Source organism: Ranitomeya imitator, chromosome 5, assembly GCF_032444005.1.
Source record: "Ranitomeya imitator isolate aRanImi1 chromosome 5, aRanImi1.pri, whole genome shotgun sequence".
In the NCBI taxonomy this organism is placed as follows: domain Eukaryota; kingdom Metazoa; phylum Chordata; class Amphibia; order Anura; family Dendrobatidae; genus Ranitomeya; species Ranitomeya imitator.
Genome location: NC_091286.1, coordinates 575,673,412 through 575,817,590, shown reverse-complemented (window position 1 = coordinate 575,817,590; position 144,179 = coordinate 575,673,412).

The following is a 144,179-nucleotide window of genomic DNA, read 5'->3' as shown; positions in this document are numbered from 1 at the left end:
GTGCATCCTGCAATGATAAGCAACCAAAGGAGACATTGCAACCTCATGAAATTCCACATAGGCCTTGGTCAAAAATAGGAACAGACTTGTTCACATGGAATGACAAAGAATACCTGATTACAGTGGACTATTTCTCTAACTTCTGGGAGGTTGATTTGGTGCAGGACACAAGGGCGAGAACAGTGATTAAAAAACTCAAGGCCCATTTTGCCAGGTATGGCATTCCAGATATCGTTTTCTCTGACAATGCGGCACAGTTTACGTCGGAAGAATTCAAAACTTTCAATAAGAAATGGGAATTTGAACACCAGACGTCTTCTCCAAGATATCCTCAGAGTAATGGGAAAGCAGAGTCAGCAGTAAAAACGGCCAAAAGACTCATGCAGAATGCAAACCAGGCGGGTGCTGATGTATATCTGTCTATACTGGATCATAGAAACACACCCACCCAAGGCCTAGACAGCAGTCCGGCACAGAGGCTCATGAGTAGGCGTACAAAGACACTAGTACCAACTGCGTGTCATCTGTTAGAGCCAAAGCTGCTGGGAAACATCGAAGCTAAATTACAGAAGAATCAAGCTAGGCAAGCTTTCTATTACAATAAATCTGCAAAGGATCTGCCTGAGCTCCAGAGAAATGACAACATTCGGCTGCAGCCAAGCACCACATTTGACAAACACTGGCAAAAGGCAAAGGTTGTCCAGAAACTGGGACCTCGGTCTTACGAAATTCTAACAGACGACGGAAGAAGACTAAGGAGGAATCGAAGATATTTGAGGAAAACGCAAGAAAGAGATGATTCATGGCCTTTTGAACAGTATCCAGACACCCAAGACAATGAGGCAGCAAGTACAAGTCAGGCACCAACAGTGACAGCTGACCATCAGGGTGAGGACTCTGGCCAGAGACAGACAATATCAGAAGAACTACCAGATGTACCAGATGTAGAAAGTGACACATCTTATATTACCAGAGCTGGAAGAATTAGCAAAAAGCCGGCGCACCTCAAAGATTATATCTAACTGGACGTACTAGGTTAATTTCTAACTTTGTCATAGTATACATTAGTTTAGTATCTTTTATTGTTCCTCTAGTTAAAAGAGAAAGGATGTAGCAATATGTTATATGTTCATGTGGCCTCTAGGGGTCTCACTACTTTTATGTGTGTTCTATATTCTTTGTTTGGAACTTGTTGGATGTTGTTGTACTCGGAATTCATGTAATGGAGGTTGAGACATGATGTGAATAAAGAGCCTGGAGATACTCACAGAGTGTGATTTATGACAGGATTCATCAAACAGAACAACATGCATGGCCATATCATTGATTACCTGGCCGGAACAGCTGGAATCCCAGCTGAAGGACAGTGTGGCAAGAAAAGATGTCTTGTCCAACATCCCGCAACAGCATTTCTAGAGGATGCTTCAGTGGACTGGATGAGGTTGGCGGCAAGGTCTGCCCTTTCTAATGCTGCACGTAGGGGTTTATGGCTGAAGTGTTGGCCAGGAGGTATTCAGGCCAGAACAAGACTTTCTTCCATCCTGTGTGACGGAGAGTACCTCTTTGTCCCAGCTCTGGATGAGATCCTCAAAAAAGTGAGAGATGTAAAGAAGGGATTCCGTAGTCTTTCCATGCCTAACTATAGGTGATCTTTGCGAAAAAGAAAATTTGTCAGAAGAAAGCTTACTAAAGATCAAGACAAATTGGAGGATCACAGAGGACTCTTGTTCGGGTCCTCTTCTCAGGGTCCCTGAAAATCAAGTCAATGACTTTGAGCCCAGATAGGGGAGGCTTTCTTCTTTCTTCCCTGCCTGGGAAGACATTTCGGTCAGTTACTGCATCCTCAGCCTGATTACGTCAGGTCTGAGGTTGGAGTTCCAGTCAGTTCCTCTGGGAAGGTTTGTCCTAACCCCCTCAAAATCCTCCTCGAAAGAGCAGTCAGCCGTGCAAAAAGAAATTATGGACCTAGTTCGGAAGGCCATCCTCCGGGAGGTCCCACAGTCTGAAAGAGGGAAGGGGTTCTACTCCATCTTTCTGATATACAAACCAGACAGCTCCTTCAGGACTATTATTAATCTGAAAGCCCTGAAATAAGTTCCTGAAGATGCAAACCTTCAAAATGGAGTCTTTTAAATCTACACTAAAACTGCTTTTTCGGGTTGTTACATGGCGGTCCTGAATTTTAAAGACACGTACTATCACGTGCCCATACATGTGGAAAATGAGAGTCACCTTAGCGTGGCATTAGTCATTGACAGAGTGGTTAGTCACTTCCAACTCAGGGCCCTCCCATTTGGGCTATTTACCAAGGTAGTGGCGGAAGTTGTGGCTCATATACGAGAACAGGACATCTTAATCATTCCTTATCTGTATGATTTCTTGGTTGTAGGGAATTCAGTCCACCAATGTAAGAAACACCTAGAGGAGGTAATGACCATCCTAAGAAGTCTGGGATAGTTATTAAATCTACAAAAAATCCAGATTAGTAACTCGGAGATTCAGGAATGTCACCTCCCATTTTCTAAGATAGAGAAGATCCGTACCAGGTGAAGGAATCTATAAGAATCCCCTCCATGTCTCTCAGGGCTGCAATGCTCCTGTTGGGTACTTTGACATCATGCTTCCCAGCAGTGTTATGGGCACAATTCCATTCCAGGGTTTTGCAGTAGGGATGTGTTGCATAATGAGTTTGTCCTTAGTGGGCACTTAGAGGGAAAGATGTCGTTGCCTCCTCGGACAGTACAATCCCTTTAGTCGTGGTTAGAGGTATCTAACCTGTACAGAGGTGTTCCCTGGGTGATTAAAATCACTAAGATAGTCACCATGGATTCCATCAAGGTAGAGAGGTGGTCCAGGGAATCTGGTCTGAAAGTGAGAAAACCCTTTCTTCCAATGTAAAGGAGTTACTGGCTGTAGAGCAGGTGGTAAGCAAGTTCCTTGTGTTCCTACAGGGTCAGTATGTCAAGCTCCTCTCAGACAATCGTGTAGCTGTGGCTTACATACACCACCATGGGCGAACTCAGTCAAAAAGATTGATCAGAGTAACAGATCATCTGTTTCAGATATCAGAGAAGCATCTCCTCTGCCTGATGGCCCTCCATTAAGAGGGAAAGAAAATATCAAAGCGGACTTCCTAAGCCACAATCCTCTGAGTCAAGGAGAATGGGTGCTGGATCAAGATGTTTTCACAGAGGGGGCGTGGCCTGACTTCTGATGGTGCAGGTTGCATAGTGTGGGAGCTCCATTCCCAGGACTCATAAAGCGGCACACAGCAGTGCACAGACGGTGCTTTCTCCTCCAGAACTCCCCACTCCTGCTCCTTACCGTTCGGTGAGTGTATGGGGAAATCTAAAGCCGGCGCAGGGGACCCTTCCAGGCGCATTGTGGACTTCTTTGCAGCCACCCCTCAGCAGCCTCAGAGGCCCAAGATGGCGCCGCTTTCTCCTAGATCCTCCAGAGCTGCACGCCGAGGCTCTCAGTCTTCTGCCTCAAGCACAGCAGCGGCTGATCTCTCAGAGGCTCCAGTTACAGCAGCGCTGCTCAGAGACATGCTTGGTGACCTCCGTACCTCCCTGCAGGAGGATATGCGTTCCATGATGGCAGAGCTCAGGGGGGAGGTGGAGGAGCTGGGAGGCCGCACGGATCATCTTGAAAATAAAATGTCCGAACTGGTAGCTTCTCACAATGATTTGTGGGAAGCTCATGATAACCTGCAGCTGCTTGTTACCAAAACTCATGCTAAAACCCTGGATTTGGAAGACAGATCCAGGAGAAATAATGTGAAACTAAGAGGCATTGCTGAATCAATTGGGGCTGATGATCTCAGAGCCTTTCTACAAGACTTTATCACATCTATTCTCCCACTTTATTCCAAAGATGACATTGTGATCGACCGTATTCATCGGATCCCTAAACCCTCAGGCCTTGACCCTGCGGTACCCAGAGATGTACTAGCTCGCATCCATTTTTTTGTTATGAAGGAGGAATTTCTGCAAGCACTAAGATCGAAGCCGTCGCTACCTGAACGATTTGCTACCATTGCAGTTTCCCCTGATCTGTCTCCAGGAACTCTAGCCCTCCGCAGGGCTTTTGCACCATACACCTCAATCCTGAGGGAAAAGGGTATATTATACCGCTGGGGTTTCCCCACCAAACTTTGCATTCGTAAAGACGGTTCATTTACCACGTGCCTATCCCCGTCGCAAGCAGCCAAGACCCTGTCCCAATGGGGTTTTGACCCTCCAGTGCCCACTCTTGCCTCTGCTTCCACCAAACCTGGAGGATCTGGTCCCCGGAGACGCCGTATTACCCCTGACTGGAAGGTCGCCTGAAGTGTCTATTTTAACCATTTCCTGGCTGGAAGAATTTATTTTTTCCTTTTTCCCGCTCAGTTCTAGTTCTCTTTTTCTTTTTTCTCTTCTTTTTTTTTGCTTGCTGAGTTTTTTGCTGAGGCTGGTTCCTGGCAGGACTCCGCTCAGCATATTGCCCCATTGGTGAACTGTTTTCTATTTTCACCTCGGACTCAGGATTTCCCTGGATGTTCCCTTGTTTAAATGTTTGGATTTTATATGTTTGTTTTTCCCTTCCCCCCTTCCATCCCTCTCCCCCCTCCTTTCCCTCTTCCCCCCCCCCCCCCCCCCCCGTCGCAGATGGAGTTTGCGAGGTATCCCACGACATGTTTATGCTTTTTTTGTGGGTAATGGGTTTGCGTATCTTCTTCAGCAAATTGTGTAACATATTACAATGAGTGTTTCTTTATATTCTATTAATGTTAACGGCCTCAACTCCCCTGGTAAGAGATCGATTTTCTGGCGTCAGCTCGCTAAATCCAAACACGATATTATATGCTTACAGGAGACTCATTTACTAGAACGGGACAATATAAGAATGTATTCGAATCTATACCCCCACCAATTTTTTGCGAATGGGAAGACCAAAAAGGCTGGGGTGGCAATTTTTTTTAGCAAGGCTAACTCTTTCCAGCTAATTAGTTCTACAGCCGACCCCGCGGGCAGATACATTATAATTTTATGTTTAATCAACAATACCCCTTACACCATTGCCTCTATGTATGGCCCAAATTTTGGTCAGGTTAAATTTGTAAATAATTTATTTCAAATCTTAGGTAATTATCAGCATGGTCATAAATTAGTTGCCGGAGACTTCAACATTCCAATATCCAAGAATCTGGACTGTTCATCGTCGGCCGTGGCCAGGGGTGATGCGGCCCAGCTGTTTAGCTCCTACAATTTACACGATATCTGGAGATATCTCCATTGTAATGAGAGAGACTACACATTTTGGTCCCCTCGTCACGGTTCTTACAGTAGAATTGATTATATCTTAGTAGATGACGTCGCCCTTCCCCACTGCATATCTGCAAATATAGGTAATATCACTTGGTCTGATCATGCTCCTGTGTCAGTCTCCCTAGAAGACCCTCTTGCAATCAGACCCCCTTCACACTGGCGCCTTAATGACCACCTTCTCTCTGAGCAAGCGAACTCTACACTAATTGAAAACTCTTTGCAGGAATTCTTTGCCTTTAATGACTCGGCGGATGTGCGTGAGGACTCCCTCTGGTTCGCTCACAAGGCAGTGGCTCGTGGCCTTTTCATTAAGATGGCTGTGACAGCTAAACGCAAGTATAACTTAAATCTTCAATCTGCCTTGGCTGAAGTGGCCCGGCTGGAGTCTTGCCACAAAGCCTGCCCCTCCCCTCAATTATTTTCCAATCTTTCTGATGCACGCCTGCGCCTTCGCCAGCTCCTGCTCCATGGAGCAGAAAATTCGCTCAGGAAATCGAAAGCCAAATTCTACTCCATGGGTGACAGGGCAGGCGCCTTACTAGCTAAACGCGTTAAAAAAAAAGAAGCCCAAACCAAAATTGCTTATCTTCTTAAGTCAGATGGTTCTCGGATTTACAACCCAATCCATATCGCTGAAGAATTTGCCTCATACTACTCCTCATTATATAACCTAGATTCTGACGTAAATACTCCTCAACCTTCTCAGGACTCAATTAACGCTTTTTGAATAAAGCGAATCTCCCCACTGTTAATCTGGAGCAGTTGTCGCTCCTTAACGGCCCTATAGAAGCAACTGAAATCTCCCAAATAATCAAAGAGGCCAAAAAACGCTCTGCCCCGGGTCCAGATGGCTTTTCCTTCTCATACTACTCTCATTTTCTCACTATCCTCTCTCCTTTTCTTATTCGTTTATTTAACTACTGGCGCTCTATGGGTACTATTGAGAGAGAGGGTCTGGAGGCTTGTATTTCGACACTTCCTAAACCTGGGAAACCTATGACCTCGCCTGGCAATTTTCGTCCCATCGCCCTTCTAAATTGCGATGTAAAAATATATGCTAAGGTCTGGGCCAATAGTTTATTATCGGTGCTCCCATCCTTGGTTCACTCAGACCAGGTTGGGTTTGTCCCGGGTAGGCAAACTAGAGATGGTACGAGACGCTTGATCGACCTGCTGGATGTGGTGGAGAGGCGGAGCCTCCCCAGTGTGTTCCTATCTCTCGATGCGGAAAAGGCGTTCGATCGGGTGCACTGGGGCTATATAGCATCTACTTTGCACAAATTTGGTCTTACTGGCCAGATTTTTTCAGCTCTTATGGCTTTGTATTCCAATCCTTGTGCCTCAGTTCGCTCAGCCGGCTTTAAATCCCGTATATTTTCTATTTCAAATGGGACCCGGCAGGGTTGCCCCCTCTCCCCCATCTTCTTTGCTTTAGTCATGGAGCCCCTGGCAGCTGCGGTGAGGCAATGCCCTGACATTAGGGGGGTAATGGTGGGAAGTCAGGAGCACAAAATTGGCCTCTACGCCGACGATGTGGTGTTGTCTTGCTCTGCTCCTCTACAGTCACTATCTGCAGTGTCTTCCATTCTTACCCAATTTACTGAAGCCTCCTATTATAAGCTAAATCTGTCCAAGTCCACAATTTTTCCCCTATTTATCTCTTCCTCTCTCCAACTTCAAATCCAAAATATTTACCCTTTTATATGGTCTCCGCTCGGATTCACTTATCTAGGTATTCAAATTACCCATATTAAAAACATTGTTCGCCTTAACTGTGATTCAACCCTCCACGAAATTAAAAAAGAAATTGACCAGCTTGCCTGCTCTCATCTATCCTGGATGGCTAGGATACAAACGTCTAAGATGTTAATTCTCCCTAAACTTATATATCTTTTTAGATGCCTCCCCTTCGCTATCCCCTCTAAGTACCTCTCTGCTTTTCAAGCAATTATTGACCGTTTTATTTGGAATAACAAGCCACATAGAATAAAACGCTCCCTAATGTCTCTCCCATATGCCAGGGGAGGTCTTGGTGCCCCTAATATCCACCTTTACCACAAAGCTGCTCTCCTAGACCCCCTTAAGATTTGGTGGGAGGGGAACTCCTCCCTCCAGTGGTTCCATATTGAGTCGTGCTTTGCCCCTAGGGGTTCCCTCAAACTTTTGCAGGAGATCTGTTTGCTCCAGCCGCCCAGTCGGAGCTCCCCTCTTAAAACAATTTGCTCCGCCACTAAGGTTTGGACAGGTCTCTGCCCTACTTACCTCCCTTTTATATTTGACTACGTCTCTAGCATTAGAATACGCAATAGATGGTTTGTCTCTCTCTGCCTGGGGGGACTGCGGAATACACCGAGTGAATGATCTCTATAATGAGTCGGGCCTAAGATCATTTGCGGACCTCACTGCTCGCTATAACTTGCCTCCTAGGGCTTTTTTTCAGTATTTCCAAATTCGTAGCCTCCTTAAACATTGTAACTCCTTCGGTGTGGCCGTGTCCCCCTTGGGTATGGAGACCCCAATCCACAGATTTTTCAGACCAAACACGTGGATTGATCATGGCATTTCCATCATTTATAAATCCCTCCTCTCCCATGATTTCTCTGAGAGACTCCCATTTATGTCCACTTGGGAGGGTGCCCTTGCATTCGAGGCTTCCCCGGAGGATTGGAGCATGGCTATGCTGCATCCTTCCAAATTCTCTTCGTGTCTTGGTCACCTCGAACAAAGCAAAAAAATTCAGCTCCTATGGTACTTCACTCCTGTTAAATTAGCTAAATTTTATCCCTCCTCTTCCCCATTATGCTGGAAAAATTGTGGTGTTTCTGGTTCGCTGGCTCATGTATGGTGGAGTTGCCCTAGTGTGCAAATATTTTGGCGTCAGGTTGAAGCGATTCTTTCAGAGGTGACCCATCTTCCTATCAACCTAACTGGCCCTCTAGCAGTATTGGGTATATCTCTCTTGGACTTCCCATCTTCCCTTCAACCCATTATTTCTAATATTCTTGTGGCGGCCCGACAATGTATTGCAAAGCACTGGAAATCTTCTAATATTCCCTCCAGACCTGAATTGATATCCAAAATTAATCTGCACTTTAGTTATGAGTCGATTACTGCGGACTGTCTTGCAAAAAAGAACAAGGTCCTTACGTGGTGGTACCCTTGGGTCTCCTCACCCTTTATTTCCTCGCCTGACCACCATCCCCCTTCTTCTGCCAGCTGACTCAATTGTTTGATATCATAGCTATGTATGCACCCATGTATTGTAATTTTTTTTTGTTTCATTCTTGATCGTGGATATTTACATTTATGTCTGCCTCTTCCCCTCCCCCTTCCTCCCCCCTTTTTACTTTCCTTGTTGCATTTTAATTGTACTCTGTTTTCTCAATAAAAATTGAATGGTTAAAAAAAAGATGTTTTCACAGAGACACTTCAGATGTGGGGCTCCCGGAGGTAGATCTGTTTGCCACCAAACTGAATCAGAAGGTGAGGGAGATCTGATCCCTGAACCCAAGGCAAGATCTTTAGCTGTAGGCGCTCTCCTAATTCCCTGGGATTTCATTCTGGCGTACGCCTTCCCCCCAGTTGCTCTGATTCCCCTGATCATAAGAAAAATCAGGGAAGACAAGGCAAAGATCATATTAATTGTCCCCTCTGACCCAAGAGGCCTTGGTTTTCGTGTCTGAGAAGGATGTCAGTATCTGATCCCTGGGTTCTTCCGGAAATCCCAATCCTCCTTTCACAAGTACACTGTTAAAAAAGAAAGGTTTTTCCACTAATCTCATATCCAGTCTGCTTTAGAGTAGAAAACTAGTCACGACTCATATACTGTACATGCTAGAACTTGGTGAAAGGTTTTATCCTTCTCGGATTTTAGGGTGGAGGAGGGGGCACCAATAGGAAAGATTCTAGAGTTCCCGCAGATGGACCTTGAGTTAGGGTTATCCACCAGCACCCTAAAAGTACCAGTGTCGGCTCTTGGGGCTCTGTGTAGCTGTGATTTGGTGGGTAACTATTGGGTATCACAATTTATTAAAGCATCTTTAAGATCTAGACCCATTTCTAAAGTAAATTTGGTACCATGGTACTTAAACTTGGTCCTGACAGCATTAACTGACACATCGTTTGAACCCATAGAATCAGCAACCCTAGGTTCTTTCCTTAAACACAGCCCTGCTGGTAGAATTAACTTTTGCCAGAAGGGTTAGCGACATTCAGGCTCTCTCTATAGCCCTGCTTTCTACCCAGATCCTAGATGATAGGATGATCTTTACACCTGATCCGGCCTACCTTCCTAAGGTGGTGAGTCGGTTTCATACACTACAGGAAGTCGTTCTTCCCTCCTTTTGTCTCAATTAACCCTCCGTCACATACAACTGATCTGACAGGCGCTTCTCTTTTACTTTCATTTCTCCTTCCTCACCAGATTGTGAGGAAACCCCCTCCCTCCAGGTAGTCTCCTGTCTCTTGAAGGTCTGTGAAACCTGATATCACAGTTGGATTTCAGAGCTTCAGGGGAGAGGATATAGCTGCACAGATCTCTCAGGCTCATTGTATGTGAATACGTCACATTCAGTAAGGTTGGTATTTTATGTTTTTATTCATCACAATAGTTTATTTAGCTTGTTTTATGAATGTATAGCACAAAATGTGAGGATATTTCATAGAAATAAGGGAGATTTTATAAAAGAAAGTGTGCTGCTCAGGCATATACAGTAGTTCCCTAACATATTCCTTCTCTTGCTTCAGATTATCTGCTGAAATGGAGAGGAAAATGTACAATTTATCCAAACAACTTGATGTTGAGGAAGTAACAAACATGCTGTTAGATGATAGAGACCTACACTGAATGAGGATTTAGGAGAGGAAAGTGAGATTGATTCTCATGATGAGGTGGAAGAATGTGTCCTGGATTCTGAAACAGAGCAAGATGGTGACAGTGGTGAGGATGAAGAAGTTGGATCATATTATATTGGAAAAGATAAAAATACTAAATGGAACAAGAAGCCATTCCAGAAAAAACGTAGGGAACCTTTAAACATTATTACTCACCTTCCTGCAGTAATAGGAACTGCACGTAATGCAAAAACTGCAGTTGAATGCTGGAACAGTATATTTACAGATGACATTCTGGACTCTATTGTCACATATACCAACCAATATATAGACATTATAAAGGACAAGTACATCTGCAACAGAACCATCAAGCCCACAGATGAAATAGAACTGCGTGCTTTTTTTGGATTACTGTACCTTGCAGGAGCTTATAGGGCAAATAGACAAAGTTTGGAGGAACTTTGGGGTAAAGATGGGGATGGAGTTGAAAAATTTAGCCTTATGTCCATAAACAGATTCAAGATTCTAATTCGTTGCCTTCGGTTTGACGACAGAACTACCCGAACCGAACGCAAAACACATGACCGACTTGCTCCAATTCGTGATATATTTCAAAGATTTGTTGTAAACTGTAAACAAAGTTATTACCCTGGAGAGAATCTCACTATTGACGAAATGCTCCCTGGTTTTCGTGGTAGATGTGCCTTTTGTCAATATATTCCATCAAAGCCAAACAAATATGGAATAAAAATGTATGCCCTTGTTGATGCCAGTAAGACCTACACTTACAACCTGGAAGTTTATGCAGGAAAACAACCAGAAGGTCCATACTGTGTGAGCAACAAATCCATTGATGTTGTAAAAAGACTGGCTGAACCCTTATTTGGATCGGGTTGCAATATTACAGCTGACAATTGGTTTACAAGTTGTGATCTGATTGATTATCTGAAAATTCAGAAGCTGTCATATGTGGGAACTGTAAGAAAAAACAAAAGGGAATTGCCGCCACAGTTTGTAAGTGTGAAAGAGAGACAACAGTACAGCAGTATGTTTGCATTCCATAATGGAAAGGCTTTAGTTTCCTATGTACCACATGCCAAAAAAATCGTACTTCTTCTATCAACACTTCATGATGATGCTGCCATCGATCCTGGGACTGGGGCAGAAAAAACCCCGGAGATAATTACATTTTACAATGCCACCAAAGGGGGTGTGGATACAGCAGATCAGATGTGCTCCACTTTCAACGTCAGCAGAAACATCAAACGCTGGCCAATGGTCATATTTTTTGCTATGTTGAATTTGGGTGGTATAAATTCACAAGTAATTTATCTTGAAAACAAGCTTGAACCACTCCGTAGACGATTGTATCTGAAAAAATTGGCCCATGAACTAGTACTTGGAGAGCTACGCAGGAGAAGCGTGAAAACAATCGGTATCCCCTCTCGCCTTCAAGTTCAGCTCAAAAGGTTCCGCCCAGAAGATGATGGTGAAAAGTCACCATCTGCACCACCTCACAAAAGAAGGAGATGCACCACCTGCCAAACGGAAAGCGGAACCAGAAGGCTTTCAAATTATGAATGTCTCAAATGTCATAAAGCAATTTGCCTGACACATGCAAAAATGGTGTGTAATTCTTGCTATTTGCTCTGCAAGTGTGACTTTTCTGGGGAAACCTCAGCATCTACTTCTGATTGAATATGTTTCTAATAGTACTTAAGGTACCTTAAAATTAAGTTTGTGTTCAAAAATTTTCTTTGTACATTTTTTTGAGAGAGTCGAACTGGGGACTATTTGGCGGGAGTTTTGAAAAGTTTGTATTTCATAGTTATTAGTTTTATGTTAAGTAAATGTTTTTTTTTGCAACTGATTATGTGTAGTCTCTTTTATTACATCCCTATGAAGGTCACTGATCACTTTTAGAGCACTGAAATTGCAAACATTAGATATTATAGGTATTTTTCCAGCAGGCGCCTGACAGGCACATTGTATGTGAACTCGTTAGTCCGAATATTGTATGTGACGGAGGGTTAAAAGAACCAGAAGGAGGAGAGATTATATACTTTAAATGTTAGAAGATGGGTACTTTTCAGCTACAATTGATTGTATAAAGGGTAGGTCATTGTTCGTATCCTTCCAGGATTCTAGAAAAGTTTGTAGAGCCTGAAAACCTACTATTGCTAGATAGGTTAGAGAGGCTATTTCTCTAGCCTACTCATCAAGCTGCAAGGAAGTGCCAGAAGGTTTAAGGGCTCATTCCACTCTGGCTGGGACAACCTCCTGGCCAGAGGTTGCTACCTGGTCCTCTGCATCTACTTTCTATAGACACTATAGATTAGATATGATTGTTTCTGCTGATCTCACCTTTGGGAGAAAGGTGCTTCAGTCAGTGGTTCCTCCCTAGATTATTCTGATCTCTGTAATTTTCTCATGGTGCTGACACTTTCCTTAATATGGCGGGAAATTGCAGTAACTATAGCAGCAATAAATAATGCAGAACAGGGTAATTACAGCATGAAATATACAATACCAGATATACAATGAATAATCAGATTCAATCTAACTATTATAACAGTCTCTTTTTATCAATACTTCTAACTTTCTAGCAGGGGTGGTTATTCCGATAACATGTAATTCACTGTATTGTTTCTTCCTCTATCACAGGCTCTAGCGAGGGTCTCTGGTTCTTCCTGCTAGGCCTCCAGTCCTCCTGGCAAAGTCTAACAAGGCTGGGTGGGCCTCCTTTGCTTCAACCAGCCCCCGCCCTGTCTGTTGTACTAGCCAAGGCCAACCCCTGTACCGTCCGTCAGTGCTGGAAGCAATGGCCGGGTCACTCACGCCTCACGTTCACCACGGCAGGTGTCCATTCCCGAGCGTAGTTTCCTCACTGATCTTTAGTGCTTGACTAAGGGCGAATGTCTCTTGTACCCGATGGGATGAGGACTGGGCTCCAGACCTTGACGAGTGCGGGTCTGGTCTTCTTAACTGACGTAAACTGGTCTGTGGAACTTGCCTGACACAGGTCTGGTCTTCGACCCTTGACAGGCATCATATGGATCCCGAGGTTCATTTGGTGTCGCTTGGGTTTTGCTTCCGGGCACGCCACAAGCTGCTTGCTCACTCTTCCTGTCACAGCCTGGCACCCTTTCCTCGGTGTCTCCTATGACAAACATCCTGTCTGTCCCTTCTCTTGGTGCCAAATCTTCTCCCGTTTTGTTACGTTGTTCTTTTATACCAGGGAACTGTGTTATCACAGTCGCCTGAACCGGTGTTCTAAACTCATCCCTCCTGAGACCCTCCCTTTTCCGTAGAGTGCATTTTGCACACTGCTGGGGATTTCTATCCTTTATGTCACACCCTCTTACACAGCTCACGATACTCCAAAGACTGGGTAAGAAAAATTATTGATCAGAGACATATATAGTAGAAGCTGTTTTTGGGTCCTGCAAGTAATTTCCAATTAAAGTTAATCAGAGCTGAGCCATGATATCAGAGAATCGCCATTACACAGTGTATGGAACCATGCTGGCCTAGCTCTGTGCCGTGTTCACAACCACCAGAGATGCAAACAGTTAAATTGTGGGTGTCCTGGTGTTGGACCACCGCCAATCTAATATTAATGACCTATGTTAAGGATAGGTTATCAGTATCTAAGCAGTGGACAACCCCTTTAAAGTGAACTTTACCTATTTGTTTTCCTCTGATATGTCACTGAGACATATCCAAAGATGTCATTGATGAACATCTCTATCCTCATGGATTAATATGCATTAACAGTATACAACCCCTGGCAAAAATTATGTTATCACCGGTCTTGGAGGATGTTCATTCAATTGTTTAATTTTGTAGAAAAAAAGCAGATCACAGACATGGCACACAACTAAAGTCATTTTAAATGGCAACTTTGTGGCTTTAAGAAACACTAAAAGAAATCAAGAACAAAAAATGTAGTCAGTAATGGTTATTTTTTTTTTAACGAAGCATAGGGTAAAAATTATGGAGTCACTCAATTATGAGGGAAAAAATTATGGAATCATGAAAAACAAACAAACAAAAACACACTCCAAAACATCACCAGTATTTTGTTGCACCACCTCTGGCTTTTATAACAGCTTGCAGTCTCTGAGGCATGGACTTAATGAGTGTCAAACAGTACTCTTCATCAATCTGGCTCCAACTTTCTCTGATTGCTGTTGCCAGATCAGCTTTGCAGGTTGGAGCCTTGTCATGGACCATTTTCTTCAACTTCCACCAAAGATTTTCAATTGGATTGAGATCCGGACTATTTGCAGGTCATGACATTGACCTTATGTGTCTTTTTCAAGGAATGTTTTCACAGTTTTTGCTCTATGGCAGGATGCATTATCTTCTTGAAAAATGATTTCATCATCCCCAAACATCCTTTCAATTGATGGGATAAGTAAAGTGTCCAAAACATCAACATAAACTTGTGCATTTATTGAAGATGTAATGATAGCCATCTCCCCAGTGCCTTTACCTGACATCCAGCCTCATATCATCAGTGAGTGTGGAAATTTGCATGTTCTCTTCAGGCAGTCATCCTTATAAATCTCATTGGAACAGCGCCAAACAAAAGTTCCAGCATCATCACCTTGCCCAATCCAGAATCGCGATTCATCACTGAATATGACTTTCATCCAGTCATCCACAGTCCACGATTGCTTTTCCTTAGCCCATTGTAACTTTGTTTTTTTCTGTTTAGGTGGTAATGATGGCTTTCGTTTATCTTTTCTGTATGTAAATCCCATTTCCTTTAGGCGGTTTCTTACAGTTCGGTCACAGACGTTGACTCCAGTTTCCACCCATTCGTTCCTCATTTGTTTTGTTGTGCATTTCCTGTTTTGGAGACATATTGTTTTAAGTTTACAGTCTTGACGCTTTGATGTCTTCCTTGGTTTACCAGTATATTTGCCTTTAACAACCTTCCCGTGTTGTTTGTATTTGGCCCAGATTTCAGACACAGCTGACTGTGAATAATCAACATCTTTTGCAACATTGCATGATGATTTACCCTCTTTTAAGAGTTTGATGATCCTCTCCTTTGTTTCAATTGACATTTCTCGTGTTGGAGCCATGATTCATGTCAGTCCATTTGGTGCAACAGCTCTCCAAGGTGTGATCACTCCTTTTTAGATGCAGACTAACGATCAGATCTAATTTGATGCAGGTGTTTTGGGAATTAAAATTTACAGGCTGATTCCACAATTTTTCCTTCATAATTGAGTGACTCCATAATGTTAACCCTATGATTAGTTAAAAAAAGTAACCATTACTGACGACCACATTTTTTGTTCTTGATTTCTTTTAGTGTTTCTTAAAGCCAGAAAGTTGCCATTTGAAATGACTTTAGTTTTTTTGCCATGTCTGTGATCAGCTTTTTTTCTACAAAATTAAACAACTGAATGAACATCCTCCAAGGCTGGTGATTCCATAATTTTTGCCAGGCGTTGTAGTATCATGGAACCAATGGTGCTATATAAATAAATAATAATTATAAAAGGGGTATTCCCATCTCCAAGATCCTATCCCAATATGTATTAGGTGTAATAATAATATTAGCAAATACCTCCAATTAGAAATGTTGTCTAGTTCTTTTGGTACTATTAGTTATTTCCATGGTTCATGAGTGGTTGTAATCATGGATACCTTGGCTACTGCAATGCCCTGCACATAGGGTAAGAAACATAGCGAATCAGAAGAACTATACTACATTTCTAATTGGAGGAATTTGCTAATATTATTATTATTACACCTACCACATATTGGGATACGATCTTGGAGATGGGAACACTCCTTTTAAGGCCGCGATCACACATGCGAGACACACATCCGTGTCTCGCATGTGAAATCCAAGCTCTGGCGCCGACACTGTGGAGCAGAGCGTGCGGCCGCATAGCAACACATGGAGCTGCACGCTCCGCTCTGGAGTGCCGGCGCCAGAGCTTGGATTTCACATGCGAGACACGGACGTGTTTCTCGCATGTGTGATCCCGGCCTAATAAACAGACCCCATTGAATCTGGCTCCTATTTGCCTCCATCCATTTTTTATAGCACCAAATTGGAAATTAACTCAATAAACTGTTTGACAGTAAAGAACAGATCAGCGGTGTTGGAAGACACATTATTATTATTTATTATTATTATAGCGCCATTTTTTCCATGGCGCTTTACATGCGAGGAGGGGTATACATAATAAAAACAAGTACAATAATCTTGAACAATACAAGTCACAACTGGTACAGGAGGAGAGAGGACCCTGCCCGCAAGGGCTCAGTGTCTACAAGGGATGGGTGAGGATACAGTAGGTGAGGATAGAGCTGGTCGTGCAGCGGTTTGGTCAATCGGTGGTTACTGCAGATTGTAGGCTTGTAGACTGACACATAGTCAGTTCTCTGAAAATGCCACTCAGGTGGTGCTTTTCATTCTTGTACACTCATGAGTTCTGAGCCTTTCTGGCGGCACCACCGACTACAAGAATGTGTAATCTATATATACATCTGCTTTTATGTCTGCGTTACTATGTGAACTGAGAAAGGTTGTGTACATGGCTCAGATACTGAGGTTATTGCCTGTGAGCTGCTGAACCCACTAGGTTTACAAACAAGTACACGGATTGACCTGTGGAGGTCAGCACTGGCCCCGCGGGGAGGTCTGTGACCTGGACTACACAAGCAGGATTTGTGCTTATCACAACTAGAACGTTAGAATAGAGTTTGATCACTTACACGAACTGATCGTGTATAACTAACTATTATTATTATTATTATTTATTATTATAGCGCCATTTATTCCCTGGCGCTTTACATGTGAGGAGGGGTATACATAATAAAAACAGGTACAGTAATCTTGAACAATACAAGTCACAACAGGTACAGGAGGAGAGAGGACCCTGCCCGCGAGGACTCATAATCTGCAAACTCATTTATATTGTACATTAGTGAAATCTAGAATGCAAAATGAAAAGGAAAAATATCTATGATCTATTTATCTATCTACCATCATCATCTATCTAATATATATCGCAGAAGAAGAGGACTCACACTCCATGCATAGCAAAAAATATTTGAAAAAAAGTTTATTCCATCCCCAAGGTCCCAAACGTTTCGTCTCAAAGTGTGTTGCTTTCTCAAGTATCTATTATTATTGTTATTATTATTTATTTATATAGCACCATTAATTCCCTGGTGCTGTACATGAGAAGGGGTTACATACAAGTTACAGATATCACATACAGTAAACAAAACTAACAATGACGGACTGATACAGAGGGCGAGGACCCTGCCCTTGCGGGCTTACAATCTACAGGATTATGGGGAAGGAGACAGTAGGTTGAGGGTTGCAGGAGCTCCGGTGTTGGTGAGGCGGTAGCTTCGGTAGTGATGAGGAGGCAGCAGGGTCAGTGCAGGCTGTAGGCTTTCCTGAAGAGATGGGTTTTCAGGTTCCGTCTGAAGGATCCGAATGTGGTTGATAGTCGGATGTGTTGGGGCAAAGAATTCCAGAGGATGGGGGATATTCAGGAGAAGTATTGGAGGCGGTTGGGTGAGGAGCATAGAGTCTAGATCACGTGAAGTAAAATTTTCCGGCGTATAAGACGACCCCCGACTTTTGGGACAAAATTTAGGGGTCAAAAAGTCGTCTTATACGCCGGAAAATATGGTACTTCACGTGATCTAGACTCTATGCTTCTCTTAATACATCCCAGAACTGTTTTTGTCTTTTTTGCTGCTGCATCACACTGTTGACTCATGTGCTGACTGTGATCCATTAATATATCCATAGCAGGCCACATAAACATGAAAGAAAAAATGCAGCATTCATCATCAGTTAGAATTAGATGAATTGCGACAAATGACACGTACAGGAGAACTACGCACAGGAAAACAGGACTCTATACTGACTGCAAACACATAACACATCCACTTCCCCCAGACATGGCAGGGCAGATCCTTCACTTGTTCATGGGAATTCGGGCTACATAAGGTGATTTGTGATCTTTTCACATGAGTGCTTTTTAGGCTGATTAATACATTTTAGTAGATTGTAGCCCTCGCGGACAGGGTCCTCTCTCCTCCTGTACCAGTTGTGACTTGTATTGTTTAATAATAATAATAATCTTTATATAGCGCTAACATATTCCACAGCGCTTTACAGTTTGCACACATTATCATCACTGTCCCCATTGGGGCTCACAATCTAAATTCCCTATCAGTATGTCTTTGGAATGTGGGAGGAAACTGGAGAACCCAGAGGAAACCCACGCAAACACAGAGAGAACATACAAACTCTTTGCAGATGTTGTCCTTGGTGGGGTTTGAACCCAGGACTCCAGCGCTGCCAGGCTGCAGTGCTAACCACTGAGCCACCGTGCTGCCCTGTTTAAGATTATTGTACTTGTTTTTATTATGTATACCCCTCCTCACATGTAAAGCGCCATGGAATAAATGGCGCTATAATAATAAATAATAATAATTTTAGGCTCACATTATGGTGATATAACATATTTTATATTTTCTCATAAGGCCTCATTCAGATATCCATGAATATCACACTTATTGGTGGTTTTAGCCATAGAACACGCACCCATTATAGTCTATGGTGTTATTAACATAGACCGTGTCTGAAAAAACATTTAGGAGACGTTCTTTTTCAATCCATGCCATTGATCAAAATCACCTGTACGAATTAGACAGCCCACAGATGGTATCAGTGTAAAATCCAAGGTGCAGTCCATGATTAACCCTGTAACAGATAAGGAGAATCTTTACCATTTATTTATTTATCCATATGGGAAAATCACAGATGAAAGACTGATGGTAAAAACTGACACTGACCCAAATCGGATACAAAACACTGCTGAAACGCAAATAATTTTTTACGTATATGAAAATCAGAGATGTCCGAATAAGGCCTAATTGTGTTTGCCAGTGATTGAAATTCGGCAGATTTTCCTTGCAGATTTCTGCACAGAAACCCCTCAGCATACTGCAGCAGTGGGCAAGGGAATGAGATTTCAGCGTCATGCTGTGGAATTTTTCCATCCAGAAACTGACCTGCAAAATTGTCCTACTTATTTTAGCAATCCCCGGACTTTTTTATAGTGAGGCTTCTTTTCTGTCCATTCTGTCTCTACGGATGGATATTGCAAAATCTACAAGACTTTGTGCTCATTTTCTCGCAGACTCAAAGGGTTCATTCACACGTCCGACTTTCCCACTTACGAGAAATACAGACCGATTATTTTGATCAAGGTTTGATCAGAGTTTGTCTCATCCGTTTTTCTCGAATGTGAAGAAATAGATACAAGAAATATCCATCTTCTCCATTCTGTTAGTCCGTTAAAATCAATCTGCACTTGAATGCCATCCGAGAGCTGTCCGATTTTTTTATTTTTCACAGAAACTTAGACTTGCGTTGCCGATTTGATCCGACCCTTGGATCAAAATCAGACATGTCTCTGCAATTTTCCACAGACCTCTTGGTCCACGAAAAATCTTGGTCATGTGAATCACAACATAGCACTCATACCTATGATATTCTATCTGTGAAAACCACAAAAAAAATCCTATTTCTGAATGAGGCCTTACTGGTACCCTAATATCACAATTTTGTCTCGTTTGTCTGTGCCCTCAGAAACGCAACCTGCTACGAGGCTGACCTGTAATTACACCCCAGAGAAATGACCCAATCATTTACACTTAATCTTCCTGCTCCCGACCCTCCGTAGATTCATAATGTGGGCATTGTGAGGCTGGGTACAATTATCGGCCTGGGTACTATTTCTGTGTGAAGCTGATCCAGAATTGAAAATATTTCGCCATCAGATAGCATCCTCAGCCTAATAGGAGGCCGAGCACAGCAGGAGACAGGGAGCTGGGTTACAACGTGACCTTGACATATAAACAAACGTACGAGAGGACAGCAAAACAAGTCTTATTATTTCAGAGCAAGAATTAATAAACCAGATATAGAGAGGAGATATTCACAAGACCTGTCCTCTGGGAGGGCAGGGGGTGACCTTTACAGGCGTAGACCCCACTCTCCAGACATCACCTCTGCTCTCTCTGAAATGGATCTAGTTTAAATGGAACAATTCAAAAATTCCTCCCTATAAATTGTATGTACGGACGGTGTCAGATTCCGGCTGCAAACTACCAAAGATTGTTGCATTAATAGGCTGGATATAACAGAGTGATTGCTGACGTGAAGACGATGTAACGTGGGGTACAAGTATGGTCACTGCTGTTCAACCTCTGCATATTGTCCATTTTACTGTATACCCCAATAAAAGGCTCTGTTCACATGTGTACAGTGCACACTGCTGGACTTATACGCCTGAGATGTAAAAAAAAAGAAGCTGTATTGAGAAGTACAAGGAGGCGTACCCATAGACATAGCAAAAGGAAAGTTCATTTGACGAGTTTGGGTCAGGTTTACGTCGTATTGTGGATTTTCATTGGGGACATACAGATATAATTGGATCGCCTCCCCTTTGGGGCATTGGGGTACTCAGAGCCGGGCCCTTCGGTTCTCAAGGGGGATGTCACGGTGGCTGACCCGGTCCATGGCCCTAGGGGACGTCCGTTAATAAATGGGGGAAAGGTCTTTAAAGGGGAAATGTTCGTGACGCCATCTGTGGTATTCGGTCAGGGTGACCGACGCTGCTTAGGGGTCCGCTGGGGTGATGTGATGGCAGCTAGTTGGTATACCTTCCCACAGGTGAAGTATGTCCCCAGGGCTTCCCAGAGTGTAGATGGAGAATGGTGGATGTTGTAAGGTGCAGTGAATAACGAGGACACAAGGTTGCAGTCTCTTTACCTTTACTGAAGGCTTCAGCATCCACAGTCCAGAGCACCAGATCACAGGGTAGGCAGAATCCGGCCGGTCTGATGGCAATTCCAGAGTCCAATTTTCACAGAGAAAAAAACTATACGACCTTGGGTATATATAGAAAAGATCACTGAGAAATCCCAAGAATTAAAAGTTAATTTTTATTCATGTAATCTTATAAAAGTATTCAATATCAACTATGTGCACAACCACACCATCACCAAGATTAATAACAAACCATAGGAAAGGCCAGGTTAGTGCCAATCCCTACATTAGACTAAAAAACACCCTACCTAAACAGCGGAGGTTGGCACCCTATAACACCTGCGCAATGGCGCCCCCGCTCCTCGTCGACTATCCCTGCTGCCCCTAGTAGGCCCTACTGGGACAGGGAATAGAAAGGGCAAGTATACAGTGCAATTCAAAACAAATGGTGGGTCAATAGAAATTACCCAGATACCCTATTATACTAGCTGCACTCAGACTTCCTATCTGCGGGGGTCGGCACCCTAAATACTAATGGTGCCCCCGCTCCACGATGGCTACACTAATCTTACCCTAGGCTAGAGGGCAGGCAGGATGCTATATAAATATATCACGAGGATATGTGATACCCAGTTGAAAATGGGGTGTCCTTTTCATATAAGTGCTGATCATTCATACTCCACTTATTCTCAAGTTGCCTAAATTAGCATGTATGTAATAAGTAAATACCAAATAATACACAGTATAGGAGATCATACAGTTCAATGACTCACAGGTAAAATGACCTCCCACGTTTTAGATGTCAATGATCAAGAGTATAGGCACATACTAAAAGGACACAATCCTCCCAAAATCCCATCATATAATCATTTGAACAAGAAAACAACCATGGTATCCCCTTTTTCAAACTCAACGCGTTTCCCCTCCGCATATAACCAGAGGTTCATCAGGAGTTTATCAGATATACATATAGGGTTACTTAGCTTCCTTCATAAATGGTGCCGGTGAGCCAGATAGTCTGCATCACCATCGGGTCGATCCCTCGTGGATATGGTGCTCCCAGACATATGTCATAGCGTGTGCGTTTTAAAGGCTGAACACTTAACAAAAGCGGGCACAGCTGCTTACCGGCGTGCGTATCCCAAGTACTTCCGGTAATACAGCCGAGAGGAGGTCATGCATCCTGTGACGTATAATGCGCCCAATACGCGTGCGCAAAGGCACCAAATAGAGCCCCTATTACTAAGCAAGGGATAATTATCATCCCTGAACCGTACTGCGCATGCGCCGATCATTACGCAATAAACATTCGGAGGGCCTTCCCAGATTGTCTGAGGCGCCATTTACAACCAGTCTATAGCGCCGATAATGTACGCATGCTCAGTATGTATAATCACAAGGGACACAGAGTAACCATAGTGATGTAAACGCATGCTCAGTAGATATAGTCAAAAGGGATACTGAATAACTATAGTGATGCGGGCACCATATGACAGCGCACGCGCAATGAGCACATATTTTATTGGTGCCATAGAAATAATACCCTCACAATGACACATACCCAAGCGCATTCGCCAAATTACGGCATAATTAAGAAAAACAGGGCAACCTACTCTCCTCCAACCAGGTAAAAGCGCCACTAAGACTAGTGCATAAGTGCCGATAGAATACGCACGCTCAGTGCGATTAATCATAAGGAATATTGGTTAAATATGATAGCACAGACATTAATTAAGATGTAAACAATGCATGCACGATTAATATTGTAAAGATAATATCATAATCAAATTCCCAAATATAAAGCACCACGCACAATCAGTCCCCCAGATGGTATGGATAGGACAAACCCGTATGACTGATGGCCTGAGGCTTTTTACAGGGACCCTACGATGCCCAGCCCCCACAAGTTGCCACCTTGCCTCCTGGGTGTAAGGTCGGGCAGATAACGTGGAATTAACTGTCCTGCTAGTCTCTGAAGTAAAGCATAGAGTTCCTTACTCCATCGGTGTTCTGGCTACCAGCTTCTGCGCCTCAGAGGGAGGCAGCCTATTGCAGGGCAGACCTCCCTCTGGATACCTCTCCTTGTGCTATGACTTCGTTTCTCACTCTCAGCAACGCAATTCTCTTCTTGTCCTTTCTTAGGATGCTGCCGCATGTGGGGCAGGCGCAGCTGCGTAGCTCTCTATCTAGGCCTCTGACAGGATCCCACCCCTGTCAAGGACCTCTCTGTCTGCAGCTGTTTGATGTTCCTCCTTTCCCCTGCCTGACAGGTGCTGCCTGGGTCAAGCCCAGTCAGATTCTGCCTAACTTCCTATCCAAGCCACCAGTTTTACCCAACTGTGAGGAGTGCCCTACTAGATAGGAGCATAGCTCCCCCTGGTGGACTGGAGTGTGAAGTGTGTTGTGTGGTTTGTGATACCTGGTAAGGTGATCTCCTTTATTGCCATCAGACGTAACATCACTCCCCCTGGTGGAAGAATGACATTACTGCAACGACCAGGACCCTGGGGCGCTGCACTCCCCCCCTGTTAAATCCAGTACTCCGGAACTGGCAAAAGAAAACAACAATACATTAGCAAAGGGCATGCAAATTTTTGAAATGCTGTAAAACAAGTTAATATACCTGCTTCCCTTTATGGGAGGTGAGAACACTTGAACGTTGCAAACAATAACATATTTACATTGTGCGTGTGACTTTTAAGGCAAGTCAAAAACAAGAACTATCTTTCTATGAAACACAATTACCCATACAGGTATACTATTGTAGCGCCCCAGAGACCTGGTCGTTGCAGTATGACGCTCTGCCACTAAGGGGAGTGATGGTACGTCTGATGGCACTAAAGGAGTTCTCCTGACCAGGTATCACCAGAACACATTACACTTCACACTCCGGCCACTAGGGGGAGAAAAAGGCTTTATTTATTGGGCCACTCCTCACACTGGTAAAACTAGGGGTCGGGGAGGAAGTTAGTCAGAAGCTGACTGGGTTGAATTCAGGCAACATCCCGTGGCAGGGGGTGTTGCAGGGAGAAGACACAGGGGGTCCCTGTCAGGCGTGGGAACCTGGCAGGTGCCTAGCGAACAGAACAGAACGTAACGGAACCGCGCCTGCACTACCTTGCGGCGGTATCCTAAGAAAGAGACACGAAGGGAAGGATATTGTGGAACAGTATAAACGAGATCAAGCAAAAAGGAGTACCAGTAGGAGTCGTGCCGTGAGACCGAGGCAACATCCTACTGAGGCGCGTAGCCGGTGGCTGGAACACCGCGGGAGTAACTGACTCTAGGCCTTACTTCAAACTCCGCAGGACAGTTGATTATAGGTTGGCTGTCTACCTTAAATTTCCTACGAAGACATAGGGGGCAACAGTGGGAGAGGGGCATCTCTAGGGTCCCGGAAGACCTCCAGACCTTCCCGTCATACGGGTGCGTCCTAGCCATAACATACCTGGGGGACGAGAAACTAGTAACATCTGGAACTAAAGAGAGAGAGAGCTGTAGAGAACAAACGAATGAGAACAGCAGTTGTGAGGACTATTTCGAATGCTCAGCAGGGTAGGACTACAACACACAGGCGCTAGTGGTAGGCAACGATTTCCATCTGCGAAAGAAACTCTGGAAGTGCCCATCGGACCGGCCGGTCTCAGATAGCCCTGTTAAGCGTGCTCTGGATTGAGGATCCTGAAGTCTTCAGTAAAGAGGTAAATAGACTGCAACCTTGTGTCCTCGTTATTGACTGCACCTCACACCATCACCATCTACCTTACTGGGAAGCCCTGGGGACATACTTCACCTGTGGGAAGGTATACCATCCAGCTGCCATTCCATCACCCCAGCGGACCCCACAGCAGCGTCGGTCACCCTGACCGAACACCACAGGTGGCGTCACGAATCCCTGACAGATTGGACGCCCCTTAGCAGGGTTGCGGACCGGGTCTAGCCACCGTGACAGCCTCAGAACCGAACCAGAGAGGCCCGATACCGAAAACGCGTGGCACTGTGTCTGGGGGCGCTCCACTATCTACTAAGTGCAGGTACTCTCTAAGAGTATACTATCATTAAACCTCAAAGTGCAAATCAACATTTTCTTTATTTTTCTACACATGCAGGACTATCTATCAACCCCCACGGGCTCACTGCATTTTTTTTCTTCAATTTATTCAACCTATCATTTAATTTAACTTCAATTTTATTCAAAGTACATATTCAAGTTAATTCTCAGTTCTTTCTTTCAACTAGGAGCTACAGACTCTCACACCTGTTCAGCTATTCTCCTTACGTACCAGCTCCGCCTAGCTGATGTTCCGCGACAAGCTCCATTTATTTTATTCAACAGTGCATTATCAAACTTTCTGGCTACATACTATCAGCTATGTAAACTTTATTGCTATCTAACTGTTTAACACTTTCCAACATTATCACTCTTAAGCAAAGTGCAATAAACGAACGTTCCCTTTAAGGGCAAAGTCAAGTCTTTTCTGAGGTAGTGCAAACAACCACATCATGAATATTCAAGTCAGTTTTAGCAACAAAGGTGACGTGATGCGAGGGACCCGTGACGAACACTCGAACGTTGGTCTTGGGTGGGCTACAAGACCTGTAAGCCTTACCCGGAACTCTGCCACACCAACGGGTTTTTCTTCAGTTCTGTAAGGCAAAGTTATTTTTACAACAAAGTTAACAGCAGTTTCTGTTAAGAGGCAGTCTCTGTAAAAGCCTCTTTTGTAAAACCAGTAGGAAGCACCTTTAAGAAGGTTCAAACTATATACAAGCAGTTTGTGATCATGCAACAGTCCATGAATCTGCAGTTCGCTGATAAAAGTAGAAAACCTGTGCAAAATTTAGGATCCCTTTAAGTAGGGATTCCCTTAAGAGTTAACCCTGGACAGGTTTAAACTTGAAAAGCAAAGGAAGAACAGTTAACTATTTACATTCTTTGGGTTTAAAGGTTTACTGTAGTTCTGGAGGTAGCACTGGTGGAGGTAGCCCGGTTGGATCCTGGCGGCTACCAGGTACTACATAGAGTGCATCTGCACTCCTGATGGGGTCTGTGTGCTGACAGTTCTTCGCTCCACTAAGGCACCAGCACATCTGGAGCACAGAATGACAGGTGCTCTTTCAGGAATAGCGGCGGTTATTGTTTCCCTCACCTGGCCAGATAAGGGCGGTGTTGGGCAATGTGGAGCCTCTGATGACAACGGCTCCGAGTCTCTAGGTGGTGATGGCAGGGAGTCGATGGGCACTAGGACGGTCTCGTCGGTGGCCGGGGCAGGTTCGGATTGCTTACCTGCCGCCGCGGCGTCTCTGGTGCCGGTCTCCTCCACTGCTGGTGGCAGCTCCGCCGGCTGGCTGCGCTGCTGCTCCTGGATGCTGGCAGCTGCGCGGTACCAAGATTTCCGGAACTGGCGGCACAGCTCCTCGACTTCTGCGCCGAGAACCTCCGGGTTCATACAAGGCGGCGGGGCCTCTTCGGCTTCTGATTGATGGACAGCACTGCGGGTATTCTCCTCCTCCTCCTCTCCTGGAGGGCGGTTCCTTCTTCCTCCACCATCCCAGACTAGGAGGTGGATTCCTTTGGTTGATGGGCATATTTTTCAGACGTCGTAGTATCTGTGAGGGGCTGGCTCCATTTTCGCGCCGTTCTTCCAGGCTACGCCCACGATGACATACCCCACTCCTGCATGCCGCATGGCGCTGTAATGGCGGGGGTTTTGGCAGTAAATAGCAATACACAGTCTTTCAATAAATCACAGTTCAAGCACAATTCTGGCACAGTTCATAGGCGCACATGACCTGATTTTCAGGCTTAAGAAGATCCTGTTCGTGATGCCAAAATTTGGATCGCCCCCCCCTTTGGGGCAGTGGGGTACTCGGAGCTGGGCCCTTCGGTTCTCAAGGGGGATGTCACGGTGGCTGACCCGGTCCGTGGCCCTAGGGGACGTCCGTTAATAAATGGGGGAAAGGTCTTTAAAGGGGATATGTTCGTGATGCCACCTGTGGTATTCGGTCAGGGTGACCAACACTGCTTAGGGGTCCGCTGGGGTGATGTTATAACAGCTAGATGGTATACCTACCCACAGGTGAAGTACAGTCATATGAAAAAGTTTGGGCACCTCTATTAATCTTAAGCTTAATGTTTTATAAAAAAAATTTTTTTTTGCAACAGTTATTTCAGTTTCATATATCTAATAACTGTTGGACACAGTAATGTTTCTGCCTTGAAATGAGGTTTATTGTACTAACAGAAAATGTGCAATCTGCATTCAAACAAAATTTGACAGGTGCATAAGTATGGGCACCCTTATCATTTTCTTGTTTTAAATACTCCTACTTACTTTTTACTGACTTACTAAAGCACTTTTTTTGGTTTTCTAACCTCATTGAGATTTGAACTTCATAGCCAGGTGTATGCAATCATGAGAAAAGCTACTTAAAGTGGCCATTTGCAAGTTGTTCTCCTGTTTGAATCTCCTCTGCAGAGTAGCATCATGGGCTCCTCAAAACAACTGTCTAATGATCTGAAAACAAAGATTGTTCAACATAGTTGTTCAGGGCAAGGATACAAAAAGCTGTCTCAGAGATTTAACCTGTCAATTTCCACTGTGAGGAACATAGTAAGGAAATGGAAGAACACAGGTATAGTTCTTGTTAAGGCAAGAAGTGGCAGGCCAAGAAAAACATCAGAAAGGCAGAGAAGAATGGTGAGATTAGTCAAGGACAATCCTCAGACCACCTCCAGAAAGCTGCAGCATCAACTTGCTGCAGATAGTGTCACTGTGCAGCGGTCAACTATGCAACGCACTTTGCACAAGGAGAAGCTTTATGGGAGAGTGATGCGAAAGAAGCCGTTTCTGCAAGCATGCCACAAACAGAGTCAGCTGAGGTATGCAAAAAGCACATTTGGAGAAGCCAATTTCTTTTTGGAAGAAGGTCCTGTGGACTGATAAAACCAAAATTGAATTGTTTGGTCATACAAAAAGGCATTATGCATGGCGGCCAAAAAACACAGCATTCCAAGAAAAACACTTGCTACCCACAGTAAAATTTGGTGGAGGTTCCATCATGGTTTGGGGCTGTGTGGCCAATGCCAGCACCGGGAATCTTGTTAAAGTTGAGGGACGCATGGATTCCTCTCAGTATCAGCAGATTCTTGACAATAATGTTCATGAATCAGTGACAAAGTTGAAGTTATGCAAGGGATGGATCTTTCAGCAAGACAATGATCTAAAACACCGCTCCAAATCTACTCAGGCATTCATGCAGAGGAACAATTACACTGTTCTGGAATGGTCATCCCAGTCCCCAGACCTGAATATCATTGAACATCTGTGGGATCATTTGAAGAGGGCTGTCCATGCTCAGTGACCATCAAACTTAACTGAACTGGACTTGTTTTGTAAAGAGGAATGGTCAAAAATACCTTCATCCAGGTTCCAGGAACTCATTAAAAGCTACAGGAAGCGACTAGAGGCTGTTATTTTTGCAAAAGGAGGATCTACTAAATCAGCAAGACGAAGAAACTTGGCGGCACTCACCGGTCTTCAAACAGGTCAGAGTGAGGGAGCCACAGCCTCAGGGAGTTCGTGCAGTATTGTATATTTAGTATAGTAATAGCTCGTTGCTTGGTGTTAAGCTTTGTTTTTAACGCACTTTGTTGTTGTTTTTAATTGTATGTGTAGTGTACTGTGGGCGGGCGGGTGCGGGCGCAGGGAGTGGCGTTTGATTTCAGCGCTACTTCAGGCGTCACATCCGCATCTCTATTGAACCCGTTGAAGCGCCGGGAGGGCGCAAAACGGCCGTCGTTCGCCTGCTGCTCTCTTTCTGTATACATCCCCATGCCGTGACGTTATGAAGCAATAAAATACCTGTTTGAAAACCGGTGAGTGCCGCCAAGTTTCTTCGTCTTGCTGCTGTATCGCCTATGTTCGTTGTTCCGGCTGGAGCACCGCAGGTCTGCCGGCTGGCTAGAAACTGTGAATTCTGGGAGTCTTGGTCATAGTAACGGTGGTGCGGTCAGCTGTTCTCTTTCTCGTATAGAGGATCTACTAAATATTAATGTCACTTTTCTGGTGGAGTGCCCATACTTATGCACCTGTCAAATTTTGTTTGAATGCAGATTGCACATTTTCTGTTAGTACAATAAACCTCATTTCAAGGCAGAAACATTACTGTGTCCAACAGTTATTAGATATATGAAACTGAAATAGCTGTTTCAAAAAAAAAACAATTTTTATAAAATATTAAGCTTAAGATTAATAGGGGTGCCCAAATTTTTTCATATAACTGTATGTCCCCAGGGCTTCCCAGAGTGTAGATGGAGAATGGTGGATGTTGTAAGGCGCAGTGAATAACGAGGACACAAGATTGCAGTCTCTTTACCTTTACTGAAGGCTTCAGCGTCCACAGTCCAGAGCACCAGATCACAGGGTAGGCAGAGTCCGGCCGGTCTGATGGCAATTCCAGAGTCCCCTTATCCAGGTGGAAATCAGTAGCCTTCCTCTAGCGCCTGAGTGTTGTAGTTCCTCCCTGCTGAGCTTCTCAGTGAGGTCCTCACAACTGATGTTGGTGTTCTCGATGTTATGTCTCTTTCTCTCTCTCTCTGTCCCCCAGATGGTATGGATAGGACAAACCCGTATGACTGATGGCCTGAGGCTTGTTACAGGGACCCTACGACGCCCCAGCCCCCACAAGTTGCCACCGTGCCTCCTGGGTGTAAGGTCGAGCAGCTAATGTGGAATTAACTGTCCTGCCAGTCTCTGAAGTAAAGCATAGAGTTCCTTACTCCCTCGGCGTTCTGGCTACCAGCTTCTGCGCCTCAGAGGGAGGCAGCCTATTGCAGGGTAGAACTCCCTCTGGATTCCTCTCCTTGTGCTATGACTTTGTTTCTCACTCTCAGCAACGCAATTCTCTTTGTGTCCTTTCTTAGGATGCTGCGTAACCCTCTATCTAGGCCTCTGACAGGATCCCACCCCTGTCAAGGACCTCTCTGTCTGCAGCTGAGGATGTTCCTCCTTTCCCCTGTCTGCCTGACAGGTGCTGCCTGGGTCAAGCCCAGTCAGATTCTGCCTAACTTCCTATCCAAGCCACCAGTTTTACCCAACTGTGAGGAGTGCCCTACTAGATAGGAGCATAGCTCCCCCTGGTGGACTGGAGTGTGAAGTTTGTTGTGTGGTTTGTGATACCTGGAAAGGTGATCTCCTTTATTGCCATCAGATGTAACATCACTCCCCCTGGTGGAAGCATGACATTACTGCAACGACCAAGACCCTGGGGCGCTGCATAAGCAAAGCTGGATACACTTTTTTTCTCCTAAAACACAGTACCTTGAAACAGTATTCATACCCCATGAACTTTTCCACATTTTTTTCACGTTACAACCACAGAATTATAAGTTTTTTTTATTTGGATTTTATGTTACATACAAACAAAGTACCAAACAAAGTAGAGAGTATTTATGAAGTGTAAAGGAAATGATGCATGGTTTTCTAAATATTGAAAAAATATAAATCTGAAAATTGTGACTTAGTTACATGAACTAAAAAAATGTGTTATAGGCCTAACCTTAATATACCGGACTGTGAGGGGTCCCTTATGTAATTCATAGGGACCCAGGTCAGTGTCAGTTCTCACGGTATAAAAATCTGAATTTTTCCAAGTGATGTTCCCAGTATTATATCTAATTAAGTGAGGTATTACGTCAGTGACCATCCCAGCGATATGAAACTAGTAGTAATGTGGCCACATTTGGGGTCAGTGACCACCTACCACATAAATATAACACATAGTTTTCAGATATGTCCCACTTAACGCAAGTGGTAAAGATTCCGGTCTGTATGACTTTTGCTTCACTCATTTCCTAAATAATATAATATTATATAACCTATATTATTATCAATAACATAATTATAGTACAATGCCTCAGGAAGCCTCCACTGCAGTCTGGATGAAATGCTGGTTCATGATCTTCAGACTTTCAGGAGCATAATAAAAATCTAGCAGGCTTTTTTTACGCTATTTTCAAGATCTCTGCTTGTTGTCATGGAATAGGAACATTCATTCTCTACTCCCAGAGGATGAGAATCTGTCCTGTTCACGTGACAGGTGCATGTCTCCTTATAGATACTGCTCACTCATAGATGACAAGTGAAGATCTTGTTAAGGCTATGTTCACACTGAGTTTTTTTGCAGTTTTTTTTTGCTGTGTTCTTTTTATGCTAATTTTCAGCTGCACTTGACAGTACCAGCTATGTCTATGAGATTTTAGAAATCTCATGCACATAGTTTTTTTTTTTTTATCATCAGAATTTTGTGCTTTGCATGTGTTTTTGGACATAGAGCATGTCACTTCTTTCAGAGTTTATTCAGTGTTTTTCACCCATTGAATAGAACGGAAAAAAAGCACCAAAATCGCAGCAAAACCTGCAGTTTTTCCGCAGCTTCTTTCCTGCCAAGCTTTCAGGTTTTGCTGCAGTAAAAAAGCACAGCAAAATCGCTCAGTGTAAAGAATTGATACAGAAAGTTTATCAGACAGTTTTAGGCTGCCGTCACACTAGCAGTATTTGGTCAGTATTTTACCTCAGTATTTGTAAGGCAAAACCAGGAGTGGGTGATAAATACAGAAGTGGTGCATATGTTTCTATTATACTTTTCATCTATTTGTTCCACTCCTGGTTTTGGCTTAGGCTAGGGTCACATTGCGTTATGTGACCGCGTTTAACGGACTACGTTCCACCGCGGCATAACGCGGTGTAACGTAGTCCGTTAATGCCGCCATTGCCTGAAATGGCGAATGCATCGCTAGCGCATGCCCACATTGGGCGTGCGCTAGCGATGTGCCGTCATTTGAGTGACGGACCGCGAACGCTGCTTGCAGCGTTCGCGGTCTGTTCCTCGCTAGCGCAGATCAGAGATCTGCGCTAGCGGGATCGGCTAATGCGATCCCTTTTGGGACATTGCGTTAGCGCAGTTCGTAGCGCTATGCACTAAACGCACTGCCCTAACGCAATGTGACCCTTGCCTTACTGATGTAAAATACTGACCAAATACTGCTATTGTGACGGCAGCCTTACAATCTTTTGTTTCTTCATTTGCTGAAGTTCATGTTTTCTCAATAATGTCACTCATGTATTACCTTTACCAACATTACTGTATTGTGGGGGTGGCAAACATATCAGCATTATGGTAGCCACATCTGCATTATGGTGGCCACATCAGCCACATCAGCATTATTGTTGCCAAATCAGTATTATGGTTGGCTTCAAAGAATAACTTCTAATTGTAAACGCTCATGCTGCATGCAACATGGTACAAGTATGGACTGCAATGAATAGTCTGGCTATTGGCAATAACAGAGCTGTCCCTTGGTACTAGGGCTATACGAGAGCTGTCCAAGGTAGTAGGGCTGAGGCCGGTTTCACACGTCAGTGGCTCCAGTACGTGAGGTGACAGTTTCCTCACGTACCGGAGACACTGACTCACGTAGACACATTAAAATCAATGTGTCTCTGCACATGTCAGCGTGTTTTCAAGGACCGTGTGTCCGTTTGAAAAACACGGAGACATGACAGTGTTCGTGGGAGCGCACATATTACACGGACCCATTAAAGTCAATGTGTCTGTGTAAAACACGTACCGCACACAGATGTTGTCCGTGTGCAGTCCGTGTGCCATGCAGGAGACAGCGCTACAGTAAGCGCTGTCCCCCCCACGTGGTGCTGAAGCCGCTATTCATTTCTTCTCTCCAGCAGCGTTCGCTGGAGAGAAGATATGAAAAATCTTTTTTTTTTTTTTTTGGGTGTTTAAAATAAAGATCCCTGTCCCCATCCCCCGCCGCAGCTTCTCCTGTATGAGCGGTCACGTGGTGCCGGCCATTACAGTGATGAATATGCGGCTCCACCCCTATGGGTGGAATGCTGAGTGCATTCACTTTTTGTGCTGGCTGACTGCGTTCACTGTTTGTGCTGGCTGACTGGGTTCACTGTGCTGGCTGACTGCGTTCACTGTGCTGGCTGTGTCCACAGTGCTGGCTGACTGTGTTCATTGTTTGTGCTGGCTTACTCCGTTCACTGCTTGTGGGGGCTGACTGCGATCATTGTTTGTGCTGGCTGACTGCATTCACTGTTTGTGCTGGCTGAATGCATTCACTGTTTGTGCTGGCTGACTGCATTCACTTTTTGTGCTGAGTGCGTTCACTTTTTGTGCTGGCTGATTGTGTTCACTGTTTATGTTGGCTGACTGTGTTCACTTTGCTGGCTGACTGCATTCACTGTTTGGGCTGGCTGACTGTGTCCTCTCTGCTGGCTGACTGTGTTCACTGTTTGTGCTGGCTTACTGCGTTCACTGCTTGTGCTGGCTGACTGCGTTCACTGCTTGTGCTGGCTGACTGCGTTCACTGCTTGTGCTGGCTGACTGCATTCACTGTGCTGGCTGACTGCGTTCACTGCTTGTGCTGGCTGTCTGCATTCACTGTGCTGGCTGACTATGTTCACTCTTTGTGCTGGCTGACTGCATTCACTGTGCTGGCTGACTGCATTCACTGTTTGTGCTGGCTGACTGCGTTCACTGTGCTGGCTGACTGTGTTCACTGTTTGTGCTGGCTGACTGCGTTCACTGCTTGTGTTTGCTGACTGCTTTCACTGCTTGTGCTTACTGACTGTGTTCACTGTTTGTGCTGACTGACTGAGTTCACTGTTTGTGCTAGCTGACTGCGTTCACTATTTCTGCTGACTGAATGTTCACTTTTTGTACTGGCTGACTGTGTTCAATACATTCCATTTTTGTGCTGGTTGTGTTCACTTTTTATATTGTTGACTGCGTTCACTTATGTACTGTGTTATGATCAGGTGACCTTGGAGCAGCATGAAAACTTTCACTGGAGTAGGTGGTAACTATACCACCGCAACTAGAAGTAGCCGTGGGGTGTGCCTAACAAAACCTAGACACCTCGACACAGCCGGAGGACTAAATACCCCTATAGATGGAAATAGGAATTTCTACCTTGCCTCAGAGCAGAACCTGTTATGAAAGGCAATTCAGTACTACAATGGACATAGCGGTCAGAGCACATACAGTGATCTGACAATAACCCAAAATCATAGAACGAGCTCTGAGACGTGGGAACTCTGCAGACCGCAATCCCTAATCCTCTCCAAACAACACTAGAGGCAGCCGTGGATTGCGCCTAACTCTGCCTATGCAACTCGGCACAGCCTGAGAAACTAACTAGCCTGAAGATAGAAAATAAGCCTACCTTGCCTCAGAGAAATACCCCAAAGGAAAAGGCAGCCCCCCCACATATAATGACTGTGAGTTAAGATGAAAAGACAAACGTAGAGATGAAATAGATTCAGCAAAGTGAGGCCCGACTTTCTTAACAGATCGAGGATAGAAAAGGTAACTTTGCGGTCTACACAAAACCCTAAAGAAAACCACGCAAAGGGGGCAAAAAAGACCCTCCGTACCGAACTAACGGCACGGAGGTACACCCTTTGCGTCCCAGAGCTTCCAGCAACAAATTAGACAAGCTGGACAGAAAAAATAGCAAACAAATAGCAAAGAAGAACGTAGCTATGCAGAGCAGCAGGCCACAGGAATGATCCAGGGAAAAGCAAGTCCAACACTGGAACATTGACAGGAAGCCAGGATCAAAGCATTAGGTGGAGTTAAGTAGAGAAGCACTTAACGACCTCACCAGATCACCTGAGGGAGGAAACTCAGAAGCAGCAGTACCACTTCCCTCCACCAACAGAAGCTCACAGAGAGAATCAGCCGAAGTACCACTTGTGACCACAGGAGGGAGCTCTGCCACAGAATTCACAACTGTACCCCCCCTTGAGGAGGGGTCACCGAACCCTCACCAGAGCCCCCAGGCCGACCAGGATGAGCCACATGAAAGGCACGAACAAGATCGGGAGCATGGACATCAGAGGCAAAAACCCAGGAATTATCTTCCTGAGCATAACCCTTCCATTTAACCAGATACTGGAGTTTCCGTCTAGAAACACGAGAATCCAAAATCTTCTCCACAATATACTCCAATTCCCCCTCCACCAAAACCGGGGCAGGAGGATCAACAGATGGAACCATAGGTGCCACGTATCTCCGCAACAATGACCTATGGAATACGTTATGTATGGAAAAAGAATCTGGAAGGGTCAGACGAAAAGACACAGGATTAAGAACCTCAGAAATCCTATACGGACCAATGAAACGAGGTTTAAACTTAGGAGAGGAAACCTTCATAGGAATATGACGAGAAGATAACCAAACCAGATCCCCAACATGAAGTCGGGGACCCACACGGCGTCTGCGATTAGCAAAACGTTGAGCCTTCTCCTGGGACAAGGTCAAATTGTCCACTACATGAGTCCAAATCTGCTGCAACCTGTCCACCACAGTATCCACACCAGGACAGTCCGAAGACTCAACCTGTCCTGAAGAGAAACGAGGATGGAACCCAGAATTGCAGAAAAATGGCGAAACCAAGGTAGCCGAGCTGGCCCGATTATTAAGGGCGAACTCAGCCAAAGGCAAAAAGGACACCCAGTCATCCTGATCGGCAGAAACAAAGCATCTCAGATATGTTTCCAAGGTCTGATTGGTTCGTTCGGTCTGGCCATTAGTCTGAGGATGGAAAGCCGAGGAAAAAGACAAGTCAATGCCCATCCTACCACAAAAGGCTCGCCAAAACCTTGAAACAAACTGGGAACCTCTGTCAGAAACGATATTCTCTGGAATGCCATGTAAACGAACCACATGCTGGAAGAACAATGGCACCAAATCAGAGAAGGAAGGCAATTTAGACAAGGGTACCAGATGGACCATCTTAGAAAAGCGATCACAGACCACCCAAATGACTGACATCTTTTGAGAAACGGGAAGATCAGAAATAAAATCCATAGAGATATGTGTCCAAGGCCTCTTCGGGACCGGCAAGGGCAAAAGCAACCCACTGGCACGAGAACAGCAGGGCTTAGCCCGAGCACAAATCCCACAGGACTGCACAAAAACACGCACATCCCGCGACAGAGACGGCCACCAAAAGGATCTAGCCACCAACTCTCTGGTACCAAAGATTCCAGGATGACCAGCCAACACCGAACAATGAACTTCAGAGATAACTTTATTGGTCCACCTATCAGGGACAAACAGTCTCTCCGCTGGACAACGATCAGGTTTATTAGCCTGAAATTTTTGCAGCACCCGCCGCAAATCAGGGGAGATGGCAGACACAATTACTCCTTCCTTGAGGATACCCGCCGGCTCAGACAAACCCGGAGAGTCGGGCACAAAACTCCTAGACAGAGCATCCGCCTTCACATTTTTAGAGCCCGGAAGGTACGAAATAACAAAGTCAAAACGGGCAAAAAACAGCGACCAACGAGCCTGTCTAGGATTCAACCGCTTAGCAGACTTAAGATAAGTCAAGTTCTTATGATCAGTCAATACCACCACGCGATGCTTAGCTCCTTCCAGCCAATGACGCCACTCCTCGAATGCCCACTTCATGGCCAGCAACTCTCGGTTGCCCACATCATAATTTTGCTCAGCAGGCGAAAACTTCCTGGAAAAAAAAAGCGCATGGTTTCATCACTGAGCAATCAGAACCTCTCTGCGACAAAACAGCCCCTGCTCCAATCTCAGAAGCATCAACCTCGACCTGGAACGGAAGAGAAACATCTGGTTGACAACACAGGGGCAGAAGAAAAACGACGCTTCAAGTCTTGAAAAGCTTCCACAGCAGCAGAAGACCAATTGACCAAATCAGCACCCTTCTTGGTCAAATCGGTCAACGGTTTGGCAATACTAGAAAAATTGCAGATGAAGCGACAATAAAAATTAGCAAAGCCCAGGAACTTTTGCAGACTTTTCAGAGATGTCGGCTGAGTCCAATCATGGATGGCTTGGACCTTAACAGGATCCATCTCGATAGTAGAAGGGGAAAAGATGAACCCCAAAAATGAAACCTTCTGCACACCAAAGAGACACTTTGATCCCTTCACAAACAAAGAATTAGCACGCAGGACCTTAAAAACTGTTCTGACCTGCTTCACATGAGACTCCCAATCATCCGAGAAGATCAAAATGTCATCCAAGTACACAATCAGGAATTTATCCAGGTACTCTCGGAAGATGTCATGCATAAAGGACTGAAACACTGATGGAGCATTGGCAAGTCCGAATGGCATCACTAGATACTCAAAATGACCCTCGGGCGTATTAAATGCAGTTTTCCATTCATCTCCTCGCCTGATTCGCACCAGATTATACGCACCACGAAGATCTATCTTGGTGAACCAACTAGCCCCCTTAATCCGAGCAAACAAATCAGATAACAATGGCAAGGGTACTGAAATTTAACCGTGATCTTATTTAGAAGGCGGTAATCTATACAAGGTCTCAGCGAACCATCCTTCTTGGCTACAAAAAAGAACCCTGCTCCTAATGGTGACGATGACGGGCGAATATGCCCCTTCTCCAGGGATTCATTCACATAACTGCGCATAGCGGCGTGCTCAGGCACGGATAAATTAAACAGTCGACCTTTTGGGAATTTACTACCAGGAATCAAATTGATAGCACAATCACAATCCCTATGCGGAGGTAGGGCATCGGACTTGGGCTCATCAAATACATCCCGGTAATCAGACAAGAACTCTGGAACCTCAGAAGGGGTGGATGACGAAATTGACAGAAATGGAACATCACCATGTACCCCCTGACTACCCCAGCTGGACACCGACATGGATTTCCAATCTAATACTGGATTATGGGCTTGTAGCCATGGCAACCCCAACACGACCACATCATGCAGATTATGCAACACCAGAAAGCGAATAACCTCCTGATGTGCAGGAGCCATGCACATGGTCAGCTGGGTCCAGTATTGAGGCTTATTCTTGGCCAAAGGCGTGGCATCAATTCCTCTCAATGGAATAGGACACTGCAAGGGCTCTAAGAGAAACCCACAACGCTTAGCATACTCCAAGTCCATCAAATTCAGGGCAGCGCCTGAATCCACAAATGCCATGACAGAATACGATGACAAAGAGCAGATCAAGGTAACGGACAGAAGAAATTTTTACTGTACCGTACCAATGGTGGCAGACCTAGCGAACCGCTTAGTGCTCTTAGGACAATCAGAGATAGCATGAGTGGAATCACCACAGTAGAAACACAGCCCATTCAGACGTCTGTGTTCTTGCCGTTTAACTCTGGTCAAAGTCCTATCGCACTGCATAGGCTCAGGTTTAAGCTCAGGTAATACCGCCAAATGGTGCACAGATTTACGCTCACGCAAGCGTCGACCGATCTGAATGGCCAAAGACATAGACTCATTCAAACCAGCAGGCATAGGAAATCCCACCATGACATCCTTAAGGGCTTCAGAGAGACCCTTTCTGAACATAGCTGCCAGCGCAGATTCATTCCATTGAGTGAGCACGGACCACTTTCTAAATTTCTGACAATATACCTCTATCTCATCCTGATCCTGACAAAGAGCCAGCAAATTTTTCTCTGCCTGATCCACTGAATTAGGTTCATCGTACAGCAATCCGAGCGCCAGGAAAAACGCATCGATATTACTCAATGCAGGATCTCCTGGCGCAAGAGAAAATGCCCAGTCCTGAGGGTCGCTGCGCAAAAAAGAAATAACAATCAAAACCTGTTGAACTGGATCACCAGAGGAGCGAGGTTTCAAGGCCAGAAATAATTTACAATTATTTTTGAAACTCAGAAACTTAGTTCTATCTCCAAAAAACAAATCAGGAATAGGAATTCTTGGTTCCAACATAGCTTTCTGATCAATAGTGTCTTGAATCTTTTGTACTCTTGCCGAGAGCTGATCCACAAATGAAGACAGACTTCTAATGTCCATCGCTACACCTGTGTACTGAACCACCCAAATGTCTAGGGGAAAAAAAAGGCAAAACACAGTGCAAAGAAAAAAAAATGGTCTCAGAACTTCTTTTTTCCCTCTATTGAGAATCATTAGTACTTTGGGCTTCCTGTACTGTTATGAAAGGCAATTCAGTACTACAATGGACATAGCGGTCAGAGCACATACAGTGATCTGACAATAACCCAAAATCATAGAACGAGCTCTGAGACGTGGGAACTCTGCAGACCGCAATCCCTAATCCTCTCCAAACAACACTAGAGGCAGCCGTGGATTGCGCCTAACTCTGCCTATGCAACTCGGCACAGCCTGAGAAACTAACTTAGCCTGAAGATAGAACATAAGCCTACCTTGCCTCAGAGAAATACCCCAAAGGAAAAGGCAGCCCCCCCACATATAATGACTGTGAGTTAAGATGAAAAGACAAACGTAGAGATGAAATAGATTCAGCAAAGTGAGGCCCGACTTTCTTAACAGATCGAGAATAGAAAAGGTAACTTTGCGGTCTACACAAAACCCTAAAGAAAACCACGCAAAGGGGGCAAAAAAGACCCTCCGTACCGAACTAACGGCACGGAGGTACACCCTTTGCGTCTTAGAGCTTCCAGCAACAAATTAGACAAGCTGGACAGAAAAAATAGCAAACAAATAGCAAAGAAGAACTTAGCTATGCAGAGCAGCAGGCCACAGGAATGATCCAGGGAAAAGCAAGTCCAACACTGGAACATTGACAGGAAGCCAGGATCAAAGCATTAGGTGGAGTTAAGTAGAGAAGCACCTAACGACCTCACCAGATCACCTGAGGGAGGAAACTCAGAAGCAGCAGTACCACTTCCCTCCACCAACAGAAGCTCACAGAGAGAATCAGCCGAAGTACCACTTGTGACCACAGGAGGGAGCTCTGCCACAGAATTCACAACAAGAACCCCAAAGGATAGGCAGCCCCCCACAAATATTGACTGTGAGTAGTAGAGGAAAAGACACACGCAGGCAGGAAACAGGATTTAGCAAATGAGGCACACACTAGCTAAATAGGAAAGGATAGGACAGGATACTAAACGGTCAGTATTAAAAATCCTTCCAAAATATCCACAGCAGAAAATACAAAAACTCCACCATCTAACTAAAGATGTGGAGCGTATATCTGCATCTCCAGAGAATCCAACAAGACTGCGAAAACACTGACACAGTCTAAGCTGGACAAGAGAAAAACAAATGAATAACACAGAATATAAGCACACTGCATGTGTGCCACAGAAACAAAAACCAGACACTTATCTTTGCTGAATTGGCAGCTAGCAGGAGAAGCCAGAAAGTGATCCAACACTTCAGAAGAAACATTGACAACTGGCAAGGACTAATGAATCCTGCACACCTAAATATCCCAGTCAGAACTGCAATCAGCAGATACACCTGGCCATGACTGTGACTCAGAGAGAACTGCATTCCCACCTACAACCACTGGAGGGAACCCAAGAGCAGAATTCACAACAGTACTAGCTGCATTAACTGAGTCCACTGTGCTATCTGACTGTGTTCACTATTTGTGCTGGCTGACTGTGCTTACTTTTTGTGCTGGCTGACTGCGTTCACTGTTGGTGCTGACTGAATGTGTTGACTGCATTCACTATGCTGGCTGACTGCATTCACATTTTCTGCTGGCTGATTGCGTTCACTGTTTGTGCTGGCTGACTGCATTCACTTTTTTTACTGGCTGACTACAGTCACTGCATTTACTTTTTGTGCTGACTAACAGCATTCACTCCTTCACTCATAAAAATGGCACTTGCTAATTGTGCTGGTTCTGCCCCCTCTAGTACATGCTGGCTGCAATATGCTGCATCTGGTCAGATTCCAAGATAACACCAGCTTCATGTGCTGGTACCACTCATCTACTAAGCGCTGGCTGTGTCACGGCAGAATGCAGTCAACACTTAGTAGAGGAGGTGGCGCCAGCCCTGGGAGGACGGGCAAGTGCAATCTTAGATTTTGAGCTCCTGTTTATACTTCCACAGTGCTCTGACAGGTTCTCCTTATGGAGAAAGTGGAGAGCTGGTCTGTTTCCTGATCTCACAGGCCACATAAAATTACATAGTGGGCTGAATTTGGCCCTCGGGCCTTGTGTCTGACATCTCTGCCTGTGTATTGCTACTGAAAAATGTAGCAACTGTATGGCTGACAATGATGGCTGGTAGCACGAGACTTGTTAAATGATACGGACACCTTTGGAGGCAATTTTTTTTTTTTAGTTCAATTCATGTTTTATGGGCTACAAATAATTTCTGCAATTGTGCTTCATTAAAAATGTTGCACCACTTGGCTTTTAACCCCTTCATGACCCAGCCTATTTTGACCTTAAAGACCTTGCCGTTTTTTGCAATTCTGACCAGTGTCCCTTTATGAGGTAATAACTCAGGAACGCTTCAACGGATCCTAGCGGTTCTGAGACTGTTTTTTCGTGACATATTGGGCTTCATGTTAGTGGTAAATTTAAGTCAATAAATTCTGCGTTTATTTGTGATAAAAACGGAAATTTGGCGAAAATTTTGAAAATTTCGCAATTTTCACATTTTGAATTTTTATTCTGTTAAACCAGAGAGTTATGTGACACAAAATAGTTAATAAATAACATTTCCCACATGTATACTTTACATCAGCACAATTTTGGAAACAAAATTTTTTTTTGCTAGGAAGTTATAAGGGTTAAAATTTGACCAGCGATTTCTCATTTTTACAACGAAATTTACAAAACAATTTTTTTTAGGGACCACCTCACATTTGAAGTCAGTTTGAGGGGTCTATATGGCTGAAAATACCCAAAAGTGACACCATTCTAAAAACTGCACCCCTCAAGGTACTCAAAACCACATTCAAGAAGTTTATTAACCCTTCAGGTGCTTCACAGCAGCAGAAGCAACATGGAAGGAAAAAATGAACATTTAACTTTTTAGTCACAAAAATTATCTTTTAGCAACAATTTTTTTATTTTCCCAATGGTAAAAGGAGAAACTGAACAACGAAAGTTGTTGTCCAATTTGTCCTGAGTACGCTGATACCTCATATGTGGGGGTAAACCACTGTTTGGGCGCACGGCAGGGCTTGGAAGGGAAGGAGCGCCATTTGACTTTTTGAATGAAAAATTGGCTCCACTCTTTAGCGGACACCATGTCACGTTTGGAGAGCCCCCGTGTGCCTAAAAATTGGAGCTCCCCCACAAGTGACCCCATTTTGGAAATTAGACACCCCAAGGAACTTATATAGATGCATAGTGAGCACTTTGAACCCCTAGGTGCTTCACAAATTGGTCCGTAAAAATGAAAAAGTACTTTTTTTTCACAAAAAAATTCTTTTAGCCTCAATTTTTTCATTTTCACATGGGCAACAGGATAAAATGGATCCTAAAATTTGTTGGGCAATTTCTCTTGAGTACACCAATACCTCACATGTGGGGGTAAACCACTGTTTGGGCACATGGTAAGGCTCGGAAGGGAAGGAGCGCCATTTGACTTTTTGAATGAAAAATTATCTCCATCGTTAGCGGACACCATGTCGCGTTTGGAGAGCCCCTGTGTGCCTAAACATTGGCGCTCCCCCACAAGTGACCCCATTTTGGAAACTAGACCCCCCAAAGAACTTATCTAGATGCCCAGTGAGCACTTTAAACCCTCAGGTGCTTCACAAATTGATCTGTAAAAATGAAAAAGTACTTTTTTTTTCACAAAAAAATTATTTTCGCCTCAATTTTTTCATTTTCACATGGGCAATAGGATAAAATGGATCATAAAATTTGTTGGGCAATTTCTCCCGAGTACGCCGATACCTCATATGTGGGTGTAAACCACTGTTTGGGCACTCGGCAGGGCTCGGAAGGGAAGGCGCGCCATTTGACTTTTTGAATGGAAAATTAGCTCCAATTGTTAGCGGACACCATGTCGCGTTTGGAGAGCCCCTGTGTGCCTAAACATTGGAGCTCCCCCACAAGTGACCCCATTTTGGAAACTAGACCCCCCAAGGAACTTATCTAGATGCATATTGAGCACTTTAAACCCCCAGGTGCTTCACAGAAGTTTATAACGCAGAGCCATGAAAATAAAAAATTATTTTTCTTTCCTCAAAAATGATTTTTTAGCCTGGAATTTCCTATTTTGCCAAGGGTAATAGGAGAAATTGGACCCCAAATGTTGTTGTCCAGTTTGTCCTGAGTACGCTGATACCCCATATGTCGGGGTAAACCACTGTTTGGGCGCACGGCAGGGCTCGGAAGGGAAGGCACGCCATTTGGCTTTTTAAATGGAAAATTAGCTCCAATCATTAGCGGACACCATGTCACGTTTGGAGAGCCCCTGTGTGCCTAAACATTGGAGATCCCCCAGAAATGACCCCATTTTGGAAACTAGACCCCCCAAGGAACTTATCTAGATATGTGGTGAGCACTTTGAACCCCCAAGTGCTTCACAGACGTTTACAACGCAGAGCCGTGAAAATAAAAAATCATTTTTCTTTCCTCAAAAATGATGTTTTAGCAAGCAATTTTTTATTTTCACAAGGGTAACAGGATAAATTGGACCCCAGTAATTGTTGCGCAGTTTGTCCTTAGTATGCTGGTACCCCATATGTGGGGGTAAACCACTGTTTGGGCACACGTCGGGGCTCGGAATTGAGGGAGCACCATTTGACTTTTTGAATACGAGATTGGCTGGAATCAATGGTGGCGCCATGTTGCGCTTAGAGACCACTGATGTGCCTAAACAGTGGAAACCCCTCAATTCTACCTCCAACACTAACCCCCCCCCCCACACCCCTAACCCTAATCCCAACTGTAGCCATAACCCTAATCGCAACCCTAACCACAACCCTAATTCCAACCCTAACCCTAAGGCTATGTGCCCACGTTGCGGATTCGTGTGAGATTTTTCAGCATCATTTTTGAAAAATCCGCGGGTAAAAGGCACTGCGTTTTACCTGCAGATTTATCGCGGATTTCCAATGTTTTTTGTGCGGATTTCACCTGCGGATTCCTATTGAGGAACAGGTGTAAAACGCTGCGGAATCCGCACAAAGAATTGACATGCTACGGAAAATACAACGCAGCGTTTCCGCGCGGTATTTTCCGCACCATGGGCACAGCGGATTTGGTTTTCCATAGGTTTACATGGTACTGTAAACCTGATGGAACACTGCTGCGAATCCGCAGCGGCCAATCCGCTGCGGATCCGCAGCCAAATCCGCACCGTGTGCACATAGCCTAATTCTAAAGGTATGTGCACACGCTGCGGAAAACGCTGCGGATCCGCAGCAGTTTCCCATGAGTTTACAGTTCAATGTAAACCTATGGGAAACAAAAATCGCTGTACACATGCTGCGGAAAAACTGCACGGAAACGCAGCGGTTTACATTCCGCAGCATGTCACTTCTTTGTGCGGATTCCGCAGCGGTTTTACAACTCCTCAAATAGAAAATCGCAGTTGTAAAACCGCAGTGAAATGCGCAGAAAAAACGCGGTAAATCCGCCATAAATCCGCAGCGGTTTAGCACTGCGGATTTATCAAATCCGCAGCGGAAAAATCCGCAGAGGAACAGAATACGTGTGCACATACCGAAACCCTAACCCTAGCCCTAACCCTAACCCTACCCCTAACCCTACCCCTAACCCTACCCCTAACCCTAACCCTACCCCTAACCCTAACCCTAACCCTACCCCTAACCCTACCCCTAACCCTAACCCTATTCTAACATTAGTGGAAAAAAATTCTTTATTTTTTTATTGTCCCTACCTATGGGGGTGACAAAGGGGGGGGGTCATTTATTATTTTTTTTATTTTGATCACTGAGATATAATCTATCTCAGTGATCAAAATGCACTTTGGAACGAATCTGCCGGCCGGCAGATTCGGCGGGCGCACTGCGCTTGCGCCCGCCATTTTGGAAGATGGCGGCGCCCAGGGAGAAGACGGACGGACCCCGGCAGGATCGGTAAGTATGATGGGGTGGGGGGGAGCACGGGGGGGGGGATCGGAGCATGGGGGGGTGGATCGGAGCGCGGGAGGGGTGGAACGGAGCACGGGGGGTGGAACGGAGCACGGGGGGGCTGGAACGGAGCACGGGGGGTGGAACGGAGCACGGGGGGGTGGATCGGAGTGCAGGGGGGTGATTGGAGCACGGGGGGGTGATTGGAGCACGGGGGGAGCGGACAAGAGCACGGGGGGGAGTGGACAGGAGGACGGAGGGGAGCCGGAGCAGTGTACCGGACAGATCGGAGGGCTGGGGGGGCGATCGGAGGGATTGGGGCACATTAGTGTTTCCAGCTATGGCCGATGATATTACAGCATCGGCCATGGCTGGATTGTAATATTTCACCAGTTATAATAGGTGAAATATTACAAATCGCTCTGATTGGCAGTTTCACTTTCAACAGCCAATCAGAGCGATCGTAGCCACGGGGGGGTGAAGCCACCCCCCCTGGGCTAAACTACCACTCCCCCTGTCCCTGCAGATCGGGTGAAATGGGAGTTAAGGTACCTTCACACTAAGCGACGCTGCAGCGATACCGACAACGATCCGGATCGCTGCAGCGTCGCTGTTTGGTCGCTGGAGAGCTGTCACACAGACAGCTCTCCAGCGACCAACGATGCCGGTAACCAGGGTAAACATCGGGTTACTAAGCGCAGTGCCGCGCTTAGTAACCCGATGTTTACCCTGGTTACCATCGTTAAAGTAAAAAAACAAACACTACATACTTACCTACCGCTGTCTGTCCCCGGCGCTGGGCTTCTCTGCTCTGGCTGTGAGCACAGCGGCCGGAAAGCAGAGCGGTGACGTCACCGCTCTGCTTTCCGGCTGCCCGGCGCTCACAGCCAGAGCAGAGAAGCCCAGCGCCGGGGACAGACAGCGGTAGGTAAGTATGTAGTGTTTGTTTTTTTACTTTAACGATGGTAACCAGGGTAAACATCGGGTTACTAAGCGCGGCCCTGCGCTTAGTAACCCGATGTTTACCCTGGTTACCAGCGGAGACATCGCTAAATCGGTGTCACACACACCGATTCAGCGATGTCAGCGGAAGAGCCAGCGACAAAATAAAGTTCTGGCCTTTCTTCCCCGGCCAGCGACATCACAGCAGGGGCCTGATCGCTGCTGCGTGTCACACTGGACGATATCGCTAGCCAGGACGCTGCAACGTCACGGATCGCTAGCGATATCGTCTAGTGTGACGGTACCTTTAACCCTTTCACCCGATCTGCAGGGACGCGATCTATCCATGACGCCACATAGGCGTCATGGGTCGGATTGGCACCGACTTTCATGACGCCTACGTGGCGTCATGGGTCGGGAAGGGGTTAAGGCTGCTTGCTTTGCTGCAGATTGCTAACTACAGAATGAGTTATCTGAAATTCCATCAGTGAACTTGTTCCAACATGGAATTTGTAATTGTTATTTGTATTTTACTGAACTCCGCTCATCTGACATTATCGCAGACCACATCAAAGGAGAACTTTTATGAAATCACAAATCAGCTCAGAAAAAGACAGATACAAGAGTCACAAACCTGTTAGAACAAGCTCACCGATGGACTCTTAGTTAACTCATTCTGCAGCCAGCAGTAGTGCAACAAAAAAATTGTAAAGGTAAATGGTGCAAAATTTGAATCAAACCCAAGTGCAGGAATAATTTTTAGTGTCCATATCCTTTCATATCATCAAGACTAACAAAAGATTCAGTTTCATCTCCAGCTTTCAGTGAGTTCAGTAGTTATGTGGGCGATAGATGCTAAACCGGGTGATGCCAATGTTAGTTACCTAACTTTGGTGTCGGATACAAGTAACCAGTGATATCTGCACTAGATCTGCATTTATTTATGTAGGTGTCATCACACAATCCTCCACTGGAGAAAACTCAAACTTTTCAGTTGATCTGTTTATAGAGCAGGGAGAAAACTGTGGTATAGAGGAGGTTAACTAAGGCTGCCTAAATTCACACTGGTACAATTGTTGCCTGGATTCCACACAAAGCATGCAGGGATGATTGACAGCTCCCCTCCACTTCTGAACATGCTGCCTTTCCCATGGCTGAACTCTTTGCTGTAAATATAGATAAATGCAATTATTCTTCTCCAGAAAGTGAGTGACATATCGATGTGTAGATCGGGGCAGACAGACATTGCAGCATGAATATAAAGTATTTCTATTAATAATTAGCATATGAGAAGCTTACAATTTAGAGAAGTGGGACAGACGGACATTTTGGATTGTGTTCTCATGGCAACACTTCCTGCACTCTGAAAGTTCAGTGTTGTTACAGGGATACTAGTCCTCACAACTACAAATACCTGATTTACCTCAACACTTTTGAAGAACAAAAAGACAGACAAATCATGTCAAATTTTGACCACATCCCTGGCCACACTATAAGCCACATACATTTAACATTTCTTTCTGTCCTGGCAGGAGGAAATATTAAGGGGGCCTGTGGCAGTGAGGGATATTTTTCAGATGCCCGAGACTGCAGGGCGTAGACCCCCAATCAGGTACTGTGCGCTGTATCCGGGATGGATTGTACTAGAGAACGGATTGAGTCACGGGACTCAAGTCCAACATCTAGGTTATCACTACCAGGACCTGCGAATCTCTTCCCTTCCAGCGTCCCCGGTGAGGCTTTTCATTACCCGGGGCCAACACAACGTTATCTGTGTGGATCGCCCCCTCGGACAGTGGGGTACTCGGTAAAGGGTCCTTCGGTTCTCAGGGGATGTCACGGTGGCTGACCCGGTCCTTGGCCCTTGGGACGTCCGTGTAAAAAGGGGGAAGGTCTTTAAAGGGATATGTTTGTGACGCCACCTGTGGTATTCGGTTAGGGTGACCGACACTGCTTTAAGGGGTCCGCTGGGTGATGTTATGGCAGCTAGATGGTATACCTTCCACAGGTGAAGTGTATCCCCAGGGCTTCCCAGTGTGTAGATGGTGGATGGCGTGAGGCGCAGTGAAGAACGAGGACACAATGGGTGCAGCCTCTTTACCTTTTACTGAAGGCTTCAGCATCCACAGTCCAGAGCACAGATCACAGGGCAGGCAGAGTCCGGCCGGTTTGGAGGCAAATCCAGAGTCCCCTTATCCAGGTGGAAATCAGTAGTCTTCCTCTAGCGCCTTGGTGCTGTAGTACCTTACTGCTAAGCCTCTCATAAGGTCCTCACAGATGTTGTAGATGTTATTGATGTTATGTCTCTCTCTCTGTCCCCCAGATGGATAGGACAACCTGTATGACAGGTGGTGTGAGGCTTTTTACAGGGACTCTATCATGCCCCGGCCTCTCGTGGGTGCCACCTTGCCTCCTGGGAATGGGGCGGATCAGTAACTTGCAATTTGCTGTCCTGCCGGTCTCTGGAGCAAGGGATAAAGGACTGTTGCTCCCTCTGTGTTCCGGCTACCGGGATCCTGCGTGTTGTGAGTTCTGTTTTTGGGCTCCCTCTGGTGGTTACTGATGGTACTGGGTGACTTGTCTTTCCTGGGTCTCTGGGTTCCACCTGTTCCTTCAGGATATGGGAGTTTCCTATTTAACCTGGCTTTGCTGGCATTTCCTCGCCGGTTATCAATGTATCCAGTGTGTCTTGTTACCTCTGCTCCCTGCTCCTAGAACCTTCTGGTCAAGCTAAGTTTGGATTTTCCTGTTTTGGTGTTTTGCTTTATTTGGTTTTTTAGTCCAGCCTGCAGATATGTGATTCTTTTCTGCTGGTTGCTCTAGTGGGCTGAAATTGCTCCTCATGTACCATGAGTTGGCACATGAGTTCAAGTAATTTCAGGATGGTTTTTTGAAGGGTTTTTCGCTGACCGCGCAGTTCACTTTTGTATCCTCTGCTATCTAGCTTTAGCGGGCCTCATTTTGCTGAAACTGTTTTCATACTGCGTATGTGCTTTCCTCTCATTTCACCGTCATTATATGTGGGGGGCTGCTATTTCTGTGGGGTATTTCTCTGGAGGCAAGAGAGGTCTGTGTTTCTTCTAATAGGGGAAGTTAGATCTTCGGCTGGAGCGAGACGTCTAGGATCATCGTAGGCTACTTTTATTTGTGTGTTAGGTTCAGGGTCGCGGTCAGCTCAGGTTCCATCGCCCTAGAGCTTGTTTGTATCTGTGCTTGTCCTTTAGTGATCCCCTGCCATTGGGATCATGACAGTATAACCGGCCCACAAAGTGTTAATTGTATTGGCTGAAGTAGGAGGATAAGTAGTCTGAGAAAGTTTTTTTTTTTTTTTCACTTTCCCTCAGAGTTTGCTGCCTAGCCTTATTGCAGCCTGGCTACTTCCTCCTCCTCTTAATCTTTGAATGGCTCTGATCCCAGCTGTTTATCATGGACGTCCAGAGTTTGGCTTCCAGCCTGAATAATCTTGCCGCTAAGGTTCAAAATATACAGGATTTTGTTGTACATGCTCCTATGTCTGAACCTAGAATTCCTGTCCCAGAGTTTTTTTCTGGAGATAGATCTCGTTTTCTGAATTTTAGGAACAATTGCAAGTTGTTTCTTTCTTTGAAATCTCGCTCCTCTGGAGGCCCTGCTCAGCAAGTCAAGATTATTATATCTTTCCTGCGGGGTGACCCTCAGGATTGGGCATTTGCATTGGCACCAGGGGACCCTGCGTTGCTTAATGCGGATGCGTTTTTTCTGGCATTGGGTTTGCTCTATGAGGAACCTAACCAAGAGATTCAGGCTGAAAAAGCTTTGTTGGCCCTCTCTCAGGGGCAAGATGAAGCAGAAATTTATTGTCAAAAATTTCGGAAGTGGTCGGTGCTTACTCAGTGGAATGAGTGCGCCCTGGCTGCAAAGTTCAGAGATGGCCTTTCTGAGGCCATTAAAGATGTTATGGTGGGGTTCCCTGCGCCTACTGGTCTGAATGAGTCTATGACTATGGCTATTCAGATTGATCGGCGTTTACGGGAGCGCAAACCTGTGCATCATTTGGCGGTGTCGTCTGAACCGTCACCTGAGATAATGCAATGTGATAGAATTCAGTCCAGAAGTGAACGGCAAAATTATAGGCGGAAAAAAAGGTTGTGCTTTTATTGTGGTGATTCAGCTCATGTTATATCAGCATGCTCTAAACGCACAAAAAAGGTTGATAAGTCTGTTGCCATTAGTACTTTACAGTCTAAGTTCATTCTGTCTGTGACTCTGATTTGTTCATTATCATCCATTTCCGTCGATGCCTATGTGGATTCAGGCGCTGCCCTGAGTCTTATGGATTGGTCATTTGCCAATCGCTGTGGGTTTAGTCTGGAGCCTCTGGAAGTCCCTATTCCTTTGAAGGGAATTGACTCTACATCTTTGGCTATGAATAAACCTCAGTACTGGACACAAGTGACCATGCGTATGACTCCTGTTCATCAGGAGGTGATTCGCTTCCTGGTACTGTATAATTTGCATGATGTCCTAGTGCTTGGTCTGCCATGGTTAAAAAACTCATAATCCAGTCCTTGACTGGAAATCGATGTCTGTGTTAAGCTGGGGTTGTCAGGGGGTTCATGATGATGCACCTCCGATTTCTATCGCTTCATCTACTCCTTCTGAGATTCCTGTGTTTTTGTCTGACTATCGGGATGTTTTTGAGGAGCCTAAGCTCAGTTCGCTTCCTCCTCACAGGGATTGCGATTGTGCTATAAATTTAATTCCAGGCAGTAAATTTCCTAAAGGTCGTTTGTTCAATCTGTCAGTGCCAGAGCATACTGCTATGCGGGATTATGTTAAGGAGTCCTTGGAAAAGGGACATATCCGTCCATCTTTGTCCCCTTTGGGAGCAGGTTTTTTTTTCGTGGCCAAAAAAGATGGTTCCTTGAGGCCTTGTATAGATTATCGTCTTTTGAATAAGATTACCGTAAAATATCAGTATCCTTTGCCATTGTTGACTGATTTGTTTGCTCGCATTAAGGGGGCTAAATGGTTCACTAAGATTGATCTTCGGGGTGCGTATAATCTTATACGAATAAAGCAAGGTGATGAGTGGAAAACCGCATTTAATACGCCTGAGGGCCATTTTGAGTATTTGGTAATGCCTTTCGGACTTTCTAATGCTCCTTCAGTCTTCCAGTCCTTTATGCACGATATTTTCCGTGAATATCTGGATAAATTTATGATTGTGTATTTGGATGATATTTTGTTTTTTTCTGATGACTGGGAGTCTCATGTTCAGCAGGTCAGGAAGGTGTTTCAGGTCCTGCGGGCCAATTCCTTGTCTGTAAATGGCTCAAAGTGTCTCTTTGGAGTCCAGAAGATTTCTTTCTTGGGGTATATTTTTTCCCCTTCTACTATTGAGATGGATCCCGTTAAGGTTCAGGCTATTTGTGACTGGACGCAGCCTACATCTCTTAAAAGTTTACAGAAGTTCTTGGGCTTTGCTAATTTCTATCGTCGTTTTATAACTAATTTTTCTAGTGTTGTTAAGCCTTTGACGGATTTGACTAAGAAGGATGCTGATGTTGCTAATTGGTCTCCTGCGGCTGTGGAGGCCTTTCAGGAACTTAAGCGCCGGTTTTCTTCTGCTCCTGTGTTGCGTCAGCCAGATGTTTCGCTCCCTTTTCAGGTTGAGGTTGATGCTTCCGAGATTGGAGCGGGGTCGGTTTTGTCACAGAGAAGCTCCGATGGCTCAGTGATGAAGCCATGCGCGTTTTTTTCTAGAAAGTTTTCGCCGGCTGAGCGGAATTATGATGTTGGTAATCGGGAACTTTTGGCCATGAAGTGGGCATTTGAGGAGTGGCGTCATTGGCTAGAGGGTGCTAGACATCGTGTGGTGGTCTTGACTGATCACAAAAATTTGATTTACTTTGAGTCTGCCAGGCGTCTGAATCCTAGACAGGCTCGTTGGTCACTGTTTTTCTCTCGTTTCAATTTTGTGGTTTCATACCTGCCAGGTTCAAAGAATGTGAAGGCGGATGCTCTTTCTAGGAGTTTTGTGCCTGACTCCCTTGGAAATTCTGAGCCCTCTGGTATCCTTAGGGATGGGGTGATTTTGTCTGCTGTCTCCCCAGACTTGCGACGTGCTTTGCAGGAGTTTCAGGCGGGTAAACCTGATCGTTGTCCGCCTGAGAGACTGTTTGTTCCGGATAATTGGACCAGTAGAGTCATCTCCGAGGTCCATTCTTCTGCGTTGGCAGGTCATCCTGGAATATTTGGTACTAGAGACTTGGTGGCCAGGTCTTTTTGGTGGCCTTCCTTGTCGAGGGATGTGCGTTCTTTTGTGCAGTCTTGTGAGGTTTGTGCTCGGGCTAAGCCTTGCTGTTCTCGGGCCAGTGGATTGTTGTCACTAGTGTTGAGCATTCCGATACCGCAAGTATCGGGTATCGGCCGATACTTGCGGTATCGGAATTCCGATACCGAGATCCGATATTTTTGTGATATCCGCGACGTCATTCCTCAGCTAAAGTCCTAGAATGAGCGCCTTCTAGGACCTGAGGAATGACGTCGCGGCTTCTGATTGGTCGCGTGGCGGTCACATGGGCGGCACGCGACCAATCAGAAGCCGGGACGTCATTCCACAGGTCCTAAAGGCGCGCATTTTGAAGAAAGAAGCCGTGCCGGACGCCGGATCCTCCCGCTGATGTCCAGGGGCCGCCGGAGAGGTGAATATAACAATATTTTTTATTTTAATTCTTTATTTTACACTTTAATATGGATCCCAGGGCCTGAAGGAGAGTTTCCTCTCCTTCAGACCCTGGGATCCATGAGGATACATTCCGATACTTGATGTCCCATTGACTTGTATTGGTATCGGATATCGGTATCGGCGATATCCGATATTTTTCGGGTATCGGCCGATACTATCCGATACCGATACTTTCAAGTATCGGACGGTATCGCTCAACACTAGTTGTCACCTTTGCCTATCCCGAAGAGGCCTTGGACGCACATTTCCATGGACTTTATTTCGGATCTCCCTGTCTCTCAAAAAATGTCCGTCATCTGGGTTGTGTGTGATCGCTTTTCTAAAATGGTTCATCTGGTACCCTTGCATAAGTTACCTTCCTCCTCTGAGTTGGTCCCTCTGTTTTTTCAGAATGTGGTTCGTTTGCATGGGATTCCTGAGAACATCGTTTCTGACAGGGGATCCCAGTTTGTGTCTAGATTTTGGCGGACGTTCTGTGCTAAGATGGGCATTGATTTGTCCTTTTCGTCTGCATTCCATCCTCAGACGAATGGCCAGACTGAACGAACTAATCAGACCTTGGAAACTTATTTAAGGTGTTTTGTTTCTGCTGATCAGGATGACTGGGTTACCTTTTTGCCGCTGGCCGAGTTTGCCCTTAATAATCGGGCTAGTTCTGCTACCTTGGTTTCTCCTTTCTTTTGTAATTCGGGGTTTCATCCTCGTTTTTCCTCTGGTCAGGTGGAACCTTCTGATTGTCCTGGAGTGGACATGGTGGTGGATAGGTTGCATCGGATTTGGAGTCATGTGGTGGACAATTTGAAGTTGTCCCAGGAGAAGGCTCAGCAGTTTGCTAATCGCCGTCGCCGCGTGGGTCCTCGACTTCTTGTTGGGGACTTGGTGTGGTTGTCTTCTCGTTTTGTTCCTATGAAGGTCTCTTCTCCTAAGTTCAAGCCTCGGTTCATCGGTCCCTATAGGATCTTGGAAATTCTTAACCCTGTGTCGTTTCGTTTGGATCTCCCGGCATCGTTTGCTATTCATAATGTGTTCCATCGGTCGTTGTTGCGGAAGTATGAGGTACCTGTTGTTCCTTCGCTTGAGCCTCCTGCTCCAGTGCTGGTGGAGGGAGAATTGGAGTATGTTGTGGAGAAGATCTTGGATTCTCGTGTTTCCAGACGGAAACTCCAGTATTTGGTCAAGTGGAAGGGTTATGGTCAGGAGGATAATTCTTGGGTGGTTGCCTCGGATGTTCATGCTGATGATTTGGTTCGCGCTTTTCATAGGGCTCATCCTGGTCGCCCTGGTGGTTCTCGTGAGGGTTCGGTGACCCCTCCTCAAGGGGGGGGTACTGTTGTGAGTTCTGTTTTTGGGCTCCCTCTGGTGGTTACTGATGGTACTGGGTGACTTATCTTTCCTGGGTCTCTGGGTTCCACCTGTTCCTTCAGGATATGGGAGTTTCCTATTTAACCTGGCTTTGCTGGCATTTCCTCGCCGGTTATCAATGTATCCAGTGTGTCTTATTACCTCTGCTCCCTGCTCCTAGAACCTTCTGGTCAAGCTAAGTTTGGATTTTCCTGTTTTGGTGTTTTGCTTTATTTGGTTTTTTAGTCCAGCCTGCAGATATGTGATTCTTTTCTGCTGGTTGCTCTAGTGGGCTGAAATTGCTCCTCATGTACCATGAGTTGGCACATGAGTTCAAGTAATTTCAGGATGGTTTTTTGAAGAGTTTTTCGCTGACCGCGCAGTTCACTTTTGTATCCTCTGCTATCTAGCTTTAGCGGGCCTCATTTTGCTGAAACTGTTTTCATACTGCGTATGTGCTTTCCTCTCATTTCACCGTCATTATATGTGGGGGGCTGCTATTTCTGTGGGGTATTTCTCTGGAGGCAAGAGAGGTCTGTGTTTCTTCTAATAGGGGAAGTTAGATCTTCGGCTGGAGCGAGACGTCTAGGATCATCGTAGGCACGTTCCCCGGCTACTTTTATTTGTGTGTTAGGTTCAGGGTCGCGGTCAGCTCAGGTTCCATCGCCCTAGAGCTTGTTTGTATCTGTGCTTGTCCTTTAGTGATCCCCTGCCATTGGGATCATGACACCTGCGCCTCAGAAGGAGGCAGCCTGTGCAGGGCAGAACCCCTTCTGTTATCCTCTTCTTTTGCTATGACTTCTTTTGCTATGACTGCATGTGGGGCAGGCGCAGCTCCGTAACCTTCCATCTAGGGCTCTGACAGGCTCCCACCCCTGTCAGGGACCAACTACCTGAGCAAAGCTCAGACAGCACCTGCCTAACTTCCTCCCCAGACCACCAGTTTTACCTAAGTGTGAAGAGTGCCCTAGTAAATAGGAGCATAGCTCCCCCTGGTGGACTGGAGTATGAAATGTGTTGTATGTTTGTGTTACCTGGTAAAGAGATCTCCTTTATTGCCTCCAAATGTAACATCACTCGCCCCTAGAGGAGAATGATATTACTGCAACGACCAGGACCCTGGGGCACTGCATGTGTGCCCTGCTTATCTCTAGTTGAGACCTGTGGAAATATTTTTTGTTCATTCATCCACATTCGGAACCGCCAGAACTTTCTCATCTTTATGTAGCTTCACTATATGACGTCTGGCTTTTTGATGTCTGTAAGGCCGTGTTCACACGTTGCATAAATACTCTGTAAAAAAAAAAAATTACTCTATTTTTAAGTGCAGAATCAAAGCTTTTCTGTAGAATTAAATAAAAAGCATTAAAAACGAGGATTCTTATCTGCACCAAAAACACATGAAATATGGGGGAATGTACATAAGAGAAACAAAGCAAACACAAAATAATCAGAGAAGATTGTTATTGCGTTTTGTGGTGCAGACATCTGCTGGAAAAAAGCAGTAGACAAAATGCAGCATTTATGCTACCTGTGAACAAAGCCTTAGTGTTACAGTTTTATTACATGTTTTATGGGTTTATTAACCCCTTTACCCCCAAGGGTGGTTTGCACGTTATGGACCGGGCCAATTTTTACAATTCTGACCACTGTCCCTTTATGAGGTTATAACTCTGGAACGCTTCAACGGATCCCGGTGATTCTGACTTTGTTTTCTCGTGACATATTGTACTTCATGATAGTGGTAACATTTCTTTGATATTACCTGCGTTTATTTGTGAAAAAAACGGAAATATGGTGAAAATTTTTAAAATTTCGCAATTTTCCAACTTTGAATTTTTATGCAATTAAATCACAGAGATATGTCACACAAAATACTTAATAAGTAACATTTCCCACATGTCTACTTTACATCAGCACAATTTTGGAACCAAAATTTTTTTCTGTTAGGGAGTTATAAGGGTTAAAATTGACCAGCAATTTCTCATTTTTACAACAAAATTTAGAAAACCATTTTTTTAGGGACCACCTCACATTTGAAGTCATTTTGAGGGGTCTATATGGCAGAAAATACCCAAAAGTGACACCATTCTAAAAACTGCACCCCTCAAGGTGCGCAAAACCATATTCAAGAAGTTGATTAACCCTTCAGGTGTTTCACAGCAGCAGAAGCAACATGGAAGGAAAAAATTAACATTTTACTTTTTAGTCACAAAAATGATCTTTCAGCAATAATTCTTTTAATTTCCCAAGGGTAAAAAGATTAAATGGACCTCAAAAGTTGTTGTCCAATTTGTCCTGAGTACGCTGATACCCCACATGTGAGGGGGAACCACTTTTTGGGCGCACGGCAGGGCTCAGAAGGAAAGGAGCGCCGTTTGACATTTTCAAGCTAAAATTGGCTGGAATTGAGATCGGACGCCATGTCGCGTTTGGCAAGCCCCTGATGTGCCTAAACAGTGGAAAACCCCCACAAGTGACCCCATTTTGGAAACTAGACCCTTTAAGGAACTTATCTAGATGTGTCGTGAGCACTTTTATCGCCAAGTGCTTCACGAAAGTCTATAATGCCCGGGCGTGAAAATAAAAAATCCTATTTTTTCCACAAACATGATCGTTCAGTCCCCAATTTTTTATTTTCTCAAGGGTAAAAGGAGAAATTGGACCCCAAAAGTTGTTGTCCACTTTGTCCTGAGTACGCTGATACCCCATATGTAGGGGGGAACCACTCTTTGGGCGCATGGCAGGGCTCAGAAGGAAAGGAGCGCCGTTTGGCATTTTCAAGCTAAAATTGGCTGGAATTGAGATCAGACGCCATGTTGCGTTTGGCAAGCCCCTGATGTGCCTAAACAGTGGAAAACCCCCACAAGTGACCCCATTTTGGAAACTAGACCCCCTAAGGAACTTATCTAAATGTGTCGTGAGCACTTTTATCCCCCAAGTGCTTCACGAAAGTTTATAATGCCCGGGCGTGAAAATAAAAAATCCTATTTTTTCCACAAACATGATCGTTTAGTCCCCAATTTTATATTTTCTCAAGGGTAAAAGGAGAAATTGGACCCCAAAAGTTGTTGTCCAATTTGTCCTGAGTACGCTGATACCCCATATGTTGGGGGGAACCACTGTTTGGGCGCATGGCAGGGCTCAGAAGGAAAGGAGAGCCGTTTGACATTTTCAAGCTAAAATTGGCTGGAATTGAGATCGGACGCCATGTCGCGTTTGGCAAGCCCCTGATGTGCCTAAACAGTGGAAAACCCCCACAAGTGACCCCATTTTGGAAACTAGAGCCTTTAAGGAACTTATCTAGATGTGTCGTGAGCACTTTTATCCCCCAAGTGCTTCACGAAAGTTTATAATGCCCAGGCGTGAAAATAAAAAATCCTATTTTTTCCACAAACATGATCGTTTAGTCCCCAATTTTTTATTTTCTCAAGGGTAAAAGGAGAAATTGGACCCCAAAAGTTGTTGTCCAATTTGTCCTGAGTACGCTGATACCCCATATGTAGGGGGGAACCACTGTTTGGGCGCATGGCAGGGCTCAGAAGGAAAGGAGCGCCGTTTGACATTTTCAAGCTAAAATTGGCTGGAATTGAGATCGGACGCCATGTCGCGTTTGGCAAGCCCCTGATGTGCCTAAACAGTGGAAAACCCCCACAAGTGACCCCATTTTTGAAACTAGACCCTTTAAGGAACTTATCTAGATGTGTCGTGAGCACTTTTGTCCCCCAAGTGCTTCACGAAAGTTTATAATGCCCGGGCGTGAAAAAAAACAACCCTATTTTTTCCCACAAAAATGATCATTTAGTCCCCAATTTTTAATTTTCCCAAGTGTAACAGGAGAAATTGGACCCCAAAAGTTGTTGTCCAATTTGTCCTGAGTACGCTGATACCCCACATGTGGGAGAAAACTACTGTTTGGGTACACTTCGGGGCTCGGAAGGGAAGTAGTGACGTTTTGAAAAGCAGACTTTGATGGAATGGTACGCGGACATCATGTTCTGTTTGCAGAGCCCCTGATGTGCCTGAACAGTAGAAATCCCCTACAAGTGACCCCATTTTGGAAACTAGACCTAATTTGGAACTTATCTAGGTGTGTGGTGACAATTTTGAACCCCCAAGTGTTTCACTTAAATTTATAACGCCCGGGCGTGAAAATAAAATATCCTATTTTTTCCTACAAAAATGATCATTTAGTCCCCAATTTTTAATTTTCCCAAGTGTAACAGGAGAAATTGGACGCCAAAAGTTGTTGTCCAATTTGTCCTGAATACGGTGATACCCCACATGTGGGAAAAAATACTGTTTGGGCACACGTCGGGGCTCGGAAGGGATGTGGTGACGTTTTGGAAAGCAGACTTTGATGGAATGGTCTGCAGGCGTCATGTTCCGTTTGCAGAGCCCCTGATGTGCCCAAACAGTAAAAAAAAAAACACAAGTGACATTTTGTAAACTAGACCCCCAATGAACTTACATAGATGTGCCCCCTTTTTGGAACTAATCTACTGTAAAGTAAATTAGTAGTGCATGGAGGTGTGGTACACTCTGAAGCAATCCTTCATACACAGGCCAGGTTTTTCGGGGCAGGTGTCGCATTGATAAATGGTGTCCTTGCGTATTCCCCTTTTGTAACACACTCGGCACCTTTTTTGCGACTTACCTCTTTTTGCTGTTTGCGGGACCTCCCCCGGGAAATGCTGACCTGGTACGATACGAGCACCTTCAGTTCCGGAAGTACTGGGGCCAGCTCCTTCCCTCGTGCCAAATAACAGGGCCTTAACCACTACCTCCTGGAACTGAAGGTACGACGTATCTGTTGTGAATTCTCTGGCTGAATTCACTCCTGTGGTCACAAGTGGTACTGCAGCTTCTGAGCTTCCTTCCTCAGGTGTTCTGGTGAGCTCATTAGCTGCTTCGTTACTTAACTCCACCTGATGCTGCTATCCTTGCTCCTAGTCAATGTTCCAGTGTTGGATCTGAGCTTCTCCTGATTGTTCCTGTGACCTGCTGCTCTGTATAGCTAAGTGCTTTTTTGCTATTTTGTTGCCTTTTTTCTGTCCAGCTTGTCTTTTGTTTTGCTGGAAGCTCTGAGACGCAAAGGGTGTACCGCCGTGCCGTTAGTCCGGCACGGTGGGTCTTTTTTGCCCCTTTGCGTGGGTTTTGCTTTAGGGTTTTTTGTAGACTGCAAAGTTCACTTTACTGTCCTCGCTCTGTCTAAGAATATCGGGCCCCACTTTGCTGAATCTATTTCATCCCTACGTTTTGTCTTTTCATCTTACTCACAGTCATTATATGTGGGGGGCTGCCTTTTCCTTTGGGGTATTTCTCTGGGGGCAAGTCAGGCCTATTTTTCTATCTTCAGGCTAGCTAGTTTCTTAGGCTGTGCCGAGTTGCATAGGTAGTGGTTAGGCGCAATCCACAGCCACTTTTAGTTGTGTTTAGGATAGGATCAGGTGTGCAGTCTACAGAGTTTCCACGTCTCAGAGCTCGTTCTTTTGTTTTTGGGTATTTGTCAGATCACTGTGTGCGCTCTGATCGCTAGGCACACTGTGTCTCTGGATTGCCTTCATTACACCTTTCATTAGCAGACATAACACGTATCGCTGTGGTGTGCACATCGTGACAGCAGGAAAGCGTTGAGCATTGCCATTTGTACGATGTGCACGGACAGCTTTTTGTACCACACCTTGACCTTCCTCAAAGCACTGTATGGTTGGAGGAGTTGATCGGAGAGATCAACGCCCCCCATGTTTTTGTTGTACCCCAGTACACAGTCCGGTTTGCAGACCTGTGTAGAGGTACCCCGTACAGTGCTGAGGGCACTGCCATCACCGTGTATGGTGGTCAAGAGAAGGACATCCCTCTTGTCCTTGTACTTGACCACCAGCAGGTGGTCGCTACATTGGGCTCTGCTCTCACCTTTTCTGAGCATCTGCCCAAGTAGCGTCTTTGGGAGGCCTCTCTGATTTTTGCGGACAGTACGGCAGGCTGCGGTACCTCGCGCAGAGAGGGATTTGTAGAGTGGGATGCTGGAATAAAAGTTATCAGTGTAGAGGTGATAACCTTTATCCAGCAGTGGGTGCACCAAATCCCACACTATTTTCCCACTCACTCCCAGGACAGGGGGACACTCAGGCGGTTCAATCCTGCTGTCTTTCCCCTCGTAGACTCTAAAGCTGTGGGTGTACCCTGAGGTACTCTCACACAGCTTGTAGAGTTTGATTCCGTACCTGGCCCTCTTGCTGGGCAGGTATTGACGGAATCCGAGCCGCCCCTTAAAATGAACCAAGGACTCATCCACGCAGATGTCCCTTTTGGGCACGTACACTTCACCGAACTTTTTGTTGAAGTGTTCGATGACAGGCCGAACTTTGAACAGACGGTCAAAGTTGGGGTCATCTCGTGCGGGACACTGTGCATTATCGGAATAATGCAGGAACTTGTGGATGGCCTCAAAACGCGTTCGGACTATGACCATTCGGAACACTGGAGTGTTGAATAAAATATCAACACTCCAATATTGCCGAACTTCTGGCTTCTTCAGGAGCCCCATATGAAGCATCAGGCCCCAAAACTGCATCATCTCAACTGCGTCTACAGGAGACCAGTTGGAATATGATGAACCGGTGTTTTGCTCCAAAAATTGACGAGCGTACAAATTAGTTTGCTCCACCATTAGGTTAACAAAATCCTCAGAGAAAAAGACTTTGAAAAAGTCTATTTCTGTGAGGCCGGTGGTGTCAAACCTGATTCCTGATTCTGCCACAAAATCAGGAATCAGTGGCTCGTAATTTTCGGGGGGCGAGGTCCATACGGGGTCCGAAGAGGGGCACGCTGGTTCATCTTCAGGAGTGGGCCCTGCCTCATCTTCATCTTCATGAATGATGGGCACTTCTTCTGTCCTGCGGCGTCTGCGTGGCGGTTCCGCAGGGCCGGAGGAGGAAGATGAGGAGGGGGAAGAGGATGAGGAAGAGGATGAGGAAGAATCAGAAAAATAAAGAAAAGTGGGATCCTCTCCCTCGCTATCAGTGTCGGAGGCAAGGAAAGCATATGCCTCCTCCGCTGAATAGCGCTGTTGGGACGAACGGGACATTTTTTTTGTCAGTATGGTGCTTTTGTGTACTTTATTGGTAACTGTGTACGTGTGGGGGGATAGTGTTTGGTGCAAACTATTCTAAAAAGAAAAAGCTAAAGGAAAAAAAAAGCAAAGGGGAGAAAAAAATACCTGTGAAAGGAAAAGTCTAAAACAGCAGGCCCTAGCTCTGATAAGTGAACCGCGTCACTTATCAAATTTCGGCGCCTGCTGGGTGTACGAACGGGGATGTGGAAAAAACGCCAGGCACGAGAGCTCTGATAAGTGACACGGTTCACTTATCAGAGTTCGGCGGCTGCTGGGTGTGCGAACGGGGATGTGAAAAGGGAAGGCACAGATTAGACGCGGCGGCAGGGGGAGCGCAAGGGGATGGGGGAAAAAAAGAAAAGGCACGGATTAGACGCAGCGGCTGGGGGAGCGCACGGAGATGGGAAAAAAAAAGAAAAGAAAAGGGAAGGCACAAATTAAACGCGGCGGCTGGGGGAGCGCAAGGGGATGGGGGAAAAAAAAAAAAAGGAAAGGCACGGATTAGACGCAGCGGCTGGGGGAGCGCACGGAGATGGGAAAAAAAAAAAGATAAAAAAAGGGAAGGCACAAATTAAACGCGGCGGCTGGGGGAGCGCAAGGGGATGGGGGGAAAAAAAAAAAAGGAAAGGCACGGATTAGACGCAGCGGCTGGGGGAGCGCACAGAGATGGGAAAAAAAAAAAAAAAAGAAAAGGGAAGGCACAGATTACACGCGGCGGCTGGGGGAGCGCAAGGGGATGGGGAAAAAAAAAAATGAAAAGGCACGGATTAGACGCAGCGGCTGGGGGAGCGCACGGAGATGGGAAAAAAAAAAAGAAAAGAAAAGGGAAGGCACAAATTAAACGCGGCGGCTGGGGGAGCGCAAGGGGATGGGGGAAAAAAAAAAAAAGGAAAGACACGGATTAGACGCAGCGGCTGGGGGAGCGCACGGGGATGGGGAAAAAAAAAAAGAAAAGGCACGGATTAGACGCAGCGGCTGGGGGAGCGCACGGGGATGGTGAAAAAAAAAAAGAAAAGGCACGGATTAGACGCGGCGGCTGGGGGAGCGCACGGGGATGGGGAAAAAAAAGTGAGCACGAGTGTTGATAGGTGAACTGCGTCACCAATCAACGCTCGGCGGCGCTAAGGGAGTGAAAAAAAAGCGAGCACGAGTGTTGATAGGTGAACTGCGTCACCAATCAACGCTCGGCGGCTGCTAAATTTGGGCACGGATACGGCGCAAGGAGGGGGATGGGAGAAGGGGGGATGGGAGAATGAATAGAGATCGGGCCAGGATTGGGGTATCAACACTTACGGTTTGTAGTCTCTCTTCTTTCTTCTCTCTTCTTTCTTCTCTCTTCTTTCTTTAGCAAGAATTGTGGTGTCACAGGCTACTGTGGCACCACAAGTCTCAGCACAGGAGGGGATCTCGCAGCGTGACCGCTCTGAAGGAATCCTCACCAAGTGTGAGGATTCCTTCAGAGCAGTTACACAGGTCAGGGGCAGGTGAGACAGGTCACAGAGCGGTCACACCGCTGCTGTGACCTGTGATTGGTGGGATCGATGATCACATCGATCCCACCAATCAAAGAAGGCCCTGGTGACGCTGGTGTTGCTATGCACCAGCCTTTGATCGGAGCTCACAGCTCCGATCATAGGCAGGTCACCAGCAGGTCACCAGCAGGTGACAGGCAGGTGACCGGCAGGTCACCGGCAGGTCACCATCAGGGCACAGCGCGGTCACACCGCTGCTGTGCCCTGTGATTGGCGCGATCGACGATCACATCGATCGCACCAATCAGACTAGAAGGATGCCGGTCCAGAGGCAGGGAACAGGGGGCTGCAGAGCGCGCAGGTAGGCAGGACACAGCGGCGGTAACAGCGTCGGTAACACCGCCGCTGTGTCCTGCAATTGGCGCGATCGATGTGATCGTCGATCGCGCCAATCAGCGTTGAATGCTCCGGAGCCATGGCAGGGGATCCGGAGCCATGGCCCGGGGCTGCAGAGCACGCAGGGACAGGCAGGGCACAGAGCGGTAACACCGCCGCTGTGCCCTGCGATTGGCGCGATCGATCGATCTCGATCGCGCCAATCCTGGGGGGGGTGTGGGCCCATGCCTGGCACTGCCAGGCACTGGCCTAGGATCGAGTACATCGGTACTCGATCCTAGGCTGGGACCTCACTGTTTCAGCCAAATTGATTGGCTGAAACAATGAGAAAGGCTGCGATTGGCTGCTCAGAATTGAGCAGCCAATCACAGCGATCGGGAGGCCGGGGGGGCGGCGACAGGCCCTAGGATGCCGACACCATCTTCCTGCAGGTAAGATGGCGTCGGAATTTTAATGCGATCACTGCGACTTAAGTCGCAGTGTCTCATTAAAGGGCATGACGTACTATTCCGTCCTTGGGAAGTAAAGCCAACCCCACATGGACGGAATAGTACGTCTGATGGCAGAAAGGGGTTAAAGACAAAAAATAAAATGACAACTTTTTTTTATGTCACTTACCTGTCACCATGAAAATTCTGATGACTGCTTCGTACAGGTCATTATGATTACAGGGACATCAAATATCTTCATATTTGCTGATTTGCGATGTTCATTATATTATTAAAAAAGTGCATTAAAAATTAAATTACCGTAATTGTTTTTTTATTATTTTTTAGTAATTTTATAGAAAAAAAACTTTTTCATTTTGCCTTTAAAATACAGGTCTGCTTCTACTATATAAAATCATCCCAGTAATGTCAGTGTAAACTGTGGCTTTAGCTGCTTGCTGCAAAGAAAGGGGTTGTGAGTTCTAATTCTGGGTTAGACCAAATTCTCACAAAAAAAGAGAAAATCACATTATTGTGATTGTTTTTCCTTATTTTTTAGTAGCTTTATAAGAACAAAAAGAATATGACTTTTTCTTCTAGAATACAGGCACATAGAAATACACTGCTATGTACAGATGTATCTCTATGTACCAGTAAAATCTGCCTGTGGGTTCACAGCCTGTAATGCAGCTTCAAGTGTACAAAATTCTCCTAATCAGTGCTGGCTGAGGACCATAGCTTTAGCTACTGCCTGTAAAGATAGAGATTGTGGATTTGATTTCTGGGGGGACCATATCCGAAGAAAATTATTTATTCAATAGTAAGGGTGTACTGTTAAAGACCTCTTATAGTTGGGGCCCTATTGAAGATTTTACACTGGGGCCCATGAGTTAAGTCATATGACCCTGCTGCTCCCTGCATATGACATCAGAAGTCACAGCCTAGCATCTGCCCTATAATATATAGACTTACAGATATATAGAATTTTACAGTAGAAAAAGGTACTTAAAATACCAGACTAAGGCCGAAATACAGACTTCATCAGAACAATACAATGTCGCTTCCAGCAGCTAATGTAGATCGTCTGCTGCTGAGTGCACAAATTATCACGCTCATTTGCTAACTCGCAGTTATCTTTGAAGGGGTTAACTCTCCATTGACATGGAAAATGGACACTTCGTGTTCTCCCTGCTGATCTTCACGTTGCTCCTTGACGCTCTTACAGTAAATGGTGGGATGTCTGTGGAGGCTGTCTGTCTTTCCGAGAGCAGTTGACATGGTGGATTAGGTTTCTTTTTGGGACGTACACTTTGGGTGACCTCGCAGTATGTGCAGGCTGTTGGCTGAAGGATGCAGAATTCAGAGATCTGATCAGGAAATTCTGTGTGAGGAGATTGGATGAACATTTGATTAGTGGAGGGGTTATATCACCATCAGATTGGCAGAGGCCGGTCTCTGTGGATGGGCCGAGAGTGTCTTCCTGCAGCTGAGCTGCGGCTGTTCTAATTACGCTCCGTACACCAGGGAGCTGACAATTCCTTTATTTCTCACTGATAATTTTACATTTTTTCCTCTATTCACCCTTTCATCACTGGACTGTATGATAACATCTACATCTTTTCGTACACTCTCTTCTCCATGACGTCTACGTTCTGCACTGCCATTCACCTCTATCACTCCATACTCCCTCCGAGCACGACGCTTGAATTACTCGGTCACTTCTATTTTTAATATCTCGGTGTCAGGAACACAACTTCATCCATATCTATAGATCATAACCCCCTGAACTGAATTTTAACTGTATATTTTAGTACCAATAAGACGTAGATAGGGCGGCACCATTTTTTAAGAGCAAACTAAAATCACCTCATGTTAGACTTAAGCCCCAAAATGTACCTTCCTGGTCCGGTGTCCATTTGGGTCACCTGTGGCAACTGGACCAGGACAGTCTTTACTTAAAGGGTTATTCCCATCTCCAAAATCCTATACCGACATGTAGTAGGTATAATAATAATATTAGTAGCAAATACCTCCAGTTAGAAATGTAGTATAGTTTTTCTGATAAGCTATGTCACGTAAACCATCTTCATGGCACAAGTACGAGGTGATTGTAAGGAAAAGTGCTCATTCACCTTAGTTGGCAGACAGTTATGACTCCTGGCACCTCTATACACATGCACACCTGGACGGACCGAGTGTGCATGTGTCTTCATCAGAGAGCAAGAAATAAGTCAGACACATATAGGGACAGATTATCTTATGTTGAAACAAAAAGATCTGGCATTGTAATTTTACATTCCCAACCCATCTCCTCCATGATGATAATGTCTGTAAAGTTCTGTGGAATTGCACTACATATTTGAGTAAAATAAGTAAAATATAAATATAAATGATATAATCCATGGGGATGGAGGAAGTATTCCGACTGATTTACATTCTGCTCTAAAGATCATTGATGCGGTATTGATGCTTACAGTTGCATTTTATCGTTTTTTTTTTTTTACGTTAAGGCATACAATGTGTTGTCGTGCTCTGTATCCCATTCTGGACACTACTCAGCGTCATTTTTTGGCCTTACTATTTGGCTAACGTGCACAGGTGGTCAGCACAAGGTATTATCAAGTGATTCCAAAAAGTACATGGTCGTCACTATGAATGAGGCTGGGCAGTGTGACCGATGTGAGAAGCAAGAACTAGTCATGGGGGTAATCCCTCGAGGACATGAAAGGAATGACAACATTTTGATTTCCAGTCTGTCCTGTTTCTTTCTTCCTTTCTTTGTTTTTTTTCTCTGTATTAGTAACTGCAGTGGATTGTAGCCAGGATCACTGCCGATGGTGGTCATAGCACTAATTACCCTGATAGTTATGTAAGAAGCATATAGCACGCTCGTGTTTAATATCAGAGAGCGTATGACAGGTTTGGGGCCTTAAATTAGTTGTCTTAACTTCTTTCTTCAGGAGGGTGTTGCTCTTCTGCCTCCCAGCTTCCCACTTGCCGGGTGCGATGCGCTCCTGATGATTGGGAAAAAAATCCAAATTACAATGAGGCTTATTTAGGGTAATACTTCCAACAAATATAGAAACTCAACAGAGAAAAGGGAAGAAGAATACCACTGCATATTAAAAAAGAAAATATTTATTAATTTATAACACTCAATAATAATAATAATAAGGGGAAAATTAAAATAAGGGGAAAAGTGGCAAAAAGAGCCCTCACGTGTCCAGGTAACAGTACCAATAAAACAATGTTGCAGCCTAGTAAGTGAACACATTGACATAGAGTTAGTATTGTGAGATAGCGTTGAGTAATGGGTTAGGGAATACTCGCTTGGCAGCGATATAACACACAGCAAGGCCGTATTTTCTTCAAAAGTTCAACTGGGTTTATTACTCCATAAACCCCAGTGGCACAAAGCACAAAGTAACAGCCTTCATAGCATGGCAAAACAAAGTAACAGTGTTCATAGCATGGCTTTGCTCCATCAGGACTGTGACCATACACTCTTGGTAGAGTCCAATATTCAGGCTCACTCCAGAGCCAAACACACACAGTCGGGTTTACCTGCTTGTCAGCGTTGCAGGTTTTCACTGGCTGGCATCAAACGGGTCCTGTCCTCTGGAGAAGCTGCCTACGGGGATCACCAACCTGCCTGGCAAGTACACATTAGTCAGTCCCAGACCCACCGAAGGACGTAGCTTCCCCTACACAGTAGCCGTCACTGGCTCTGCAGATCCCTGGCCTCACCTCATGCTCTTCAGGGATCCGGTCCACACACAGGACCTCCCAACACAGAGGCCACTCAGGATCACTGCTTCACCAGGTGCTCTTCAGGGATCCGGTCCACACTCTGGACCTCCCAACACCCAGGCCTTTCCTCTCACAGGACCTTCCAGCCATGAACCATTCAGGACCATACACAGGAACCATGTGACCCATACCCTGGTCACATTATCAAGCTGTAACCACTCCCATAGATGGGTGGTGTGTGTGGCTAGTTCGACCCGCCCAGCTCTCCATCTAAAACAAAACAATTACTTGTGGGACTACAGATCCCAGAACAACCTTACTTCAGGCTTACAGCGCAGAGTATCTTCCTCTGCGACACACATACCGCCATTAACAATAATGCCGGACTTTGTCTCATCACCATAGTTATGCTGCAACTGCCATGCATTCCTATGACCTCAATACGCCTCCATGCGTATTCTGGGGAGATCACAGTATCAAAGGATGTATATCTGTGGTCAAACCTATGATTTGGATATCTAAAATGGGTGGTCAACGGTTAATTCCACAAAGAACAAGCATGAGTTAATACAACAGATCATAATTAAATAGATGAACATATATAAATACCATAAAAAATAATGTACAGTGATTAGATAGTAGCCATAAAACAAAGCAAGCGCATTTTTAAATAATGTATTCAGATTATTCCTGCCTCTGTTAAGGAGTATCAAGATATGGGAACTTACAATCCAGCCCAATGTTATCCTGCCATTCATTGTATCATTGAAATTATGCTAATACATAGATAAACAAGTAAAGGTACCGTCACACTGAACGATATCGCTAGCGATCTGTGACGTTGCAGCGTCCTGGCTAGCGATATCGTTCAGTTTGACAGGCAGCAGCGATCTGGATCCTGCTGTGACATCGTTGGTTGGTGCAGAAAGTCCAGAACTTTATTTCGTCGCTGGACTCCCTGCAGACATCGCTGAATCGGCGTGTGTGAAGTAAACATCAGGGCCGCGCTTAGTAACCCGATGTTTACCCTGGTTACCAGCGTAAAAGTAAAAAAAACCAAACACTACATACTTACCTTCCGCTGTCTGTCCTCCGGCGCTGTGCTTCTCTGCACTGTGAGCGCCGGCCAGCCAGAAAGTAGAGCACAGCGATGACGTCACCGCTGTGCTTTCCGGCTGGCGCTCACAGTCAGTGCAGGAAAGCACAGCGCTGGGGGAAAGACAGCGGAAGAGAAGTATGTAGTGTTTGTTTTTTTTTTACTTTTACGCTGGTAACCAGGGTAAACATCGGGTTACTAAGCGCGGCCCTGCGCTTAGTAACCCGATGTTTACCCTGGTTACCAGGGGACCGGCATCGTTGGTTGCTGGAGAGCTGTCTGTGTGACAGGTCTCCAGCGACCAAACAGCGACGCTGCAGCGATCGGGATCGTTCTCTGGATCGCTGCAGTGTCGCTAAATGTGACGGTACCTTTAGAAGCACGTGCAAAATGCTCAACTGAGCCACCTGGAGGGAGTAAGGACTGGTACCCCAACGCGCTTTTCACGTTTGCTAATTTTTGCCATTTTCTACCCCTATTTTAATTATTTTTATTGAGTGTTATGAATTAAGAAATATTTACTATTTTAATATGCAGTGGTATTGCAGCGCCCCAGAGACCTGGTCGTTGCAGTAGTATCGCTCTGCCACTAAGGGGAGTGATGGTACGTCTGATGGCACTAAAGGAGTTCATCTGACCAGGTATCATCAGCACACATTATACTTCACACTCCAGCCACTAGGGGGAGCAAAGGGTTTTATTTATTAGGCCACTCCTCACACTGGTAAAACTAGGGGTTGGATAGGAAGTTAGTCAGAAGCTGACTGGGTTTTGTCCAGGCAACATCCCGTGGCAGGGGGTGCTGCGGGGGAAGATTCAGGGGGGTCCCTGTCAGGCGTGGGAACCTGGCAGGCACCTAGCGACAAGGATAGAACGTTACGGAGCCGCGCCTGCGCGATCTGCGGCGGCATTCAAAGAAAGGACACGAAGTGAAGGATATTGTGGACAGTGAGAAACAAGATCACAGCACAAAGGAGAGGAAGTAGGAGTCGTGCCCGGAGAACGGCAACATCCTACTGAGGCGCGAAGCTGGTGCCCAGAACACCGAGGAAGTAACTGACTTTATGCCTTACTTCAAATACCGCAGGACAGTTAATTATAGGTTGGCTGTCTACCTTACATCACCTAAGCAGACATAGGGGGCAACGTGTGGAGAGGGGCATTTCTAGGGTCCCGGAAGAGCTCCGAGCCTTCCCGTCAAACGGGTGCGTCCTAGCCATAACAAACCTAGGGGACGGAGAATAGAAATAACTAGAAAAAACTGGAACGAACGAGAACAGAAGTTGTGAGGACTATCCCAAATGCTCAGCAGGGAAGCACTACAACACACAGGGGCTAGTAGTAGGCCACGATTTCCACCTGCAAAGTGAACTCTGGATGTGCCTTCGGCCCGGCCGGTCTCAGACAGCCCTGTTAACAGTGCTCTGGATTGCGGATCCTGAAGTCTTCAGTAAAGAGGTAAAGAGACTGCAACCTTGTGTCCTCGTTATTGACTGCACCTCACACCATCGCCATCTACATTATCGGGAAGCCCTGGGGCCACACTTCACCTGTGGGAAGGTATACCATCTAGCTGCCATAACATCACCCCAGTGGACCCCAAGCAGCGTCGGTCTCACTGGCTGAATACCACAGGTGGCGTCACAAAACCTTGACAGACTACCATCACCCCTTTTATTGGACGCCCCTTAGCAGGGTCACGGACCGGGTCCAGCTACTGTGACAACCCCAGAACTGAGACAGAGAGGAACGGTACCGAGTAACCTGTGGCCCTGTGTCTGGGGGTGCTCCAACTTGGCGTCACGAACAGGATGTACTTAAGCCTGCAGAATCAGGTCATGTGTGTCTGAATTGTGCTTGAACTGTGATTTATTGCAAAGACTGTGTATTGCTATTTGCCGCCAAGATTCCCGCCAAAACCGCCGCCATTGCCGCGCCACGAGGAGCGCAGGAGAAGAAGAAGGGTGTGGAGTTGTGGGCGTGGATGAACTGAGAAGCGGGAAAAGTAATGGCCGCCCAGTCTAAATATTGCTGTACCTTGAGGACGTGTCCGTCAGCAGCCGAGATCCGCCTCCTGATTCTCAATGGAGGGCGGAGACAAAGAAAACAGAACCGCCCACGAAGGAGAGAGCGGGAAAAGGACAAGGAGGGAGAAGAAGTGAGCCCCGTGGGAGACGCCATGGCCAGCCGCCCAGGATCGGAGCATGGGGTCGGCGCCGAGGACTCCCCCAGCTACCCAGAGAGATACCGCGGCCAGGCATCACCTGTTGGTCCCGACTTCCTGCAGGCCGGAGTGAACGAGCTCAGCGATCAACTCTGGCGGACGCAACTGAGCACTGAGGCTGGGTGGAAGGAGACCGTCATCGGGGGCCTCACCAGACGTCTGTCGGCAGCCTCGTCTGGTCCGGAGCAAGAAAGAAGTTCCAGCGCTCCGAAGCCAGAAAGCAAGGCCCTGCCGGAAAGCGAGATACTGCAAACAGAGATGACAATGCAGCAGTGCAAGGCCCCACAGTCAGCGTTCCAGATCCCAGCGGAGACGGAGCAGACTGGCACCGGAGGGACCGCATCTGAAGCAGGTATGAAGAACAACCCTGCCCCAGTGACAGAAGACCTAATGGTAGGCCCCGTAGCAGGGCCACCTGCTGCCATGATGAACTGACAAATCCTAATACTACTACCACAGTGGGCATTATTGCCGCTACTGAACCTACTACCAAAATTGACGTTCGAACCCAGATTATACCTGAAAAACCGATTAGTGACATTGATACTGTATCGGATGAGAAGTCGAACACAGATCTTCCCAGCCCAGGAAGTGTTCGCTACCAACTGATGCCTTGCAACATACCGTCGCAGAAATAAACCTCGAAACCCCGAAGATGTAAATAGTTAACTGTTTCCTGCTTTTGCTGCTTTAAACCCGTCTAGGGTTATTTCTTAAAGGGATCCCTTTGTTGACCCGGGATCCCTATTGTTTTACATTTTTCTACTTTGTACAAGTTTATCACTGTTAAAAGACTGCCGAATCATGGACGGTGAATGATTCACAAACTGTGTTGTAAATAGTTTGCACCTTCTTAAAGGTGCCCTCTACTGATTTTACAAAGGAAAGAAGACTTTGCAAAGAGACTGTTTCCGAATACAGCATAGAAGGTCTTGCTTTCCAAAGGACTTGCAGATAGAGAGAATCTGCACTACCTCAAAGAGACTTAGTTCCATCTTAAAGGGAATGTTCATGTGTTGCACTTAAGTATAATGTTGCTTTGAGAAAGTTAAAATTTTAATAATGTTGAGATTTAGGAAAAGTTAATAATGTTACTAAAGATTGAGGACAGGAAAAGTTGGAAGCCGAATTTCAACACAGTGAAGCCGTAGGGGTTAGAGAGTCCTCCTGAGAACCATAGAAAGATAGTTAGTTGCGCTGACAGAAGAACAGATGACAGTAGGCCCAGACAAGGAGCTAGGCGGTCCTGCATTTGTGAAGTTAGAAAAAGTAAAGAAAAAGTTAAGTTTGCCTTATAGTATTTTATAGTAAGCCTTTAGTGGATTCAGCCAATACGCCCTTAAAGGAGAAGTTAAATTATTGTTCAATCATTTGTACTTAGTAGAATACCCGGCTGGGTAATAGGAATTATTTATAGTCTGTAGAATAGAGTGTTATTTAAAATATTTAAACTTGTTTTTGTTTGTAACGTTCAAGTATTCTCAGCTCCCATAAAGGGAAGCATTGTTATATTTATTTGTTCCTTGCATTTCAAAAATTTGCATGACTTTGCTAACATGTATTGTTGTTCTTCTTCCCAGTCCAGGAGTACTGGATTTAACCGGGGGGGAGTGCAGCGCCCCAGAGACCTGGTCGTTGCAGTAGTATCGCTCTGCCACTAAGGGGAGTGATGGTACGTCTGATGGCACTAAAGGAGTTCATCTGACCAGGTATCACCAGCACACATTATACTTCACACTCCGGCCACTAGGGGGAGCAAAGAGTTTTATTTATTAGGCCACTCCTCACACTGGTAAAACTAGGGGTTGGATAGGAAGTTAGTCAGAAGCTGACTGGGTTTTGTCCAGGCAACATCCCGTGGCAAGGGGTGTTGCGGGGGAAGATTCAAGGGGGTCCCTGTCAGGCATGGGAACCTGGCAGGCACCTAGCGACAAGGATAGAACGTTACGTAGCCGCGCCTGCGCGATCTGCGGCGGCATCCAAAGAAACGACACAAAGCGAAGGATATTGTGGACAGTGAGAAACGAGATCACAGCACAAAGGAGAGCCAGTAGCAGTTGTGCCCGGAGAACGGCAACATCCTACTGAGGCATGTAGCCGGTGCCCGGAACACCGAGGAAGTAACTGACTTTATGCCTTACTTCAAACACCTCAGGACAGTTAATTATAGGTTGGCTGTCAACCTTACATCACCTAAGCAGACATAGGGGGCAACGTGTGGAGAGGGGCATCTCTAGGGTCCCGGAAGAGCTCCGAGCCTTCCCGTCAAACGGGTGCGTCCTAGCCATAACAAACCTGGGGGACGGAGAATAGAAAGAACTAGAAAGAACTGGAACGAACGAGAACAGAAGTTGTGAGGACTATCCCGAATGCTCAGCAGGGAAGCACTACAACACACAGGCGCTAGTGGTAGGCCACGATTTCCACCTGCAAAGGGAACTCTGGATGTGCCTTCGGACCGGCCGGTCTTAGACAGCCCTGTTAACAGTGCTCTGGATTGCGGATCCTGAAGTCTTCAGTAAAGAGGTAAAGAGACTGCAACCCTGTGTCCTCGTTATTGACTGCACCTCACACCATCGCCATCTACATTATCGGGAAGCCCTGGGGACACACTTCACCTGTGGGAAGGTATACCATCTAGCTGCCATAACATCTCCCCAGTGGACCCCAAGCAGCGTCGGTCTCACTGGCTGAATACCACAGGTGGCGTCACGAAACCTTGACAGACTACCATCACCCCTTTTATTGGACGCCCCTTAGCAGGGTCACGGACCGGGTCAAGCCACTGTGACAACCCCAGAACTGAGACAGAGAGGACCGGTACCGAGTAACCTGTGGCCTTGTGTCTGGGGGCTCTCCAGTATTCTACTTCCTTTTTCTTTGTTGGGTTTTTAGTATTGATGATTGACAGTTCATACCAGAAAAAAACCTCCTCAGAGAACAGATCCATCACATGACAAGCCGAGGTGCTAATGAAGCTAAAGAGAATATAAAGGTTTGAATGATTGACTGATAAACTAGAATATTTAGTAATCCAGTTCCTATAAGATCCCATTGATGCCAGGTAAAATTATTTTTTATTTATTGTATATAAATATATATATATATATATATATATTCTTCTATTTCTTCAGCACTTTACATTTCAATATATACATATTCTATATATGCTGATCAATAGTTTTTACAACACTGCTTTTTATGCAAAGATATTTCCCATTTATCGGTTGTTGGGATCATTTACCTTTAAATTTTCTAAAATTGGGTAAACTTTCCACATTAATGGATTGAGTAGGTCCTTGTGATCTGATTAGTGAAATAATCAAAAGTAATGTTCAGACCAGTAAAACCATGTCCAAAACCACAAATATTCTAAGCTCTCTAGGGACTATACATGTACTAATGTGATTTCAATGTGTAAGATGAGACATGGAGAGAGGAGAGAGAGTCACCCAAATCCTCTCTGCTGATCTAGGGCCATTTGTCTGGTGTCTGATGGCACCGCTACTGCAGGTTATGAAGCCCAAATTACATCAGTGTCTCAAAATTGGAAGATCTGGTTATGTAAAATACAAGGAAATGTGTTAATGGATTTCCAGTGGATAGTATGAGGAAAGCTCAGGAAAAGAAGGTGCTTTTTAAATGACAGGATTTTCCACTCAAAAACCAAATGCTGTGCAAATGCAGAAGGCTGACCAGGAAAATAGTCAAGAAAAACAGAATAATCTGGTTCTGCCAGGCATAAAATAAGGACTTTGTATTTGTTCCTCTCCCCATTCTCCCTAGGACAGACCCTCACCCTCTTATTTGATAATATGCAGTTCCTTTGTACAGGCAAGTCCTGTCCAGGTTCTTTGAACCCAGTAGCAAATGGGATGAGACCCCCCTCTCCATGGACCCAAGCGGTCCCACAGAAGGCACATGGGCTGCCTCTATAGTAGATACAGTTAGGGCCAGAAATATTTGGACAGTGACACAAGTTTTGTTATTTTAGCTGTTTACAAAAACATGTTCAGAAATACAATTATATATGTAATATGGGCTGAAAGTGCACACTCCCAGCTGCAATATGATAGTTTCCACATCCAAATCGGAGAAAGGGTTTAGGAATCATAGCTCTGTAATGCATAGCGTCCTCTTTTTCAAGGGACCAAAAGTAATTGGACAATGGACTCTAAGGGCTGCAATTAACTCTGAAGGCGTCTCCCTCGTTAACCTGTAATCAATGAAATAGTTAAAAGGTCAGGGGTGGATTCCAGGTGTGTGGTTTTGCATTTGGAAGCTGTTGCTGTGAGCAGACAACATGCGGTCAAAGGAACTCTCAATTGAGGTGAAGCAGAACATCCTGAGGCTGAAAAAAAAGAAAAAATCCATCAGAGAGATAGCAGACATGCTTGGAGTAGCAAAATCAACAGTTGGGTACATTCTGAGAAAAAAGGAATTGACTGGTGAGCTTGGGAACTCAAAAAGGCCTGGGCGTCCACGGATGACAACAGTGGTGGATGATCGCCGCATACTTAATTTGGTGAAGAAGAACCCGTTCACAACATCAACTGAAGTCTAGAACACTCTCAGTGAAGTAGGTGTATCTGTCTCTAAGTCAACAGTAAAGAGAAGACTCCATGACAGTAAATACAAAGGGTTCACATCTAGATGCAAACCATTCATCAATACCAAAAATAGACAGGCCAGAGTTAAATTTGCAGAAAAACACCTCAAGAAGCCAGCTCAGTTCCGGAAAAGTATTCTATGGACAGATGAGACAAAGATCAACCTGTACCAGAATGATGGGAAGAAAAAAGTTTGGAGAAGAAAGGGAATGGCACATGATCCAAGGCACACCACATCCTCTGTAAAACATGGTGGAGGCAACGTGATGGCATGGGCATGCATGGCTTTCAATGGCACTGGGTCACTTGTGTTTATTGGTGACATAAGAGCAGACAAGAGTAGCCGGATGAATTCTGAAGTGTACCGGGATATACTTTCAGCCCAGATTCAGCCAAATGCTGCAAAGTTGATTGGACGGCGCTTCATAGTACAGATGGACAATGACCCCAAGCATACATCCAAAGCTACCCAGGAGTTCATGAGTGCCAAAAAGTGGAACATTCTGCAATGGCCAAGTCAATCTCCAGATCTAAACCCAATTGAGCATGCATTTCACTTGCTCAAATCCAGACTTAAGACGGAAAGACCCACAAACAAGCAAGACCTGAAGGCTGCGGCTGTAAAGGCCTGGCAAAACATTAAGAAGGAGGAAACCCAGCGTTTGGTGATGTCCATGGGTTCCAGACTTAAGGCAGTGATTGCCTCCAAATGATTTGCAACAAAATATTGAAAATAAAGATATTTTGTTTGGGTTATGTTTATTTGTCCAATTACTTTTGACCTCCTAAAATGTGGAGTGTTTGTAAAGAAATGTGTACAATTCCTACATTTTCTATCAGATATTTTTGTTCAACCCTTCAAATTAAACGTTACAATCTGCACTTGAATTCTGTTGTAGAGGTTTCATTTCAAATCCAATGTGGTGGCATGCAGAGCCCAACTCGCGAAAATTGTGTCACTGTCCAAATATTTCTGGCCCTAACTGTATGTCCTTGCTCCTCCTGTTGGGGCTTCACAGCACTGCTGACATTATTATTATTACTAATATGGAAATGTAGGTTTTATCTTCTCACTATGTACCAAGTAGGGGTTTTTGGACGCTATCTAGCACCCAAAATAAAATATTCCAGCTTTACAATACACAAATGATAACTGCTTAAAGGGAACTTGTCTGTAACAATGTCATTTTTAAGGCTGGAGGCTGTAGGGCTCATGAATACCTGTGCAGAGGTTTCCCTGTTTATTTTAATTGGATGAGGAAATTGACGATGTAATACTACTGCACTGCACTCGCATAAGTCATGTGGGTGGAGTCATATTAGGGTAAAGTCACCGTCTGCATGCTTCTTACTCGCCCACTCGGCCTTGATTGACGTGTCACTTTGAAAATGTAGTGCGTATATAACATGCTGTGTTAGAGAATACAGACAGCACGGGATCACAGCTCATTGTTTTTGTGAGTAAAACATTTCATTGCCTTCTGATCAACAATATTTTACCTTAAAGAAAGAATCAGCAGGGATCCCAATGTTGTAATGTCTGTATGCTCTTTTGCTTCTTCCCCTGCTAAGGAGATGTGGTATATCCGACCATGTTCCTGCACAGTCAGACACGGCCATTATACAGTACACAGCAGGGGCACATTTATAAGATTATCTCAGCACAGGAACATTTTATTTAATCACATCCAATTGTGGAGTTTATTTTTATTCCAAGATCTGTTGATTAAAATATACAGTACTTTTATTTGTGGGGCTACTGCGTTTAATTGTTGTAGGACCTTAGAAGACACAGTATTTAGCAACGGGAAACAACAACTTCGTAGTACCTTGATTTATTGATATCAGTTGTATAATACCAACAGCAGGAGGTTATGTAACTGCTATGGGGCCCATGGACAGCCCTGCCCCTTTCCTTTGGGTCTGCTCACTTCTCCCATCTGCAATATACATGTACAGAAGAAGTTGAGAGGATTTGCATTGAGTGGACTTACGTGCCAAGCCCTTTGTACACCCCTTACGTGCCAACTGTTTTATACAGCAGTTACCAATCGGTAACTGCTGCGATTGGAGCTAGCTACGATCTAATCAGTTTAACCATTTAGAACAGACACTATCTACAATAAATATGTAGTTAGACATGGGGGTCCTCTATCAACCCCTAGAGAAGCACAATTCTGACCTTTGTTAAGAGGCCCCCAGATTTCTATATACGCACCTGATTTAGATTTATGGACATTTATAGGAAGACTAAGGCCATGTGCACACGTTCAGTATTTTTCGCATTTTTTTCACGTTTTTTCGCTATAAAAACGTGATAAAAACGCAAAAAAACCGCTTACATATGCCTCCTATTATTTACAGTGTATTCCGCATTTCTAGTGCAAATGTTGCATTTTTTTCCGCGAAAAAAATCGCATTGCGGAAAAAAAAGCAACATGTTCATTAAATTTGCGGAATTGCGGGGATTCCGCACACCTAGGAATGCATTGATCTGCTTACTTTCCGCATGGGGCTGTGCACACCATGCGGGAAGTAAGCAGATTATGTGCGGTTGGTACCCAGGGTGGAGGAGAGGAGACTCTCCTCCACGGACTGGGCACCATATAATTGGTAAAAAAAAAAGAATTAAAATAAAAAATAGTGATATACTCACCCTCTGATGGCCCCGGTGTCTTCCCGCCTCTCATCGGTGCACGCTGCCGCTTCCGTTCCTATAGATGCTCTGTGTGAAGGACCTGCGATGACGTCGCCGTCTTGTGATTGGTCGCGTGACCGCGACGTCATCGAAGGTCCTGCACACACACACCATCTATAGGAACAGACGCCGCTGAGGAGATCGGCTGTCTGCAGGTGAGTATAACCATTTTTTAAATTTTTTTTATTATTTTTAAACATTCTATCTTTTACTATAGATGCTGCTTAGGCAGCATCTATAGTAAAAAGTTGGTCACACTTGTCAAACACTATGTTTGACAAGTGTGACCAACCTGTCAGTCAGTTTTCCAAGCGATGCTACAGATCGCTTGGAAAACTTTAGCATTCTGCAAGCTAATTTCGCTTGCAAAATGCTAAAAAAAAACGCAAAAAAAAACGGGAAAAAAACGCAAAAAAAAAATGCGGATTTCTTGCAGAAAATTTCCGGTTTTCTTCAGGAAACTTCTGCAAGAAATCCTGACTTGTGCACATACCCTAACACCTCAATACAGAGAAAGTATGCACAGTATTTCCTTAGTTGCTTATCTACTATATAATTGTCTAAGGGTCACTTCCGTCTTTCTGTCTGTCCTTCTGTCTGTCTGTCACGGATATTCATTGGTCGCGGCCTCTGTCTGTCATGCAAATGCAAGTCGCTGATTGGTCACGGCAAAACAGCCACGACCAATCAGCGACGGGCACAGTCCGGCGCCAAAATGGCCGCTCCTTACTCCCCGCAGTCAGTGGCCGCTCCGTACTCCCCTCCAGTCAGCGCTCACACAGGGTTAATGGCAGCGCTAATGGACCGCGTTATGCCGCGGTGTAACGCACTCCATTAACGCTGCTATTAACCCTGTGAGACCAACATTTTACTATTGATGCTGCCTATGCAATAAAAAATCGTTATATACTCACCGTCCGTCGGCCCCTCGGATCCACAACAGGCCATTCCCGCTCCTCGCGACGCTCTGGTCCATGCATTGCGGTCTCGCGAGACGATGACGTGACGGTGTCACGAGACCACACGTCATCATCTCGCGAGACTGCAATGCACTGCGAAACCAATCAGCGACATTACTGCGGGATTTAAATCCTGCTTCGCTGATTGGGAGTGCTCCCTGATCCAGCACTAATGCTCCGGTGGTCCTGGCCTCTTCGCTACCCTTGATCCAGCACTGATGCTCCGCTGATTGGCACGGGATTTAAATCCTGCTTCGCTAATTGCTCGCGCCCAGCTGGCGCGACCAATCAGCGACATTGCCGCGGGATTGAAATCCCGCTTCGCTGATTGGTCACGCCCAATCAGCGACATTGGCGTGGGATTTAAATCCCGCTTCGCTGATTGGTCGCGCCCAGCCAGCGCGACAAATCAGCGACATTGCTGCAGGATTGAAATCCCGCTTTGCTGATTGGTCGTGCCCAATCAGCGACATTGGCGCGGGATTTAAATTCCAATTCACTGATTGCTCGCGCCCAGCCGGCGCGCCCAATCAGCGACATTGCCGCGGGATTTAAATCCTGCTTCGCTGAATGGTCGCGCCCAGCCAGCGCTCGCGACCAATCAGCGACATTGGCGTGGAATTTAAATCCCGCTTCGCTGATTGGCCGCTCCCAGCCAGCGCGACAAATCAGCGACATTGCTGCGGGATTGAAATCCCGCTTTGCTGATTGGTCGTGCCCAATCAACGACATTGGCGCGGGATTTAAATTCCGATTCACTGATTGCTCGCGCCCAGCCGGCGCGCCCAATCAGCGACATTGCCGCGGGATTTAAATCCTGCTTCGCTGAATGGTCGCGCCCAGCCAGCACTCGCGACCAATCAGCGACATTGGCGTGGGATTTAAATCCCGCTTCGCAGATTGGTCGCGCCCAGCCAGCGCGACAAATCAGCGACATTGCTGCGGGATTGAAATCCTGCTTTGCTGATTGGTCGCGCCCAGCCAGCGCTCGCGACCAATCAGCGACATTGGCATGGGATTTAAATCCCACTTCGCTGATTGGTCGCGCCCAATCAGTGACATTGGCGTGGGATTTAAATCCCGCTTCGCTGATTGGTCGCGCCCAGCCAGCGTGACAAATCAGCGACATTGCCGCAGGATTGAAATCCCGCTTCGCTGATTGGTCGCGCCCAGCCGGCACGCGCGCGACCAATCAGCGACATTGGTGCGGGATTTAAATCCTGCTTCGCTGATTGGTCGCGCCCAGCCGGCGCGACATTCAGTCACCGCTCACACAGGGTTAATGCCAGCGGTAACGGACCGCGTTATGCTGCGGGAAACGCACTACGTTACCGCTGCTATTAACCCTGTATGTCCCCAACTTTTTACTATTGATGCTGCCTATGCAGCATCAATAGTAAAAAGATGTAATGTTAAAAATAATAAAAAACAAAACCTGCTATTCTCACCTTCCGTAGTTCGCTGAGCTGCGCGCGGCCTCCGCCAGCTTCTGTTTCCAGAGATGCATTGCGAAATTACCCAGAAGACTTAGCGGTCTCGCGAGACCGCTAAGTCATCTGGATAATTTCGCAATGCATCCTGGGAACGGAAGATGGCAGCAGCCGCGCGTGCATCGCCAGAGCTTCGCTGGATTGGATCCCGGCGGGTGAGTATAGAATTATTATTTTTTTTTTTTAACAGGGATATGGTGCCCACACTGCTATATACTACGTGGGCTGTGTTATATACCGCGTGGCTGCTATATACTACCTAGCCAGTGTTACATACTATGTGGGCTGTGTTATGTACTGCGTGGGCTGTGCTATATATATTACGTGGCCAGTGTTCTATACTGCATGGGCTGTGTTATATATTATGTGGCCAGTGTTATATACTGCATGGGCTGTGTTATATACTGCATGGCTGCTATATACTACCTGGCCAGTGTTAGATACTATGTGGCCAGTCTTATGCACTGCGTGGGCTGTGCTATATATTACGTGGACAGTGTTATATACTGCGTGGGATGTGCATTATATTACATGGCCAGTGTTATATACTGCGTGAGCTGTGCTATATATTACGTGGCCAGTGTTATATACTGTGTGGGCTGTGTTATATACTACAGGGCCAGTGTTATATACTGCGTGGGATGTGTTATATGCCGTGCGGCTGCTATATAATACCTGGCCAGTGTTATGTACTGCGTGGGCTGTGTTATATATTATGCTTTGCAAAAAAGAAAAAAAAGAGCATGAACCGCACATCCAAAAATCATAGGTTGATCTAAAGCCGCTAGGCAAAAATTAATATAACTGAATATGAGGTTTTCAGTTTAACATTCTGATCAGACTGTATGAAGCCCACTGCCCCTTCACGGCAAACCTCGTAGTGGGTCCTATCGCCCTAACGGAGCGGAGCCGTGCAGTGCCCACCGCCACAGCGGCCATGCACCAGCAGGGCGGATGACCTGTTGCCCCACAGCACCCATGCTGCAAGACTGAGTCCCCAAGACTCCAGACCGCGCCGCCCCACCAGCACAAAGCCACAGCAACAATGGCCGCCACACCAACACCAAAATGAAAGGAGCACTTAAACTCACCTTCCTACAGCTCTTCAGTGAGAGCCAAAATGGGCTAGACCCCTTACTTTGCAGTCTACTGCTAATTAAAATCACCTGAGCCAAATGGGAGGAGTGCTGGTCCAAGAAGAAGACTAGAACATGCTTTGCAAAAAAGAAAAAAAAGAGCATGAACCGCACATCCCAAAATCATACGTTGATCTAAAGCCGTGGGCTGTGTTATATATTATGTGGCCTGTGTTATATACTACATCGCCTGTGTTATATACTGCGTGGCTGCTATATACTGCGTGGGCTGTGTTATATAATACGTGGGCTGTGTTATTTGCTGTTTGGGCTGTGTTATATACTGCGTGGCCACTGTTATATATTGCGTGGCCTGTATTAACGCATCGGGTATTCTACAATATGTATGTATGTATATAGCAGTCACATAGTATATAGCGCAGGCCACATAGTATTTGTCTGCTATATACTACATGGCTCCTATATACTACGTGGCCTGTGCTATATACTATGTGGCTGCTATATACATACATACATACATATTCTAGAATACCCGATGCTTTAGAATCGGGCCACCATCTAGTGATACATAACAATAAAGTGGATACATGAACACATTTGTGCATAGACTGCTCTTTATAACATTCAGCTACAGTTTAGTGTGAAGTGTCCCTGTCCTCCTTATAAGTCTGCTCAGGGCAATAAGTGTCCAGGTGGTTGTGAACCAGAGCCCTCTCTGTCGGCATGCTCAACGTGCCCCTGCACTACAGCATTCAGGAACATAACAAGCGCGGTCGCAGAGGGTGCGACGTAGTCCATGCTAGGCGGGGGAAGGCAGCAATGGCAATTTCACCTGGATGTGCACCTCGAATGCTCGTTCAGGTGAAATGTATTGCGACACAGAGACCTGCCGGGTCCCTGTGGTGCAATACACACCGCTGGCTGGTCAAAGGCAGGCAGCAGACGTTTGCTTGCCACTGACATGAGGCGCATGTCAATGACGTCATGCGCTGCTTGTATCGGCACAACAAAGTCAGCTGTCAGCTCATGCGCCGACTACAGAAGATGACGCCACTTGGCGTGGGAGTAGAGGAACGTGAGTGGAATCGATTTTTTTCTTTTAGCTTTTGTGCTGGAGAAGAACGAAAGGGAACCAGCATGGGAGACGTCATACCCAGATGGGGCTATTACACCAGGATGGAGAGCATTATACCAGAATGGGGACATTATACCAGAAAGGGTACATGCAAGGATGAGAGATGTTATACCAGATTGGGGACATTATACCAAAATGGGGACATTATACTAGAATGACGACATTAAACTAGAATGGGGACAATATACCAGAATGGGGATATTATGCTAAAATGGGGACATTTTACCAGGATTGGAGACATTATACCAGAATGGGGACAATATACCAGAATGGGGATATTATGCTAAAATTGGGACATTTTACCAGGATGGGAGACATTATATCAGAATGGGAGACATTTTATCAGGATGGGGATATTATACTAGAATTGGGGAGATTATACCAGGATACCTCAGTATTCAGGTTAAATTGCCACGTTGGCACTTTGCAGTAAATGAGTGGGTTCTGGGTTGCAGTTTGGGCACTCACCATCATTGGCCTAGGACGCAGAGGTCTCTGATGTACTACAGAATTTGGAATAGGGCGCAAATATGACATTAAAAGACTGCACAGACACTTTGTGTGTCAAATGCGTGTAGCACAAACCCGCACAGTAATGAGTATGTGACATGGCTGAGCGAGCGCAAGCCAACAATCATGCAGGTGTGCGTGAGAACAGCTCAGCAACTTTCTACCTCCAACTCCATTCAATGGAACAGTATTAGTGCTGGTATGTAATACCACTAGATTCTAACTCCACTCACAACCTAAAAATTGATTTATGGTTACCGTTGATTCCTATGTCCTTTTCCCCATGTTACACTTACATAGGTCCTGAAATATAGACATATTGCTATCAGGACAAAACCCTAAGATTCCCCCATTTCTTATATAAAAGTCTGGTATTATATTCCTGTGGACTTGTTGCAATTTGTTTTTTTTTATATAAATATTCTCTCTATTGATTCTATCTGTCGGTAATCCTGTGTACTGTATGTCCACCTTCAATATTACTGGTTGCCACTAAATGTCTCAGTACCACAATGGACTATAAAAAGAGCTGAGATGCAGAACATCAGCGTGTGGCTGAGGCCACATGAGAGTCAGAAGTCCCTCTTACAGTGGAAGCATCATACTTCACTGGAGGAGGACTGTGGAGGCATTATAATGTGTGTGAGGGACGGTGGAAATATCAGACTGTGTGGACAACTGTGAAAGCATCATACTATGTTGTAGGACTATGAAGGCATCAGACTTGGTTGAGGGGAGGGCTATGGAGGCATCATACTGTATTTGTGGGTCTATGAGAGCATCATACTATGCCAGGGACTGTTGGGGTTTAATACAATATGGGACACTGTGGGGGGATCAAACTGCATGGTTCACTGTGAGAGCATTGTACTGTGTGTACGGGCTTTGGGAGCATCATGATGTGGGAGCACCAACTTTTCAGGATGCACTGTGGGGTGCGTTATACTGTGTGTGGGGGCTATGTAGGCATTACAGTGTGTGGGGTCCATTGTGGGCATCACTGTGGGCTTTCTGAAGACTTACAGAAAATGTTTGACCTCTGTCATTGCCAACAAAGGATATATAACAAAATATTGAGATGAACTTTTGTTAATGACCAAATACTTAATTTCAACCATAATTTGCAAAATAAATCTTACCAAATCAGACAAGATGATTTTCTGGATTTGTTTTCTCATTTTCACTGTCATAGTTGTGGTCTACCTATGATTTCAATTACAGGCTGCTTTCATCTTTTTAAGTGGGAGCACTTGTACAATTGGTAGCTGACTAAATACTTTTTTTCCCCACTGTATAAGTTTTGCATTTATGTATCTATTTGGCTCTGTTATTCACTTTCAATAATTATTTATGCATTTGTAACATCCCAGGAAGCCGGTTGTTACAGTGGTATTACCATCCTCAAGGGGAGGGTGATGTCATGCCTGGAAGCGACAAGGATCCCCTTAACAGGTAACATGTACATACAACACTGTTCGGACTCCAGGCCAGAAGGGGGAGCTCTAGGCCCATTTTGAGAGTGGCTTCCCTATATATTCTGGCTGGAGGACGAGTTAGGAGTTCAGTTGAGAGGAGCTGGAGCCATGCAGACACGAGGTTCTGCAGCTCCTGACAGAGCAGTCTGTAGGAGACTGTGAGGGGAGAAGAGGAAAAGGAGAGGAGAGAGATACTGGGAGTGGAGCTGCGAGTGGGCTCACTCCAGAATCAGCACAGAAATCGGAGGCCGGAATTCCGAGGTTGTGGGGGTAACTGTATGCCCCACAGCAGAAACTGGCGGGCAGGAGATTCCAAGTCTCCTGTCCACCATTACACCCTAAGGCACAGCAGCATATAGAGCCCGGAGTCACCATGAGAAGGGCACCTGTAAATGGCTCAAGTTGCCTGCCATGCGGGTAGTGTCCACCTAAAAGGGACAGAGAGAAAGAGAGGACCTTGTGCAAAGTCTCAGACAGCAAGGAACTCAAAACACAGCGCAGTAAGGAAGGCTTCCAACCCCACCTGGCTAGGAGGATTCTGAATCGCTTCCAGTCTGGCTGGACCTCACCATCACCTGTTACCGGTATCCCTGACTGTGCCTGCATACTACCAGTAAAAGGTAAAGAGAACTCAACCTTGTGTCCTCCACTGCTTTCTGGCACTACACCATGTATCAACTTTGCCACTACACTGGGAGCCCTGGAGAATAAGCTTCACCTGTGGGAAGCCATACCATCCCTGCTGCAATAACATAATTCCTGGTGGACCCCTTTAAGCACACAGGTGGCGTCACGAACATTCTTTATTTTCTTTCAAAACAACCCCTTTAAAGACGTTCCCTTTAACTTGGATGTCCAGGACCACGGACCGGGTCATCGCCATGTGACTACCCCTTTAACGACCACCGGACTCGGCCCGAGTACCCCACGGTCCTAACGGGCGCTCCATTTTGGCGTCACGAACAGGATGGACTGACCCATTAAACTGGGTCCTGTGCACCTAAAAGACTGTGCTTAACTGAGAAATCATTGGACTGAAAACAGCCGCCATTATAGCACCTTGTGGCATGCAGGGCATGCTGTTGTGAGCAGAGCTTGGAGGAACGGCGCGAAACCCATGATCGCCCCCTCACCGATACCACTATGTCTGAGAGATCTGTCCATCTACTAGACAGATCCGCCTCCTGGTCTGGGATGGTGGGAAGCGAAGAAGGGACCGCCAATGGAAGAGAACGTGGGAGCAACAGGAAGGTGTGGCCCAGAACCCAGCCGGCAAGATGGCGAGCGGAGGTCACCCAGAAGATGGGGAGGAAACAGGAAACTGCCCAAACCAATGGGGGAAGAGAGATGACTGGCCATCAGCAATGAACCCAGAGGTTCTTGGAGCCGAGGTGGAGGAGCTATGCTGACAGCTTCGGCGGTCCTGGTTCATTGCAGCAGAGAAGGCATGGGAGTGGCAGAGGACCAAGCTTCCGATATCTCAGCCCACAATGGAGAAGTCCGGCACCGGAGACACAGCGGTGGCAGGTAAGGAGAAAGAACCTGCCCCGGTAGCTGAGGACACCCTCATAGGACCCTTTGATGCTCCGACACTCCCATCACCCGGCCGGGTATATAGGTGTTGTGAATTCTGTGGCAGAGCTCCCTCCTGTGGTCACAAATGGTACTTCGGCTGATTCTCTCTGGGAGCTTCCGTTTGTGGAGGAAACTGGTACTGCTGCTTCTGAGTTTCCTCCCTCAGGTGATCTGGTGAGGTCGTTAGGTGCTTCTCTACTTAACCCCACCTAATGCTTTGATTCATGCTTCCTGTCAATGTTCCAGTGTTGGACTTGTGTTTCTCTGGATCATTCCTGTGGCCTGCTGCTCTGCATAGCTAAGTGCTTCTTTGCTATTTGTTGCTATTTTTTCTGTCCAGCTTGTCTATTTGTTTTGCTGGAAGCTCTGGGACGCAAAGGGTGTACCTCCGTGCCGTTAGTTCGGTACGGAGGGTCTTTTTGCCCCTTTGCGTGGTTTTCTTTAGGGTTTTGTGTAAACCGCAAAGTTATCTTTCCTATCCTCGTTCTGTCTAGAATGTCGGGCCTCACTTTGCTGAATCTATTTCATCCCTACGTTTGTCTTTTCATCTTACTCACAGTCATTATATGTGGGGGGCTGCCTTTTCCTTTGGGGTGTTTCTCTGAGGCAAGGTAGGCTTATTTTTTCTATCTTCAGGCTAGTTAGTTTCTCAGGCTGTGCCGAGTTGCATAGGTAGCGTTAGGCGCAATCCACGGCTGCCTCTAGTTGTGTTTGGAGAGGATCAGGGATTGCGGTCTGCAGAGTTCCCACGTCTCAGAGCTCGTTCTATTATTTTGGGTTATTGTCAGATCACTGTATGTGCTCTGACCTCCATGTCCATTGTGATACTGAATTGCCTTTCATAACAGTACAGGAAGCCAAAAGTACTAATGATTCTCAATAGAGGGAAAAAAGAAGTTCTGAGACCATTTTTTTTTCTTGGCTTTGTGTTTTGTCTTTTTTTTCCCCTAGACATTTGGGTGGTTCAGTACACAGGTGTAGCGATGGACATTAGAAGTCTGTCTTCATTTGTGGATCAGCTCTCGGCAAGAGTACAAAAGATTCAAGACACTATTGATCAGAAATCTATGTTAGAACCAAGAATTCCTATTCCTGATTTGTTTTTTGGAGATACAATTATTTTTGAAACTCAGAAACTTAGTTCTAAGTTATTTCTGGCCTTGAAACCTCGTTCCTCTGGTGATCCAGTTCAACAGGTTTTGATTATTATTTCTTTTTTGCGCGGCGACCCTCAGGACTGGGCATTTTCTCTTGCGCCAGGAGATCCTGCATTGAGTAATATCAATGCGTTTTTCCTGGCGCTCGGATTGCTGTACGATGAGCCTAATTCAGTGGATCAGGCAGAAAAGAATTTGCTGGCTCTTTGTCAGGGTCAGGATGAGATAGAGGTATATTGCCAGAAATTTAGAAAATGGTCAGTGCTCACTCAATGGAATGAATCTGCACTGGCAGCTATGTTCAGAAAGGGTCTCTCTGAAGCCCTTAAGGATGTCATGGTGGGATTTCCTATGCCTGCTGGTTTGAATGAGTCTATGTCTTTGGCTATTCAGATCGGTCAACGCTTGCGTGAGCGTAAATCTGTGCACCATTTGGCGGTATTACCTGAGCTTAAACCTGAGCCTATGCAGTGCGATAGGACTTTGACCAGAGTTCAACGGCAAGAACACAGACGTCTGAATGGGCTGTGTTTCTACTGTGGTGATTCCACTCATGCTATCTCTGATTGTCCTAAGCGCACTAAGCGGTTCGCTAGGTCTGCCACCATTGGTACGGTACAGTCAAAATTTCTTCTGTCCGTTACCTTGATCTGCTCTTTGTCATCATATTCTGTCATGGCGTTTGTGGATTCAGGCGCTGCTCTGAATTTGATGGACTTGGAATATGCTAAGCGTTGTGGGTTTTTCTTGGAGCCCTTGCAGTGTCCTATTCCATTGAGAGGTATTGATGCTACGCCTTTGGCCAAGAATAAGCCTCAATACTGGACCCAGCTGACCATGTGCATGGCTCCTGCACATCAGGAGGATATTTGCTTTCTGGTGTTGCATAATCTGCATGATGTGGTCGTGTTGGGGTTGCCATGGCTACAAGCCCATAATCCAGTATTGGATTGGAAATCCATGTCGGTGTCCAGCTGGGGTTGTCAGGGGGTACATGGTGATGTTCCATTTTTGTCAATTTCGTCATCCACCCCTTCTGAGGTTCCAGAGTTCTTGTCTGATTACCGGGATGTATTTGATGAGCCCAAGTCCGATGCCCTACCTCCGCATAGGGATTGTGATTGTGCTATCAATTTGATTCCTGGTGGTAAATTCCCAAAAGGTCGACTGTTTAATTTATCCGTGCCTGAGCACACCGCTATGCGCAGTTATGTGAAGGAATCCCTGGAGAAGGGGCATATTCGCCCGTCATCGTCGCCATTAGGAGCAGGGTTCTTTTTTGTAGCCAAAAAGGATGGTTCACTGAGACCTTGTATAGATTATCGCCTTCTTAATAAGATCACTGTTAAATTTCAGTACCCCTTGCCTTTGTTATCTGATTTGTTTGCTCGGATTAAGGGGGCTAGTTGGTTCACCAAGATTGATCTTCGTGGTGCGTATAATCTGGTGCGAATCAGGCGAGGCGATGAATGGAAAACTGCATTTAATACGCCCGAGGGTCATTTTGAGTATCTAGTGATGCCATTCGGACTTGCCAATGCTCCATCAGTGTTTCAGTCCTTTATGCATGACATCTTCCGAGAGTACCTGGATAAATTCCTGATTGTGTACTTGGATGACATTTTGATCTTCTCGGATGATTGGGAGTCTCATGTGAAACAGGTCAGAACGGTTTTTCAGGTCCTGCGTGCTAACTCTTTGTTTGTGAAGGGATCAAAGTGTCTCTTTGGTGTGCAGAAGGTTTCATTTTTGGGGTTCATCTTTTCCCCTTCTACTATCGAGATGGATCCTGTTAAGGTCCAAGCCATCCATGATTGGACTCAGCCGACATCTCTGAAAAGTCTGCAAAAGTTCCTGGGCTTTGCTAATTTTTATCGTCGCTTCATCTGCAATTTTTCTAGTATTGCCAAACCATTGACCGATTTGACCAAGAAGGGTGCTGATTTGGTCAATTGGTCTTCTGCTGCTGTGGAAGCTTTTCAAGAGTTGAAGCGTCGTTTTTCTTCTGCCATTGTGTTGTGTCAACCTGATGTTTCTCTTCCGTTCCAGGTCGAGGTTGATGCTTCTGAGATTGGAGCAGGGGCTGTTTTGTCGCAGAGAGGTTCTGATTGTTCAGTGATGAAACCATGCGCTTTTTTTTCCAGGAAGTTTTCGCCTGCTGAGCGGAATTATGATGTGAGCAACCGAGAGTTGCTGGCCATGAAGTGGGCATTCGAGGAGTGGCGTCATTGGCTTGAAGGAGCTAAGCATCGCGTGGTGGTATTGACTGATCATAAGAACCTGACTTATCTCGAGTCTGCTAAGCGTTTGAATCCTAGACAGGCTCGTTGGTCGCTGTTTTTCGCCCGTTTTGACTTTGTGATTTCGTACCTTCCGGGCTCTAAAAATGTGAAGGCGGATGCTCTGTCTAGGAGTTTTGTGCCCGACTCTCCGGGTTTATCTGAGCCGGCGGTTATCCTCAAGGAAGGAGTAATTGTGTCTGCCATCTCCCCTGATTTGCGGCGGGTGCTGCAAAAATTTCAGGCTAATAAACCTGATCGTTGTCCAGCGGAGAAACTGTTTGTCCCGGATAGGTGGACAAATAAAGTGATCTCTGAGGTTCATTGTTCGGTGTTGGCTGGTCATCCTGGAATCTTTGGTACCAGAGAGTTAGTGGCTAGATCCTTTTGGTGGCCGTCTCTGTCGCGGGATGTGCGTTCTTTTGTGCAGTCCTGTGGGATTTGTGCTCGGGCTAAGCCCTGCTGTTCTCGTGCCAGTGGGTTGCTTTTGCCCTTGCCGGTCCCGAAGAGACCTTGGACACATATCTCTATGGATTTTATTTCAGATCTTCCCGTCTCTCAAAAGATGTCAGTCATTTGGGTGGTCTGTGATCGCTTTTCTAAGATGGTCCATCTGGTACCCTTGTCCAAGTTGCCTTCCTCCTCTGATTTGGTGCCATTGTTCTTCCAGCATGTGGTTCGTTTGCATGGCATTCCAGAGAATATCGTTTCTGACAGAGGTTCCCAGTTTGTTTCGAGGTTTTGGCGAGCCTTTTGTGGTAGGATGGGCATTGACTTGTCTTTTTCCTCGGCTTTTCATCCTCAGACTAATGGCCAGACCGAACGAACCAATCAGACCTTGGAAACCTATCTGAGATGCTTTGTTTCTGCCGATCAGGATGACTGGGTGTCCTTTTTGCCTTTGGCTGAGTTCGCCCTTAATAATCGGGCCAGCTCGGCTACCTTGGTTTCGCCATTTTTCTGCAATTCTGGGTTCCATCCTCGTTTCTCTTCAGGACAGGTTGAGTCTTCGGACTGTCCTGGTGTGGATACTGTGGTGGACAGGTTGCAGCAGATTTGGACTCATGTAGTGGACAATTTGACCTTGTCCCAGGAGAAGGCTCAACGTTTCGCTAATCGCAGACGCCGTGTGGGTCCCCGACTTCGTGTTGGGGATCTGGTTTGGTTATCTTCTCGTCATATTCCTATGAAGGTTTCCTCTCCGAAGTTTAAACCTCGTTTCATTGGTCCTTATAGGATTTCTGAGGTTATTAATCCTGTGTCTTTTCGTCTGACCCTCCCAGATTCTTTTTTCATACATAACGTCTTCCATAGGTCATTGTTGCGGAGATACGTGGCACCTATGGTTCCATCTGTTGACCCTCCTGCCCCGGTTTTGGTGGAGGGGGAATTGGAGTATATTGTGGAGAAGATTTTGGATTCTCGTGTTTCAAGACGGAAACTCCAGTATCTGGTTAAATGGAAGGGTTATGCTCAGGAGGATAATTCCTGGGTTTTTGCCTCTGATGTCCATGCTCCCGATCTTGTTCGTGCCTTTCATGTGGCTCATCCAGGTCGGCCTGGGGGCTCTGGTGAGGGTTCGGTGACCCCTCCTCAAGGGGGGGGGGGGTACTGTTGTGAATTCTGTGGCAGAGCTCCCTCCTGTGGTCACAAATGGTACTTCGGCTGATTCTCTCTGGGAGCTTCCGTTTGTGGAGGAAACTGGTACTGCTGCTTCTGAGTTTCCTCCCTCAGGTGATCTGGTGAGGTCGTTAGGTGCTTCTCTACTTAACCCCACCTAATGCTTTGATTCATGCTTCCTGTCAATGTTCCAGTGTTGGACTTGTGTTTCTCTGGATCATTCCTGTGGCCTGCTGCTCTGCATAGCTAAGTGCTTCTTTGCTATTTGTTGCTATTTTTTCTGTCCAGCTTGTCTATTTGTTTTGCTGGAAGCTCTGGGACGCAAAGGGTGTACCTCCGTGCCGTTAGTTCGGTACGGAGGGTCTTTTTGCCCCTTTGCGTGGTTTTCTTTAGGGTTTTGTGTAAACCGCAAAGTTATCTTTCCTATCCTCGTTCTGTCTAGAATATCGGGCCTCACTTTGCTGAATCTATTTCATCCCTACGTTTGTCTTTTCATCTTACTCACAGTCATTATATGTGGGGGGCTGCCTTTTCCTTTGGGGTGTTTCTCTGAGGCAAGGTAGGCTTATTTTTTCTATCTTCAGGCTAGTTAGTTTCTCAGGCTGTGCCGAGTTGCATAGGTAGCGTTAGGCGCAATCCACGGCTGCCTCTAGTTGTGTTTGGAGAGGATCAGGGATTGCGGTCTGCAGAGTTCCCACGTCTCAGAGCTCGTACTATTATTTTGGGTTATTGTCAGATCACTGTATGTGCTCTGACCTCCATGTCCATTGTGATACTGAATTGCCTTTCATAACATATAGGCACCTTGATTGGGAGCAGTCCTCGGGCATGATAGAAACTTTAACAGCCCCGTTGCAGCCAAGGAAGGAGCTCCCGGAAGTGAGTGGGGAATGGGTGACATTCCAGTGGGAGCACTCAGGCACTGATCTGATAGGGTTCCTTGGGGAAGCCAAGATGAAGGCTTTGTGCCCAAGTTGTGTTTTTTATGTGTTTCTGCCGCGTTATTTGCAGCAGCGGAAACGCATAAAAATGCTTAAAAACTTAATTCCCATGCAATCCTATGGGATTCCGCAGTTGCTGTGCCCATGCTGCGGATTTTCCCACTGCGGAATCGGATAGCTGCAAGATCCGCAGCATGTTCATTATTTCTGCGGAATCACAGCGATTCTGCAGCCATAGGATTGCATTGAAATGCTCACTTTGCACATGTGGCTATGCTCACCATACGTAAAGTGAGAGCTTCATGTGCGGATGGTACCCAGTCTGGAGTAGACTCTCCTCCAGGCCCTTGGAAACTATATTTCTGTAAAAAAAAAATTAAAATAAGAAATATGGATATACTTACCTTCCAATGGTCCCCGGAGTCCTCCCGCCTCTCAGCGCTGCACGTGGCAGCTTTTGTTCCCAGGGATGCATTGCACAAAGGACCTGGGATGACATCGCGGTCACGCGACCATGACATCACAATGGTCCTTTGCGCAAAGCATCCCTGGGAACGGAACGTACCGGGAGAGCTGCTGAGGCTGAGGCTAATGACAGAGCAGTATGTAGGAGACTGTGAGGGGAGAAGAGGCGAAGGAGATGAGAGAGATACTGGGAGTGGAGCTGCGAGTGGGATCATTCCTGAATCAGCGCAGAAACCGGAGGCCGGAATTCCGAGGTTGTGGAGGTAACTGTATGTCCCACAGCAGAAACTGATGGGCAGGAGATTCCAAGTCTCCTGTCCACCATTACAACCGAAGGCACAGCACCATATAGAGCCCGGAGTCACCACGAGAAGGGACACCTGTAAACGGCTCGAGTTGCCTGCCATGTGGGTAGTGTCCACCTAAAAGGGACAAAGAGAAAGAGAGGACCTTGTACAAAGTCTCAGACAGCAAGGAACTTAAAACACAGCGCAGTAAGGAAGTCTTCCAACCCATCAGGCTAGTGGGATTCCAAATCGCTTCCTTGAACTTGGACGTCCAGGGCCACGGACCGCGCCACCGCAACTACCCCTTTAACGACCACCGGACTCGTCCCGAGTACCCCACGGTCCTAGCGGGTGCTCCACATTATCTATTTCATTTAAATTATTTATTCATATTTACATATTTTTCATATTTACTTTGTGGCTTTGCATCACACATTCACATATTTTTCAGAATCAAAACAGAAGACTAGATGACGCACATAGATATGAGCTTACAGGGGCAGAGCAGGAAATAAGAAATATATTAGAAAACTGTTAGGAAGAATTAGGACATATCAAAGGGGCATAAATTAATAGAGGAAAACCTCTTTTAAGCAGAAAACCTCACAAGCAAGCAACAACTGAAGTCAGCTGCAGTGAAGACCTGAGAAAGCCTCACAAAGGAGACCCAGAGTTTGGTGGCGTCCATAACTTCCAGACTTCAGGCAATCATTGCCTGCAAAGGATTCTCTACAAAGTATTAACAATGAACATTTTATTTATGGTAATGTTAATATGCTCAATTACTTTCGAGCCCCTGAAATGAGGCTTTGTAGAAAAATGGTTACAATTCCTAAACGTTTCACAGGATATTTTTGTTCAACCCCCTTTAATTAAATCTGAAAGTCTGCGCTTCAATTGTACGTCAGTTGTTTCACTTTAAATCCAAAATAGAGGCCTGCAGAGCTGAAATCACAAAGATTCGGTCACTGTCTAAATATTCCTTCACCTATCTGTATACTGATTGGAGATCATAAACAGATCTGGGTTTTGATCCGTTTTGTGAGTAACTTTTGGGAAGATTTAATTTTCAAAAACAGTAAATTTCATCAAACTTCTCACTATTTCCTTTTCTAATAAACCAATATAGTGTTTCCGGGTTCTATCCATGTAATTACTTCTTAATATAGAATATACAAGCAATCAACTAAAAACTGTGATCATTAGTGTCTTGTTTCATGTTCTACAAACTGATCCGGAACTGGAAGTGTGTAGAATAATATTTGCAGAGCGAGTGACAAGTCTTGTCAATATTGATGACAGCTTCCTCAAAACAAGATATGTTCACTTCACACCAAGCAGACGACTGTCACATAGGGAGTTTTAAAGAACACTTCCAGGCAAAACATATTTCTCTTTGAATGTAGTCATTATCCTTGATAAAAAAAATAATAGTAATAATAATTTTATTTATATAGCGCCAACATATTCTGAAGCACTTTACAATTAAGCGGAGACATATACAGACAATAAAGACATCACAAAGTAACACATAGTTGACCATTTACAGGAGGAGTGAGGGTCCTGCTCGCAAGCTTACAATCTATGATGAAATGCGTGGGGGGCACAATAGGTTGAACGTGCTTGTCATGTATGGTCCAGCCATCGTTATAACAAATAGAGGTTATGATATAAAGCTGCACAATCTGTTCATCAGCCAATATATCTCTATGTATAGTGCTATCAGGATGTGGAGAGAGATGAATAGGATGGACCAGATTCTGAGGAAGATTTAGAAAAAGTGTACAGGAAAGAATGATATGTGTGAAGTTAGGATATAGGCTTGTCTAAAGAAATGTGTTTTTAAAGCACACTTAAAAATGTGGGGGCTAGGTAATAAATTGTATCTTTCAGGGTAGTACATTCCAGAAAACTGGTGCAGCATGAGAGAAGCCTTGGAGACAGAAGTGGGAGGTTTGGATTATCTAGGATGTTAATCTTAGTCAGTTGTAAAATGGAAAGCATGGGTAGTGTGATAGACAGAGATGAAGGAGGAGATGTAGAGTGGTGCACAACTGTGGAGAGTTTAGTGGGTGAGAGCGATGAGTTTATATTGTACTCTGTAGCGGATCGATAACCAGTGTAATGACTGGCACAAGGCAGAGACAACAGTGAAGTGGCTGGACAGAAATATGAACCTGGCTGCCACATTCAAGACGGATTGGAGAGGAGAACTTTTTTTTTGTTAGCAGGAGAAAGATCTTATGTACAGCACCATGGAATTAATGGTGCTATATAAATTAATAATAATAATAATAAGATTGTTAGTAATGATGAGCGAATGTACTCGTTGCTCTGGTTTTCCCGAGAATGCTCGGGTGACCTCCAAGTATTTATGACTGCTCAGATATTTAGTTTTCATCCCGACAGCTGCATGATTTACAGCTGCTAGCCAAGCTGAGTACATGTGGGGGTTGCCTGGTTGCTAGGGAATCCACACATGTAATCAAGCAGGCTAGTAGCTGTAAATCATTCAGCTGCGGAGATGGAAACTAAATCTCTGAGCAGTCATAAATACTCGGAGGTAACCCAAGCGTGCTCGGGAAAACCCGAGCAACAAGTACACTTGCTCATCACTAATCGTTAGAGTTGCAGTAGTTCAGATGAGAATGAATAAGAGCGATGGTAAAAGTTTTTTCAGTTTCAAAGGTGAGAAAAGGTTGGATTATGAAGATGTTTTTAGATGCAGTTGATAGAAGAGTGAATTATCCGGCCTCAGATCCTCACATCCGGTATGGGGAATAAAGAAAAGTTCTATGTCAAATATGACCCCAAAACAGCATGGGTGCTGCTTTTGAGTTATAGTTGAACCAGCCAAGGAAATTCCTATATTGAGTAGTGTAAAGGTTAGTAGAGGGGGGAGACATGAGAAGTTCCATTTTGAGAGATTTAATTTTGGATAGTGGGAGGACTTGACTAGAGACAGCAGATCATTAGGAGACATTGGACAAGTTAGCAAAGTGCCCAAAGAACCCTCATCTACCCCAAGACTAGTTACACTATGTTCCTAATTACAGCATAGGTGACACCATGATATAGCTTATGAAGTAAAGATGAAAGTGAAAAAAGACCCAAGCCCCTTTGGTTCTGTATAGTCATTACCGTCACTTGAAATATCTAGACCTCACCTTCAAAATGTGCTCCAAAAAATCCCTGTTGAGAGATGAGTTTTTGTAGAGCTCTTCATTTACATTAGTATTGTCACGCAACGTGTAGTAAAGGCTAAGGGTACCTCGAAGGGATAAGGGCAAGGGAACCAACACGAGTGAAGGGGGAGTGGAGACCCCTGGACAGATCTAACGTCACCCTGTCTGCCTTATCGTCTCTATATAGGTTCCGAACCTGTTGCCGATCAGGATACCAAATCCCTGCCGGACCCTGGCAATAAGCTCTGCATCGGGAAGGACAGGATGACAACTAGTAAATCCCCACTACCACTAAAGACAGATGGGATACACAAACAAAGGGGAACACTTAGCTTGAGTAGACTCAGAGAGAAACACAGACGTCCTCCAAACACCAGAGAGGAAGCTAGCCGACTGCTATAGCTCCAAGCCGCAACAGGAAACTGGAAATAGAAATATCAACCGTGAATTCCAGCAGCAAGCTGGGAGTTATATACACCCTCGTCCAGGTGTGTCAACTAGATCCGGGGAAGGTTGCCACTGGGTCCTAAAGTCAGAAGGCCCATTAAGAAGTCTGCAAAGCAAACTGCTGAGACCTTCTGCAGTCAGATACAGAGCGATGGCCTGCAGCCTCTGACACACCCGTGACAAGTATTTTATGAACACAGGGAAATAGAATCATCACTACTCTATGGATGAAACGTGCACAGGAAAACAACAGTGATACTATAAAGAAAAAAAACGTTGAGTTAAACTTACTGCCAAGGAAATGTCTAACAAAGTGAACATGAGAGCCAAGATTCCCAAGCCCAGGTACAGAATTGTTTCTTTTCATGGTCTATCCTCTAGATTAGGAAATCCATCAGATACTGGGTGACAGTTATCAAGATTGGTAGAAAGGGAAAGCATATGTTTGCTTTCATTTGTCCCGAGCAAATAATAGAATCTGACTGGATAATATGGGCCAGACTAGCAATGAAGCTTTCCAACCGATAGACAATAAATGTCTAAATTGCAATAGAAATGCACATTAACGAACAACGGGCAGCTCGGCTTAGTTGTGGGACATTTCTTATTAAGAAGCTAAAATAAGGGAGTCACATCAGTCAAATCGAATGAGACCATTTCCTTCCTCAATCCCAGATTTGTACAGATGTTTATTTCTGTTACCGATGGCATAAACCTACATGTACACCGAGCGTTAGTATTATTAATGAAACCTACATGTATACAGAGAGTTAGTACTATAAATGATGTCCTACTTTGAGAAAAAAAGGTTGATTATCTCATTTCTGCCAGCACAGAATAACCATTCAAACCAAGTACAGGCGCTAAATGCATCCTTAGCATCACCAAACAGTTCTGTGCGCCTTCTTACCTACTTTTTTTTGGCTTTATTTTCTCTGTCTTCTTCCTTTATTGACAGCCCTGGCTTTACAGTAGCCATAGAAAAGGTGAGATATGTAGAGACAATGAAAACCTTTATAATTGGCCAAAGCCATCAGGCCAAATATAAAATATACTGATTGTAGTCAAGAATACAATTATTACACCTATAAAAAAAACTACACACTCCATTATTAACATAATGAAAATATTTAAAATCTATTTAGTGCTTAGCATAAATGAGTACACCCCTGTGAAATTAGACATAATATTTACCCGTATCGAAGATACACGTCAATTCAAAAGTCATAACTATATATTATCCACTGGAACATAAATACGAACACTAAAAATGCCCAACACCCAGAGTATATTAAACTATAAGTCTTTATTAATCTACCATTAAAATCAACAACATTTAAAGCAGAGACATAGTGCTGCTATGACATGCTTTAATAAATATTGCATTAAACTACCATAAAAACCACTTTGCATAGTACAATAGTGGATTTAACCCTTGGCACAAAATATTGCCAATGGTTACATAAAGAAGAACTTCATAAATTAGACCATATGATTCACATGGAACAAAAAAGGAGCCAAAATGGACAATAAAATGGCGAGTGCAAATCAACTGTTGTGCTATAGCCGGCGCCACTGCATAGTGTCCCCTTCTCCCTCCATGAAGGGATGCCGTCCCGCTCCTCGGCGTGGTCCCCAGCCTGCTTCCTGCTTTTGTTGGCATGCTCACCGCAGCTCTCGGCGGTGCACCTAGTGCACATGTGAGCTCCCCTGTTCTTAAAGTGATAGCTCATGCATATCGCTAAATGCCCTCAGCCTGCTACTGAGAGGAATTTAGCATAATTTGTACACCTGCAAGATGGGAGTCATCCTGTATAAAAGACTCCCTCTCCCTCTTAGGGAGTCACCAAGCAACGAGTTGAGTCATTAGGTAGTTGGTGTTCTACCAGTGCAGTTGTGAGGTCCCAGTGCGATATTATCCTGTGAATCAAAATATATTTAAATAACGGCTATAAAATGCAGCAATTAAAATAGTATTGCAGGACGAAAAAAAAAAATAGTAGAGTAGGGGAAAGATGAATTCCCTTAAAATAGAGAACATTTCTATATAGGAACTGTGGTAGATTGACTCACATCATAACCCGGGGTCATCTTTTGCATGGCACGTCTTACCACCTTCCAGATGCATGAATTATCACTTGGGGTAGGGGCAGTCCTCATCCCACAAACGGCCTTGGCAAAGAGCTCCATCTGCCGTGTAAGCAAGTCCTGTTGCTATCACTACTGCTGTTGTTGAAGCTGCTGTAACAACACTTTATTTCTTTTACTGTTGTGCTAGCTGCTGCTGTTGGATTTGCTACTGCTGTTGGTGGACTTGGACCAGGAGTTTGATCAACTCCTCCATGATTTTGCTTGCTGGCTTATAGCCTCTTTCACCAAGACATACAGTTTGTCCACAGGCATCACATGTGCTTCCTGGGGAAGTTGCCCGCACTTCTAGCACCAACTGTGGATAACCAGAATGGCAGTGACATGGGACATCAAATATAAAATATTAATGCTCCTAACATAAATACAGCTGGAGCAATCTTTAAGTTATCAGATAGAACAGTACTTTATTAACATAGCCATATAGCACGCCATCTGAAAAGTTATGGATTGCCACATGTGTACAGGGTCAGAAACAACAACAGCCCATGAGCATAGCAACAGAACCACCATTAGAATTAATTAGAACAGAAAAAAACACCATAGCCAACATTGGTATATGAATACAGCATCGGAACCACCATCAGCACATCAATACAGCACCAGAAGCACTCTCTGTACATGAATACAGCACCAGAACCATCTTCACTACATGATGAATATAGCTTCAAACCTATTATTAGTACATGAATAAAATACGAGAAACACCAGCCCAGCAATACAGGACTACATCACCAGAACCATTATCAGTACATAACTACAACACCAGAACCATCATCACTACAATAATACGGCACCAGAAACATTATCAGTACATGAATACATCACCAGAACCATCATCAATACATGAATACAGCACTAGAATCACTGTCAGTACAGGAATACATATCCAAGCTTAGTACAGCGATCATCTGAAATGTTGGCAGAAGCGGCGTTGGTAAAACCTCAAAACTAGGACACAATCAACTAAAACTAAATTTGCTATTTGAGACACTTTTTAATCAATGGAAGATAAAATTTTGATCTCAGAAAATTCCTTTAAAGGTAAACTGGAGGTAACCTTCTGCCTTTAGCTAGTCTCTAATGAAACTATTAGTTTAAAACAAGCTTTAGCAGTCAGGCTTTGCCCTGGCCACTTTCTTTAGCAGAGTCTAGAGACAGGCAGAGTATTCCAAATAATGAAGGGCCAAACAATCCATGGTTAAGCCAAACATCCAGAGATAATCAAGAAAAGAGTTGGGTCACAACACAACTAAAGAGTTGTAGTAGCAGGTAGTATGTAGAGAATAGGATAGCTTGCACTTGGTGCAGCAAACACTAAACTTTATTATGCTGTCTGAAGTGATCGTTGCCTGATGAATAGGACTACAGCAAGGCAAGTTTATTACATATCAATTGAAGGGTGTGGCCCAGAACAGATTTCCCAATGCCCTGAAACCTGTCTTCTAAACAGGAGTCAGACAAATGTGTGGGGTGCTGTGGAATTTTTTCTTTACTCACTTGTCATTCAGGAGTTCTTCCTACCTCGGTGTTCATGGGATCTAGTCCAGCTACAACTTCAGATATGACAAGAGACCATAGGTCCAGTTCAGCAGGTTTGGCTTTTTGTGTGTAATACGGATATAAGCAGTTGCAGAATACATTTTGAGACAGATTCCCTTTTTGGTGATGTTCCCTTGGTCCTGTGTGTTATCAGTCCTTGACTCCATTCTGCCTGACTTCCCCCTGCCTCAACATCTTCTGTTGGTCCCAGGAGCTTCCTATCCAGCATAATAGTTTCTCTGAAGCCCACCATCCTTCCCTACTTGACATCTTCCTCACAAAGGAAACTTAGGCCTAAGATGCCTAAGACTGTCCCAGCGTCCACACAAAGCTTGGAATGTGTCTTCCTACTGTTAGGAGACTTGTTCTGCAAGAACACTTCTGCCTCTGCTGTATACGTTGTCTTATAACCCATGCCACCATCATTTTCTAGCGCTTTCCCCAGATCTACTGTACCTCACACACTTGACTCTCCTAACTCCTCACTCTCCTCCAAAACTAACTCAGCTCTTAGCTCCCTCAAACTAAGAAGTTCTTCCCCTATAAATTAATCAACCCCTGTCAACTAGCGGGCTAATTCTATAAGCTAACTATATGTTTTCCTGTCTAGTGTAAACTGTATCCCTATGCTGGTAATGGTTCCACTAGTGGACAGACCCCATCCCATTCCCACGGACGGCCTAGAGTCAGGGCCCTATAGGAGAACCAAAACATAAACAAGCCATAAGGATAAAATACAACAGCTTTTATCACACACAAATAAACAGCAAACATTAATACACAACCCTCTTGTTGCCACAACATCATCCAGTCACCCCCCTTACACGAGCACGAGATTAGCTTCGGTACTAGAGGTTTCACTTTCAGTGAACGTTATACATTTGCAGGGGTTGATTTATCGTTGTCTGTTTGCTAGTTGTTAGTGTGAAAAAAATCATAAAAACATTGGGGAAGCCACATTTTCATAAAAATCTTCCAACTTTTTGATTTTGCACTGGCCTCAATATTTTCCTAAAAAGTTGGCTGGGCTTAGTTGGAAGAGATGTAGCCAAATAAAACCCAACAGATTTACTTAAATGTAGACCATAAATTGTCAAATTATGATTAAGCATAAATCATAGTAAATTGTAGTAAAACTGGCCACAATCTTCCTGTTTATAAAATTCCACTTGTTGAATTGGAAATGTAGAGATTTTTCATGGACACGATTAATTTTAATAGTATTAATGCCATGCACGTTATCTGGAACCATCTAACTCTGATGATCTAGAAGACACCATTGAACCTAGAAATGTCTCAGCCGGCCCCTCTTTATGCGAAGTCAGGGGGTCAACCAGTGCTTTGACAGGTAGCATACACATTTTCATGCTGGCATCCACACTTTGAAGGTGTGTTGACCCTTTGAAGTTCTCCACTCTCTCTTCTTCACTAGAGATTCTCCCTCAAGTCCCACAGACCATGAAGGGTTTACATACCATTGCCTGGGTCAAGGCAGGGATGGGTGCCCGCAGAAAGAGGAGATACCTCTACACCAGGCATGCATGATAGCTACGAGTATCAGCACTCTGTGTCACGGTCTGCGTTTTCTTGTTATTCTCTAATTTGTTTTAAGTTCCTTGTTCAGTTTCTTCAGGAGGTGTTACTGCTCTGTTTGATGTGTCTATGATGATGAACACTTTAACTTGAGTTTTCCAAATACTAGAAACAACTATATTAAATACATCCGATGTAGCTGTGCTAATCGTTGTATTTCACCCGTGAGGCGGCTCATGCCTGTGTACATCGCAAAAAAAGGAAAGAACATCCCTTGTATATTGTAAATTGAGATCTTGGTTAAGCTAGGGCAAGACCTACAATTTTCATTTGCAAAATTACTGAAAAATTTAGCAAATGATTTCTTAGTAATTTTTATTACATTCTATGGAGAGAAAAAGTAGCTTATACTTTAAAAATACAGTACAGACCAAAAGTTTGGACACACCTTGACAGTGATTGACACATTAGCCAATGAAGGGACAGTAGTAGTCCCATCATCCGGCTAATGTGTTGAATGTAAAAAAAAACACAAACATACATACAACATACTACATACATACTACATGCATACTACATGCATACTACATACATACTACATACAACATACATACAACATACATACAACATACATACAATATACATACATGCAGCATACATACAACATACTACATACATACATACTACATACATACAACATACAGTACAGACCAAAAGTTTGGACACACCTTCTCATTTAAAGATTTTTCTGTATTTTCATGACTATGAAAATTGTACATTCACACTGAAGGCATCAAAACTATGAATTAACACACGTGGAATTATATACTTAACAAAAAAAGTGTGAGACAACTGAAAATATTTCTTATATTCTAGGTTCTTCAAAGTAGCCACCTTATGCTTTGATGACTGCTTTGCACACTCTTGGCATTCTCTTGATGGGCTTCAAGGGGTAGTCACCGGGAAAGGTTTTCACTTCACAGGTGTGCCCTGTCAGGTTTAATAAGTGGGATTTCTTTCTATATAGTGTGAGTTCATGCATCAGGGACAACCAGGAAAATGTGTAATATTACACTGTCTACTGCAAATGGACAGTGTTATAAGCACTGCATAGGGTAATCCGGATAAATCGAAAGATATCACGTATTAAAAGGATAGGTGATATCTTGTGGACCTGTCCAGTGTCCCACGACTGGGACCTTCACAATTCTGAGAATAGGAGACAGAAATGCACTGTAGGAATAGGGTGAAGATAGCGATTTCTATAATGCTAGAAGTGGCGGGCATTATTGCCCAAAATTAAATTACTTATAGGCTTTACAGAATTCCCTGGGAACGGCTTATAAATCTCTTGCTGGTCTTTCTCAGTAAATATCTTTTTTTTTTAATTCTATGAACCAAAGAGGTCAGTACTACTACCTCCAGCAACACTGGAAAGTTTAGTAGTTTTTCTGTTCTATATAAAATTGAGGCAGAAGACTCAAATAGAGCTTAACATGGAGTGATCATCATCAATAAACAATGCTGCACCTCCAACTTTAATTAAGAGAGTCTCCTAGCATAATTCCTGAACCACTAGATTTATTTCACGAATCGTACCACACATATACAGGTCCTTCTCAAAAAATTAGCATATAGTGTTAAATTTCATTATTTGCCATAATGTAATGATTACAATTAAACTTTCATATATTATAGATTCATTATCCACCAACTGAAATTTGTCAGGTCTTTTATTGTTTTAATACTGATGATTTTGGCATACAACTCCTGATAACCCAAAAAACCTGTCTCAATAAATTAGCATATCAAGGAAAGGTTCTCTAAACGACCTATTACCCTAATCTTCTGAATCAACTAATTAACTCTAAACACATGCAAAAGATACCTGAGGCTTTTATAAACTCCCTGCCTGGTTCATTACTCAAAACCCCCATCATGGGTAAGACTAGCGACCTGACAGATGTCAAGAAGGCCATCATTGACACCCTCAAGCAAGAGGGTAAGACCCAGAAAGAAATTTCTCAACAAATAGGCTGTTCCCAGAGTGCTGTATCAAGGCACCTCAATGGTAAGTCTGTTGGAAGGAAACAATATGGCAGAAAACGCTGTACAACGAGAAGAGGAGACCGGACCCTGAGGAAGATTGTGGAGAAGGACCGATTCCAGACCTTGGGGAACCTGAGGAAGCAGTGGACTGAGTCTGGTGTGGAAACATCCAGAGCCACCGCGCACAGGCGTGTGCAGGAAATGGGCTACAGGTGCCGCATTCCCCAGGTAAAGCCACTTTTGAGCTACAGAGAAGCAGCACTGGACTGTTGCTAAGTGGTCCCAAGTACTTTTTTCTGATGAAAGCAAATTTTGCATGTCATTCGGAAATCAAGGTGCCAGAGTCTGGAGGATGACTGGGGAGAAGGAAATGCCAAAATGCCTGAAGTCCAGTGTCAAGTACCCACAGTCAGTGATGGTGTGGGGTGCCATGTCAGCTGCTGGTGTTGGTCCACTGTGTTTCATCAAGGGCAGGGTCAATGCAGCTAGCTATCAGGAGATTTTGGAGCACTTCATGCTTCCATCGGCTGAAATGCTTTATGGAGATGAAGATTTCATTTTTCAGCACGACCTGGCACCTGCTCACAGTGCCAAAACCACTGGTAAATGGTTTACTGACCATGGTATTACTGTGCTCAATTGGCCTGCCAACTCTCCTGACCTGAACCCCATAGAGAATCTGTGGGATATTGTGAAGAGAAAGTTGAGAGACGCAAGACCCAACACTCTGGATGAGCTTAAGGCCGCTATTGAAGCATCCTGGGCCTCCATAACATCTCAGCAGTGTCACAGGCTGATTGCCTCCATGCCACGCCGCATTGAAGCAGTCATTTCTGCCAAAGGATTCCCGACCAAGTATTGAGTGCATAACTGAACATTATTATTTGATGGTTTTTTTGTTTGTTATTAAAAAACACTTTTATTTGATTGGATGGGTGAAATATGCTAATTTATTGAGACAGGTTTTTTGGGTTATCAGGAGTTGTATGCCAAAATCATCAGTATTAAAACAATAAAAGACCTGACAAATTTCAGTTGGTGGATAATGAATCTATAATATATGAAAGTTTAATTGTAATCATTACATTATGGTAAATAATGAAATTTAACACTATATGCTAATTTTTTGAGAAGGACCTGTACAGTACAGTGCAAAGGTTTTTCACAGGTGTGGACACATGGGTACTTGCAAGAGTTGTCTGCATTGTTCTAACAATATGTTAAATGTGTTGTGGCATTGTGCGGAGCTGCTAGATGGTAAAGTATCTTTGATCAGGCCATTGACTTGGGTGAATAACACAATCTCAAAAACAGATATCATAATCAGAATTCAGGATTTAAACAACCCGAGAAGATATAGGTATAAACCCTGTGGAGCTCTCAAACAACGTTCAAACCCCAAAACATTGAGCAAATACACCACCAAAAAAACAAAAGGAATGTTTTGAATAGAATAAAATGTTATATTCTTTAATAGCATAATAAATATGAATGACAATCAAATTAATTAATAATGTGTATAAACAAAGCTATCCTAATAAGGCCACAGATGCCAAGATGTAAAACATGATGCTACAAACGAGACAAAATCACGGGTGGAAGTAATGTTTCACTTCTCCACATCATCGTTGCAATAAAAATTTGAATTTTTATTGTGGCTCTCCTGCAAATTGTAAAGGGCCCCAAGTCTAAGATGGAGTTGTTCAATCACTAGCAAACTTTTGTAATATTCCTCATATATGAACCTACAATGATTAATCACTTGACAGATAATCTTTGAAGAACAAGATATTTTACAAGTCAGGCATGGGCATGAGGAACACAGGGTGCAGAAACGTTACAAGTGATGCCTTTGAAATCACCAGCATGAGGGCATTTAGGAATGTACTTCATCATTTTTGTGCTCTGAAATGCACAGAAATCATCCAGTGCACTGCTGGTATACACACCTTCGGACATATAGGGGTTATGCTGTACATCTATCTGATATTGGAGTCTAAATGATGGGGAGTTATCAGCCGAATCTACAAACTGCAGCAAAACCAGATTAGCACGGTCAATCAAGAAACTTTATTTCAGCACTATTCTTTCCAGACTGGATCCTCAATATTTCCATTTCCATATTGACACTCCACTATGTTATACAGTATAAATCATCAGCACCTGATGTTCTAACGATCCATTTACAGCAATGGCACCATGTCACACATTTGTGCACTTATGTATCGGGAGTTAAAAAGCAGCAAAAATAGTGTTGTCATAATGTTAGAGAGCACTATAATGTGGTTAAATACTTAAAAGTTGATATAGTACTTCATCAGCAGTCAGACCTGTATGGCAAGAAGGCCCACCAGACCTCCGGGCAGACACTGCTTTTAACCGTATCTGCAGTTACATGATATGGAAACAATGAAACACTGTGGCGAAGCATCGAGCCCATGGTTTCCTTCTCGGTCACTAACTCACTAACAGGCTGCTTAAGCCTGCAGCTTATTAGAGCTGAATTGGGCTACAAAGAAGGACCTGATTCTGTGCAGGGGCACAAGGGGGGCGCTATTACTGTATGGAGGCAAAGAGGGGGCACTATAACTGTATGGAGGTAGAAGGGGTGTGTTTTTAATTGTGGGAGGCACAAAACTGGCATATTGCAACGGGGGATCGAAGTAGTGAGTGACTGGCACTATTCAGTTTTTTTAGAGTTGGGTAAAAGTGAAGAGCTAAAAATCTCTGTATGTTACATTGTGGTGTTCTGGGCTAGATAGAGAAGAACAGGGAAAATGATTGACTTGAAATACAGAGAACATCACTGGTGAGTTACATGATTTATTTGTACATAATATACTTATATGGGATACAGCCAGGGCCGGACTGGCCATCTGGCAATTCTGGCAAATGCCAGAAGGGCCTTTGTGGTCATGGGCTGCCTTGTCTGCTACATTGTTAACAGAATCTGTGTTCTCAAGACACCCATACTGTTAAGAGTTGTGATGGAGCACAAAGTCACTGACTCCGTCACTTACCCCAGCTGGCCACGGGTATCATTAGAAATATTGGTCTTGTAGAAAATCTTCCTTTCCTCCATCGAGAGTAATATTAATAATGTATTTCATCTGGTGCTTGGGGACGGGGACAACATGGGCCTGTGTGATTTCAAATGCCAGGACTGAATTTCAGCCCCAGTCCGTATCTGGATACAGCGAACATGAATATTCATACAGCACATAATATATTTCCAGGTTGAGAACATAACACTAGTTTTGTGTTCCACTTATGAATACAGAGATGTGAAACAGGGTGGAGTACTCCTAAAGAATTGCTGAAGCAAAATACACAACTGCTGGAATAGCAACAAAGCACAAGACCATCTTTAAAATAATTTTTATTGAAGTATAGTTAAAAAACATGGTACATGTATAATATAGCTGTCTAATAAGGAGGAAAAGGTGATGGAAGAACATAAATATCTCATACAGGTAAAGCATGGTTACATCTACCGTAATTCATGTTATAATACTACAGTATAGTTAGAGTTGAGCGACCTTGACCTTTTTAGAGTCGAGCCGGGTTTTGCGAAACCCGACTATGTCCAAAGTCGGGTCGAGTGAAATCGGCCGATTATGACGTAAAGTCGGGATCGACCGAAACACGAAACCCAATGCAAGTCAATGGGGCAGCATAGTCGGCAGTGAGTGGGGGCCAGGAAAACACCTAGAGTGCCCATTTTAATGTCAAAACCATCCATTCTTCTTAATGAAGCTTGTCAAGCGTAATTTACCTTATAATAATTGGAAGGCATTTGAAATTGGGGGTCATTTGGCTAAAGTTGTGGGGGGTAGGGCTGGTTCAAGTAATTAGTGGGCCCAGGAAATCTGGACCACGTCACGGCAGTGGAGCAGGGAGAGGTAAGTATTTCAACTTTGCAAGTGCTGTGAACCTGAGCAAGCAGGGGGGGCCCACTCGTTGGCATTGGCACTGGCACAGGGCCCCTCAAAGTACAGCGGTGTGTTTGCACGGCGGGGGCGCCTCCCACCGGCAGCAACACTTTTGCGTACTATGAGAGGCCCTGTGCCAGTGACGTCGCCAACTAGTATTCCTCCCCCCACCTGATGAAGGAACCTGCACTTTCATCTGCACCTTCCTCTTTGTCCCCGTGTAAGGTGGTATGGTATGCGGGAAGAGCAACCTGACTTTCAGCAGGGTCACAATGTTGTTGTGTAGCGTGCACGGGGAATGTTGCGTTATGGGTCAATGTACCAGCAGACTCATCTATCACTGGCTGGGCAATGGGCACGATGAAGTGGAAACACAGATATAGGCCCAAAGAAGAAAGTGGGCTAAATGCAGTTCAAAATTGGTAACACAGGAATAACCAGGGGGCATTGCAGTGGAGGACAACTGGAATGAGAGGCTGACACAGAGAGTAGGGCCAAATCAGTAAGTAGTCGAAATGCAGTTCAAAATTGGCAACCGTAGTAAACAGGCGGCACAGCTTTGTTCAGTGGAGGAGAACAGCAAGGAGTGGCAGACACCGATAGTAGGCCCCAAACCAACTAGTACGCCAAATGCAGTTGTTCCATTTAACCACAATTTAATGAGAGCCTGAAGATAGAAGCTCAGGAAAGGCAACCTGGGGAACACCTTGGAGTGTAACACACCATCTCTCTCCACCCCATACCCATTTTGTATGGCCTAATGCAGTGTACTTTTCTACAACTACTAAACGAGAGTCGGAAGACCGAAGCAATGGCAAGGAAACCTGGGGAACACCTTAGAGTGTAACACACCCTCTCTCTACACCCCATACCCAATTTGAAGGTCTAATGCAGTGTAGTTTCCAAGAACTACTAAACGAGAGCCGGAAGATCGAAGCTCAGGAAAGGCAACCTGGGGAACACCTTGGAGTGTAACACACCCTCTCGCTACACCCCATACCCAATTTGAAGGCCTAATGCAGCGTAGTTTCCAACAACTACTAAACGAGAGCCGGAAGATCGAAGCTCAGGAAAGGCAACCTGGGGAACACCTTGGAGTGTAACAAACCCTCTCTCTACACCCCATACCCAATTTGTAGGCCTAATGCAGCGTAGTTTCCGACAACTACTAAACGAGAGCCGGAATATCGAAGCTCAGGAAAGGCAACCTGGGGAACACCTTGGAGTGTAACACACCCTCTCTCTACACCCCATACCCAATTTGTAGGCCTAATGCAGCGTAGTTTCCGATAACTACTAAACGAGAGCCGGAATATCGAAGCTCAGGAAAGGCAACCTGGGGAACACCTTGGAGTGTAACACACCCTCTCTCTACACCCCATACCCAATTTGAAGGCCTAATGCAGTGTAGTTTCCAAGAACTACTAAACGAGAGCCGGAAGATCGAAGCTCAGGAAAGGCAACCTGGGGAACACCTTGGAGTGGAACACACCATCTCTCTACACCCCATACCCAATTTGAAGGCCTAATGCAGCGTAGTATCCAACAACTACTAAACGAGAGCCGGTAGATCGAAGCTCAGGAAAGGCAACCTGGGGAACACCTTGGAGTGTAACACAACGTCTCTCTACACCACGGAAGGGATGATTCTTAGGAAGGAAGGCTGTTGGAAATAAGCATTGCGCGTCCGAGGGTGATTAGATTCTTATTAGGTATATACTCACCCTCGGACGCGCCCTGCTTCTTTATTTGGAATGAATGTTTATTTGCAATGTGGTGTTGACTTTCTCTATTATTTTGGTAATTAATGATTTTATTATTTTCATTATTTTGCATCTTCTCGGCAATAATATAAAGAAGACGCGACAGGACAACACTCGGTGGATGCCATATGTGTGTTTTCAATTTAAAAAAACTTTCAGTTAACTACTTGCAGGAGAAAGTAATTGTAGCTGGTGGCCATTTTTAGTACTGTACCAGATTTTAGCTGTTTGTTTGTTTTTAATGTCAAAATGTCTGCATTTGATATCTCACCAGTATTTTCTTTTTTATAAGCAAAATCCTTTTTTTTTTATTTTATGATGTTGGTTCAAGGGGTACACGGGCAGCAGTAGACAGGTCAGTGGAGGCCTAGTGGAAGGAGGGACCGCAGACAGGCTTCGAAGCCCTAACATAATAAATTGGGCTGCCTGTAGGCAATTTAAAATTGGTTCCAGGGGAACACGGGCAGCAGTAGACAGGTCAGTGGAGGCCTAGAGGAAGGAGGGACCGCAGATGCGCCAATGTTTCCCCCATACCAAATTTGTAGGCCTAATGCAGTGTAGTTTCCAACAACTACTAAACGAGAGCCGGAATTTCGAAGCTCAGGAAAGGCAACCTGGGGAACACCTTGGAGTGTAACACACCCTCTCTCTACACCCCATACCCAATTTGAAGGCCTAATGCAGTGTAGTTTCCAACAACTACTAAACGAGAGCCGGAATATCGAAGCTCAGGAAAGGCAACCTGGGGAACACCTTGGAGTGTAACACACCCTCTCTCTACACCCCATACCCAATTTGAAGGCCTAATGCAGTGTAGTTTCCAAGAACTACTAAACGAGAGCCGGAAGATCGAAGCTCAGGAAAGGCAACCTGGGGAACACCTTGGAGTGTAACACAACGTCTCTCTACACGACGGAAGGGCTGATTCTTAGGAAGGAAGGCTGTTGGAAATAAGCATTGCGCGTCCGAGGGTGATTAGATTCTTATTAGGTATATACTCACCCTCGGACGCGCCCTGCTTCTTTATTTGGAATGAATGTTTATTTGCAATGTGGTGTTGACTTTCTCTATTATTTTGGTAATTAATGATTTTATTATTTTCATTATTTTGCATCTTCTCGGCAATAATATAAAGAAGACGCGACAGGACAACACTCGGTGGATGCCATATGTGTGTTTTCAATTTAAAAAAACTTTCAGTTAACTACTTGCAGGAGAAAGTAATTGTAGCTGGTGGCCATTTTTAGTACTGTACCAGATTTTAGTTGTGTGTTTGTTTTTAATGTTAAAATGTCTGCATTTGATATCTCACCAGTATTTTCTTTTTTATAAGCAAAATACTTATTTTTATATTTTCTGATGTTGGTTCCAGGGGTACACGGCCAGCAGTGCCCTGGTCAGTGTAGTAGTAGTTGAAAGAATGGACCGCAGACAGGCATCGAAGGCCTAAAATAAAAACACATGGCTGTAGGCAATTTTAAATTGGTTCCAGGGGTACACGGACAGCAGTGGTGTGGTCAGTGGAGGCCTAGTGGAAGGAGTGACCGCAGACAGGCATCGAAGGCCTAAAATAATAACACATGGCTGTAGGCAATTTTAAATTGGTTCCAGGGGTACACGGACAGCAGTGGTGTGGTCAGTGGAGGCCTAGTGGAAGGAGTGACCGCAGACAGGCTTCCAAGGCCTAACATAACAAAATTGGGCTGACTGTAGGCACTTTTAAATTGGTTCCAGGGTAACACGGCCAGCAGTGCCCTGGTCAGTGTAGTAGTAGTTGAAAGAATGGACCGCAGACAGGCATCGAAGGCCTAAAATAAAAACACATGGCTGTAGGCAATTTTAAATTGGTTCCAGGGGTACACGGACAGCAGTGGTGTGGTCAGTGGAGGCCTAGTGGAAGGAGTGACCGCAGACAGGCATCGAAGGCCTAAAATAATAACACATGGCTGTAGGCAATTTTAAATTGGTTCCAGGGGTACACGGACAGCAGTGGTGTGGTCAGTGGAGGCCTAGTGGAAGGAGTGACCGCAGACAGGCTTCCAAGGCCTAACATAACAAAATTGGGCTGGCTGTAGGCACTTTTAAATTGGTTCCAGGGGTACACGGGCAGCAGTGGTCTGGTCAGTGGAAGTCTAGTGGAAGGAGTGACCGCAGACAGGCTTCCAAGGCCTAACATAACAAAATTGGGCTGGCTGTAGGCACTTTAAATTGGTTCCAGGGGTACATGGGCAGCAGTGTATGGTCAGTGGAAGTCTAGTGGAAGGAGTGACGGCAGACAGTCTTCGAAGGCCTAACATAACAAAATTGGGCTGACTGTAGGCACTTTTAAATTGGTTCCAGGGTAACACGGCCAGCAGTGGCCTGGTCAGTGTAGTAGTTGTAGAAAGAAGGGACCGCAGACAGGCTTCGAAGGCCTAACATAACAAAAATGTCAAAACAATGGTATTGTCAGTGCCAGGCATTGAAGGATGTCAGCGCCTAGACTACACATTGGTGAAGCTGTGAGAGATAATTTTGCTAGTGGTAGAGCACTGTTTGAGCTGGGGGGGGGGAACTGTCTTGTGGCCGGCGTTACAGGCACAGGGCCCCTCATATTACAACGGTGTGTCTGACGTTGGGTGCGCACCACCACCGCCAGAGACACTTTATTGTACTATGAGGGACCCAGTGGCAGTGCCGTCGACCAAAAGCGGCCACACCCACCTCTTCAGACAAACAGCACTCTCAAGGGTCCAAGCGCAAAGTGGCGATAGCACGGCCCCGTGTGGGGAGTTTGGCCATTTCGTGAGGTGGAAACATGTCGTATGCTGGACAATCAGGTGAAGAAAATTACGAGATTGGAAAAGTCATTCAGAATAGTCCACAGGCAAGACCTTTTCATAGGAAAGCTAGGTGTCAGCCGGGCAGGGTGGGGCAAAAGATTTTGAAATCCAGTTGTGGTTCATTTTAATGAAGGTTAGATCATCTACATTTTGGGTAGCCAGACGAGTCCTTTTTTCTGTTAGTATTGAACCTGCAGCACTGAATACTCTTTCTGATAGGACACTAGCTGCCGGGCAAGCAAGCTCCTGCAATGCATATTCTGCCAATTCTGGCCAGGTGTCTAATTTGGATGCCCAGTAATCAAATGGGAATGACGGTTGAGGGAGAACGTCGATAAGGGATGAAAAATAGTTTGTAACCATACTGGACAAATGTTGTCTCCTGTCACTTTGAATTGATGCTGCAGTACCTGTCCTGTCTGCGGTCATAGAAAAATCACTCCACAACCTGGTCAGAAAACCCCTCTGGCCAACGCCACTTCTGATTTCTGCCCCTCTAACACCTCTGGTCTGCTGGCCCCTGGAGCTCGTGTGAGAACGATCACGGGCGCTGTGTGCAGGGAATGCCAGAAGCAAACGGTCAACAAGAGTTGATTGTTTTGTTGCTAATATTAGTTCCAAGTTCTCATGTGGCATAATATTTTGCAATTTGCCTTTATAGCGAGGATCAAGGAGGCAGGCCAACCAGTAATCGTCATCGTTCATCATTTTTGTAATGCGTGTGTCCCTTTTGAGGATACGCAAGGCATAATCCGCCATGTGGGCCAAAGTTCCCGTTGTCAAATCTGCGGTTGTGCTTGGTTGAGGGGCAGTTGCAGGCAAATCTACGTCACTTGTGTCCCTCAAAAAACCAGAACCCGGCCTTGCCACGCCACCAATTTCCCGTGCCCCCGGGAAAGCTTCCTCATTAAAAATATACTCATCCCCATCATCCTCCTCATCCTCCACCTCCTCTTCGCCCGGTACCTCGTCATGTACACTGCCCTGACCAGACAATCGCTGACTGTCATCAAGGCTTTCCTCTTCCTCTGGTGCAGACGCCTGATCCTTTATGTGCGTCAAACTTTGCATCAGCAGACGCATTAGGGGGATGCTCATGCTTATTATGGCGTTGTCTGCACTAACCAGCCGTGTGCATTCCTCAAAACACTGAAGGACTTGACACATGTCTTGAATCTTCGACCACTGCACACCTGACAACTCCATGTCTGCCATCCTACTGCCTGCCCGTGTATGTGTATCCTCCCACAAAAACATAACAGCCCGCCTCTGTTCGCACAGTCTCTGAAGCATGTGCAGTGTTGAGTTCCACCTTGTTGCAACGTCTATGATTAGGCGATGCTGGGGAAGGTTCAAAGAACGCTGATAGGTCTGCATACGGCTGGAGTGTACAGGCGAACGGCGGATATGTGCGCAAAGTCCACGCACTTTGAGGAGCAGGTCGGATAACCCCGGATAACTTTTCAGGAAGCACTGCACCACCAGGTTTAAGGTGTGAGCCAGGCAAGGAATGTGTTTCAGTTGGGAAAGGGAGATGGCAGCCATGAAATTCCTTCCGTTATCACTCACTACCTTGCCTGCCTCAAGATCTACAGTGCCCAGCCACGACTGCGTTTCTTGCTGCAAGAACTCGGACAGAACTTCCGCGGTGTGTCTATTGTCGCCCAAACACTTCATAGCCAATACAGCCTGCTGACGTATGCCAGTAGCTGCCCCATAATGGGAGACCTGGTGTGCAACAGTGGCAGGTGCGGATGGAGTGTTTGTGCGACTGCGGTCTGTGGACGAGCTCTTGCTTCTGCAGGAGGACGAGGAGGAGGAGGAGGAGGGGGTGCGAACGGCTACAGACAACTGTTTACTAGACCGTGGGCTAGGCAGAACTGTCCCAAACTTGCTGTCCCCTGTGGACCCTGAATCCACCACATTTACCCAGTGTGCCGTGATGGACACGTAACGTCCCTGGCCATGCCTACTGGTCCATGCATCTGTTGTCAGGTGCACCTTTGTGCTCACAGATTGCCTGAGTGCATGGACGATGCGCTCTTTAACATGCTGGTGGAGGGCTGGGATGGCTTTTCTGGAAAAAAAGTGTCGACTGGGTAGCTCGTAGCGTGGTACAGCGTAGTCCATCAGGTCTTTGAAAGCTTCGCTTTCAACTAACCGGTAGGGCATCATCTCTAACGAGATTAGTCTAGCTATGTGGGCGTTCAAACCCTGTGTACGCGGATGCGAGGCTAAGTATTTCCTTTTTCTAACCATAGTCTCATGTAGGGTGAGCTGGACTGGAGAGCTGGAGATCGTGGAACTAGCGGGGGTGCCGGTGGACATGGCAGACTGAGAGACGGTGGGAGATGGTATTGTTGCCGCCGGTGCCCTAGATGCAGTGTTTCCTACTACGAAACTGGTGATTCCCTGACCCTGACTGCTTTGGCCTGGCAAAGATACCTGCACAGATACAGCAGGTGGTGCGCTAAATGGTGGTCCTACACTGCCGGAAGGGATGTTGCGTTGATGACTAGCTTCATTGGCCGAGGGTGCAACAACCTTAAGGGACGTTTGGTAGTTAGTCCAAGCTTTCAAATGCATGGTGGTTAAATGTCTATGCATGCAACTAGTATTGAGACTTTTCAGATTCTGACCTCTGCTTAAGGAAGTAGAACATTTTTGACAGATGACTTTGCGCTGATCAATTGGATGTTGTTTAAAAAAATGCCAGACTGCACTCTTTCTAGCATCGGATACCTTTTCAGGCATTGCAGACTGAGCTTTAACCGGATGGCCACGCTGTCCTCCACCAGGTTTTGGCTTTGCCACGCGTTTTGGGCAAGATACGGGCCCGGCAGATGGAACCTGTGGCGATGTTGATGCCTGCTGCGGCCCCTCCTCCTCCTCTGCTTCAGAACTGCTGCCGCCTGCACCCTGTTCCCCCAATGGCTGCCAATCGGGGTCAAGAACTGGGTCATCTAATAACTCTTCTTGTACCTCCTGCGCAACTTCGTCTGTGTCACCGTGTCGTTCGGTGGTATAGCGTTCGTGATGGGGCAACATAGTCTCATCAGGGTCTGATTCTTGATCAGCACCCTGCGAGGGCAATGTTGTGGTCTGAGTCAAAGGACCAGCATAGTAGTCTGGCTGTGGCTGTGCGTCAGTGCACTCCATGTCAGATTCAATTTGTAATGGGCATGGACTGTTAACTGCTTCACTTTCTAAGCCAGGGACGGTATGTGTAAAGAGCTCCATGGAGTAACCCGTTGTGTCGCCTGCTGCATTCTTCTCTGTTGTTGTTTTTGCTGAAGAGGACAAGGAAGTGACTTGTCCCTGACCGTGAACATCCACTAACGACGCGCTGCTTTTACTTTTACCAGTTTCACGAGATGAGGCAAAAGAGCTAGAGGCTGAGTCAGCAAGATAAGCCAAAACTTGCTCTTGCTGCTCCGGCTTTAAAAGCGGTTTTCCTAATCCCAGAAAAGGGAGCGTTCGAGGCCTTGTGTAGCCGGACGACGAACCTGGCTCCACAGCTCCAGACTTAGGTGCAATATTTTTTCCCCCACGACCACCTGATGCTCCACCACTACCACTACCCTCATTACCAGCTGACAATGAACGCCCCCGGCCACGACCTCTTCCACTAGACTTCCTCATTGTTTTAAAAACGTAACCAAACTAACGTTATTTGTTGCAGTCACACAACTTACACGGTGAGCTATAACTTCAGTATGATTTAGCTACCCCTTTACAGGTTGGTGAGACCACAGCGAAAATCAGGCCCAATGTTACACACTCTTTTTTTGGTGGCTGCAAATTAGAGAGATGCCCCACACGCAGGACTGTCACTGAAGCACAAATGTTAATATTAATGTCACACTATTATTTTTTTTTTATTTTTATTTTTTTCAGGAACACTTTAGAAACCCCCCCAAAAAAAAAAAAAAGATTTTTGCAGGGAGAATTTAGAAAACAAATGTAACAAACTATATGCTTTCTATGGGCCACTGAGTGAGAGATGACGCACACAGGAATCAGGAGTGGCACACAAGCCCAGAGGCCAATATTTTTCTACCAATGATTGATGGAGTTATTTTCTCTGGTAGATTTTGGAACCCAAATCAAGGAAAAAAAATGTAGGCTTTCTATGGACCACAATTGGAGAGAGAGAGAGAGAGAGAGAGAGATGGCACACCCAGGAGTCAAGACTGGCACACAAGCAGAAAGGCCAATATTAATCTCCCACTGTTTTTTTTTTTTTTTTTTTTTCAGGGAGACTTTAGAAAAAAAAATAATAAAAAAAATATGATTTTATCAGGAAGAATTTAGAAACCAAATAAAATAAAATGATTTTTTCAGGGAGAATTTATAAAACAAATAAAAACAAAAATAGGCGTTCTATGGCCCACTGACTGAGAGATGACGCACACAGGAGTCAGGAGTGGCACACAAACCCAGAGGCCAATATTTTTCTACCAATGATTGATGTAGTTATTTTCTCTGGTAGATTTTAGAACCCAAATCAAGGAAAAAAAATATAGGCTTTCTATGGACCACAATTGGAGAGAGAGAGAGAGAGAGAGAGAGAGAGAGAGAGAGAGAGAGATGGCACACCCAGGAGTCAAGACTGGCACACAAGCAGAAAGGCCAATATTAATCTCCCACTGTTTTTTTTGGTTGTTTTTTTTTTTTTTTTCAGGGAGACTTTAGAAAAAAAAATAATAAAAAAAATATGATTTTATCAGGAAGAATTTAGAAACCAAATAAAATAAAATGATTTTTTCTGGGAGAATTTATAAAACAAATAAAACCAAAAATAGGCGTTCTATGGCCCACTGACTGAGAGATGACGCACCCAGGAGTCAAGACTGGCACACAAGCAGAAAGGCCAATATTAATCTCCCACTGTTTTTTTTTTTTTTTTTCAGGGAGACTTTAGAAAAAAAAATAATAAAAAAAATGTGATTTTATCAGGAAGAATTTAGAAACCAAATAAAATAAAATGATTTTTTCAGGGAGAATTTAGAAAACAAATAAAACCAAAAATAGGCGTTCTATGGCCCACTGACTGAGAGATGACGCACCCAGGAGTCAAGACTGGCACACAAGCAGAAAGGCCAATATTAATCTCCCACTGTTTTTTTTTTTTTTTTCAGGGAGACTTTAGAAAAAAAAATAATAAAAAAAATGTGATTTTATCAGGAAGAATTTAGAAACCAAATAAAATAAAATGATTTTTTCAGGGAGAATTTAGAAAACAAATAAAACCAAAAATAGGCGTTCTATGGCCCACTGACTGAGAGATGACGCACCCAGGAGTCAAGACTGGCACACAAGCAGAAAGGCCAATATTAATCTCCCACTGTTTTTTTTTTTTTTTTTCAGGGAGACTTTAGAAAAAAAAATAATAAAAAAAATGTGATTTTATCAGGAAGAATTTAGAAACCAAATAAAATAAAATGATTTTTTCAGGGAGAATTTAGAAAACAAATAAAACCAAAAATAGGCGTTCTATGGCCCACTGACTGAGAGAGAGAGAGAGAGAGATGGAACGCTTAGTACTGGCACACAAGCCCAAAGGGCAATATTAATCTCCCTTTTTTTTTCCAGGGAGAATTTCTAAAACCCAAAAAAAAAAAAAAATAGGCTTTCTATGGCCCACTATTTGTGAGAGAGATGGGACGCTCAGGACTGGCACAGATGGCACGCTCAGGACTGGCACAGAAGCCCAGAGGCCAATATTAATCTCCCTTTTTTTCTGGTAGAATTTATAAAACCAAAAAAAAATTTAAATAGGCTTTCTATGGCCCACTATTTGTGAGAGAGATGGCACGCTCAGGACTGGCACAGATGGCACGCTCACAACTGGCACACAAGCCCAGAGGCCAATATTAATCTCCCTTTTTTCAGGGAAAATTTATAAAACAAAAAAAAAAAATAAATAGGCTTTCTATGGCCCACTATTTGTGAGAGAGATGGCACGCTCAGGGCTGGCACAGATGGCACGCTCAGGACTGGCACACAAGCCCAGAGGCCAATATTAATCTCCCTTTTTTTCAGGGAGAATTTATAAAACCCCCCAAAAAAATAAAATAGGCTTTCTATGGCCCACTATTTGTGAGAGAGATGGGACGCTCAGGACTGGCACAGATGGCACGCTCAGGACTGGCACAGAAGCCCAGAGGCCAATATTAATCTCCCTTTTTTTCTGGGAGAATTTATAAAACCAAAAAAAAATTTAAATAGGCTTTCTATGGCCCACTATTTGTGAGAGAGATGGCACGCTCAGGACTGGCACAGATGGCACGCTCACAACTGGCACACAAGCCCAGAGGCCAATATTAATCTCCCTTTTTTCAGGGAAAATTTATAAAACAAAAAAAAAAAATAAATAGGCTTTCTATGGCCCACTATTTGTGAGAGAGATGGCACGCTCAGGGCTGGCACAGATGGCACGCTCAGGACTGGCACACAAGCCCAGAGGCCAATATTAATCTCCCTTTTTTTCAGGGAGAATTTATAAAACCCCCAAAAAAAATAAAATAGGCTTTCTATGGCCCACTATTTGTGAGAGAGATGGGACGCTCAGGACTGGCACAGATGGCACGCTCAGGACTGGCACAGAAGCCCAGAGGCCAATATTAATCTCCCTTTTTTTCTGGGAGAATTTATAAAACCAAAAAAAAATTTAAATAGGCTTTCTATGGCCCACTATTTGTGAGAGAGATGGCACGCTCAGGACTGGCACAGATGGCACGCTCACAACTGGCACACAAGCCCAGAGGCCAATATTAATCTCCCTTTTTTCAGGGAAAATTTATAAAACAAAAAAAAAAATTAAATAGGCTTTCTATGGCCCACTATTTGTGAGAGAGATGGCACGCTCAGGGCTGGCACAGATGGCACGCTCAGGACTGGCACACAAGCCCAGAGGCCAATATTAATCTCCCTTTTTTCAGGGAAAATTTATAAAACAAAAAAAAAAATTAAATAGGCTTTCTATGGCCCACTATTTGTGAGAGAGATGGCACACTCAGGACTGGCACACAAGCCCAAAGGCCAATATTAATCTCCCACTGTATTTTTATCAGGGAGAATTTATACACCCCACAAAAAAAAATACAGAAAAATGAAAAGGCTTTCTATGGCCCACTATGTGAGAGAGATGGCACACACAGGGATGGCACTCTAGCAGAAATGCCAAATTGCCAATCTTAATCTCCCACCAAAAAAAAAACAAAAAAAAAAACAGGGAATGTCCTACAATTACTATCTCCCTGCCTGCAGTAATCTCAGCCAGGTATGGCAGGCAGCTACTATCTCCCTGCCTGCAGTAATCTCAGCCAGGTATGGCAGGCAGCAATAAGGAGTGGACTGATGCACAAATGAAATAAAAAGTGTGGACAAACAAAAAAGATAGCTGTGCAGAAAGGAAGGAACAAGAGGATTTGTGCTTTGAAAAAAGCAGTTGGTTTGCACAGCGGCGTACACACAGCAATGCAGCTATCAGGGAGCCTTCTAGGGCAGCCCAATGAGCTACAGCGCTGAGGGGAAAAAAAAAAAAAAAAAAACTTCCACTGTCCCTGCACACCGAGGGTGGTGTTGGACAGTGCAAATCGCTGCAGCACAAGCGGTTTTGTGGTTAATGGACCCTGCCTAACGCTATCCCTGCTTCTGACAAAGCGGCAGCAACCTCTCCCTAAGCTCAGATCAGCAGCAGTAAGATGGCGGTCGGCGGGAACGCCTCTTTATAGCCCCTGTGACGTCGCAGACAGCAAGCCAATCACTGCAATGCCCTTCTCTAAGATGGTGGGGACCAGGACCTATGTCATCACGCTGCCCACACTCTGCGTTTACCTTCATTGGCTGAGAAATGGCGCTTTTCGCGTCATTGAAACGCGACTTTGGCGCGAAAGTCGCGTACCGCATGGCCGACCCCGCACAGGGGTCGGATCGGGTTTCATGAAACCCCGACTTAGCCAAAAGTCGGCGACTTTTGAAAATGTTCGACCCGTTTCGCTCAACCCTAAGTATAGTCAATAAATACCAGCAATACAATAGAACATGCGGAATATATTGTTATGTTAATGTCAATGGTGTAATAGACCCCCCACGCTGCCCTGATGCATGTTTCACGTGGTTGTTTCTCAAGGGGAAGTGCCACAAAGCTAAGGAAGGTGAGAAGAATATGTGTTTTTTACTGTGTTAGAGAACAGCTGAGCATTATTGCTGGATGGGCCCAGGATGGAGGACATATATTACAGGATGGGGAACAGGGATATTATTACCAGATGGGGAATGCCAAATATTATTACTGGATGTGGAATGGTAACATTATTACTGGTTGGGGAATATGGATATTATTACTGGTTGGGGAATGTGGATACTATTAGTGGATGTGGAATAGTGACATTATTAATGAATGGGGACATTGTACCAGGATGGGGGACATTAATACTGGAAAGGGGCCCAGGATGGGGAACATATATAGCCATAAAGGAGCATGATGAGAACATCACATCAAGATGAAGGACATTATTACTGAAAGGGGCCCATTGTGGGTGACATTAGTACAGGATGGGTATATCATTACATTATGGCGTAAGGAACACAAATGTATTTATAGGACTTTGAATGCTACAAAGGCCCATCCATACATGTGACCATGCAGGTGGGGACCCAGGTCCAAATTTTGCACCATTGCCCATTGGACTCTAGTTATGCCAATGATAGGGACATTATGGGCAGGATGGGCACATTATACCAGAGTGGGGGCTGTTATACCAGGAAGGGGCCCAGGATGGGGAAAAATGTTATAGCTTGGGGCCCAGGAAGAAGGTTTAATTACTTTAAGGGGCCCAGGATGGGGAGATTATTACAAGAGGAGACCGGACGGAGGACCTTATTACATGGGAGACAGAAACATATGTCTAACCGACATGTAGGTGGGGTCCAGGTCCAAATTTTGCACTGGGGCCCATGTTCTGTCTCCGCCATCTAATATTGTTACCCTGATTATTTGCTTGCATAATTGCAGTTTCCTCAGTATACAGTATTGATATATTCATGCCTTTATTCATCTGTGATGCTTTGGCTCCCTCTAGCGGTCAGAGTTATGTTGGCAGTTCAATCTTGTTTTTGTATTATCCATGTCTGATTCTCCTCCTCCTTTGCAATGCATTATGGTAGCTCAGCCTCCATTTCCCTCCATTTTTCCTTTCACTTTCTTCAGTTTGCCTTCAAGGAAAGACGCTTCACTTCATCCCCCTTGCGATTGCATTGCCGGTATGTCTTTATGCTTCCTATAGATATTCCTGCTCTATATTAGCTTAGTTTAACCAGTTGTACTCCCAGTTTAGTCACTAGCTTTCTAAATGTTATGCATAATGTATATCATGTGTATTATGTATCTGTTCTATGCCATGCACTGATTCTATGTATATCATTGTTCACAGTTTCACCGCATCAATATACCACTACGTTTAATAAAGCACAGACTCAACCACAGTCTCCTTATTGGACCCCGGTATAGCGGTTTAGCTGACTGTATAGCTACGTATGAGCCTGCCTCAGCTAGTGAGGACAGAACAGCCCATCTGACTCTAGTTACACCACTGTCCATATTTGCAAATACTAGTAGTGCAGTCAAAAGTTCATAGGTGTAAACATATTGGAGAAAGCCCAACGAATGAGCAAAATGATGCTCATTAATGTAGTGATTGGATTGTTTATGGCAGAATAAAAATCATTGTTCTCAGCAGCACATCACCTGGTGTAAACTGCAGATGTTCTGCCGATACCATGATACTGTGTGGGAACAAATTGATTTATTAGGGATTATTCTGTAAAGAAGCCGGGAAACAAGCATCAAAGGACTTCATATTGTCGATCATGCTAGTTTAAACTGAGCTCAGCGCATGTAAGTACAATCTAAATGTTTCCGTGTGATGGTGCAATACATGAGCATTTAGGGTTCAACTTTAAACTTTTGCTCAGAGTCTCACTTTGTCTAAAACCAGTCCTGGTGGTGATGATCATATTGTGTGCTTTTTTCACTCTGATGCTTTTATCTCGCTCTGACCTTGTGACTGTTCACACTCATGTTCTTAGCAGTGTGTATCACTTTAGATGAACATGACAATGAGTAAGCTGCCTACTTGTGCGCGATTCCTGGAATGTTCTCCACACTTTGCTTTCTCTTAGTACTGATTGTGGCTCTCCATTTTCGGGGTTGTATAGAATGGAAGATTACATGTTCCAGTGGTTGTAAAAGAACATAGTCATAATTAACAAACACAAAACAAGCACATTTTGTCAGTCCATCATTCTATCCTGAGTAAATAGTGTAACCCTAGATCTGTCATATTCTTGGATCGGGATTTGCTGCAGATCCTGTCCCTCTCACTGGAGATTACAGGGGAGCTGTCTTCTGTAATCGCTGGATTGATGATAGACATGGGACTACATCTCTGTGGACTGAGCGCAGCTGTTGGATTTACCCTTGAGGGTTTGTTAACAAGACACTTTCTTTCTTCGTCCTGCAGTAAAGCTCACCACAGAGTTGCCAACATGACTTTTTTTTTCTAGACAGCTTATCAAAAAAATCACAGACAGACAATATTTTTTAAGCTTATATAGGAAAAATATAATGAATCATTAAGATTATAAATGATATGTGTCTACAACCTCTAATCCTAATATAAAGACATCAGCTGCATTCACTGTGAATCGTAAAACAATGATAATGACGGTGGAAATAATCTGTAGAAGTTTCTTCAGCTTCAAAAAAATCATGGACGTCTTAAATTTTTTTTATGGATGGCAAAAAAGTGCCCTATTTTTACAGACTGTTCTGGTATTCTGGATGGTTGGCAACACTGGTTCACCAAGTAAAAGGGATTTTCTAATCTTCATGCGATAGAGCCTTGTTATAGCATAGAAGCCATTTTTATGTTGACCATAGTTATTAAAACCTTCCTGGTAGTTGTTTTTTAATTTTCCATGTCAACATAGCTTGAAGGAAACTTGTCATCTTACAAAGTGCTATTTACCTGTAGATATTGGGTTAATCTGCAGCTACAGGGAGAAAATGAAGTTATATTCACCAAGACATACTGTAATTGAAGATATCTAGATTAGGCTGTCTATTAAAAGAACAGGGGCTTCTACTGATGGTCAGCCAACTGTAATAAATTATTGTGACTGTAACGGGGTCTACTGTGCTGTAGTACCTCCTTCAGCACCCCCCCCCCCGTGTTTCAGGAGGTCCACCCTGCTTTTGCTGGATTCTGAATAAAGGACGCTGGCTAGAATTCCTTGATTACGTGAGAGCATATAAAAGCTGACTGCTTCTCCACGTATTTCCAGTCTAAAAGAACACACTTTATTCACAGTTCACATAATATGTAACACAGATACACAGAGCATGCCAATAGAAAAAACAGGCCAGACATACATTACAATAGGTGCAGGGGGCCGGAGCCTGCTGATATTTACTGTGGGAATTACAAAGGTGGGGGAGGTCAGAAGGAGACTATCTTGTCCCCTCTGACCAGGGGCGCAGCCTGTGGACTGATGCATTTCATATGGAACCTATTATACATAATATATACTGCATAACATATTCTTGGTGCTGGGGGTTCTGTAACAGTGACATTGTTGAAAACAACTATTTTCAGCCAAAATATTCACATATAATGAATGAAACTGATATGACACAGGTAGGACTGTTTTCATTTTTCTGTAGCCTATGTGCCCATATTAATAATTTAGATAGGTGGTGACAGATAATGATGTGGCTCCTGTTCGCAGATATGCAACAGATACAGACTTATTTGTGTGCAGGAGGAGTTTACACTTTTCTGACTGTAGATGGTGATGTTGTTACTGTTATATGCTTAGTTGAATGTAATGCATATACTTGTTGTACTTGGGTTTCACTTTCTCTCTGGTAAAAGATCCTTCAGACTTTGTGTTATGCTGTACTAAGAAGCTGATGCATGTACCTCATGTTCTGTGTAGATAAAAGTTGAATTATCCCATATAATCTACTCTCACAAGTTTCTTCTGTGACCAAACTATGCAACAGGTTATGGGTCCAGCATAGAAGACAAAAAGGACTTTGTGAATGCAAAAGAATACTTCAAAGCAATTCTCTTCAAACAAGAAAGACAAATAAGTTAAAGATGAGCAGCAGTTCCAAGCTGAAACTTAGGGTACCGTCACACAGTGCCATTTTGATCGCTACGACGGTACGATTCGTGACGTTCCAGCGATATCGTTACGATATCACTGTGTCTGACACGCAGCAGCGATCAGGGATCCTGCTGAGAATTGTACGTCGTAGCAGATTGTTTGGAACTTTCTTTCGTCGCTGGATCTCCCGCTGTCATCGCTAGATCGGTGTGTGTGACACCGATCTAGCGATGCGTTCGCTTGTAACTAGGGTAAACATCGGGTTACTAAGCGCAGGACCACGCTTAGTAACCCGATGTTTACCCTGGTTACCAGCATAAATGTAAAAAAAACAAACAGTACATACTTACATTCCGGTGTCTGTCAGGTCCCTTGCCGTCTGCTTCCCGCCCGCGTCACCGCTGTGCTGTGCTTTCACTTTACGGCCGGCAGTCAGTGAGTGGGGGAAGCAGACGGCAAGGGACAGACACCGGAAGGTAAGTATGTACTGTTTGGTTTTTTTACGCTGGTAACCAGGGTAAACATCCGGTTACTAAGCGCGGCCCTGCGCTTAGTAACCCGATGTTTACCCTGGTTACTCGGGGACCTCGGCATCGTTGGTCGCTGGAGAGCTGTCTGTGTGACAGCTCTCCAGCGACCACACTACGACTTACCAACGATCACGGCCAGGTCGTATCGCTGGTCGTGATCGTTGGTAAATCGTATAGTGTGACGGTACCCTTACAGTAGCTAAGCTGAACAATGAGAACTATTCTCAAAGTGGAGATGTTATTGTCCAGAGATGATTTATGGGAGGTAATCACTACAGACAGACCCAATGATGATAATCAGACATGGGATAAGAAGACCAGACAAGCAAGAGCTACTATCAGCTTATTAGTGGGAGATGTTCAGTTTATCCACATAAGGAATGAGAATACAGCAAAGGGAATGTGGGAAGCATTGAGAAAGCTACATGAAAGATCCAGCTTAAATCACAAACTATTCCTGCTAAGAAAACTTTACAAGATGAGATTAAGTGCAAGGAAAGATATGCAGGGGCATATAAACTCCATGATGGAGTTGGTAACACAGCTGAGATCAGTCAGTGAAGACATTAAGGAAAGCCATATAGCAGCAATATTATTGTGCAGTTTACCAGATTCATACACTGCTTTGGTAAATGCACTACAGACATGACCTGAAGAAGACATTACACTAGAGTTTGTAAAGACCAGGAAATCGATGAAAATCAAAAAACTGAAAGTCAAGAGATACAGCTCCATACAGCCACAGAATATAAGACGCTAAATAAGAGAAAACAAGGGAAGACCACCTCAACGTCTTTCATACAATCCAAGTACAAATAAAATTTATGAACCTACATCTTGGGAGGACATATCTCAACTTTCAGAAGAAGAGACCAACAAATGGATAAAGGCTGCAGAAACAGAAATTAAATCCATGCATGATTCAAATACATGGACACTGACAGAACTACTAAAAGAAAAAAATTGAGATTACCCCATATAATCTACTCTCACAAATTTCTTCTGTGACCAAGCTATGCAACACCCCTTCCTCACTTGAACGAAACCCTATTGAGAACTTTCGGGCCCTTAAAAGGAAGATTTGCAGTAAAGGAAAACAGTCACCTCGCTGATCAGTGTCTGGAGGGCTGTGGTTGGTGATGCCCAAAAAGTTATCAACAGATAAAGAAACTGACAGACTTCATGGATGGGGGGCCTATGATTCTCTTTCTGAGCGGCTTCCGCCATATTCCACGTGCGCTGACATCCACAGGATCTCCCATTGCATCCAAGCCAGTTGAATAATCCAGTTGGAACCAACACTGACCCTATATGCGCTTAACCTATTATACCAGTAAAATTGTTCTGAGGAAGGTCCGGGTGTGGACCAAAAACGTTCAAACTTATATCTTTGTGGATGCACATTAAAGGACTTCTTTACACCAAAATTCTTCTTGAGTGCCACGTTTTTTTCTTATTTTGGATTCCTAGGTTGGATACCCTACTTGAGCACCTATACTGATTATTAGTACGAGTGCTGTGTTGCTTCTTTTTCATGTTATTGAAAAGAAGGGAGGCTATATTGACCACTTATTATTTGGGGGGGAATTGCGAGACATGTATTTTTGTACTTTATGAGTTCAATTATTATTCTCACTGTAGCAGATGAAAATAAAAAGTAATTAAATTACTTTTACTTTCTTAAATATTCAGGTTAATTAACTTTTTGGATTGACCGACAAGACTGTAATTGTTCAATAATAAAATTATTCATCAAAAATACAAATTGCATAATAATTGTGCACACAGTGCACTTATTCAAGCCACAATATATCATACAGTCATCAACGCTGCAGAAAAATCTGACATTTCTGGGTTATGTCTACATTGAAGGTTTTGACACTTTCCAAAGTCAGTATATGAGGTGAAAAGTATCTATACTGCACAATGCTTTTCAATGACAGACACTCACCATATATCTCCAGGCAGAAGTGCCGAGCCTAATCTGTTTAGGTATTTCTTAATCCAAAATAAAAGGGCCTAAAACAGTTCAGAGTGTTCAGTCCCAGCCCTGATTGTACTTGTGAAGGAAGTCAGAGCGCTCTCACTGAGGTACAGAATCCTTAACTAGTGACACATGCAATAGATATTATAACTATATAGTAAAGTTTAAAAACAGTCTTTATAATCTGAAATAATAAAAAAATAAAACTACACAAAAAAGCAATATTTGATGTCAAATTGCAATATTTCTTACTGCACTGTGCACTGTGCTATTTTCTATATGCCTGAAACTGCCCTTTGGGTATGTGCACACGAAATAGTGAGCAGCTTCCATGAAGAAGCTGCCTAAAGAATGGACTGATCACTTCTTGTTATTGCTTCACAGTTTTAGAAAACTAAAGCCGTTAAAAAAAGCTCAAAAGAGTAAACATGAGTAGCACGGCGAGGGACGGTAGCGGCAAATGAGGCACTCGCCTATTCGTTTTACACCCTAGCCCACTACATGAAAGAGTGGGTCCTGGCTGGGTGTTTGTACTCGTGTTGTGAGGGCTTTGCGCCCGTGTAGGCCACATGTAGCTGGTTGTGTTGGCTGGCCAGGACCATAGGTTCTACAGTTCAATAAAGGAGACTTCCATTCAAAAACACAGTCTTTACTGAATGGTAACTTCATAAGGGTTATGTACAGGGGATAGCAGGTACAAAGTCTTATATGTACATTTCTTTTCCAGTACAAAACATTTTCACTCACACAGTATCCTTCCTCTGTAGTCGACTTCAGGGCCGGTGAAGCACACTGTTTTGCCCTACTTTGTCACAACCCAACTTCTATGCCACAGTCCCGATCAGCAAGTCTTTCTACTCACTCAGCAGTTCTGCATCCTATTTCTTCTTCAGGTAGACCAATAAAAATGTCGTACATAACTACCAGGAAAATTGTTCGGGATGCAAAGAAAAACCCACAAATAACATCAACTGAAATACAGGACTCTCTGAAACTAGCAGTGTGGCTGTTTCAAGATGCACAAAAAGGAAACATTTGAAGAAAAATGGGCTGCATGGTCAAGTCGCCAGAAGAAAGCCATTATTGTGCAAATGCCACAAAGTATTTCACCTACAATACGCAAAACAGCACAGAGACAAGCCTCAAAACTTCTGGATCAAGGTAATTTGGAGTGATGAGACCAAAATTGAACTTTTTGGCCACAACCATAAACGTTACATTTGGAAAGAGGTCAACAAGGCCTATGATGAAAGGAACACCATTCCTACTGTAAGGCATGGAGGTGGATCACTGATGTTTTGGGGATGTGTGAGCTACAAAGGCACAGGACACTTGGTCAAAGTTGAAGGAAATATGAATGCAGCACATGATCAGCAAATACTGGAGGCAAATTTGCACTCATCTGCCCAAAAACTGCGTATGGGATGTACTTGGATGTTCCAACATGACAACAATCCAAAACACAAGGCCAATTCGACCTGTCATTGGCTACAGCAGAACAAACTGAAGGTACTGGAGGCAAATTTGCACTCATCAGCCTGGAAGCTGAGCATGGGACGTACTTGGATGTTCCAACATGACAACAATCCAAAACACAAGGCCAAGTCGACCTGTCATTGGCTACAGCAAAACAAAGTAAAGGTTCTGGAGTGACCATCTTAGACTCCTGACCTCAATATCATTGAGCCACTCTGGGGAGACCTCAAGCGCACAGTTCATGCTAGACAGCGCAGGAATTTACAGGTACTGAAAGCTTTTTGCCAAGAAGAGTGGGCAGCTTTGCCATCTGAGAAAATTAACAACCTCATCCACAACTACCACAATAGACTTTCCAGCTGTCACTGATGTTTGAGGGGGCAATACACAGTATTAAGAAATGGGGTATGTGAACTTGTGATCAGGGTCATTTCAATGTTTTGGATTGTCATTATGATTTAAAAAGAGAAAAACACAGTAGTTTGACAATAAATGGCTTCACCCAACCACTAACCATGAGTGGAGAAGAAGTTTTGGTGTTATCATTCATATTCTCTGAAAAAAGGCCAAGAAAGCAAAAATTCTGCCGGGGTATGTAAACTTTTGAGTACAACTGTAAATGATAACAATAGGTTAAAAGCAATAGCAATGGTGCCTCACAATGTGGGGGAAGGCTTGACAAAAATACCCATAGAAGCCAGCAAAATAATAGGAACAAGTATGTACAGCAAGGTAAATGTAAAAATTATTATAAATAGGCCCGGTATTATACCCTATACTACGGGTATTTTTGTCAAGTCTTCCACCACATTGTGAGGCACCATTGCTATTGCTTTTAACCTATTGATGTCATATATATTCTTAAATAAAATTAATTTTTTATACGCAAAGTGTTTACCTTGCTTACCTTCCTTCAAAAGTGTGAATAGGTATGATTGGCTATTTTGATTTGCTATTACTATAGCAACACTATATATTTTGGTATGGATCATACATTTATGATTTAACTGTAAATATGCAATTACAATTTTTACATGCATTTTTCTGACTAACCATAAGGAGCTTGTGTGGAAAAAAAGCAACAGAAAACACAATTCTGCATTATTTTTATACACACAGTGGACATAAGTTCTATGAAATGACATCAACTTTGCTTGAACTATGTAAAAGATGCAGATTTTCTGCACATACAAAGAAAGACAGTAGAAATGTAGAGTTTAGGATAAATGTGAACATGGCCTTAAACTTTAATTACACATCTGAATTTGTGGTCAGTATTTCATCAGTATTTGTAGTCTGAATCTATGAATAACTCAACACAGAACAGCTGAGAATCTTTCAATTAAACTTTTTCTTTCTGTAAGTTTTACTTCTGATTTTGACATAGACATACTGGTGTAAAACATTGACCAGTTATTGAAATATCCGAGTTCTACACATGGACCCATTGAGTTAAACTGATCTATTCAAACAACTGTTAAAATAATGGATCCGAGAATGAGATCCATGAAACTCAGAGCATGATCTGTTCTGATGTGATTTTGAGGTTCAGAATAGGTCGTGGGTCCATGTGCTCTCCAATAAAAAAAAAATTGTAAAAAAAAGGGAAAGAGGCGCTCGAGTGTGAACCCTACAATTTCCAAAATAGAGAAAAAAAAAAGTAGCAACACTCTTAAATAAAGGACTTAGGTTTTTATGACACGGTAAATGGAGTGTTGCTGCTTTTTTTTCTCTATTTTGGATTGCTACATGTGTGTTTTTCCAAGCAAGCACCTGCATCACCGTGATTTCACCCAGCAAAGTGTCGCTGACTCGGAGCCCACCTACTCCACCAGTACGTTGACTGTTTCTTACTGCCATTCTATTTTTTCCCTTTTTGGTTTACCTACAATTTGCATTTGCTTGTACTTGATGAAGGAGTTGGACCAACTCTGAAATGCGTCGCCCTATAAAGCATACTTGTCTTATGTTCTCTTGGGCATCGGCAGCGCCCAAAGAAACCGCAATGTTTTCGTCTTCCTCACATTCTGATAAAAAATTAGGCAGCTGACCGACATTTCAAGGTTAAAAGGGGTTTTTGAGGTTGCTTAAAAAAGATAAGCTTATGAACACCCTCAACATTCCCCCAGACAATTCAGACGCTTACCCATTCTTAACTCATCTCTACTTTCTGGTGTCATCTCAACATCATGCAAATGCATGGAGACGCCTGATCTGTCAATCACTTGCCTTACTAGTTAGCTGAGCAGTTCCAGCCACCACTGAAGCCAGCTTCAGCCACATAAGTCTACATGCTGCAAGCCACCCTTAGGGCATACCATCATAATCATCACAATCTGCCCACCTCTCCAATGGTGAGGGATCCACAGTTTCAGCTGGGCAAGAAATGATTACATCCGGACCACAAGTTACCTGACCCTTCAGCTAAATAGTGGACGCAATGATCAGGTCACTGGTGGTCATGATGCAATCACTACCACTACATCTAGTCTAGTGGACACCATTAAAGCTGACGTACTGAAACATGAGGTGAATACCGAAAGTAAGTATGCCTTTTTGTTTTCTTTGGTTACTTCCCAGCTGATCACTTCAAAAATATAATGTTAATCTGCTTTAATTATGTGAAACAAATTAAAGAGGTTGTCCACTACGTTGATGACCTATCTTTTAGATAGTCTTCGTTGTGTGATCAGTGGGGGTGCGACACCGGCCGTTCCCTCCAATCAGCTTTTCCCAGTGTCTGCCGGGACTGGAACTGCTCCGTTACGTAGTGGCACAGTGTAGCTTCGTCAACTACATAGTGGCAGCAGTCCAGTAGCGCACATCAGCCCCCTTTTCAAATCAATAGGTGGTGAAGGTGCAGTAATCTCACCATGGTGAATGTGTCTAACAAGGTGGCACGGGGTGGTAGTCATGGGTGAGTCCACTAAGGCACAATCAGTGAGCCTCTTGCACGTAGAAATACAAATATGGTCCCGATCCAGCAGCACAGTCAGTTACCTCCATCACACGGCTATTCTCCTTACTGTAACGGCATCCTCCAGATGTGCCATATGGCACACTTAGGTTCCAACAGTAGAAAACTTTTAATAAAGATGAGATGAATGAGGTAACACTTCCTACACTTTCCCTATCAAAATATGCAGCATGGTCCGCTCTCATCCAGTCTCTGAGAACCAACAGTCTTTTGGTGGGCACTTCCAAAGTTCCAGTGCCCGTTACCACTTCCCGGCAGTCCTTGGCAGTAAATTATTCTCCACTAGGGGTATACCCTGCTCCCTACAGTGGAGCAGGGCCTGCCTCAGGCAAGCCTGCCCGGGCTCTGCTGGAAGCAGGAACTTCCTGCTTCTTTTTGGCTGTCAATCCAGCCCATCTGATTAAATTCTTCTTTCCCTAATCTCAACATATTCAATGCAGTACAGTTTATACAATACAAAGACATACAATTACATGGAATAAAGGGAACATCACACAGTCCACTTATACATGGCATAACAATGTAAACACCTGGGAACCACTGAGGTGCCGTACAGACTCAGTGCATCGGAGGTAGAAGGCAACTGAGGCTCCCCGCCACCTCCTTAGGCTACGTTCACATTTACGTTGTTGGTCGCAGCGTCGGTGACGCAACCAACAATGCATATACACAACGCAGCGTTTTGTGACGCATGCGTTGTCATAAGATAGTAAAGATCAGGAAATTTGGCGCAAGGAAAATGCTACAAGTAGCGTTGTCTGCGCCCTGTCTTGTGCGTCAAAATGACGCATGCATTGCAAAACGCATTACAACGCATACCGGTGCATGTCCATGCGCCCCCCATGTTAAAGATAGGGGCGCGTGACGCATGCGTCGGTATCCGTCGCCGACGCTGCGCCCAACAACGCAAATGTGAACGTAGCCTAACATGTGCAGCTCTGTAAATGAGAAGTTCCAGCCGCCGCAGAAAAGCTAATCAGCAGTGGTGCCAGGTGTCACACCCCCACCAATCAGACATTGATAATCTATCCTAAGGATAGGCCATGAACGTCAAAGTAGTGGACAACCTCTTTAAGGTTGGATCCCCAAGTTCTGTAATATGACATGTGGCAAAACATCATATGTTTTGCCATGAATAGCTATGGTTATGCAATGCTGTTCTTGGCGGCATGGTATTTACATGTGAACTATGTTTGCATAATGTTTTGCGGTGAACAATGCCCCACTAAGAGGTGCCAGCAGGATGCCCTTTTAATAAGCAGTTCCAGCATAGTGCCTTTTAAATTGTGTTGCTTTTAGGTGGGAGTGCAATACCTCATTGAGGCACCACACAGTAACACTATAGGCCAGTTTACTGGACCCATAGTGTAGTCTATGCTTCATTGTACAGTTTTTCCTAGCCCCTAATATTTGAAAAAAATGCATGTATCTCAAGCAAGACAATAGCAGGAAAGCTTGGAATTTCTGTATACTTTTACACCAAAAGCTCAGCTGGGAATTATGAGGTTGAAAGGTTTGTTCTCGGGTATCCGAGATACACCCCAGCTGCTCTGTGTTAGGGATGAAAATCTTTCCTGTCAGAAATACAGGTTGCATTAAGAGAGGAATTGAAGGCTGCAGAGAGGGGGCAGAGTGTCATTTTTAGTGATAGACACATTTGAAAGAAATATGTACACTAGTGGGTGGCTTAACCGAGTTTAATTCTTTTACATTTATTGACTGAAATGCAGCTTCAAGCTTCATCATATATTGCATTTACTGGTTTTGCATTTTTAGATAATCATAACATTACAGGAGATGTCCTCATTTTAGATTACAAGGTGTGATGTAACTGTCACGAATCACTAAGGCTAAGTACACATTAGCGTATCTGTGTGCAGCGTATCATCTGCATGCGCAAACGCATGCCAGAATGCATGCAGACGCATGGTTATGCTGCGTTTTTTATCCGCATCAGCTTACGCATGACGCCAAAAAAACGCTGCGTGTGCATGTGTTTGTATGCGTTTTTGCCTGCGTTTGCGATGTTCGTGCGCATGCGTTTGATATTTTCAGGAAGGCGTGTCTCAAAACAGTTCCTGGACATGCGCAGTCTGAAGTACGCAAGCGCATCGAACGCATACGTACGCATGTCCTTGCGTACCAATGCGTTCGCATAGACAGTAATGCGTTGTTTTGATGCACTCATCCGCATGCGCATGCCTACGCATATTTGACGCCTCAAAAAAGGCAACATGTTGTGTTCGCTGTACGCCGCGAAACGACGCATGCGTACACATCCGTATGCAAACTGATGCAAACGCACGTCCCTGCATACACAGATTGGTTCAGATTGACTGTATCTTAGGAGCAATACTACAGTATATTGATTTTTTTGCTGTGGGGGACATTCTTGTGGGTTATCATTGCCCCCATATCAGGTCGTGATATTTGTATAGGTGTTCATTGCATGTTTGCAATTTTTAAGTGTTTTTAACATATTATTTGTGTTTTGTCCTTTATGTATTTTTTGATGTTTACCAATAAAGTACTGTAATTCTTATATATTGAGGTGTTCTCCTATATGTGGGCATGATCTTTTTCTTGCTTTCTGCCGCATAGACAGTAATGCGTTGTTTTGACGCACTCATCCGCATGCCCATGCCTGCGCATATTTGACGCCTCAAAAAAGCCAACATGTTGTGTTCGCCGCACACCGCGAAATGACGCATGCGTGCGCATCCGCATGCAAACTGATGCAAACGCATGTCCCTGCATACACAATGTTAAATATATGTACTCAAGACGCATGCGGATCGGTACACAAGGTATACGCTGCGCACACATAGACTAATGAGAACCCGGCCTAGGGGTTCGTGGCAGCTCTGGGTCTGCTTAAAAAAATTTTTGGGGTCTTTTTGTCCAGCAAAAGTTAGGATATGTACAGACGTTGCTGAATTGCCGCGGAAATTTCCGCAGCAATTCCGCAACTCCCTGCAGTGGGAAATACGCATGCGGAATTGACATGGGTATTCCAGCTAAACACTAGCATTTTGCAAGCGTAATTAGCTTGCAGAATGCTAGCGTTTTTCAAGCGATCTGTAGCATCGCTTTGAAAAATGATTGACAGGTTGGTCACACTTGTCAAACATAGTGTTTGACAAGTGTACATAGTGTTTGACAAGTGTGACCACCAACTTTTTACTATTGATGCTACCTATGTAGCAGCAATAGTAAAAAGATATAATGTTAAAAATAATAAAAAAAATTGTGATTTTTTTTCACCTTTCGGGGGCCCCTGCAACCTTCCCGATCCTCACGATACTCCCGGCAACTCCCGTTCCCAGTGATGCCTTGCGACAGTGACCCCAGATGACGTAGCATCACGCGAGACCGCAGCGTCATCACAGGTCATTGTCGCAAGGCATCACTGGAAACAGGAGCTGCCGGGAGCATCGCTAAGGCCTGGGCTGGATTCGGGGGCTTCCAGAAGGTGAGTATATAACTATTTTTTATTTTAATTCTTTTTTTAAGGGCCTGGAGGAGAGTCTCCTCTCCTCCACCCTGGGTACCATCTGCATATGATCCGCTTACTTTGCGCATGGTGGGCATAGCCCCATGCAGAAAGTAAGCGGATCAATGCATTCCTATGTGTGCGGAATTAACGCGATTCCGTACAAAGAATGAGCATGCTGCATATTTTTCCGAGATGCGATTCCGCCATGGAAAAATACGCATTAGTACAGCATTGCGGAATCCCATTGAGTTCAATGGGTTGTGTTGTGTATGCGGTTTCTCAGAGTTTTCGTGGCGCAATAACGCATGCAATCCGCAACGTGTGCACATAGCCTTAATGTCAGTCTCTTGCTGGTCAGCTGATGTTGGTTGGTAATCACTCCCACCTCCCTTTAAATAGTTACATGACCCATCAGCTGATCGTTAGTTATAGAGTTCTTCTTCTGTACAGACCAGCTAGGGGTGTGGAGCTCTCATTTGACAATTGTGTTGTCGCTGTTTAAGTTCTGATTCCTGGTGCCGATTGCTCTGCTGCTGTGGTGCTCAGCAGCTGAGCCGGAGCTGAGTATTTCCCTTTATTGTTTGTCCTGCATTTGTCTCTTCCTCTGTGTATTACCATCTGCAGTGGTGAGGCTATCATCCTTACCAGCCAGTGCACTAGCCAGGGTCAGTAGAGGTGACAGTCAGAGAGTAGTCACGTGATGGTGGTGAGGGGAAGGACCCGCATAGGGCGTTAGGAGAGCTTAGGGACAGGCACAGGTTGGTGTCCTATCACTCACTCCCTACCTTTACGGCCCTCCTCTCCTTTTTCCATCCCATCTTATTTATATGCTGTGTCGTCCTCCGGACTTACCCGTGTATGAGCGTGATAGTAACGAGATGTCAGATAAGGGAGGAAACCCTGTAAACAGCTTTTATATAACTAGAAGACACAATTTAAAGGGACTGTCCAGCTTTGAGCATGTCTCTGCTATAGACAGATCCCCCTGGTTTTATTAGATGTACTATCCCATCCATATGCCCCAATAAGGACATATATGGAGTAGAAAAGATGGAACCCTCTTAAAGGGAACCTGTCACCAGTTTTTTAGTGTCTTGACAAATGCCATCACCTTTTACAGCTCCTGTGCTAAATTCCACAAAGTTGTCTATTGTCTCTTGACTCTCAGTATGTACCATCAAAAATACCATTTGAATTTCTGCCATGCTGTATGTAAATTGGATTGTCTGGTCAGATGGGTGACGCTCTGCTCCTAATGGCAATCCTTTGATGTGGATGACCCATCTTGAGTCATCCACCTACCCCAACAAATTCTTTCACCTGCACAGTAGCATCTCCGGCTTGCGCAGGTGCCCTTGGATCTGCCCTAATGCAGGCAGGGCATAGAACATAACCGCACATGCGCTGAGACATATCATTCAGGCTCATATGTGCTGGAACCAGTAGAGCAGAGCAAAGTGTGCCTGTGTGAACCAGCAATGCTACTGCGCAGGAGGAGGATTTCATTGGGCTATGTGGATGACGCAGGATGGCCATTAGAAGCTCAGAGGAGGAACAGATGCCACAGCAATAACACCCATCTGACCAGACCATCCAATTTATATTGAACAGGGAGCCATTCAAAAGGAATTTTTAGTGGTATACATGGAGAGTCAGGAGACAATAGACAACTTTGTGCAGTTAAGTACATGAGATGTAAAAGGTGGTGGCATTGTCCAGGCAAAAAAATAACTGATGACAGGTTTCCTTAAGTGATTGTTCTACATCTCTCAAATAAATGATACATTACAGAGCAATCAGTAAAATAAATGGACCTCTATTGACATGGACATAGTCGTGAAGGCTCAACTTTTGGACACAAGATGCATGGAGCTCTAAGGAAAACATATGTACATTAGATTACTATTATTATTATTATTTATTATTATAGCGCCATTTATTCCATGGCGCTTTGCATGTGAGGAGGGGTATACATAATAAAAACAGGTACAATAATCTTGAACACTACAAGTCACAACTGGTACAGGAGGAGAGAGGACCCTGCCCACGAAGGCTCACAATCTACAAAACTCTATTAGAATTTCTGAGTTCACCATAACAAATGATTGACAGCTGGTTTGGTAGAAAGAATGAGCGTTCATTTAGACTGGGAACCAGCTCATGAATGTTTGTAATAGTTCAAAACATCTTCCGGAAGAGTTGGATATTTTGGGGGCCAATAAATCGGTGCAGCTTCAGCAGCAGCAGCAGCAGCAGAAAAAATCTAACAGTAGATTACAGTATATACTCGAGTATAAGCCGACCCGAGTATAAGCCGACTTCCCTAATTTTGCCACAAAAAACTGGGAAAACTTATTGACTCGAGTATAAGCCTAGGGTAGGAAGTGCAGCAGCTATCGGTGAATTTCAAAAATAAAAATAGATGCTCCATACCGTTCATTATTGCCCCATAAGATGCTCCATATAAAGCTGTGCCACATATAATGCTCCATATCATTCATTGTTGCCCCATAGATGCTCCATATAAAGCTGTGCCACATATAATGCTCTGCACCGTTCATTATGGCCCCATAGATGCTCCATAGAAAGCTGTGCCACATATAGAATGCTCTGCACCGTTCATTATGGCCCCATAGATGCTCCATAGAAAGCTGTACCCCACATATAATGCTCTGCACCGTTCATTATGGCCCCATAGATGCTCCACATAAAGCTGTGCCCCATATATAATGCTCTGCACTGTTCATTATGGCCCCATAGATGCTCCACATAAAGCTGTGCCATATATAATGCTCTGCACCATTCATTATGGCCCCATAGATGCTCCATAGAAAGCTTTGCCATATATAATGCTCTGCACTTTTGATTATGGCCCCATAGATGCTCCATATAGAATGCTCTGCACCATTCATTATTTCACCATAGAAAGCTGTGCCCCATATAGAATGCTCTGCACTGTTCATTATGGCCCCATAGATGCTCCTTATAAAGCTGTGCCCCATATAGAATGCTCTGCACCGTTCATTATGGCCCCATAGATGCTCCTTATAAAGCTGTGCCATATATAATGTTCTGCACCGTTCATTATTGCCCCATGGATGCTCCTTATAAAGCTGTGCCATATATAATGCTGCTGCTGTTGCAATAAAAAAAAATCACATACTCACCTCTCTTCGCTCAGGACGCCGGCGCTTTCAATATTTACCTGCTCCTCGTGCGGCTCCGTCTCCAGCACTGACGCTCAGCAGAGGGCGCGCACTGACTACGTAACCGCGCCCTATAATCTGAGCGTCACTGCTAGAGGACGCTGCAGACGGAGCCGCACCGGAGCGAGGAGCAGGTAAATATCGCGCAGCGCTGCGCTCCCCGTATACTTACCTGCTCCCGGCGCGGTCCCTGCGGTCCCTGCTTGCCCGGCGCTGCATCTTCTTCCTGTATTGAGCGGTCACAGTTACCGCTCATTTACAGCAATGAATATGCGGCTCCACCCCTATGGGAGGTGGAGCCGCATATTCATTTCTGTAGTGAGCGGTGCCATGTGACCGCTCAATACAGGAAGAATCTGCAACGCCGGGGAAGCCAGGGACTGCAGGGACCTCGCCGCAGCAGGTAAGTATAATTACACAGCCCCCGCTCCCTCTCCCCTGTATATGACTCGAGTATAAGCCGAGAGGGGGACTTTCAGCCTAAAAAAATGGGCTGAAAATCTCAGCTTATACGGTAAGTATTCTATAATGCATTTTATTGCAACCGATGAACAATTGTTTTTTATGATGATGAATGATCGTTTGTAGGCAAGCTTTCATTTATAGGGGGAACCTAACTGTTTTTAAATCCTTTATACGCATGTGAGGGGAAGAACTTGAAGCATCTGAGTCACAATGCAAAACCTATAGCAGGGCACCCTGCCTATAATTTGTGGCCGTAGTCTACATACAATGCAGTGCAAACATTTTAGGCAGGAGTGAAAAAATATTGTCTCTTTCCCAGAATATTAACATCAGCCCCAGCCCACTGTTTTCCCTCTGCTGTTTATGAAAATTACGGAGGATCCCACTCCGCTTTTTTCATTTATTTTTTTATTTATTAACGAGTACAGTAAAATACACAAACATGGTAACCTTAGTTCGCAGCGTTCAGGTGTCCCAGCAGATGGAAACTATGGAAACCTTAAAATGTCCCTCAAAGTTTCATATGAGGTTTCCGGGCCTCGCAGCTGTCAGGAACCCCAGTGGCTGCAAACTCTGGTAACCTGGAAGGTTACCTGAGTTCAAGACACTGGGTCTCACGGTAGCTCCAGTGCCGGACTGATGAATTCCGGAGTGCCGAGTGCAGGAGTCGTGGGCGTTCATCAGTCTGGCACAGGCACTTGCAAAGCAAGAGAAACAGCTGTTATGAACTCTGGTGACCTTACTGTTTTTGTTGACAATTAAAAAAGTAATTGAAAAAAACGCACTGGGTCCTTCGTGATTTTCATAATCAGCAGGGGGAAAGACGACAGCTGGGGGCTGATGTTCTTATTCTCGAAAAGAGACGATATTTATAAAGATTCCCTGGCTATAAATATCAGCTCACAGTTGTATACTTAGGCTTTCCTGGTTATTAAAATGGGGGACCCACAAAAAATGACATAGGGTCCCCCAATATTTAATAACCAGCAAAGACTAGGCAGACAGCTGCAGGGTGAAATTAATAGTCTAGGAAGGGGCCATGGATCTATAAGATGCCCCCATTACTAAACCCGTAATTCTTTTGTATAAAAAAACACACACACACACAGAATAAAGTCCTTTCATTGAAAAAATGACAGAGACTCCTTTAATGAACCTAAATTAAACCATACTCAGGTCATCGCCCAGTACACAGAATTCAATGTCTCCTGTAACAGAATTAAAATAATAAATAACAATATTCCTCACCTGTCTGCAGAGAAGATTTATATGTCCCTAGATGGGTGTAGCTCTGCTGCATCTAGATAGCAGGCTTCATTGTTGCATGATGGGACTATACAGCCTGCGATCCAGCAGAGACACTGAGCAGCATGCACTACCGCTGCTCAGTGTCTCGCAGTGAGCTCATATTACCTAATTGACATCAAAGCAAGTGTGAGAACTTAGGTTCTCTCATCTCTAGCCATAAGCACTTGCGTTATTTTTGCCTCCTTCATATAATCTGTGATGTTATACGTGATGTTCTGTCCTCACTAGCTGAGGCAGGCTCATACGTAGCTATACAGTCAGCTAAACCGCTATACCGGGGTCCAATAAGGAGACTGTGGTTGAGTCTGTGCTTTATTAACCCCTTAATGACCGCCAATACGTCTTTTAACTGACCTGAGATATAAGAGAATAGCCTCCCCATACAGATGACAATCCAGCATCTGTCGGTTGTACACTATAGCTGACAACTTGCTGTACCAGCCACGATCAGTATTTGCACCATCTAAATCTGTTTAACCCCTTAGATGCTGCTGTCAATAGTGACTACTTCATTATAAATGGTTAACAGAGTGTGGGGGCTTCTTCTTTGTCACAATTGGTGCCCTCAGATCATGATTTTGTTGTCCTGATGTTTGCCATGGCAATTCATGACCAAATAGTGGCCTTAGAGTCTGACGGCTGTAGTAATCTGTTTAGAAGTTAGCAACATTTAGGTGGTAAAAATACACATTTTCATTTCTGTCATACCACTTTGCATTAATTCCTGTAAAGCACCTGAAGGGTTAATAAACTACCTGACAGCAGTTTTCAATATGTTTAGGGGTGCTGTTTTTAAAATGGTATCACGTTTGTGGGTTTCCCAATATATGGGACCCCTAAAGTCACTTCAAACATGGATAAGTCCCTAAAAAAATTAATTTTGTAAATTTCTTTGAAAAAATGAAAAATTGCTGCTACATTTTTAAACCTCCTAAAATGCTAACAAAATAAAATAACATTTTACAAATGGTGCTGATGTAAAGCAGACATGTGGGAAATGTTATTTATTAATGGTTTGCTGTTGTATGACTATCTGGATTAAAGGGATAATCATTCAAATTTAGAAAATTGCTAATTTTTTAACATTTTTCTCAAATTTTTGATATTTTTTATAAATAAACACAAAAAATGTTGAACAAAATTTACCATTATCATAAAGTATAATGTGTCACGAAAAAACAATCTCAAAATCACTGGGATTTGTTGAAGCGTTGCAGAGTTATTACCACATAAAGTGACACTGGTCAGATTTCATAAATTTGGCTCGGTCACTAAGGGGTTAAACGTAGTGGTATATTGATGCGGTGAAACTGTGAACAATGATATACATAGAATCAGTGCATGGCATAGAACAGATACATAATACACATGATATACATTATGCATAACATTTAGAAAGCTAGTGACTAAACTGGGAGTACAACTGGTTAAACTAAGCTAATATAGAGCAGGAATATCTATATGAAGCATAAAGACATACCGGCAATGCAATCGCAAGGGGGATGAAGTGAAGCGTCTTTCCTTGAAGGTAAACTGAAGAAAGTGAAAGGAAAAATGGAGGGAAATGGAGGCTGAGCTACCATAATGCATTGCAAAGGAGGAGGAGAATCAGACATGGATAATACAAAAACAAGATTGAACTGCCAACATAACTCTGACCGCTAGAGGGAGCCAAAGCATCACAGATGAATAAATGCATGAATATATCAATACTGTATACTGAGGAAACTGCAATTATGCAAGCAAATAATCAGGGTAACAATATTAGATGGCGGAGACAGAACACTCCCCGTCTGGCATCAACGGATGTCACTACTCCTTTCTTCCGAAGGCAACAATAGGACCAGTTCAGATACCGGTCTGGAAAATGTCTTAGGTTCATTCCCTTTGGTCATCCTTAGCTCAACTTTGCGGACGTTGCCGTCATTGCTCGGGAACATTGCGGTAACTAGACCAAGTGGCCACTGGTTCCGGTGAATCTGACAGTCTTTCACAAGAACAAGGTCACCTATGTTCAGATTAGGTTTAGTAGATTGCCACTTTGTCCGTGGCTGCAGGGTAGACAAATATTGTTTGCGCCACCTGTCCCAGAAAGTATTTGCAAGACTTTGTACCTGTCTCCATTGGCGCTTGTAGAGGTCCTTCGCGTCGAATCCTCCTGGAGGGGCACTGGACAGTCCTGTTTTCTGGGTAAGTAAAGTAGCTGGAGTCAATAACAAAGGCTCCTCAGGGTCGTTAGGAACTGGAACCAGGGGTCTTGCGCTAATTATAGCTGCAGCTTCAGCCATGAAGGTGATGAGACTTTCGTGGGTGAGTCTCGCTGCTCCTTTACATTTTTCCATGTCACAAGTTCTGGTGGTCCTGAATGAGCGAGCTATATGAGTCAGGCAGGTAATGGCTCGAGTAAGTGACTTCCAACTTGAGAATCTGTCGAACCTGCAAGATCCAAGCTGGATAACAGAGGTCATTGTATGTAGTGTAGACACCTGAGGGCGGATTTCAGCATCTGAGTCCTCTCCTACTAGTTCAAAGGTGTCTGGAAAACATTCCTCAATGTACAAGAGTTTTGGTCCAGAGAGCCATGTTGTGCTTCCTAGTCGACTTGCGTCAACTGCTCTAGTTGCATGATCTGCAGGATTCTGGTCTGTGGGTATGTAATGCCACTGCTTTGGGTGAACTGATCTCCTGATTCGTAGCACTCTGTTATTGACATAAACGTAGAATCGCCTGGTTTCGTTGTGGATATATCCCAGGACTACTTTGCTGTCTGAGTAGAACTTGGCTTGTGTCAGGTCGATATCCATTTCGGATGCGATGAACTCCGCTAACTCAACGGCTAAGACTGCGGCACAAAGCTCTAACCTGGGTATAGTGTGCTCTGGTTGTGGTGCGAGTTTGGCCTTTCCCATTACGAAACCAATGTGGCACTGACATTTGGAGTCTACAGTTTTGAGGTAGGCAACAGCGACAATTGCTTTGACAGAAGCATCTGCAAATACGTACAGTCTTTGGCTCTGTATCTCAGTAGATGGCACAGGGGTGTATGGTCTTGGCATATGCAAGTTGGAGAGTGCCGCTAACGAGTTCTTCCACTCTTCCCACTGGATCCTCTTATCAGGTGGCAGAGGTGCATCCCAGTCAGATGTTTCCCTAGTTAAGTTTCTTAGTAGGGCCTTGCCTTGTATAGTAACAGGAGCTGCGAAACCCAAGGGGTCGTACAGACTGTTGATGGTAGACAGGACACCTCTACGTGTGAAAGGCCTTTCTTCCTGGCTGACCTGAAAGGTGAAAGTGTCTGATTGTAGATTCCAGAGAAGCCCGAGGCTGCGTTGCATTGGTGCGGGGTCTGACCCCAGGTCCAGGTCTCTGAGACCATTACATAGGTCTTGAGAAGGGAACGCTTCCATGAGTTCTTGGCTGTTTGAGGCTATTTTATGAAGCCTAAGGTTCGAGCAGGCAAGCATGTCCTGAGCTCTCCTGAGAAGACTGATGGCAGTCTCATTTGAAGGCATGGCTTTTAGACAGTCGTCGACATAAAAGTCCTTTTCTATGAATTGTCTGACATCTGCTCCGTATTCTGGTTCTCCTTCCTGAGCTGACCTTTTGAGTCCGTAAATGGCGACTGCAGGTGAAGGACTGTTGCCAAAGATGTGCACTCTCATGCGATACTCTGTGACTTCTTTAGTAGGATCATTGTCTCTGTACCAGAAGAATCTTAGGAAGTTCCTGTCTCTCTCTCTCACAAGGAAACAATGGAACATTTGCTGGATGTCAGCGATGAAGGCAATGGAATCCTTACGGAAGCGTATAAGTACACCCAGTAGTTTGTTATTGAGGTCTGGTCCTGTCAGCAGAACGTCATTCAGGGAGACATCATTAAATTTAGCACTGGAATCAAACACGACTCTGATCTGGCCTGGTTTCTTAGGGTGGTATACTCCGAACATGGGTAGGAACCAGCATTCTTCAGAGTCTTTGAGAGTGGGAGCTAGTTCTGCGTGACGGTTTTCAAAAATCTTTGACATGAAGGAGAAAAAGTGATCTTTCATCTCTGGTTTCTTTTGCAGATTACGAATGAGAGAGAAGAAACGTTGTAATGCCTGATTTCTGTTGTTCGGTTGACGTGGTCTGTGGGTTTTGAAGGGAAGAGGTGCGACCCAGCTGTTGGTCTCATCTTTAACGAGTCCCTTGTCCATTACCTCTAAGAACAACTTGTCCTCTACCGACATTGCCACTTGGTTGTCCTGCTTAGTTCTCTGGAAGACTGTGCCCCCTAACTGATCCTCATAGCTTCCCGACACTATACTGCTGTCGTGAGTAAAGTCTATTAAATGATCAGGTAGTTGGATGCTGTGTGGCAGTTCCCTGACATGGAACTCATTGTTACAAGGTTGAAACAGAGATGGACGTCCTTCCTCCAATGTATTTGTCAGCATGCTTGTCACAGAAGATGGGGCGTGCATGCGTCCCAAGCATACGTTGCCAATTATGACCCATCCT